This window comes from Panthera leo, chromosome A3, assembly GCF_018350215.1.
Source record: "Panthera leo isolate Ple1 chromosome A3, P.leo_Ple1_pat1.1, whole genome shotgun sequence".
NCBI lineage: Eukaryota > Metazoa > Chordata > Mammalia > Carnivora > Felidae > Panthera > Panthera leo.
Window position 1 is genome coordinate 101,234,587 of NC_056681.1, and position 121,896 is coordinate 101,356,482.

General features: G+C 44.5%; 2 protein-coding genes and 2 long non-coding RNA genes across 8 annotated transcripts; 2 read left to right on the forward strand and 2 right to left on the reverse strand.

Moving 5' to 3' along the window:
• Positions 1 to 46,860: 46,860 nt before the first annotated feature.
• FOXI3 (forkhead box I3) lies at positions 46,861 to 52,486 on the reverse strand. Its single transcript, XM_042932966.1, has 2 exons — positions 51,648 to 52,486; positions 46,861 to 49,023 (listed from the first exon to the last, which is right to left on the reverse strand). Exons 1-2 carry the CDS (start codon positions 52,366 to 52,368, stop codon positions 48,404 to 48,406), a joined length of 1,341 nt encoding a protein of 446 aa, XP_042788900.1. The 5' UTR covers positions 52,369 to 52,486; the 3' UTR covers positions 46,861 to 48,403.
• LOC122216305 lies at positions 52,051 to 108,658 on the forward strand. 2 transcript variants are annotated; one of them, XR_006200821.1, is made up of 5 exons: positions 52,051 to 52,131; positions 65,170 to 65,237; positions 70,988 to 71,128; positions 72,506 to 72,757; positions 77,230 to 78,166. It is a non-coding gene; the product is annotated as an uncharacterized LOC122216305 (long non-coding RNA). The 2 variants fall into 2 exon arrangements; XR_006200822.1 differs by lacking the exons at positions 72,506 to 72,757; positions 77,230 to 78,166 and adding an exon at positions 108,579 to 108,658.
• On the reverse strand, positions 106,603 to 111,248 carry LOC122216306. Its single transcript, XR_006200823.1, has 3 exons — positions 111,049 to 111,248; positions 108,634 to 109,346; positions 106,603 to 106,986 (listed from the first exon to the last, which is right to left on the reverse strand). It is a non-coding gene; the product is annotated as an uncharacterized LOC122216306 (long non-coding RNA).
• A 305-nt stretch (positions 111,249 to 111,553) lies between these two features.
• On the forward strand, positions 111,554 to 116,459 carry TEX37 (testis expressed 37). Of its 4 annotated transcripts, XM_042932969.1 has the most exons (5): positions 111,554 to 111,650; positions 112,174 to 112,246; positions 112,462 to 112,498; positions 113,233 to 113,325; positions 115,919 to 116,459. In XM_042932969.1, the coding sequence occupies exons 3-5, from the start codon at positions 112,472 to 112,474 to the stop codon at positions 116,345 to 116,347; spliced, it is 549 nt and encodes a 182-aa protein (XP_042788903.1). In that variant the 5' UTR covers positions 111,554 to 111,650; positions 112,174 to 112,246; positions 112,462 to 112,471; the 3' UTR covers positions 116,348 to 116,459. The 4 variants fall into 4 exon arrangements, with proteins under 4 accessions (XP_042788903.1, XP_042788902.1, XP_042788904.1 ...); XM_042932968.1 differs by lacking the exon at positions 112,174 to 112,246; XM_042932970.1 differs by lacking the exons at positions 111,554 to 111,650; positions 112,174 to 112,246 and adding an exon at positions 111,657 to 111,858.
• Positions 116,460 to 121,896: the final 5,437 nt, after the last annotated feature.

Consider the following 121,896-nt stretch of genomic DNA (forward strand, 5'->3'; position numbering starts at 1 on the left):
GATGTTTTGATCAATTAGGTTTTAATCATTGGAAATGACCACGTATCTTAAGGTAAAGCTTTATTGTTATAGAACATTAAAAAAAGTAACCTGTAAACATGTTTATTGAAGAGGTGTGTGAGAGTGAAGAGTCAGAAGAATTTCAAACAAAAATTACATGACGATAAGGTTGGAGGAAGAAAAGTGGGATGTAAAATTTCCAACTCTGCAAAAGTTGTTTATGCATCTTTTTAAACAGCTGATAAATATGAAAGGCACTGTGACATTGAGATTACATTTGATAGATTTAAAGATGGATGACATGATTATATTTTTAAATTACGTGTGTGTATACATCCAGAAATCCAGCTAAACAAATAAATGTTTAATGCCAACTTAAAAAGTATATTAAAGAGCACACAGTTTTTTTGAATTCTTTTATAGGGTACATGAGCAAAAACGTTTGAAAGCCACTCCCTCCAGATCCTCTGCTTCAGAACAGCGTAGAATCTTGGGAACTCCCTTCTCAAGCCATATGCCTTTGAAAGTTACTTATTTTTTGTAAGTTCTTTTTGCCAGGATTTCTTACCACAATTTCTTACCACAAGATCTACTCCATTGACTTTAGTTTCTCTTCCCTTTCTTGATTTGGTGGATTTTTTCTCCCCAGGCTCCCTTCAAACCATCGGAAAGCCTAAGGCCCTCTCAGCCTGGTTAGAGCATGAAACCTCAAAGGATTAGTGGCCCTGTGACTTTTTCAACTCAGAACAGAACTTTTACTGTCATCATCTGAGTCATTTAGTTTAAAAGCATTGGGACCCTGGATCAATCAGGTTATCTCCAGAACACTCCAGGTAGTCCCTTGTATCTTTTCAGTGTGTGTGTGTGTGTGTGTGTGTGTGTGTGTGTGTGTGTATCAATGGATGACCTAAACCTGAAGATTGGCTTTGACTTCAGGGTGAGTGCCTGAAGGCACTATGTAATCAGAAATCTCCATCAATAGAGCCTCTCTTGTTTAATACTCCTCAATGGCTCTAAATAGCAGTTACAATAAATGTAATCCTCCAATAACCCTTTTTAACTCCATCAAGTTTGTCTTGCTAACCTCAGCTGAGGCCACTCTCTTCTTCATTAAACCCAGTCACCCCATCTTCCTTCAGTTCCTGGAACAGGTCTATCTCTCTTCTGCCCCAGGGCCTTTGCCTTCAAGGTCTCTTAGCCAGGTTTGCTCTCCTACTCTTTCAAATGAGTGGGTGCCTCTTTCTTTTCAAACTTGTTACAATTTGACAATATCTCAAATGTAAGAGATCTGGTCACAGACCCATGAAAAGTAATTCTAAAAATCCATTTTGAAGGAATATTCCTATAGTATCCAACAACATATATAAAAGAGTGTTTATTGCAACACTGTTAGGAGTAAAAATTTGTTGAGAATTTAAATGTCCTTCTAGAGAAGAATGGAGAAATAGTGGTATATATGCCGCCATTGAAAAGAATGAGGTATGTAAGTAGGTCATGGTGTGGACAGAGGTCCATCGTATGTTGTATGTGAAAAAAGAAAGTCACAGCAACACTGTGGAACACGGAGGCCCATTTAAGTAAATAAAACAAAGCCACAACACCCACGTGAACATAGAAAAGAAGGCCTCACACCAGCCAGGATTGGGAGGTTAGCAGAAGGAGAAGACTAATCTCTTCTACTACTCATTCTTATTTTGTGTGGAAATTTTACAGCAACTGCTGCCTATGTAATAATTTAACAGTCTCTTGAATCTCTTAAATTGAAATAAATTTTGTTGAAATAAATTTGAGGAGGAACTATCTACAAATCAGTGTCATACGAGGGAAACAGTCGTTCAAGGAGATACCAAAAATTTGAGGCAACTTCCCGCACCTTCTTTGAGAGGAGCAGTGAAGAGTAGAGTTACCACCCTGGTGCTGGAACTGGCAGTCAGATGCTTATTGTCCAGGCTGAGGTCTCCTCTTCTGACAAGGAGCTGTTTAATGGTGCAGCTGGTTCACCACGTCCACGGATGCCATTATGGTCAGAGGAAGTGTGCTCTCCCAGAGCCTTGGCAGAAAGGCTGGAAAGGGAGAGGTGAGGAGCGAGAAAGCAGGAGAGATGAGAAAACCGAAATTGAAGAGTAAATGAATGAGAAGAGGGGAGAGTGGAGGAGGCAGATGGGAGAAGAAGTTTGGGGGATGGAAAGGGAAGGGAAGAGGAGGGGAAAGGTGGAGGGAGCAGAGCAGAGGGAAAGAGAGGAGAGAATGAGTGAGCACTTACTGGATGTTTAGTATGTGCCAGCCATTCTAAGTGCTGCCCGTGTTTTTATTTTGTCCTCTCCCGTGAGGATGGTTGTATTACTCCCTCTGTTTAACTGCTGAGGAAAATGGGGCCCAAGGCACAGAGGTTTTTGTTTTAATATTTTTTTTTGTAAAGGAAACATTTTAGTTTCTTTAATGTTTATTTATTTATTTTGAGAGAGGGAGCACAAGCAGGGGGTGAGTGGAGGAAGAATCCCAAGCAGGCTCCTGACACAGGGGCTTGAACTCACGAACTGTGAGATCACGACCTGAGCTGAGATCAAGAGTCAGATGCTTAGCCAACTGAGCCATCCAGGCGCCTCCCCAAGGCACAGAGATTTAAAGACACTTTCCCAGGGTCACTCGGCTTGTAAGTTCCGAAGCAGGAATTCAAACCCACGTTGCCTGATGCCACAGCACCTCCTCTTATCTCTGGAAACAGGAGTACTTGTGACAGAGGGAAGGAGGAAAGAAGGAAGGAAAAAGGAAGGAAGATGGAAGAATAAAAACTCAGTCTGAAGGTGACTGCTATTTTAATTTCTACACTATGTAGGAGGGGAGGATAAGTACACACAACAGGTAATTTCTGAACAGATGACAAATGGGGATGCTTTGCTTTCCTACCTCAGCCAGTCTAGATAAACCAAGACATCTATTACTGCCCAACAAATCACCCCAAAGCTTAGTAGCTTCAAATAACAAACGTTTGTTATCTCACACAGTTCCTGAGAGTTAGGAATCCAGGGGCAGTTAAGATGGGTGGTTGCAGCTCAGAGTCTTTCATGAGGTTACAGTCAAGATGACGGCCAGGGCTTCATCATCCGAAGGCTGGACTGGGGCTGGGGGATCTGTTTCTAAGATGGCTCATTCACACTGACTGGAGATCTCAGCTGCTTGCTACCTTGGTCTCCCCATAGGGCTGCTTGAGTATCCTTACAACATGGCAGCTGGCTTCCAAAAGAGGGAGTGACCCAAGAAAGCCAGGTAGAAATCACAATATCTTTTATGACCTAGCCTTGAAAATCACTAACCATCACTTCTGCCATATTCTACTGGCTACACAGACCATCCCTGAAACAATGTGAGAGGGGACTGCAGAAAAGCATGAATATCAGAAGATAGGGATCACTCAGGGCCGTCTTGGATGCTGGTTACCACATAAGGACACAGATGGGTTTCTGATAAGCAGTCTCTTCTCTGGCCATCTATAGTGACTTAACAACTAGTTTTGTCAAATCTCTCTGGGAAGCTTATCACCCAGCAGTTTCTCTCCTAGCTACATTATATGGAGATCTGTATATTTATGAGCAAGACTATCCTTACAAAGACTGTAATAGCCAAACACTGACCAATAGCCCAAGTGCAACTCAGCAACTGACTACACATATTGTGCTACACTTATATGACAGCATACTCCACAGCAACAATGGAGTCACACGCAAAAACATAGCTGAATCTTGGGGCACTCAGCTGGCTCAGTCGGTAGAGCATGCAATCCTTGATCTCAGCGTTGTGAGCTTGAGCCCTACATTGGGTGTAGCGATTGCTTAAAAAAATAAAATCTTAGGGCCCCTGGGTGGCTCAGTCGGTTAAGCATCCGACTTCAGCTCAGGTCATGATCTCGCAGTCCGTGAGTTCGAGCCCTGCGTCGGGCTCTGTGCTGACAGCTCAGAGCCTGGAGCCTGTTTCAGATTCTGTGTCTCCCTCTCTCTCTGACCCTTCCCTGTTCATACTCTGTCTCTCCCTGTCTCAAAAATAAATAAACGTTAAAAAAAAATTTTTTTTTAATAAAATAAAATAAAATAAATAAAATCTTAGGACAGGCAAACAGTGTAGATGAATCTTACAATGTGGAGCAAAAGAAGCCAGGCTAATATATACTATACGAATCCCCATTTACATACAGCTCAAAAACAGGGACAAGAAAACCAGTGTTTAGGAATGCCATTTAGGGGCACCTGGGTGGCTCAGTCATTAAGCATCTGACTTCAGCTCAGGTCATGATCTCATGGTTCATGAGTTCAAGTCCCATATCAGGTGAGCTCAAGCCCCGCTTTGGGTGAGCTCGAGCCCTGCTTCAGGTAAACCCTCTCTCTCTCTCTCTCTCTCTCTCTCTCTCTCTCTCTGTCCCTCACTCACTTGTACCCTCTCTCTCTCTGTCTAATAATAATAATAATAATAATAATAATAATAAAGTAATGCTTACTTATGTAGTGAAACTATAAAGAAAGCAAGGAAATTATTAGCATAAAAGTCAGGTTGTGATAACCTTTAGGGGTGAAGGAAGAGGTTGTGATCAGGACAGGGCAGAATGGGGCTTCTGGCAAAGTTCTGTTTCTTTACCTGAGTGCTGACTACGGGTGTTCTCTTTTTAATAACACCTTCAGCTGTACATTTATGTTTGATGCACTTTTCTGTACATTCGCCATATTTCACGACAAGAAAAAAAGCTTTAAAAATGTCTTTGGAATGGTTTTAGTGATAGATCCTGGGTTTCATGCTCTAAGATCTGGTCTCAGAAAATAATCAGCAATGATTAGAGTAATAATTAGTCTAATTATGCACAATAGGCCCTGATCTTGTATTAGTGTGGGTGATGGGGATTTACAGTAAGATCAAGAGGTATGGGGGAACTTGTTCCTTCAGATCAGTGGCACACAGTGCACCCTAACCTATGGCACCCACCATTACACAGTCTCCCATCTGGACACTGGGAACTCAACCCTTATTGTGGTGACCTCTGAACTTCTCCTTCTAGAAACCTTGGTCCTGGAGGAACTTCAGTCTGGTTCTACCATCATGGGTTCTCCCCACCCCCATCCGTCTTTGCCTGCTCCCTCCCACCCCTTTCTAGTCTAGCTCTTCTGAATTTCTTTTGTTAAGCTGACAGAAGCCATAAATGAACCCACCGACAAGAGCTGGACTGTGCTTTTCTCTCTCTCTCTCTCTCTTTTTTTTTTTTTTTTTGCAATCTACAATGAACCTTCCAAGTTCATTACCGCAAATGGTCTTGGTCAGGACCCAGGGGCTGGTGGCAGAAGCTTATTATCCAGCCTCGGGGACAGTGAGAGCTGGCTGGCAGCCGCAGTCATTCTGAAGCAGTCATGTCCAATTAGAAGGAACATTAGGCACTTTCCTTCTGGAGCCCCATTAACAAATTAGTCCTACCACAAACTGAGAGGGACTGGATGGGACCGAATACCTTTTGACCACGGGATAATTTGATAATTTGGAGAAGAAACAGTGCAGAACACTGCTGTGTGTGTGAGTGCGTGTTGGCAATAGAGTGTAGACGGGTGGCTAGGGAAGAGGAGTTGGTCCTGCATTCCTGTCCTACCCGGGAATGAAACCTTTCTAATACCTGTTCTTGGGTTACAATAGTCAGGGAACCGGGAAGAATGACCATCTTTTCTGAGGTTAATACTTCACCCCTGACTTGACGTGATGGGCTGGAGGAGTGGATGCACACGGCCTCAGCCTTGCTTCCTTATGCAGTTTTGCAAGCTTGAGTTCCAGGAAGTTCACGGAGAGAGGGCCAGGGAAACCTGTCTCATGTACTTGCTGTGCTAAAATATCCTTAACTCGGGGCGCCTGGGTGGCGCAGTCGGTTAAGCGTCCGACTTCAGCCAGGTCACGATCTCGCGGTCTGTGAGTTCGAGCCCCGCGTCAGGCTCTGGGCTGATGGCTCGGAGCCTGGAGCCTGTTTCCGATTCTGTGTCTCCCTCTCTCTCTGCCCCTCCCCCGTTCATGCTCTGTCTCTCTCTGTCCCAAAAATAAATAAAAAACGTTGAAAAAAAAAATTAAAAAAAAAATAAAATATCCTTAACTCAACTATTAAAGCTTATCTTAAGTTTTCAAAATATTGGTTATAAATGGCTTGCTCGGTGAAAAGTACTCATTAGACCTCTGAGACCTTTAAGAGTCTGAATCACAAATAAATTTTCATTGCTAAGGAAATAACTATGTGCAAATTACCATTGCAAATTCAAACTGCCATTTTAGGTTCACTTGCCATAGAGCAAAAGATTGGAGCAAGTCCTCTACAAAGGAGAGCGGGAAAGGAAATAAAGTAAAGAGGAATGAGAAAAGTATTCCTGTTTCTGATCAGAGGCTGAAGAACTAAGAATCTAGAAGCAGAGGGGGCTCCTGAGTGGCCCAGTCGGTCAAGCGTCTGACTTTGGCTCAGGTCACGATCTCAGGGTTCAGTTCATGAGTTCAGCTGTGTTGTCAGCACACAGCCCGCTTCGGATCCTCTCTCTCTCGGGGTGCCTGGGTGGCTCAGTCGTTTAAGTGGCCCACCTCAGATCATGATCTCGCGGTCCGTGAGTTCGAGCCCCGCGTCGGGCTCTGTGCTGACAGCTCAGAGCCTGGAGCCTGCTTCAGATTCTGTGTCTCCCTCTCTCTGACCCTCCCCTATTCATGCTCTGTCTCTCCCTGTCTCAAAAATAAATAAAACTTAAAAAAATTTTTTAAAGAAAAAGCGGATCCTCTCTCTCTCTCTCTCTGCCCCTCCCCCCAAGAATAAATAAATAAACTTAAAAAAAAAAAAAAAAAAGAATCTAGAAGCAGAGGACCACAGAGAAGACTCAGGCTATCTCTCTTCCCATGACAGTTTGTTAACCCTGGAATTTCCCACTAGAAAGATTATCTTAGAGATTTTCTGCCAACTCCCATGTAGGGCAGGAGGGCTCTTTCTTATGAATAACTTCATACAATGTAATAAAAATCCAGATAAAATGGATAAACTCTTTCAAAAACATAACTTACCAAAACAGACAAAGGAGAAAAAAAAAAAAAGCTCCATATCTATTAAATAAGCTGAACTTATAATTAAAACCCACAGAGAAATCTCCAGGCCCAGATGATTTCACTGATGAATTCCATCAAACATTAAAGACAGAAATAATACCATTGTACACAAACTCTTTCTGAAAAATAAAGAAGGAAGAAACACTTCTCAACTTGTTTTATGAGACCAGTGTAAGCCTGATACTAAAACCTCAGTAGGTTCAAAAAAAGAATTTGTCAAAATTCTTTCATAGTCAAAGCCCTCAGCCACCTAACAGAAGGGGGCTTCCTCAACTTGATTAAACGAACAATGGGGCGCCTGGGTGGCTCAATGGGTTAAGCATCCGACTCTTGATTTCGGCTCAGATCATGATCTCACAGTCATGGATTTGAGCTCTGCGTGGCGCTCCGTGCTGAGGGTGAAGCCTGCTTACGATTGTCTCTCTCTCTCTCTCTCTCTCTGCCCCTCCCTTGCACGCGTGCTCTCTCTCTCTCTAAAAATAAACAAACAAATAAATAAATAAAAATAAAGAGTTACAGTACTTACAGCTAATATCTTAGTTCGTAGAGACACATTAATCCATTTCTCACTAAGTTTGAGAACAAAGCAAATATGTCTGCTTTTACCAGTTTTATTCAAAATTGAGGCCCCCCCCCCAAAAGAAATAAAAAGCAGAGGGGCTGGAAAGAAAAAACTGAGGCAGTCAGTACAAACTTGACTGTGTATGTGGAAAACATGGGAACCTGAAGAACAACTACTGGCTCTTGAAAGAGAATTTAATGAGATTGCAAAATACAAAGTCCACCTGCAAAAACTGTGTTTCTAGATGTTAGCAACAAACAAGAAAAAACTAAAACTTTTCAATGCACCACTTACGGGGCGCCTGGGTGTCTCGGTCGGTTGAGCATCCGACTTCAGCTCAGGTCATGATCTCACAGCTTGTGAGTCCGAGCCCCCAGTTGGGCTCTGTGCTGACAGCTCAGAGCCTGAAGCCTGCTTCAGATTTTGTGTCTCATTCTGTCTGTCCCTCCCCCGCGTGCTCGCATTCTCTCTCTCTCCCAAAAATAAATAATAAAACATTAAAAAAATTTTTTTAAATGCACCATTTACAATAACATCAAAAAACATCAACTATCTGGGATGAAATTTAGCCAAAAATGTGTAAGACTTCTGCCCCCAAAACAACAAAACACTGCTCAAATTAAAGGCCTACAAAACAGAGACGTATGCTACGTTCATAGATTAGAAGCCTCTAATGTTGTTAATATTTCCATTCTCCCAGAAGAACTGAACAGAGTCCAGAGATGAACCTGCCTATATGTGATCAATACATTTTCAACCAAAATGTTGTCAATTCAATGGAGAAAGCAAAGTCTTTTTAAGGCTCACACAACTATGTAGTTTAGGGGGAATATATGAACCCCAACCCCAATCTTACTCCATACATAAAATTACTTGAAATAGATCAGAGAGCAACATAAAAGCCAAAACTGTAAGGCTTCCAGGGGAAAAAGAAAACAAAAGCAGTCTTGGGGTGAGCAAAGATTTCTTGGGCAGGACACAGAAAATATTAACCATGAAAGAAGAGAGAAGTCAATTGACTTCATCAATGCTTCTGTTATTCAAAGACCACGAAAAGGCAAGCCACAGACTGGGAGAAAATATTCTCAATGCATATATGTGACAAAGGTCTTCAATCCCTGTTGAAAAGAATCCATATGACTCAACAGTAAGAAAAACAACCCAATTGTTTTAAATGGTCCAACTCTTGGGGCACCTGGATGGCCCAGTCGGATAAGCATCCGACTCTTGATTTCGGCTCAGGTCTTGATCTCATGGTTCCTGAGATGGAATCCCACGTCAGGTTCTGTGCTGACAGGGCAAAGCCTGCTTGAGATTCCCTCTCTCTCTCTCTCTCTCTCTCTCTCTCCCTGTCTGCCCCTCCCCCTCTTGCACTCACATGCTGTCTCTCACTCTCTCAAAATAAATAATTAATAAACATTGAAAAAAATAATAAAATAGAATGGTCAAATTCTTGACCAGAAATTTCATCAAAGAAAATACACAAATGGCTAACATGCATCTGAAATTATACCCAACATAGTAAGTTATCAATGAAAATGATATGAAAAACGCATATGAAAAAATACAATCATAGCAAAATTTTATTTAATTTCTTTCTTTATTTTTAAGTAGGCTCCCTGCCCGGTGGGGAGCCCAACACAGGGCTTGAACTCACAACCCTGAGATCAAGACCTGAGCTGAGATCAAGAGTCAGATGCTTCACCGACTGAGCCACCCAGGTGCCCCTCATAGTGAAATTTTAAAAGGCTGATAATTACAACAGTTGGCAAGGATGTGAAACAAACAAAGGGTCATTCAAAGATGACAGGAGAGTAAAATGGAATAACCCCCTTTGAAAACCAGATTGTGACTTTCCTATAAAATTTATAATCGCATCTCTCCTAGGTCAGCCAATTCGATTTCTACGTGAAAGAAACATGTCCACAAAATGACTTTCGTATAAACGCCCATTGTAGCTTTATTCATATTAGGGCCGAACTGGAAGCGATCAGACGTCCATCACTGGGCGAACAGATAGATGAACACATTGAGGTGTACCTACACGAGGAGACACTGCTGCACAACAGAAAACAATGAACCGCGGATACAGTCACATGGATGAGCCTCACAAGTCCACGGGGTGAAAGAAGCCAGACAAGAGAACAAACATACTACGTATTCCTTTTGTACCAAGTTCTCAAGTAGGCCAAGCGGATAGTCGGTGACAGGAATCGGATTGTGGGTAGCTGGGGTGGGCAGTGACTGAAAAGGGGCTTGGGCTTCCACAGGGGATTCCCGACTCCAAATGGAAAGAGTCCTGAACAGAAGCCTTCAGGCCGAGTGACAGGCAAGCTATCTCCCCGAGAGGCAACGGGGAAAGCGAAATCTGGGTGGCACCCCCCCAGGGGGATTATTTCCATTTTTAAGAACGTTCCTTTCCTCTCCTCCCTCCCTCCCATCCTTTCTTCCTCCTCGATCTCTCCTTTTCCGTTCTTGTCCAATTGAAACCTGTGGGAAAGGCTGGTATCCTCCTGAGCCGAAACCTTTTAAAAATTTTTTTATCTGATTTCAGAGAGGCATCTGCTGATCCCTCCATTGTCTGTGATGGAGCAAAATCTCAGACCCGTAATTATCTCTTCTCCTGCCAGGCCTTAAGATGAAACAGACAGGAAGACCTGAACGGATTCTTCCCAGATGCCACCTCTTAGCACCGGGCTTTGTGAGCCTGTTATTTGGGGCACTGCAGAAGGCAAGGCCCGATCCCGCCAAGGATCAATGCGAAAATAAGCGGTTGCTCGTGCAGAGACTGCGGTCTCCTGCAGTTGTCAGGCCTCCTGGGTAATGGCTATTTATCCCCACTTAATTGCTACCTGGGCTCCCCGTCATTCTGTGCTGGCTGGCACTTCCCAACGCTGCCACCCCGGGCAAACTCGGGGCAGCCTGCAGAGGGGCGGCGTGCGAGCCGGGCACCCCCTTCGCGGAGGCCGGGCGCTGCCCACGGTGACCTTGGCTAAGGTGATGGCCGTACCACCTTCACGGACTCTCTCCCGGCGGGTGTCGCCTGATTTCCAGGGCCGGGAGACAGCTGCGCCAGCAGCACTGGCCATGCTAAGCGTCCAGGCGTTTCGTGGGGAGGCCAGACGAGTAGGGTGGGCCGTTCTCTTGGACGACGAACCAGCCGGAAAAGCAAGTCTGCATTCTCAGGGAGCGGAAGAGCCCGGAGGACCTCAGAGGCAGGGAACCCCAAGCCCTCCTGCATCTGGACTTCTTGCTGGGTGGGAGGAGAAACGGATGCCCTTCTCCCAAAAGGAGAAGAAACACGTTAGCACATACGCAAAAATCCCACCCCAAATATTATAATCCAAACCAGGTATTATATCATAAGCACATTATATCAGGAACAAATTTGCCCAACGTAAACCAGTGTGAACTTGGAAAATCAAGTACTGTGATTCACAATTTAACCCCATTAAAATAAAAAGCTTAAGATTTAAAAAAAAAAAAAAAAAAAAAAAAAGCCTTTGTTCTCTTGCTGGGCTCTCTCAGAGAGTTACATAGTCATTTAACTCACCTTACTACCTGTGGGATTCACTTGGCCTCCACGGGGTTGGGCAAACAAGTTTCGGTTTTGTTCCCATCCAGACTGAGTGCCTGGTGGGCCTGGAGACCAGTGTTGGGGACGATTGTAAGATCCTCTGCGGGCTTGGCAGGAAAGAGGGCCCGGTCCAAGCAGCGAGCTCTGCTGGGGCGCCAGGGTGGCAGGTAAAGGGCCCAGACCCAGTGTCATGCTGGTCAGATCGCCTGCGTTAGAAAGTATACAACACTTGCCCAAAGTCTGCTTGGGAAAGAATCACCTTGTTAGCCCAATTCTGCACACCAGAAAGCGGAGACCAAAACAACAAACTGTAAACGCTCACTGGTTAAGCTGTTTTCTGCTATTTCTGCATTAATTTAGTCTCCTCCGGGAGTAAATGGAGAACTCTATTGCACAGCCATATACTCAAGCTTCTGAAAAAAGTTTTACCTCTTTGGGCAAGTCATCTGTAAAAGCTTTACCTCTTAGGTAAAAAAGAAAAAAAAAAAGAGCTTCAATTACTCTGAATCCCACTTTTATAATTCAACAAACATTTTGCCTACTTACCAGGTAAAAGGAGAAACAATGCTAGGTACTATAAGGAATGAAAATTTTAAAGTCTAAGGCATTGTGCCAAGACATTTGATGGGAAAAGAATAGTTTTTTCGATTAATGATGCTGGAAAAACTGGTTATCCCCATGGAAATAAATGAATTTGGACCTCTGTCCACACCACATACAAAAATTTACTCGAAATAGATCAAAGACTGAAATTGAAGAGTTAATATCATAAAACTCTTAGGAGAAAGCACACCCATAAATGTTCCCGACCTGGAATTAGGCAAGGATTTCTTTGATATGACACCAAAAGCACAAGCCACAAAAGAAAAGAATAGATAAGTTGGACTTTATCAAATTAAAAATGTTTGTTCTTCAAAGGACACCGTTAAGACAACTCACAGAACAGGAGAAAATATTTGCACATTATATACTTGCTAATAGTCTAGTATCCAGAATATGTAAAGAGCAATTATAGCTCAACAATAAAAAGACAAATAATCTGATTTTTAAAAGTTTGAAGAAACATTTCTCCAAAGGAAATCTACAAATGGCCCATAAGCAGGTGATAGGGTGCTCAGTACTATTGGCCATTAGAGAAATGCAAGTGGAAAAGCCACGATGAGATACCACTGCACATCTACCAGAACGTCTGTAATCAAACAGATGGACAAAATTAACAAGTATGGACAGGATGTGGAACACCTGGAACCCTCATACATTGCTGCCGACAACGTAAAATAGTGCAGTCATTTTGAAACTGCCTGGCAGTGTCTCAAAGAGTTAAAGATAGAATTACTATGTAACTCAAGACTTGAACTCCTTGACACATATGGGAGAGAATTGAAAATGCATGTGCACACACACTTGGGCATGAATATCCACAGCTGCATTACTGACAATCACCAAAAAGCAGAACCAACCCAGATGTCCGTTAACCAATGAATGGATAAAGAAGTCATAGCCAGACAGTGGAATAGTATGCAGCCATCAAAAAGAACTTGGTGCTGATACATGCTACAGCATGGATGGACTTTAAAAACATGGTAAGTGAAAGAACCCGGACACAAAAGACCACATATCGTACGATGCCATTTACATGAAGTGCCCAGAAAAGGCAAATCCATACAAGCAGAAAGTAGGTCTGTGGGCTCTGGGACTGGAATGAGCAGACAATGGCGAGTGACTAACGATGGGCAAAGCCTTCTTTCTGGGGTGCTGAAGATGTTCTGGAACCAGAGAGTGGTGATAGTTGCACAACTTTGCGAATATACTAAAAGGCACTGAGTTGCACACCTTAAATTTTATCATCTGTGAATTATGTATCAATTTTCTCTATCACTCATTTTAAGTCTAAGGCCTAGTCCTCAGTCGCAGACAGCTGACAATCTCCAGTGCTCAAATATTCCTGTTCAACACTACCTAATTATCAACACCGTATTCTTTTATTTTCTGGGGTGGTCGCAAATCACATTGTTCTTGGTGCATTAATCAACTCGTGACCTAAAAATTAAAAATATAAGTCAGTCTACAAATACATTGCATCAGTTTTTCAAGTCTTAATTAGAAAGAATGGCGCATTTTACCATAAATGTTTTCCTAACCCACAAGGAAAATACTAGTCGTATCAGTGGACCTGAAGACATCTTCATTTGACAGTGTTGGAAGTGATTCCGACTCAAGTGTAGCAGAAAAGGCTCTCATGTTTTTATTTGTTCACTCATTCCTCAAAACCTTATTAGGTATTATTATCTCCTGGGCCTCGGGGAGAGCCTGTGAGTTCCTTCAAGGAGTTTCCCCAGGGAGCTCAGTGTCTAAGGTAAGAGGAAAGCTTGTGTACAAATCTCTGTAAGACTACACTAGGAGAGGGGCGCCTGGATGGCACAGTCAGGTGAGCTTCTGACTCTTGATCTTGGCTCGGGTCATGATCTCACGGTTCACAAGTTCGAACCCGTCATGGGACTCTGCACTGACTGTGCAGAGCCTGCTTGGGATTCTCTCTCTCTCCTTCTTGTTCTGCCCGAATCCTGCTCTCTCTCAAAATAAATAAACTTAAAAAAAAAAGTTAGGAAAAAAGGCAACTGAAGTCTGCCTCGTCTTCCTCATCTGTACAAGGCCCCTGCTGGCGTTTTACTGTCTCTAAAAGAAGCCTTAAGCAAAGGGCACAGCCTGGTGGCCAATGGCCAGACTTGGCCCACAAATGTGTTTTCGTTTGGCCCGAAGAATGTTCCCCAATAAGAGTTCAACGTCATAGTTGGGAATCACCTGCCAATTCTCCCCAGTCCTCACCTCCCACCACGTTGTTATTATTATCTGGCCCAGTAAGGGTTTATGTTCCTTACTTTGTCCCTCTAAGTATCTGAATTTTAAAATCTAAGACAAGAGGGATGGTGGTTTTACTCAGTATTTATGCTGGCAGGTAGACTGGCATCACTGATCTTCAAGAGTCTTGAAATCCTGTCTGTCCATCGAGCCTTCCTGTTGGGAAAGATAGTCACACTTTCCATTTAGTGGCTTTTGTGAGCGCCTTCCTAGTTGGGGAGTTGAAAACAGCTCTTTATCTTTCCTAAATTTTTTATCAAACGATTTATTCTGTGTGATGTCCAGCATCACACCATCGCCATCTCCGACGATGCCTGATTGTTATTAAATGTTCAATAGAAGCAGGTAACTCATGCTGCGACCAAATATAGTTGATACTCAAGGAAATGCAGGAAGTACAAGATTACTTTGAAAAATTCACAGCCTTTCTGGCAGAGGAAGAAATGCAACCCAAAATAGGTTTAAGACATTCTTATAGCTCTATTAAGTTGATTACAAAAATTTTTAAAGGTAACATTCTGTGATTACGGGGAGACAGATACACTTACGAATTGTTCAGTAGCCGCGAATTGGTTGGAAAAGTAACTTTCAAATGTTACAAGAGCTGCGGTCAGATCATTCCACTTGGAAAATAATCTCCCAAGGAAATAACCAAAAATGAAAGGCACAAAGATAGTCCCACTAGGTGCCATTTATAAGACAGAGGAAAAGGTGAGCAAACCCCATGACAAAAACAAATAATAAACTGCGAAGACTCTGGTTTATTAACAAGGTGGCAAACTATAAATTCTTCAAATGACGGTTATGTAGATTATGGGCAATATATAATGAGCCTGGGAGAGAGAAGGGTAAGCGGCTAAAATAAAATGAAACCGAGAATAAGTACACACTGATTTCATATGAATAAAAAAGTAAGTGTGATCGTTGACAAAGGTCAGGAGAGAGTATGCAGAGGCTCCAAGGGCTTTGCTTTGAAGTTCATATATGGCACAGACCACTATTTTATTTTATTTTATTTTTTTATTTTTTTAAATATGAAATTTATTGTCAAATTGGTTTCCATACAACACCCAGTGCTCATCCCAACAGGTGCCCTCCTCAATGCCCCTCACCCACCCTCCCCGCCCTCCCACCCCCCATCAACCCTCGGTTTGTTCTTGGTTTTCAAGAGGCTCTTAGTCTTTCACAGACCACTATTTTAAAGGGGAAGTTAGAATCAGGTTTGCTGGATGAAAAGGATGCAACGTGGTGACAGCATTTTCATCGTGTCGATGAGGGGACAGAAGCAGAATATGTGTGGGGAAAAGCAGCCCATGAACACAGAGGTGTGCGGAAGAATTTGCAGAAACACAGCTATTACCGAAACATCCAGAAGCTAACCGTCACTGTTATTTATACAAACTGGGCATGGGCTTCGCTTGTGGATTGAATTTCTTAAGGTGTGAGGTAGTGGTTAACCATTTCCCTCTCCTGTTTTTCATAAATGTGGTAGCAGGTCTCTATAACAGGTGCCGATGGTACAGGTGTGAGGCGACAGTGAATTCTGTCACCGGCAGGAGAATGCCAAAGAGGGGTCTCGGGGAAACCGCAGAGAAGAGGTGACATTTGAAGTGGGTCCGGAAGGAAAAGCTGCAATGTGTCAGAAAGACCAGAGGAAAGGGTGATTTAAGGAGAGGGAGGAGCCTGGGCAAAGGCATGGGAATCTAGCGTTTGGGAAGTGGTAACAGGCAGAAACTGAGCAGGTTGGGAACAACAAGGTTTTGTCACAGAAAAACTTGCTGCACACCCACAATCTCTCCCTGTAGTCCACGACTACTTGTACCCCATAAAGCCATCCAAGGATAAAAATAATGTAAATAAATACACCAAAGCTTGAACCATAGCACCCCCTGGCACGTAAAACAGCTACAAACTCTCTCTCGTTGTTCTTTCATTGTTTCTATGAATATGTCTTGTCAGCCCAACCCAATTGTAAACACATTTCTTGGAAAGAGTATATGGAGCCCAATAGTTTGTGCAGTCCGTAACCTATACAACTGTTCCTGCCCATCCTGATTATGGTTAGTATTAAATGTGGAGGTTAAAAAGTTCTCTGGCTCTGAGATGCTTTTGCTGGAGAGTCTGATTGACTTCTCTGATCCATCTGCTCCTAAGAGATACAAGGAAACATCTCACCTCTCAGAATTACCTAAAGCTATCCCACCACCTTTTAATTAGATTGCTCTTGATGATTTAATTTATTAAATAATTTATTTAATAAGCATTATCTGAGTAACAACTATGGGCCAGGCTCTGTGCCCAAGCAATGGAAAGAATCAAACTGATGACAATGAGAAAGTAAGACATGAACTTATCCTCATGGGACTTAGAAAATTAAAGTGAAAAGAGATCAAATATCTCTGTCCTTTATTTTCTGTTTGAAATAGTACACAAACTTCCCATAGCCTTTTTAGACTTCTCGCTTCGATCAGTACCTATTCACTCTTCTTTCTTTATCTGCAAGATGAAGGTAGAGATGTGAATAATCTCTATTTCATCAGCAACAAGCCATTTAACCAAAAAACAACAAAGCAGAGGATAGGGGCAGTTCATGATCCAATAAACTTGGAAAACGAATCAAGTCATACTCTATCTTAGAGATTTACCTTCATGTTCACTAATTAAAGAATCTGTAAAAGAACTTTTCACCTTTGGCTAATCCGGGATTTCCAAAACTTATCTGACCCTAGAACTATTTTTTTTTTTTTCATAGATTTTCTAACTCTAAACTTAGGGAATAGTTCTCAGAGTGTGAACAAGCCATAGACATTCTACATGGGAATCACCTGAGGGTGCATTATCAAAATCCTGCAGAGAGGCTTTCAAGGGTATAAGTTAACATTTTAAGATCATTACTGCTTTATAGGCAATAGTGAGTTCACGACTGGCAGGACTGATAACCAGTAACGGAAATGAGCAGGATTGAATGTGGGCAGTGTCCCTGGGAAACTCTGGGCTGGGAACAATAGGACAGAACTAGGAGTCAAACACCTAAGTTCTGATCCTGGTGTCCCTTTGAGTTGACTCAGTGTGATCTGGGGGAAAGTCACTTCCCTCCAACAACCATCTGTAAAGTTCCGGGTTCGAGATTACACTGGGTAGACTGCCCCATAGGGCATTGTGGAAATGTTTGACGACAGTATTTTTGTCACTGCCTGGGGCTCACCACTGACCCCTACACAGGGGCTATGAGTGCCAGAGGTCTGTGTGGTGCGGGATATTTCCTCACTTTGCATTACCTTGCCTGCTGCATGATTTTCTGATGTTCCTCTAGATAGTCACGTAAGAGATGAAAAACCTACTAGCAGTTATCTGAGCCCAGAAGTGCACATAAATGGTTTAACATGCACTGAAATTTCCAGAAATGCAACGACAATGTGAATGAAGAGAAGATTACACCTTATACAGTCAGAACTTTACCACAATTTTGGACCATCACAGTACCGATGGTAAAATCACAGGTTTTAATTAAATTGCTAATGTTACGTGCCTTGCAGCTCTCACGTTCGTGTTGATTCTATGGTGCAAGCATCTGATGAGTTCTCTATGTCATCTAGAGCAGTGCTCCTTGACATGCCAGTGCACTACTTGATAAGGAACTTGCACCAGAATGTACATCAATATCTCGCTTCCTTCATCAAGAAAGTCTTGCTATGAAAAAAAAAAAAAAAAAAAAAAGTCAAACTAAATAGTGTGCTTAGTCATGCAGTCAATTTTCATTTCTGGTATAAGCTCTTTATGTCATGGAAGGTCAGTAACAGTTTATTTCATGTTTGTGGCACACGGATGTTTTTATAGCCATATATATAAATGAACCTTATTATCGATGTATTTTATTTCGGGAAAGGAAAGGGGACATAACAAATATTGGTTCTTAAAAAAAGAAAAGTGGGTCCAACATATCTGATGATCGGTGGGTCAAATGATTGCCAAGGGCAGCGTTCGGGGATGGGCTTCATCAGCTGCCTCCCTCAGTCATCTGAGAAGACAATAGACGATTTCTCAATCTTGCATAAAGTGGGTGATGGCCAGCTGCCACTTTGGGATAGAACATAACCTTTCAACCAGAACATAAGTCCCACTTTCTGTAGAAAGCCTGGAGCACTTGCTAATGATGTCTGCGGTCTTTTTCACACTTAAAACAAACAAACAAACAACTTATTCTTGTATCTTTCAAATTTTGCAACTCTAACTTCACATCTGAACGGCTGCCCAAGTCACAGAAAGAACCCGTGCTACTGTATCCACAGAGCAATTCAATGCCTTCTCTTCTGCAGAACAAGGACAGTCACCTGCTCCGCGGCTCCATCCCCTAAACGTGTACTAGAGGGTTGATGAGAGTAAAATGTCTTTGCTCCACAGTCAACGCAGTTCAGCCCAGCAGGGGTTAAAGCTGGCTTCTGGTCTCTGCTGGGGAGCCAAGCGGGATGGGGCTCCTCCTGTAATGGGCGCAGATGCCGCCATGCTTTGTTGATTACAGTCTCCCACACCAAGGAAGCTTTGACTAGGTTTGACATAATCAGCTCACAGCCTCTGCCTGCACTCTTTCACAAACAGGCCATTTTCACATCTTTTTCATGGAATCCGACAAGCGGAAAAATAATTAATGTTACCTCAGCCCAACAATGACCCTGGCTCTGATTCAAAAAGAAGGCATGTTGCATAAACTGCCCTTTAATTGAGGGTTGGGGGCAGACCCCACATACTCCTGTATCGGTTCTGCCTCCCTGGCCAAGGCTGATTAAGGCTTTCCTAAGACTGAGGATCCATGGTCACTGAGTACTACTCAGTTTCAGGTTCAAAGAGTTTCTGTGAAAGAATTCTGTTCATGGTATTTAGCAAGCACAGACCTGTTGTGCCTGCCAGAGAATTCCAGATGGTACTGTGGGTTGTTCCCATTTTATTGATAAAGAGGAAGTGACTTGCTTTTTTGCAGAAGGTACGCAATTAGAACCCGCAACAATATTTCAATATGTTTCCTTTCCTTTCTTTTGGAAAAGAAAATACAAACTTATTTTATTATAGAAATCTACATGGTCAATTACACAGTTGTGAATGGTGTGGGTCCTTCAAACAGCAAAATGGTGCAGCCACTTTGGTAAATAATCCGGCAGGTCCTCTAAGGTTGAACACAGGGTTACCTTTTGACTCAGCAACTCCACTGCTAGAATTCTTCCAAGAGAATTGAAAACATGTCCACCGAAATTCTTGAACATGAACTTCCAAAGCGACAATGATTCTTAGTAGCCCCAAAGTGGAAACAACCCAAATGTCTCCCAACTGACGAAGGTGGTATATCCACACAATAGAATATTATTTGGTAATAAAAAGAAATGAAATATATGATATACTATGAACAGACCTTGAAAACATTATGCTAAGAAATCAGTCACGCACAAACACCACTTATTCCATGACTCTCCATTTATGTGAAATGTCCAGAATGGGCAAACAGAGAGAGAGAGAAAGTAAGTTAGTGATTGGTTAGGGCAGGGGAGAATGGGGGACTGGGGAGTTAGATAGCTAAGGGGTGCTGAGTTTCTTTCTGAGGTGACGAAAATACATCCTAAAATGGGTTGTGACGTCAGTTGCACAACTCATAAATATACTAAAAATCACTGAATCGTACACTTTTTTAAAAAGTGTGGAATGATTGTCAACCTGCTGATTCTCAAGATCTTTTGGGGATGTCTGTGAATCCTTACCTTTCTAACTATATACCCACATGAGGCTGGATTTTTCTTTCCTCCTCCTCCTCTTCCTCCTCCTCCTCCTCCTCCTCCTCCTCCTCCTCCTCCTCCTCCTCTGTGTCTTGCACAGTTTTTTAAAGTTTATTTATTTATTCTGAGAGAGCAAGAGAAAGTATGTGCCAGCAGGGGAGGGGCAGAGACAGAGGGAGAGAGAGAATCCCAAACAGGCACAGGGCCCAATGTGGGGCTTGATCCCACAACCCTGGGATCAAGACCTGAGCTGAAATCAAGAGTTGGACATTCAGTGTATCTGGGTGGCTCAGTCAGTTAAGTGGCCAACTCTTGATTTCTGCTCAGGTCATGATCTCACAGGTGGGTGAGTTCAAGCCCCACGTTGGGCTCTGTGCTGACCCTGCAGAGCCTGCCTGGGATAGGCTCGCTTGCTCTCTCCCTCTCTCTCTCTCTCTCTGCCCCTCCCTTGCTTGCACTCACTCTGTCTCTCTCAAAATAAATAAATAAACTTAAAAGAAGGATGGGGGTTGGCACTCAACTGACTGAGCCACCCAGGAACCCCTGGCTTGTATAATTTTAATAACATAAGGAAATGTCGTATAAATAGTAATGCACAATTGCACATTAGACATCAATGAAGTGTAGCAATCTTCAATTATGTGTAAATTATAAACAAACAAAAAAGCATATGAGCCAAAAGAAATATTTGTGGCCATTATTCGCAAACATTACATTTTAACATCTTAAGTAAGCTGAGTGTTTACAGAATGTTGTTTGCTTTTAGACCCCTTCTCAACTGTTGTACACAGATTTTCTTCCTGGCAATGTTAAACAGTCATCAAGTCCTAAAACAACCAATAATAATTTTTTTTTAATTTTAATGTTTATTTGTTTTTGAGAGGGAGAGAGAGACAGAGAGACAGAGAGTGAGCGGGGGAGGGGCAGAGAGCAAGGGAGACACAGAATCCCAAGCAGGCTCCAGGCTCTGAGCTGTCAGCACAGAGCCTAATGTGGGGCTCGAACTCATGAACCACAAGATCATGACCTGAGGCGAACTCTGACACTTAACTGACTGAGCCACCCAGGTGCCCCAACCAACAATAATTTTTCAGACAGTCTTATTTTCTCTCATATTCAAATGGCCAGTTTGTGAAAGAGGTTTTTTGGATGGATCTTGCATATAAATACCATATAGTTTCTCCCACTTTTATGAACATAGTTTCTTTTTCTATTGACATTGAAGTTATTCACTGTTTTTTTTTTTTCCTTCCATCTTTTTCAGTCATATTCTTACTCCTTTTATTAAAGAACTTGAATCATATTCTCCTAGGACAGAGTCAAAGGCTATTTGAGGTATATCATATAGTGTTATTCTCTAAAGATCCTCCCTGCCAGCAATGAACATTTCCTCCAGGAAAATGCCCAGGGTGGATATTTCTTTATATATTCAGCAACACAATATATATAGTGCAACAAATTGAATGCAGAGACAGATGTGAGAATGTAGCTTTTTTTGATCAAACCATACAAAAGACTTTCAAATATGTGGGAAGAAAGAAAAACCTCTACACAGTCACTGTGGAAAATCTGGGAAAATCTGGAAAAGAAAAGTAAAAGACAGTAAGTATCTTTCGTGATCTGACCAACCGCAGATGACCACTGCCAGCATTTTGACACATTTCCATTTGGTCTTTTTTTCTGACTCCTTGAGTTCTGAGTCTCGTAAAGTAGTGAAGCTCTGGAAAGAGACTCCCTCTGTTGAGCAAGCCCCTTCCCTCTGTTTGTTCTTGGTTCTCCTCAAAGTGAAGTATCTAATAACCTCCTTGCTGAGGGTTGGTTGGGGGTAGAGGAAATCCTGATTATACTACCTCAAGGCCATGTTTACTTCCTGATTACAAAAGTAACAGGTCGTGGGGCGCCTGGGTGGCTCAGTCAGTTGAGCATCTGACTTCAGCTCAGGTCATGATCTTGCAATCCGTGAGTTGGAGCCCCACATCGGGGTCTGTGCTGACAGCTCAGAACCTGGAGCCTGCTTGGGACTCTGTGTCTCCCTCTGTCTCTGCCCCTCCCCCGCTTACACTCTATTTCTCTCTCTCTCACACTCTCAACAATAAAATAAACATTAAAAAAAATTTTTTTAAGTAGCAGGTGGTTATTGTAAAAAAATATTGTGCGCATGTGCACATATCTGTGTATCGTGAATATATAAAGCAGAAAACAGAACACACATCTTAAACTCTCCAACCCCAAATCCCTTAAAATGACAGAAAAGTGACTTAGAGAATAAGCTTATTGTAGCAAATGAGAACAGATGTCATGAGCAGACCAGAAATCCTGAAGAATTCCCAGGAGACGGAATGAAGAAAGGGAACAGATGAATAAGAACAAATAAACGACAGGAGAAATTCCAAACACACTCAAACAAAGCTGCAAGTGAGGAAAAACAAATTCACAGACACACCAAGCTCCAAGTCAGATAATGAAGATTCATAATCCCATTTCTGCAATTCCTAAATCCAAAATCTCTCAAAACAAAGTGAGTTTTTTTTCTTCCTAAGTTTGGCACAAACTCATTTGCAGCAAAACCTGACTAGAAATGATATGAAGCTATTTCTAGACTTTATCTATCTCACTTCATGTGAATATTCATTTATTTCTTTGCAAGAAAAATTGTTGTATCCGATTTCAGGGTACTGCACCACATCCTGCTAGCAATGTTATGAAATATTCAGTAGGTACAATGAACTACCTTTTTAAAATCCAAACAATTCAGAGTTCGAAAACAGGACTGGCCCCAGGGATCTGGATAAAGAGTGTGAATTTGTCCCTGTATCAGGAGAGGTCCTTGGGAGAAAGTAAGAATTGCTTTCCTATCAACAAGAGAATAAATAAGTTGGAGTATAGTCTAGTGAAAGTAAAGACATACTGATTGGAAAGGAAGAAATAAACTGTTCCTATTTGCAGAGAACATGATTGTCTAGAAAACTCCAAGGACTCTACCAAAAAACAAAACAAAACAAAACAAAACAAAACAAAACAAAACACCACCACCAAAATTGCCTAGAACTAGTGAGTTTAGGGGCGCCTGGGTGACTTAGTTGGTTAGTATCCAACTCTTGATTTTGACTCATGTCACGATACCAAGGTTCGTGAGTTCGAGCCCCATATAAGGCTCTGCACTGACAGTGTGGAACCAGCTTGGGATATTCTCTCTGCCCCACCCCTGCTCATGCTCACTCTCACTCTCTCAAAATAAATAAATAAAAACTTAAAAAAAAAAAAAAAAAAAGAACTAGTGAGCTTAGCAGATTTTCAGGATTCAAAGTCAACACACAAAAGCAATCGTACTAACAATCAATGCTATCAATGAGCAATCGGAAACAGAAATTAAAGCACAATAATATACCTGATCTATATACTAAAAACTACAAAATGCTGATGGAAAAACTGAAAAAAAACAACACCCCCTCAAAACAAACAAACAAACAAACAAAACCCCTTGAATAAATGGAGAGACATACTACGTTCACTAGTTGAAAGACCCAACATAGTAAAAATGGCAGTTATCCCTAAATTAATCTATCAAAATCCCAGCAGGAGTCTTTGTAGATATAGACAAACTGATCCTGAAATTTGTATGGAAAGACAAAGAAACTAGAATAGCCAAAACAATTTTGAAAAAGAATAAAGTAGGGGCGCCTGGGTGGCTCAGTCGATTGAGCGCCGACTTCGGCTCAGGTCCCGATATCGCGGTCCGTGAGTTCGAGCCCCGCATCCGGCCCCTGTGCTGACAGCTCAGAGCCCGGAGCCTGTTTCAGATTCTGTGTCTCCCTCTCTCTGACCCTCCCCCATTCATGCTCTGTCTCTCTCTGTCTCAAAAATAAAATAAACGTTAAAAAAAATTTTTTTTAAATAAATAAATTAAAAAAAAAAAAGAAAAAGAATAAAGTAGGTGAATCACACTACCTGCTTTTTGAGACTTCTTTCTACAGCGAGGATGATTAAGACAGTGCAGTGTTAACAGAGGAATAGACACTCAAGTCATAGAACAGAAGGAAGTCCAGAAATAGATACGCACAAAGTTTTGCCAGCTGATTTTTGACCAAGGTGCAAAAGCAATTCAATGAAGCAAATATAATCTTTACAACAAATGGTGTTGAAAATATTGGAAATTCGTAGAACCTTGGCCTGAATCTCATAACTTCTACAAAAATTAGTTCCAAATAGATCATAGATCTAAATGCCAAACTTAAAACTTGACAACTTTTAGAAGGAAACAGGAGAACATCTTCCTTCCCTGGGGTCAGGGGAAGAGTTTTTAGACATGACAATACATGATATTCTTCAAGTGACAGAACGGCAGTGAAGGAAATCAGATCAAGAGTTGTAGTAATATCCTGGCTGTGTTGATGGTTACTGTAATCTACACAGAATAGAATTTCATATAACTGTTTACACACATACAGAAGAGTGCATGTAAAACTGGTGAGGTCCAAAAAAGGTCTGTACCTGAGTTTATTTGATTACACTAACCTTGACTCTCTGGCTTTGATGATGTATACTGCTTATGTAAAATATTATCATTGGGGGAAGCCCAGTAAATAGTACACTGGGGCTCTCTCTATTTTTTTCACCCCTTCTTCAGAGGCTGAAGCTATTTTAAAATTTAATATAATGTTATTAAAAGAAAAACAATGGAGAGGCGCCTGAGCGGCTCAGCCGGTTAAGTGTCTGACTTCAGCTCAGGTCATGATCTCACGGTTCGTGGGTTCCAGCCCCACGTCAGACTCTGTGCTGACAGCTCAGATCCTGGGACCTGCTTCGGATTCTGTGTCTCCCTTTCTCTCTGCCCCTTTCTTACTTGCACTCTGTCTCTCTCTCTCAGAAATAAACATTAAAAAAAAAAAAGAAAAACAATGGAATGATCATTGCAAAACTTCAGAAAGTGATTACCCAAGGAGAGATGCAAGAGGAGAGAATAAATAAAAATCTAAAATTAGATGGGTGGCGGGGGGGGTGGTGGGGGTGGGTGCCTGGATGGTTCAGTCAGTTAGGCAACTGGCTCTTGGTTTCAGCTCAGGTCATGACCTCACGGTTCTGTGGGATAGAGCCCCATGCCCAGCCCTGTGTCGACAGTGTGGAACCTGCCTGGGATTCTCTCTCCCTCTCATATGCACTCTCTCTCTCTCTCAAAATAAATAAATAAACCTTAAAAAAAAATCGATGCAAGTTACTAGTTATGCTGTGGTTCTGGGTTCACTGGTGTATTTGTGGCAATTCATTGTCTTGCAATACTTTCTATAGATATAGAGGTGGGTACAGATGTTGATAGAGATATAGATGGAGATGTGGAAATAGGGAGAGACAGAGATCTCATACCTAAACTTCCCTGCCCATCAAGACGATATTCTAAGAGTTAATGAAGAAAAAGAATGTAAATAGAGAGTTCTAAAAGTTTATGTAATAAACTTTTCATTCAGATTTAAAGAAGAAAAACCTCTGTTTCTATATTCACATATACGTGTTTAAATGAGCAGGAAAAAGCAGAGAATATAGATCCAAAGACTAACAGTCAAAGACTCTGGTGACAGAAATGGAGTGGTGCATAAACAGGGTAAGGGAAAAATAAGGAAGGAGAGTAAATTGAGATTTTTTCCCCCTTTTATTCTCTATATTTTGTGTTTATAATTAAAAAAAAATTTTTTTTTAATTTATTTACTTTGAGAGAGAGAGAGAGCATAAGTGGGGGAGGAACAGAGAGAGAGGCAGAAAATCCCAAGCAGGCTCTGCACTGTCAGCACAGAGCCCAGTTTGGGGCTTGAACCCTTGAGCCGTGAGATCGTGACCTGAGCTGAAATCAAGAGTTGGATGCTTAAGCACCCAGGCGCCCCTACAATGTTTTTTCCCAAGAGAATTAGGTTTCACGGCACCACTGCCGTCATGTTTTTTTCTGGAATAGACCCTTATTCTTCACGTGGATGTGCCGTCCTGTCCACGTGCTTCTGCTAACACCCTCGCCTGTTGGGGCGCCTGGGTGGCTCAGGTCATGATCTTGCAGTCTGTGGGTTCGAGCCCTGCATCAGCCTCTGTGCTGACAGCTCGGAGCCTGGAGCCTGCTTCGGATTCTGCGTCTCCCTCTCTCTCTCTGCCCCTCCCCCATTTGTGCTGTCTGTCTCTGTCTCTCTTTCTCTCTCAAAGATAAACATTAAAAAAAAAAAAATTAAAAAGAACAAAAGAAAACCATTGCCCGTGGAGTTCCAGAGTGCTTGGTTCACCTGTATTCACACAGCACTGCTTCTGACCGAGGGATTCTTCGTCTTCTAGCAAATGAGGATAGCGATGGGCTTGTGAACACAGAATTCACTTGCCTTATCATGCTCCCTGTCATTCAAAAGCAGAGGCTTCACAGAACAATTGATGGCCTTTGAAGACTCAGTTGTGTCATCGACTGGGTGACATTCCTGGCGGAGTGAGGGCAATGTGTGATCCAAGTCAGTGACCCCTGTGCTGCTGTTGCTCCCACGGTCAGGATCCACAAGCCCCGGGATCAAGGAGTGGAAATGGCAGTGGCTCCTCTCACTGTCATCCTTTGTGACCCACAGACAGCGTGCTGCTGCCCACTTTCACGACTCTGGGCCCTGCTGGTGGAGAGCGCTTAGTCCCCAAACAGGAGTTCCACAGGGGACACAGGAGGGGGTCCACAAAAGTGGAAGTTGGGACTGCCAGCTGGCCATGATGGCTCCTCACTCCAGCGATCAACAAGCAAAGGGGTCGCTGTACTGTTTGGGGTGATTGATCCTGACTCTCAAGAGAAAATCGGGCTGCTTCGACACAATGGAGGTCAGGAGGAATATGTCTGGAATGCGGGGGCTTCCTTGGGGCTGTGATTCAATTCAATGGAAAACTTCAGCAGCCCGATTCAGACAGGACTGCTATTGGCCCAGACCCTTCAGGAAGAAAGGATTGGGTCACCCAGCCAGGCAAGGAAGCTGGGCCAGCCATGGACAGGCCAAGATGTTCTTCGAGGGCAGAAGGAATATGGAATGAGCGGTGGATAAACTGGCAAAGCATTAAGAAAAGCTGAACTAGCTGCTGGCTCCCATGTCGCCAAGTTTTTCTGCACAAACAAAACAATAAAATCCACTAGGATGGTGGTTCTCAAATTCTGGTGTGCGTCTGAATCACCGGGGGAAGCTTTTTAAAAATGTTGGGTCTAGGGGAACCTGGGTGGCTCAGTTGGTTAAGCGTCCGACTCGGTTTTGGCTCAGGTCATGCATGATCTCACAGTTCGTGAGTTCAAGCCCTGCATCAGGCTCTGTGCTGATATGCAGACCCTGCTTGGGATTCTCTCTCTCTCTCCCTCTCTCTCTCTCTCTCTCTCTCTGCCCCTCCCCTGCTTGTGCTCTTTCTTTCTTTCTCTCAAAATAAATAAACTTAAAAAAAATTTTTTTTTAAATGTTGAGTCTAGAAGCCTCTGCTAGGCTTCCTGCTCCGAACTTTCCAGGTGCGGTCAGGACAGCTCGTATTTAGTTTTCAAGATGATTCTAACATACAACTGTAGCCAAGACCATTGTACTGGGAGGTGGGTACTTGGGGAACATTCATGCCTGGCCGCTTTGTTCCCTGGCTGCCCAATATAATTGTTCATTTGATATTCCAAATGAGTGATGCCCCCTAGAGCATAGCTCCATAACATGAGAAGATGTACAATGCTCCAAATTTTTGGAACTCAAAATCTCCCCAAGTCAGTCCTCATGTATATTGCTTCAATGAGTAAAATAAAAAATTAAAGAAAAGAAAAGAAAAGAAAAGAAAAGAAAAGAAAAGAAAACAGTATACACTAGTAAAGGTATTCTTTTATCTTGCTTATGATATTCAAACTAAAGCACCCATAGGATTGAAATTCCCTGGGGCCTGACTTCACCATCCAAGGTGACTGCTTGGCTGATAATTCAACCCCATGTATGTGGTTGTAGGTGGTAAATCAATAGCAACAATAATAATGTACAAAGCACAATGCTTCCTACGACGTTAGCACTAATCCTCACGGCACCCCCATGACATGGGTTGAATTGTCTCAGTTTCATTTTATTTTTATTTTTTTATGTTTATTTTTTTGAGAGGGGGAGGGGCAAGAGAGAGAAAGAGAGAGAGAATCTCAAGTAGGCTCCACACTGTCAGCACAGAGCCCAATTCCGGGCTTGAACTCACAAACCGTGAGATCCAGACCTGGGCTGAAATCAAGAGTCAGCCGCTTAACCGACTGAACTACCCAGGCGCCCCCAAACTGTCTCCATTTTAAAGATGCGAAAAGTGAAACTGAGAGCCCACAACATTCAAAAGCCAAAAAGAGACAGTTAAAATCAAGGACTGCCTTCTCCCTAGTCTGAGTGTCCCTGGTAAGATGCTTATCTCTTGCTGCAAATTCCCCCCATCACCACCACCGCCATATGCTTTATATTAGGTATCTCTAGGAAATGCAATCTTTTCTGTTTTGTTTTGTTCACTAAAGTCCCTACTTCATTCAGATTTTTGTTTTAGTTTTTACCTAATGTCGTTTTAAGGAAAATACAATCTTAAGTCGTTGTTTCCCAAATTCAGCTAATGATAAGAATTTATCTGTAGACCCTACTAAAAATATGGCCTCTGAAATCTAGCCCAGACCACTAAATTTGAATCTTTAGCACAGAGGCCAGGGAAGCTGCATTTTTAATGGGGCATCCCCATTTGTGAACGATCGTCATGATCAGAGGGATTTTTACAGCCTGAGAGCCGGATGAAGTAAATCACTGGTGGGGAGAAGGGTGCTTAAGGAGCTCGAAAACCCCACCAGATACAATCCTCCAGGGAACACTCTGGAAGTAAAGGTGGGGGAGGGGGAAACGAGAGCAAAGGTGCAGGTTCCCCACCCTGAAGCTTGATCTTGGCTAACGTCCCACAGATGACCAAATAATGATCTTTTTTTTTGACTAAGAATTGTAGGGTCATGCTCCTGGAGTTTACATCCTGGCTCCTCAACTTCTAAACTTTGTGACCTTGGATGGGTTACCTGACATCTCTGTGTCCCAGCTTTCTCATCTATAAAATGGCGGTAATATTCAGAACCAGCACCTAAAGATGTCAGAATGAAATAACACGATACTTAAAATAGTGTTCAGTACGTAGTAAGTATTCAACAAATATTGTTTGTTACTGCGGTGTTAGATAATAATATCAAATGGTAAAAAATAATACTACTAAAGCTCAGGTTCATATAATGCTCATAGCACAAAAGAACTTTCACCTCTTCATTGTTTTTTTTAACCTCCCACATATAAACTTCTAAAGTATGTCTGGCATTGTGTCAAGTGCTTTACACATAATTTAAATTTTTTTTATTTTGAAGTAATTTAGATTCACAAAAAGTTGCAAAAATAGTACAGACTGGCCTGCGTATGCTCTCTGCAGCTTCCCCCAGTAACATCTTATATATACAGACATAAATTTTTTAAAATGTCTATTTATATTTATTTTAAGAGACAGAGAGAGAGAGTGTATGGGCGAATGGGGGAGGGGAGGAGAGAGAGAGAGAGAGAGAGAGAGAGAGCATCCCAAGTAGGCTCTGCAGTGTCAGCAGAGATCATGACCTGAGCAGAAATCAGATGTCAGACGCTTAATCAACTGAGCCACCCAGGGGCCCACATACAATTTTTTTTTTTTTAAGATGAAAGTTTCCAGATGAAGAAACTGAAGTGAGGTGAAGCAACTTGCCTAAGACCAGACAAATTCAAGGTCTCCAACTAAAGAAAAATACTGCCCTTAATTTGGGGGTGGGCGTGAGGGGAGTAGGCAACAGAGAACAGATGATCAGAAAATAGGGAATTCTCCTTTGGAAGAGGCCTGAGCACTCTCACTGACAAAAGCTTTCACCTTTTTGTACATGGCCACATATTTTATCTCATTTAATTCCTGAAAACAGCCCTATGAGGTGGCAGGGCAGATAATGTACTATTCTAGCTTCACATATGAGGAAAGTGATGTTTCAGCAGTTTGTCCCGGGGCGCCTGGGTGGCTCAGTCGGTTGAGCATCCGACTTCAGCTCAGATCATGATCTCGAGGTTCGTGAGTTCGAGCAGTTGCCTTAAAAAACGTGCAGAAAAATAGTTACCTAAACAGGTACTGGGTCTGTGGTTTCATTCTTGTCGTCTATAAATGCTTGTGAGAAGAGCAGAAGCATCAGTGTGCTGAGTAAGTGGAGACCCTTCCCCATTTCCTCCTAAACTCCTCTCAAATGATGGCAAGCACACTTGTAATGAGACACAGACACGTGAGCTCATGCTTTCAGCCTGGAAGGCACAGCACAGGGACCACAGGAAAGAGAAACCACGCCGGCCTTTTAGCTGCCCAAAACACCTCCGAAGAAGCCTTTATGCTGGAAAGCATAAAAGTGAATTTGGCTCCCTCTTAAAAACCCGCGGACCAAATTGGATTTACTCTTTGAGTGCAGGAAACTTTACCAAGATTATGGAAACAGAAAAGAATTCGAGATTAACACATACTGTACATTTCAGTACAGGTGGCAGGACAATTAGAAATCGAGTTAAGCTACGGAAAATCTCCATAAATCTGGGAAGGATTTAGGTCTGGGTGTGCCCTGGTGTAACCCATCATCAGATGCATGTTGTACTCGGTCTCCGTGCATCCAGACTCCCCAGGTGCGGGGAAGATGATGTAAAGGGGAAGAATAAAGAAGCGATTTTTCTCTGATCCACCTTTTGTGTGGGGCAAGCAATTAGGTGGCACTGGTGCCTACGAGGGGACCTGAGGGAGTCCCTGAACGCTGCCTTGTGTCTCTGTTTTACAAGTTTCACATTTTCCTTGTAGAAATAACTAAGAGGAGGGGCGCCTGAGTGGCTCAGTCGTCTGAGCGCCCGGTTTCAGCTCAGGTCGTGATCTTGCAGTTCGTGGGTTTGAGCCCTGTGTCAAGGCTCTGCACTGACAGTTCGGAGCCTGGAGCCTGCTCTGTGTCTTCCCTCTCTCTCTGCCCCTCCTCCGCACTCTCTCTCTCTCTTTCTCAAAAATAAATAAATGTTAAAAAATTAAAAAAAAAAAAAAAGAACTAAGAGTAGTCCCACAGAATTAAAAAACAGCTAAGAGGAAAGAAAAATGTTCAAAAGCAAGGACTACCCTGGATATAACTCCTCTGGCCACCTTATTGGCATATTCACCAAAATAAAATAATAATAATAACAACACATAATTTTAATTGACCAGGAATTGAGCGAAGGTCTACTTACGTGTGAAAGCTATTTTGCTTCAACAATGCCAAATCAAGGGCTCTATTTTATCTATGATCTCAACCAATAGTCAGCACGCTTTTCCTGTAAAGTGCCAGAGAGTAAATATTTCAAGTTTGAAGGATCACATGGGCCACATGGTCTGTGTCCACTGCTCAGCCTTGCAGCGGGAGCCCCTCAGGGGTTTGGGATAATATGTGAATGCATGGGAGAAGCAGCATTCCAATAAAACTTTACTTATGCTGACATTTAGATTTCATGTAATTTTCATGTGTCACGAAAGCGTATTCTGATTTTTCCCCACATTTAAAAGTGTAAACCCGTTCTTAGTTCTCAGGCCGTACAAAAACAGGCCTCATGGGGAATTTGGTCGAAGGGCCATCGTTTGCTAACACTTTGTCTAGACCTGATCCACCTCTTAAATCTCTAATGAAGCGATCCATGTAGGGTTGAGGTAGATAGAGGCGACTCAGGTCTGTGTATGGGTCTGTTTCCCAGTTTGCTGGGGTCCAAATCGTTTCTTCCATATATTCTGACCTCCTGTGACGCCCATCAGACTTGACCTCTCTTGATAGGATTCCCCTTCCACTCAATAATTACTGTTCCCAAGCATGGGTAAAACATAACCATCGCACATTGATGGGTATCTTAGAAAGCAGCTTTAACCTCTGGATATTGAAATGTCTTCCCAACATTCTGGAGTCTCTCAAGAAGTTATAGTCACTCCACACTGGGCACGTCCAACGGCGTTTCACACAGGGTGAGGATGTTTGTCCAGAAAGCAGGCTCAGAGAGGCTAGGTCAGGCTGAGAGAGGTGCTTTCTCTGACCAAGAGAACTGAGGACAGAAAGCCCCCCGCCCTTTTATCAAGGATTTCTGTTGGGTGGGATGAAAGACTGCCTTAGGGTACTTTGGGAATTAGATTTTTATCTGCTTCAGTCAGTTCCCAAATGAGAAGCCAGAAAACATACCTTGAATGTCAGAGAATGGAGTTTCCTGCAGGGAGAGTTTTGCAAGTCTTTCAAAATTCCAACCAAGCCCTGGAGGTTCAGCCCTGTGCCTTAGACGAGAAATAGTCCCAAACTTGGGGAGTCTGGGCTAGCAGCAGCCTTCCCTGTACCCCCAAGTTCAAACCTAGGAAAGGAAGAGAGAGTTTTGCCTTGTCTGGGAATGGGACCACCATTGAGAGGGAGACCCTGGATAAGAAGCCAAATGAAAAACAATAAAAAACTTCCAAGAGACTGCCAGTCCAGAGAAGGGCAAATAACAAAGGCAGGACCCAGAAAGCACTGATGATAGGGCCTCCTGTGACCAGTGAAGCCACAAATGTACCAGGAGTTGCTTCCAGAGTAACAAGTCCAAATTCCTGTGTGTTAGGGTGGAGCTCAGGGCCACATTCCCTCTCCATCTGCTGGCTAGGACACTTGTGCCTCTGGTCTAGACAGAAAGAGGGTGGAGCAGGGAAAAAGGAAGGTCAAGGTAGGGTGAACAGAAGATAGGGGTTGGTGGGGGGGGGGGGGGGGGGAGGGTGCGGGAGTAGAGGAGACTTCTAACAAAGCAGTTCTATCCAGGCTCTGGTATTGGCCTGACCAGCCCTGAGCCTTTCTCTGTAGGATTTTGCCAGAAGTTAGAGGATTTTATTTAGTTGGTTGACTGGGCGCTGTCTAGTTTTCCCACTAGTAGAAAACATTTAAAGCCTCAAAAGCAAGCCAAACTGCACAGCCCTCTTTCCATGCAAAGCTCTGGCATGCAATCAGCAGTAGGAGTTCATTGTTCTGACAGGAACCAATTACCAACGGTTAGCAGAGGGCAGACAGAAGCCCAGAGGGAAAAGGGTCCCCTGTCCCTTGAAGACTGAAGAAATTGAACTCAGAAACTGAATTCGAGGAAGATTGTAGCCCAGTAAGGGTTTCTAAAGAATTGTCAGCAAAGATGAGGCCCCGGGAGACAGTAAGTAAATATTATGATTTTTGTTCTGTGGAAGATGAACCGGGGGACCCCGAATTGCAGCAGCAGGCTTGACGTCGGATCAATAAACAGAGGAAGAGAAAGAAAAGAAGACATTACGGTCCTTGCGGTGCGATGTACAAATGAGACAGAACAAAACAGCAGAGCAGAAAAATAATGAAATAAGATGACAGAAGTTAGATCGAACCCTTGTGAAAACAAATGTGGGTGTGAAAAGCTCACCCATGAGAGAGCAAGGTTTTCAGAAGGCCCCGGATACGAAATTCCACAATATGCTGTGTGAAAGAATCATCACTTCAATAAAAACGGATGTCCAAAGGTTGTACTATGGAAGGCAGGTGAACTGACGCCAAGAAATGCTGAGACAAGAGCAAGGTTATACATGGATAACAGATGATATTTGTGCATATCTTTTTTTTTTTTTTTTTAATATTTATTTCTGAGAGACAGAGCAGGGCAGGGGCAGAGAGAGAGGGAGACACAGAATCTGAAGCAGGGTCCAGGCTCTGAGCTGTCAGCACCGAGCCCGACGCGAGGCTCAAACTCACAAACTGCGAGATCATGACCTGAGCCGAAGTCAGGTGCTTAACTGACTAAGCCACCCAGGCACCCCAAATAAGTGTGCTTTAAATTTTGATATGGATACTGCCCTCGGAATTGCTAAGCAGTAGGACCAATTTATGTTGGCACCAATAAGATATCAGAATACACATCACCCATGTTGAAAATTATCCATCTTTTTCGATTTGTTCAGATGAGTAAAAAAACCCACCGTTATTTGTTTTCATTTGCATGAACCTGACTGCTAATGAGTCTGAGTATCTTTATGTATATAGTGGCATCTTGTATTTCTTCTGTGAATTGCCTGCTCTATATTTGTTGTTTACGGGTCTGTTGCTGAAATATATGGAAAGTATTTCCCTTTCATATGCAGATATTTCCAAGGTTATAAAAATATCCCCTTATATCTTCTTGTGATAATTGTATACTTTTGTATTTGTTTTTATGATATTTCTCTTTAATTCATCTGGATGTTATTTTTGTGTATGGTACAAATTTATGTTTTCTTTATGGAATCCAATTGCTCTAACTCTGAGTGTTTTTCCTTTTCTCACTGGTTTGAAATGGCCCTCTGATAATATTTTAAATTCCAATGTGTAAATGTGTCCCTTTGTGGAATCTCCAAACTGTTTCCTTGATCCATTTTTATTTTCCTACACCCATACATGCTATTTTGGAGTTTGTAAGTGTTATGTCTTAATAGCTGGTGAGGGGTCGAGGAAAATACATGTATCTTCTTTTTCCAAAATTGTCTCACATATTTCCTAGTCCAGATAAGCATTGGAATTCATTGCTTCCATTAAAAAATTCTTTTGGTACTTCCATTGCCATTACATTAAATCTATTAATTGTTTGGGGTGGGGGGGACAGTGACATCTTTACATAGTGAGTTTTCCTATTCAGGAATGTGGCATTTTTTTAAATGGCATTCAGTAATATTTTGTGGGTTTTACTAAAACTATTTACCTATACTGTGGAGCCTGCCTTTTCCTTGTCAGATTATTCCCAGGAATTTTATAGATTTTATTGGTATTGAGAATGGGACTCTTCATATCCATTTTCTAATTGATTATTGACTCTATTTAAAAGCCATGACTTTGTCATATATAAACTTTGTATCTGATCATGATCATATTACTTAACTATCCCATTAGTTTTAATAGTTTTTTAGGTGACTCTCTTGAATTGTTTACAGAGTAGTGTTGCCCGCCCACTAGTAAAATGGCAAATCTTTTTCTCCTTTTTCAACATTTATTCCTCTTGTTTATTATTCTTATTGGCTAGTTAACTCCAGTTCAATGTTGAATAGTATAGGTAACAGTGTAAAAATTTTCCCGTCTTTAACAGGAATGCTTAACAGTACTGTTGTTAGTTCCTGGTAAAAACATTTTCTTAAACTAAGGAATGTTTCTTTTATTCTTAGCTCAGTAACAAATAGTTTATTGGGGCACCTGGGTGGCTCAGTTGGTTAAGCATCCAACTATGGCTCAGGTCGTGATCTCACAATTCGTGAGTTCAAGCCCCACATCAGGCTCTTTGCTAGCAACACAGCCTGCTTCACATCCTCTCTCTCTCTCTCTCTCTCTCTCTCTCTCTGCCCCTCCCGTACTCATGCTCTCTCTTTCTCTCTCAAAACTAAAAATTTTAAAAATACTTTTGTTGATGTTCACTGTTTTATTTAGCTTTAATAAGAGATAAGTGATAAACGTTAACACATGATTTTTTAGCACATGCTTTATTTTATTGCTCTTTTTTAAAGATATTTTTTAATGTTCATTTTTGAAAGAGAGAGACAGAGTGCAAGTGGGGGAGGGGCAGAGAAAGAGCGAGACACAGAATCTGAAGCAGGCTCCAGGCTCTGAGTTGTTAGCACAGAGCTGGACACAGGGCTCGAACTCGTGAACTACAAGATCATGACCTGGGCCGATGTTGGATGCTTAACTGGCTGAGCCACCTAGGTGCCCCTGTTGTTCTTTTAATAGTCACCTATGTTAATAGATATTTCGGCGATGATTAGCTTGATTAACTAGAATAAATCCTATTGTGCCACGATACTTGATCTTTTAACACATTGCTTGAATTCAGACTGCTGATAGCTTACTTAAGACCTTATTGAGAATTGTAAAAGGTCTGAGATTTTTTTCCTTGCTTGCAAGCTAACAAGATAGCTTGCCATAGCATCATACAAGTTGACAGAATACTCGAGACTCCGGGACACAGACTGATGCCATACACACAGCCAGCCTGCTTCACAGTCAAGAAACTCTGGGCTTCAGGAACTGGAATCTTTTATAAAGGGAAGTAAGCAAAATTACTGGAGGGCGACATTGTTTTCATCGTACTTACCAGTAAGCAAAACTGCTTTCTCTTCCAGATGGAGTTTCTATCACTATTTTCCAAGGCTGTTCACCATACAAACATCTTTGAAAATATAGTTTGGAACAAAGCGTAGTTAGTACCTCTGTTTGCAAGCAATGTAGAAACACAACAGTCCCACAGAGTCTGTCTCTCAGCAGGCTTTTGTATTGGCATAGATTTGGAAGTGAAATTGGGCACAGTTTTCTTTTGGAGCTATCCAGTTTAGTAGGTATCAGGATTTTGCTGGCTTCCTAGAACAAATGAGGAAGTTTTTGCATTTGTACATGTTTAAAAGTGACATGGGGATAATACGGTCTTTGAAACATTGGTAGAGCTTACTCATAAATCTGTCTTGGCCTAGTGCCTTTTATAGGTGCAGATTTTTGACTACTATTCACATTTCTCTAGATCTGGTTATTGATCTATTCAGGGCTTCTACCCCTTTTGTGTCAATTTTATTAATTGATCTATTCCTAGAAATTTTTCCATTTCGTCTAGATTTAAGTATTCACTCTAATACAGCATTCTATATGCAGGAACTTACTTTTTTATGTTATTTTTTTAATGGAGAACATTGTAGAACTTTATTTTCTGGGCAGAACACAACTTTAAATCTGGCTTAATTTACTGATAGGGATATAGTTATCAGAGAATTTTCATTCAGCGTGTTAGCTTGGGTAGCTGATGGAGGCTATAATAGTTTACTCGATACACTCACGTAAACCTGGATCAATTCTACCCCACACTAAATAATATTGAAATATCAGAAAACTTTGGCACAAGAAAGATGCAAGATTGATTATACTTTTCACACTCACGTTTAGTTTTCCAGTTAGGCAAGTATAAAAAGTAAAGGGCTTAGCTTATAGCAATATATTATTATGCACTTAATGTGATAATAACTCTAATAACAGTTACCATTCAAGATATCTCTCTACTAGAGAAAATCAATATAGCTTCGTTATCTGATATGGAAGTCTTTAGTGGACAATACTTTATTTTTCTTCATTCAATAAACAGAAAATGACAGGTGGTTTACTTTTAGCTGGCAGGAGTAACTCCAGACCTCAACAATTCTGCCTAGGGTATATGCTAATTCTCTAAGCGCACACTGCAGGTTTTATGGGCTGGTAATTTACCATTTTATCGTCTCCCAGGACATCGTGCTAGTACTCCCATTAGTGACATAACAATAATGAACAGCAAGAAGTGACTAATCATACCTGCTTTTACAAGATATATATTTGGGAGGAAACAAAAAAAAAAATAAATCTTTAAAAACATATAGGGCCACGACTAATGAAGTTTCTGTAGGACATAATCTGCAGCATGACAAATATCCACCCAAAGTGAAAAACAAATTTGAGCAATCTGTACCCTCTATAACAAAAAAAAAGAAGCCCTTACTTGATGGGTCAACATACCTGCTCCGAGGGTGAACCTACAATCTGACATCTTTGAGTGGAGCCCAGAGAAAGAGAAAGCTCTCTAGTTCCCTCCCAAGTGGAGTAGCTCCTTCCCTGTCTCGATATATACATGTTGCTTGATGTGTCCAACGCAGATTGGAACAGAGAATGGAGCCTATGGCAAGTTGTTACTGGAGGATGATTGAAGCTATTAAAAATTGTTTAAAGTTTCTTGATTTATTATGAGAGAGACAGAGGCAGTGTGAGTAGAGGAGCGGCAGAGAGAGAGAGGGAGACAGAAAATTCCAGGCAAGCTCTGTGCCACCAGCGCAGAGCCCAAAGCGGGGCTTGAACTCACAAAGCTACGAGATCATGACCTGAGCCGAAACTGAGTCTGACCCTTAACCCACTGAGTCACCCAGGTGCCCTGAATCCTTGTCCTTAAATAGCACTTTTATTATTTTATAAGGACCGCATTTGTTTAGATTTTACCCAAATGTTCATCACTTTCTTTGCTCACCATCTTTTCTTACATTTCTTCACAGATGTTTTCTTTTATTTTTTTTTAATGTTTATTTATTTATTTTGAGAGAGAGAGAGAGAAAGAGAGCGAGCACACGTGCACACAAGCGGGGAAGGGGCACACAGAGAGGGAGGGAGAGAATCCCGAGCAGGCTCTAGGCTATCAGCAGAAAGCCCCACTCGGGGCCAGACGTCATGAACCGTGAGATCATGACCTGAGCTGAAATCAAGAATTGGATGCCACCCAGGTGTCCCAGGTGTTTTCTTTTTTGCTGAAGTAAATCATAGGGATGTTCTCTCAGTGAAGTTCTGGTCATACGCTTCCTCAGTCTTTATTTATACAGAAATGCTTCATTTTGCCCTTGTACTTGAAAGATAGTATGTTTTCAGGACACAGATATCGAGGTTGACATTTGTGTCTCTCAACTCTTTAAGGATGTTATTCCATATCATTTGGCCTGGGGAGGATCTCTGTTTAAATCATCTTCCCAGGGAGGCCTTCCCTGACCATCCTATACGAAGTGGAAATTTCTCCACACGCACTAGCCCCTTCTTCGGCTTTTCTTGTCTCCACAGCCGGCACCAAGAGTGCAGACAGGTCCAGGGCCCCTATTCGCACAGAAACCAACCACTGCTCCTCCCGGAGCACAACTACAGGGCTCTAGGCTGTGCCCTATGGAGACCTATCCATGGTACCTACCATTCTCTATACCTACAGGGCACACTTACCCACAGATCTGCAACCCTTCTCAAAATTTTGGAGGCCAATTGTGTTTTGTAATACTGAATTTTTCAAATTTTGGAAAGGAACAGGATACCTGTACCAGATTTTATAGACCACCGTGGTTCCAGGGACAGCATCTCCAATCACATCCGTTAACATTTGCACTCTCAGATAGGAGACTATTCTCGCCATTGTGTGTCCAGCCCAGGGCACGGGGCCTAACAAAAAGTAGCTGCTAAGAAATATTTACTAAGTGGCTAAATTAAATCTTTCACCCACATTCTGGCACCTCCCAGATTTATGTGGCCAGCCTGGCCCCACCTCCTGATCTCAGCCTAAGGGCTTCAGCTCCTGCTGGAAAGGTCCTCCCGGGTGACCCACAGACAGTCGCTCCTCTTCTGAAATGTCCTGATCTGGTAAACACCTCACCCTATTGCTTCAGGCAGAACCCCAACAGTCATCTTGGAGTCTTCCTTCTCCCTCAACCACCACTCTCAGGAAATCACAAAGCCTCCCCTTCCTACTTTCTAAATGTGTCTGAGACCTCCCACTGTGTTCCTTCCCTGTAGTCCCTACCTTACTGCACACTCCCATCACCTCTTGCTTGTTTTTCTACAGTAGCATCCAGAGGGGTCTGTCTTAGGAGATCTTGCCCTTCCAGAGGATTCTCCACAAAGAACTCTATTTGAAGTACAAATTTCATTTTTTTTTAAGTTTATATATTTTAGAGAGAGAGAGAGAGAGCACAAGCAGGGGAAGGACAGAGAGAGAGGGAGAGAAAGAATCTCAAGCAGGCTCCACACTGTCAGCGCAGAGCCCGACTTGGGCCTCGAACTCACGAACGGTGAGATCACCACCTGAGCTGAAACCAAGAGTTGGATGCCTGACTGACTGAGCCACCCAGATGCCCCCAAATTTCGTACTTAAAGTGAAATTTGATCCATGCCTATCTGTTCTGTTCTGCTCAGTTCTATTCTCTGGACGGCTTATTAGACTAATAGATTCACCTCGCGTGTCCCCCACTGCCCTTCCTCACCTGAAACTGCAGAGTGCCACCTGCCTCCAAATACAGCTTCTCTCAGTTCCCCATGGGAACCGTGGCCTCTCATTTCCAGCCCCCGACTCTGCTTCTGCCCCCACCCAACACCTGCTGCCTCCCTCTCTTCCCTGTTCACCTCAGCAACTCCTACTCCGGTCAGGGTTTTGACGTCTCCCATGAGATTCCCATGGCACCCCACACTTCTCTGATCAAGGCACTCGTCGCCCTGCTGTTCTCCCCTCTTTGCTTCTCCTCCGCTAGAATGTAAGCGCCATGCTTACAGGGACCTTGATTTTAGCCGTGCCTCCTAGGAGGTATAGGAAGTGGTCAGTAAAAATCGCTGAACAGAGGAAGGGACGCTAAATTTGGAAGCATCAGAATGAGCCGTGATGCTGCCCTTTCGAGGAACTGAGCACATAAGATGCTGGAAAGGAGGATTATTTACCACACGAGTGCCAGCAGCGCTATGACTTCGTCAATGCTAATAATCCTGTAAAGGTAGGACGTGTATGTTCTCAGTAGTTCCTGAGCTAGGAAACATAGATGTAACAGGACGTTGGAACACATCCCGAGCAGGCGGTGGACGTTGCTAGGGTTCCGTGGCCGACATTGCTTTTGTAAGTGGCAGTCATTGTTGTTAATCCCATGGAAGGAAGGTTTTCTAAAGCCTTTGCTGAAGTAGCAATTCTTTGGCTTTTACCACCAGTAGGCAAGGAGGTGTGCAGGGTAACAGCGGCTATGGGTGTTTTTCCCTTCCCCGAACCTGCTGAAGGGGAGAACTTGAAAGTCTTCTGGATGAAATGAGAGCAGGGGGCAGCTGTTGCCTACTGATCAAAGACTGCAGGTGTTTGGCTGAGACTCGTTGCCAGGAGAATGCAGGGGAGGTAGGAACGCGGAAAGGGGGGAAGTGATGTGTGGGGGGACGGTTGGGCTCTAAATCCAGGCTGAACATAGCAAAAATTCTTGGGGTTTTGCCCATCTAAAACCAAAGGACAAAGACAACTTTTTCCATTTTATGTACTGAGGGATGCCACAGTCAGCAAGTGAGGTACATCATAAATGAGTATTGGGAAAATGGATGCCCCATGCCTTGGTTTCCCCAAACAGGAAGGAGGAACAATGTGCTTTTTTTATAAGATCAATTAGACAATAATTTCTCTAGGACATAGGCTTTCTTCGTATTATTTATTTTTAGGGGCGGCTGGGTGGCTCGGTCGGTTAAGGAGCTGACTTCGGTTCAGGTCATGATCTTCCGGTTCACAAACTCGAGCCCCGTGTTGGGCTCCGTGCTGACAGTTCAGAGCCTGGAGCCTGCTTCAGATTCTGTCTCCCTCTCACTGCCCCTCACCTGCTCGCACTCTGTCTCTCTCTCCCCCAAAAAATAAACATTAAAAAAAATTAAAATTTATTTATTTTAAAAGATTTTTTAAATGTTTTTTTATTTATTTTGAGGGGGGCAGTGCAGAGAGAGGGAGAGAGAGAGAATCCCAAGCAGTTTCTGCACTGTCAGTGCAGAGCCTGATGCGGGGCTCAAACTCACAAACCATGAGATCGTGACCTGGGCCGAAATCAACAGCTGGACACTCGATCGACTGAGCCACCCAGGTGCCCTTAGGCTTTCTTTTTAAATATGGAGGAGACAGACCTGAGGGTGCCCATGCTGGCTCCTGTTCCTCTGCTCACCTCTCATCCCCCAGAAATGATCTCATTGAAATAATGCTTTTGTTTTATTTTTAAGGCACAGATTTAGTTACAATGGGAAGAAAACTGTACAAAAGGCAGCTTGAAGGGAGTTGGTGGAAGAGGGGAGGGTTAGAAGCTCAGGGACAACTGCTCCAAAGGCCCGCCTTTGAGCAGAAGCTTGACAAGATCCGGGGCATTAAGCTTGTGCAGCAGAAGGCATAACTGCGAAGACCCTAAAACAGAAGAGTCTGGAATGTTTGAGGGGCTCCAAGCAGTGAATGGCTGGAGCCCAGTAGAAGGGGGATGTGGGAGAGGGGCAGGACCTAGTTCATGCAGGGCCACAGATGAGCTTTGGAGTTTGCTAGTAATAGATGTTACAGAAAGGTTCTAGGCGGGAAAGCAATATAATCGTTATCTGTTGTTTGAAAGATTACTCTGGCTTCTGAGTAAAGGATGAGCTCAGAACAGCAGGGGTGAGGGCAACGTGAATAGCAGGGAACTAGGGGTTGAGGCCGGGAGCCAGGTAGGAGGCTGCTGCGACCTCTGGGCACAGACCTGGTGACACAGGTGAACAGGGCTGAAGTCATGGGCTGGAGACCAATTTTGAACATGAGAGCCAACAGTTCTTTTCCCGGGCTTGGATGTGGGGTTCGAGGCAAACAGAGGAAGCAACATAAGAGCTGGTCAGTGTTCGATACACTTAGGGACAGACCGGTGAGTGAGCTGGAGTCCACGAATATGTGACTGTCCCTTTCCTGTGAGATTTCCTCAGCTTCCGGCAGCCGGCTGTTTGCCAACCTTAGTCTGTTTTTGCCTTTCTGTAATATGAGGCTAATAATACTCACCCTTCAAGGCTACCGGGCAAAGGCTCCTCCTTTCTGAGGAGAGACAGGAGGAAGCTCTGGGAGTGGATGCTAAGGCCCTTCTCAAGGGTACTGTGGGGCAAGCACACAGATTCAATACAAAATAGATATGTTAACCCTCTCGACAGCGCTGTGAGGCGGAGATTGATTGCTTTTGTCCATTTTGCTGAGGGGAAGACTGAGGCCCTGAGAGTTTGCATGTCTGGCCTCAGTCGCGGTGCCTGTGGGCCGGCCCAGACATGGAGTTGGAAGTGGGCAGCTAAGGAACAGGGTCAGTTGGCATCGTCCTTGGAGAAGAGGAGGGAAAGAGATCCTCTTGCTTGTGAATGCCCCAACCCCCACCCCGTTCCGATCCCAGATCCCAGCGAGGAGCAGGAAGATCCTGGGGCTGTGCTTTGCTTAATGCACATCAGGAAGGTAAACTGGGAAGGAGAAAACCCCAACACGGCAGGTAACCTTCTGTGAAGTGCGGAGCAAAGAAGCCAGGCTCCGCTCCCACCTCAGGTTGGGGCTGAAAGCTGGCGACCAGGAGAGCTGATGCACAGGCACCAGGACGGAGCTCACACAGGCCTGGCCCCAGGGCCTTGAAGACAGTCCACCTGACTACGGTTGCTTCTGTCTCTTCTGTCAGCCCACAAGCATCCCTGTTTTGGGTAACCCCTGGTCCTGGTCTCCCGGCACAGGCTGCAGGTCGGGGAAGGAGTGTAGGCAGGACTCTGGGGAACCTCCTGCCGCTCTTCCAGAAGGTGAAACCGCTCATCTCCCTCACTGGACGCTGGCAGCCAGTCGGGAGAGCACAGGCCGACCCTGTGGATCCTCTGTACCCTGCACACATCTGCTCTGGCCCTCAGACGTGCTCGCTGAGTGTCCAGGTGGGTCTCAGTCATCTTACTGTCCCCAATGCCCAGCACCGGGACTCTTGCCCAAAGGGATTTGCTGAGTCAGTGCGTACATTTCCTGAGTCCAAGGTTCCAAACCAGCGTCTCCAATGTCTGGCTTCCCTTGGCAACTTCAGAGCCCAAGATGTGGGCCATTGACTTAGCTGCTGGCTGATCCTGCAAGGGAGGACATGTCAAGGAAAAACAACTTCCCTTCCCACTGCTTACCTTCCTGTAGCCATGAAAAGGGAGCCCCAGATACAAAAACCAACCTCAAGGAAATGCCTGCAGGGAATGTCACTGAGTGGGTGGGGGTGGGTGGCAGGGCAGGAGCCTGGGTTCTGAGCCCCCAAACCTGCAACCAATAAGCTGTGTGGCCTTGGGCAAGTCATTTAACCTCCCTGTGCCTCTCCTTTCTCGTCTTCAAAAAGGAGAGACAGGGGCACCTGGGTGGTTCAGTCGGTTAAGCATCCGACTTCGGCTCAGGTCAGGATCTCGCACTCTGTGAGTTTGAGCCCCGCGTCGGGCTCTGTACTGACGGCTCAGAGCCTGGAGCCTGTTTCGGATTCTGTGTCTCCCTCTCTCTGACCCTCCCCCGTTCATGCTCTGTCTCTCTGTCTCAAAAATAAATAAACGTTAAAAAATAAAAATAAAAAGAGAGAGACAGAATAGTTTAAGGGCAGGTAAGTCCTGACATCACATAACCTGACTTTGAATCTCTGGCTTCACCACTTACCTGCAGCAGCTACTTAAAGAGTTTTGACCATGGCCCTGTTATTAAACAAACTCTGTGGTCCTCAGCATTCTCATTGGTCAAATGAATATTAACAGTGTTTCCTCGGGGTGCCTGGCTGGCTCAGTCGGTAGAGCATGCGACTTTTGATCTCAGGGTTGTGAATTCAAGCTCCGTGTTGGGGGTAGCGTTTATTTAAAAATAAAACAAAACCCTATGTCTACTTGATAGAGTTGTTGCGAGTTTAAGATAGCTGTTGATTACATTCAATATTATTTATCTTTCTATATTTTAGGACAATGCCCAGCACCTAGTAAGTGAGTTATTATTATTGTAATTTTTGCCTTTTTTAAAATAATAAAGGACTGCTCTCCAGGCCTCCTGGGTTTCTGGTGAGGATCCCCAGACATCATGAATAAAAAAGCAGAGAGGAATTCAGTAGGTAGCTGGTCTTTTTGACCTTTTTTTTGTTTTCAAATCTTGACAGGAAATTCCTTCCTTCTCCAGCCCTGCCCGCCACCCAGCCACGCACCCCAGCTGACCACTTTCCATGACAAAAGGCCAGGTCACGTGGGCAGCCGGTTCTCGGCCCCAGAACCCGCAAATCCCTGCCTCAGGTAAACCACTGGGAGTTTCTTCTTTAAAAGCCTCTAGGTTTTTAGCTACTAGAGCAGCTAAAGAAAACCAGTTAGACCCTGTGGACTTAGCCTCTTTCCAAATTCTGGGCAGTCGCAGGGAGGAAGAGAACAGCTTTAGTGATGTTCCTCATGGCCAGAGCTTGGCCCACTTTGCTCTGGGAGGGGCTTGTCAGGGCCCTGGGAGCTGGAGAAGTTGGGGTGCAGTTCCTGAAGCCTCTTGGCCCCCCTTTCCTAATAAGTTTGAGAACAAGATTAAGGTTCTCAAAGTGTCCAGAAGGAAATGTGAATCCGGTGTAGTAGTTTTTAAAATTCTCCTTTGGCCCTGTCTTATTCTGGAAGGTACACTACATCCCAAAAGGCTGGAAGGCGCTGCCTTCACTTACTTATACATGTGCCCAAATGGCCTCAACCTGGGCTGCAACTCGACGTCAGTCCCCTGGTCCCTGGCCACCCCCAGAGAACGAAGGTCACTCATCTATAGGCCAAGGGAGCACATCTTTCCCTCTGCACTGTCCCAAACAACAGAACGTGAAATCTAGCTCAGATCCAGAATGTCTGACCTGGTTCTCAGGCAGACAACGTCACAGATGCAGGAAACTGGTGCCAGCTGTAGGGCTGGTACAGACTTTGACCTGGAAATCTCACAGGCACGGGCAGCTTCGTCGGGTAGCCTTGGGTCCCATGCCCAGCAGGAGGCAGTTCCCTGATAGAGACTTGCCCACCTTACAGCTTCTTCAGTCCCGGGAGTGGAGACTGAGCGGCCCTGCCACCCTCCGCGGCCGTTCAGCAGGAGAATGACGCGGATTCTGCTCTTTGCCTTTGTCCTCATAAATGCCATCATCCTGGCATTTCATGCCAACCACTCAGATCTAGATACTTCCAAATACGGGTTACTCATGTGCTTTTTGCATGCCTTTCTTTCCAAGAAATCCTTATGTCTGTCTCCATTACCGCACCCCCCCCCCAACCTCCGACCATGCCAAAAAACAAACAAAAACAAAAACCAAAACCCAAAACTCGGGTAGCTTATTGTTGGTCGAAATTATTCCGGCCTAGGTCTCTATTAATAGAAATAATTAGATGTCAAGAAGGAAGCTGCCATAAACAATCTATAGTCAGCAACTAAAATATTGAAGGAATCTACCTTCAGTGTGACAGGGCAAACCAGTGGATCTCAGTTCTGAGAGCAGCTGATTTTCTTTAGAAGAAAAGGCATCTCACAGGACAGAAACTGTCCTACACCAAAAACCCAGAGGCCTCCTTCATCCAGGGCTCAACAACTAGCCCACAATTTTCCAATTCTGGGTGTTAGTCTAGATCAGTGGTTCTCAAGCAGGGTTAATTTTGTCTCCCCCCAACTGGCCAGGAACATTTGGCAATGTCTGGAGACAGGTCGTCACCATGTGGCCAGGGCCAAGTGGAAAGGAGGCACTTCTAGAGTCTAACGGGTAGAGACCAGGGAGGCTGCTAAATACCCTGTGATGCACAAGGCAACCTCTACAATGAATTACCCAACCCTAAATAGCGGTAGTGCTGAGGCTGAGAAACCCTAGTCTAGAAACCTCGTTTTCCTGGTTTCTTCTAGATGGGGGCCCAGTCTCAATAGTTTCCTATTTCCTTGGCAGTGTGCAGTGATGGGCTGCCTGTGGTCCCATTGAGGGCCACCACACCCAGGGCTGCGGAGGCCACCTGAGGACTACTGCCAGCTGGTGAGACCTCACAGCACCATTTCATTCTGGAACAGAAGTTGTCTGGTACACTTAGGTTGGTTGATCTAAGACAGAACTGTTACTCTGTTAAAATCAATAAAATGCTCACATGCCTATAGACCATCCCCAAGAGTAACTGTTTTGTTCCAGCCTTTCAGACGTGGGCAGGTGGGACCAATCCAACGGGAACATCATTTGCTTTTGCTCTCAACAAAGTCCCTGTAGTGGCTTCAGTGTCATGCCCCTTACATCTCTATTCCTTTAGGACAAAGACGCTGAAGACAGAAAAACAGGAACGCGTAAAGGTGGCCAGAAATCATCCCACTTAAGAGTTTATTTCATGTGATTCTCAGCATGCAGTGTACTTTCTTGGGAAAAAAAAAAGTTTTTTTGTCCCAGTTCACATTATAAATTAATTTACAAATATAGAACTGTGTTAGAAATAATATTTATAAAAGTCCCTACGATTTTTCACATAGAAAAATATCCACAGAAACGGTTTTTTTGTACACACAATCTGGGGGATAGGTAGTCTCTTTGGTTGTCTTCGTCCATAATATTTAAAAAGTAACGGTGATGTTATTTATACCTCGATAAAACTTTAAAAAATAGTTTTCTGTATTGTGTATTTCAAAATAAAAATTTAAAAGCAATGCTGTGAGTCTTAAAAAAGAATACACAGGGAAAAGTTAAAAATTTTTTTTTACAATGTACTTACTTGCGTCCCGTTTTCTAAAAAAAAGTAAATCCCCAAACCAGCAACTCTCCTATCAAAGATCCAACAACAGGGAACAAAGGCAACTCAGGACATTATCAGCTGTTCCAATGAAATCAACAATTATCTACATTTTAATTAGCACTTTTTGGGTGAGTTCAAAAGGTGGCTAAGGATCTGCCAAGGACCAGACACTCAGCTGGGCACTGGGAGGGTGACCATAAAAACTATTCAAATGCAGGTACCTCTTGAGAAGTAAAAGGGAGTGCTAAAAAATAAATTATATTAAAAAATTTTAACAGACGGTTTATTAAGAAACTATAAAAAAATTCCATTTCAAAACTATTTTTTAATAACATTCTAATATTGTCTTAAAAAAATGAAAGATCTAGGACACACGCTAAAAGGGACAGGACACCAAGTTAACTAGGACAATGGTCACCCTGGGCATATGGCAGCAGAAGGCAGAGGGAGGTGTCTGTCCTTGATTGCTCAGGAGAACATCTGAAATGGTCACTTATTTCAATCTTTGGTCAAATGAGATGTAGCTCATTCCCACCCCCTGCACACTGTGTCTGCCTACGGATAACGGCACCTTTTGTTTCTCAGGACCAGAACAAATCTACCAGCACCAGCTCTGGAGCCAGACTGCCCGGACCTGATCCTGGCTCCTCGACTTCTGTGTGACCTCTTGGGAGATGCACCGGCCTCGTATAGAGAGCACAGGGACAGTAATAATACTGATCTCCCAAGGCTGCTGTGGGATCACACGTCGAGTGTGTCTGAAACGGCACTCCGCACAGAGCTTGCCTGGGCAGTTCTACTGCTGTTAGTATCCACCGGGTCCCAGAAGCGGAGCCTCAGCAGAGGTGATTTGTGAGCTGGATGTAGCTCGGAGGATTTGTGGTGTTTCCTGGTACAGTATTTTAAGAACTTTAACTGGTGGCAAAGAAGGCAAATGGAGGTTTTCTAAAAAAAAAAAAAAAATCCAGACACCTGACTTTTCCAAAATCAAGATGCTGCCAGGCAGGAAAGAACTAGCTGCCCACAGCGGCCTTCAGCTGGTCAGTCGCGACCGCTCCCCACTGCTGCAGTTACCAACTGCGACCTTTTTTCCTACCCAAGACACTTCATTCTTTTGTTTCTTAGCTGCCCCGTGGGCACATCTGAGCTTGTAACCCTGATATACAGCGATGAGCAAAACAGACGCAGTCCAGGCCCTCACAGGGCTCGCAGGTACTGGCCCAGAACAGAGGTGGCTTTCTCTCCAGGGAGGCCCTTCTCCAGAAGAAACCTGTGAAAGCTTGCTGGGCTGTAGAAAGAGTCATCTTCGACTCCCGTGCGCCTCCAGATGTGGCCAGTGGGCCCACGGGATCACCGGGGCTCCAGGGAGATGCAGAGCCTCCCTTCCTGCCCCAAGACCTACTGCCTGGGAAATCTGCATTTCACAAGATCTCAGGTGCGCATATGCAAGTCTGAGAAGCTGAGGCTGGCGAGTCCTATACCTCGGAGCCCTCGCGGGGGTAGATGAGGCTGTTGACCATGCTGAAGTTGTAGAAAGGGCTGCTGAAGGGGCTGCTTTGCCCCCCGCTGGAGCCGGCAGGGAAAGGGCTGCAGTAGGAAGGCCTCTGGCCGCCGCTGCTGGCGCCGGAGCTCAGCGGCAAGGTGTCCGGCGCGGCTTCCGAGACCGAGCTGGGGGGGAAGGCGCTGCTGGAGGGCAGCTGGGCCCCCTGGATCCCCAGGTGGCGGCCGCCAGGGAGCGCCCGCTGGGTGCCCCCACCGCCGCTGACACTCAAGGTGCTGAGGCTGCTGAAGAAGGTGTTGAGGCAGGGGGTGGAGGTGAGCAGGGAGCCTCCCGGGGACGAGGCGGTACTCTTGGTGCCCTCGGGAGGCTCTGGGGACTGGGACGGCCTTAGCAAAGCCGTCGGGCTGTCTCCTTCCGGCTTCGCGGCCACTCCCGACCCCAATCCTGAGGAGAGCCCGTCTTCCGACTTTGTGGTCCCTGGGGCCGCCGCGGAGGAGCTGCTGGCTTCGGAGCGGCGCTTCCGCTTCCGACGGAAGTTCCCGTTGTCAAACATTTTCTCACAGTTTGGATCGAGGGTCCAGTAGTTCCCCTTCCCTACGGGGTGGAGAAAGAAACCCAGGTCAGAGAAGGACCCAGTCCGTGCCCTCGAATTATTCAGCCCCAGTCCCGGAGGGAGGACGGGCTCTCATGAAACCCTGACAAACATGCTCAGTCCCCTCTACTGGTTACATTTATCCTTCCGGGGAGGTTTTATTCTTCACCTCCAAGGAGAAATCTTGAACCCAGATGTTCTGGCCACTTCCACTCTCTCCTGGCAGTACCTGCTACTTAAAATCGCGAGACCTAATTCTAGGCCCAAGACATTTTTAATGCCCCAACACCTCCCCCTCCAGACTCATGGGTGCGCCCTTGCAAAATCCTGGTGCTACTTAAACGTGAGCCTACATTTCTAGATTTATAAAAGCAGGCATGAGATTAATACCCATTTTACAGATTGGCCGTGAGGGTTCTGGTACCTGTTATTATTATTTGCTCAAAGGGTACAATATTTGTCCCTTAAAACAAAATCACTCCACCGGAAAAAGGCAACCTCAAATACCACAGTCATTTGTCTTGCCAAACAAAAATCACAAAAGTTATTACTGGGTAGTCAGTTGTTTTCACACCACCTTGGACAACGTGTGTTCAGGGGACAAGGGAGCTCCTGGAATCTACATCCCTCCCTCCCTCCCCTTCAACAGGAGGTGCCCCAGGTCTCTTCCCAGCTTTTCCTCCACCAGCAAATCTCAGACCAGAGCCCCATTTAGTGCATGTGGTGCTAGCCTTCTGCTTAGAAAATCCCCCTCACTATCTAGCATAATTGAGGGAAAAAAGATCCACCCTCTTGGAGGATTTTCTCTCTCAACAGCTTTTATCACTTCTGGTAAACAGAATCTTTGGCATTTGAAAAGTACTGGTAAGCACTTGTTTTGTAGAGTGCTTTACACGGGCAACTTCAGTTGCTCCTCTCAGCTCTGTGGAAACAGGCCACGTTGGTTAGTAACCTGCTGTGTTCCCAGTTAGCAATGGTAGAGCTGGGCTTTAAGCAGGCTGCTTCTAGACTCCACATTCTTACCTAAACACTGTGTTAGGTTGCCTGCGTGAACTAGCACTTATTCCTCCAAACCCAGGATCTTCAGTAACACATTTTTTGCAAATAGGTGCAAAAAAATTTTTCTTTATTCATACAACTGCCATCTGAATACCAGCACCTGTACCTATCAGGATATTTATATTGTGTCCCTTAGTACCAAGGGCTTTGACAAGATACTAGCTAAAGACGCTAACTTTTTAGACAGTCCAGAAGAATATACATGACCATTAACATGATAATCTCAGGTGCTTTAGGGGCCAAATGGGGAAGGTATCTAGAAGATACCTTCTAGAACTGTATGCCCTGTCCAATACAGTAACCACTTGCCACACATGGCTGTCGGGCACCTGAAAAGTGGCTCGCTAGGCCAAAGTGCCCTGCAGAATCAAGCACACACAGGATTCTGAAGACTTAATATCAAACAAAAAGCATAAAGTATCTCACTAATAGCTTTTATATTCGCTGTTGAAACAATATTTTGGGTTACTTAAAAATAATTCCACCGGCTTCTTTTTACCTTTTTAACGTGGCTGCTAGAAAATTTGCATTCACACATGGTTTGTACCGTATTTCTCTTGGAAAGCACCGCTCTCGAGTGCTTTCAAGGTGCGAACGCTCCAGAGCATTTACACAAAATCCTGCATCTCTTTTTCCTATCACGCCTCTGTCCCCACCTCCTCTGTCCCCAGCTCCTTCTGAAAACCTCAAGTAGAATCCTGTTTTCTCGTTTTTTTTGAGCTTTTCTTCGGCCTCCACTGCTCCTGTAGAGGAAAACCACTCACAGCGCTCCACTGTAACCCAGCCCTCCTCACCCGGGGGGCGGGGGGCTCGGATCAGAAATGCAGCACGCTTGGGGTTTTCATTTTTACATTTCTAAATAGTGAAGGCACCAAACCACACTCTGTAGGACCCAGCTTTAGTTCTCGGATTCCTCTATTCCCTGTCCCCTGATGCCTGTGCCACGACTTCAGTCGTCTCTCTCAAGGCGGGCGCCTACTTCACGAAGGACACAGAGAGGACCCTGGTGCAGGAAGAGGGTCTGTTAGGACCCCGGTGCAGAAGGACGTGTCTCCAGGGGCAGCTGGGACGGCCGGCTGTTGGTCGGTCTCTCACTACCTATTCCGTGAAATGTGCCGGGCTCTCAGCTCTCCTGAATCCCTTTATAGTCGTCCTTTATCCGAGAGCCCACGCGTGTTCCTATTCCTAATCTACCTGTACCTCGGTCCCTCCCTTCCACTGGCACCCAGGGGTGGCTTCCCGTTTGAGGATACTGGCTTTTTTTCGTTTTTCTCTAACCGGCCAGCCTCTGCGCGTGTGTGTGGTGGGTGTGAGTGGGTGCAAGGGGCGAGCCCCCCACCACCGGGCCCCCGCGCTCGTGGGTCCTCTGATAGTTCTCTTTGTCCTCCGGTTTACCCCCACCCCAGCCAGACGAGGTTCGGGGTTCGGGCGGTTGTTCCGTCCGCTCTGGCTCCCAGTCCCAGTTAGGAAGAGAAGACTCCGCATGGAGCTCCATCCAAGTCGGCCCCTGCCCGGGCGCCGCCTCCCCGCCCTCCCGGCCGGGGAAGCACCTGTCCGGCGCCCTCACCTGGGTCGTCCTCGTCGCGGGGCACCTTCTTGAAGCAGTCGTTGAGCGACAGGTTGTGGCGGATGGAGTTCTGCCAGCCGGCCTTGCTGCGCTGGTAGAAGGGGAAGCTGTCGGCCACGAACTGGTAGATGTGGCTGAGCGTGAGCTTGCGCTCGGGCGCGCTCTGGATGGCCATGGCGATGAGCGCCGAGTACGAGTAGGGCGGCCGCACCATCTTCATCAGGTCCTCGCGGCTGGCCATGGACAGCCAGCCCAGCTCGCCGGGCGCGGCGGGCCCCGCGGGCGAGGCGGGCGCGGCGGGCGCGGGCTGCGCGAAGGCCCGCTGCGCGCAGCCGAAGGTGCCGGCGGCGGGGGGCGGCTGCAGGAAGGGCCCGGCCGCGCCCCCGGGGGGCGGCGGCGGCGGCGGCGGGGCGCCCAGGTACGCGGCGGCGGCGGCGGCGGCGGCTGCGGGCGGGCCGCCCACGCCCGGCCCGTTGAGCCACAGGTAGGGGTTGGCGGCGGCGGCGGGCGGCGCGGCGTAGTCGGCCAGCCCGTAGGGCGCCCTGGAGGCCGGCGGGGCGCCCGGGGCGGCGGCGGCGGCGGGCGGGGGCAGGCCGGGCTGCGAGTACACGCCGAAGTTGTCGCCGCAGTAGAGGGCCATGTCGGCGGCCGTCGGCGGGTGCGGCGCGGCGGCGGCGGCGAGGGGCGAGCGGGGCTGGTGTCGCCGCTCGGGCGAGAGCATCCCTTTGCGGGAACCTCCCTGCGGCCCCGCCTCGGCCCTCGCTGGGCGACCGGTGCCGGGGCGGGGGTCGGCGGAGGCGCGCGGAGCGCCCGCGAGCCGGCTTCTTATAACCGTCTGCGGCGCGGCTCCTCCCGGGCCGGCCCGGGGCTGGGCGGCGGCCCGCGGGCCCGGACTCTCCACGCCCCCGCCACGCCCCACCTGCCCGCGCATCCCGGCGGAGCGCGCCCGAGCCCTCGCGCCGCGCGCCCCGCCCACCCCGCCCCTGGAGCCCCTCCTCGGCGGGCCCGGGAGCCCGGGAGCCCGGGGGAGGCTGGCGCAGGCCCGCGCCTCCAGGTTGAGGGCGAAAAGCACCCCACTGCCAGCCGACGTGTTCTGAGCACAGGGGTGGAATAAAAGGACGAATGTGGAAACCAGGAGAAGGTAACCCAAACAGTACAACAGTTTTCTAAAAAGTGCCCAAGATGAGTTTGGGTGGCCACGCAGACCACCTGCTTAGCCCCCTTTGGTTTTCTACCTCGAGCTTCTGCACCCTTTGTGATTGAGTTACAGGATTCACGGCCGGTCTCAACCGATCGGCTTCCAGTCGAAAAGAATAGACGCGATTTACAACTCTTTGGGGGCTTACGGTAGATTTTAGTAACGGGCATCCTTGGAGTGTCCCCATCTCCTAGGGGATTCTGTGATGGGAGGGACTGAAATTGGTTTTTAATTCTTCTAACCATGTCTCTAAACACATAACTATATGTCGTTCACATTCGGGAAGTATTTGTTCATTTTAAGTCCGGTTTGTGCAGTCCTTTGGTGCGATTTGTTTTCTTCAAAAACAGAAGGGTGTATGTTTTCAGAGACATTTAAATAAGTGGGTTCGGAATTAGCATTTTAAAGCCAACTGTAATTTAAACTGTGCAAGAAGCGCTCATTTACAAAAACGGTCTTAACGAATTATGGTATAGGACTTGCTTTCTACTTCTGTAAGTTTTGAAATGTGGTTCCTGCCCGGGAAAAAAAAAACAAAAACAAAAAACAAACAAACAAGCAAAACAAGTAAGATACTGTGGCAACCCCACATGTCACACAATCATTAGTTATTGGCTCCGAACAACAATAAGAAAACTGTTTCTTTTACAATTAAAATCATTCCTAAATATGTTCTTACTAGGCAGTGACAAGTCTGAGATACGCATTTAAGGGAGAGGGGTGGGGGGAAGTTTTTTGTTTGCCAATTGCAGACTGACAGTTCAGAATATTTAATAGTTTGGAAATCCACCCCCCTCTACTCCACTCTTATTTTCATGATATAAAGTTGGTTATGTACTTTACAGAACGTTATCATCATCTGTTATCTCATTTCTTAAAAACTGATATCCAGAGATACTTAACTAGTAAATTTAATACCTAAAATGCAAACCACAGTTCCAAGTAACTATTTTCTTCATCTTTTCTGGACTCAGAAAAGAATTATTCTGACCTCTAAATTCAGCACACTGTTTCTTTTACTCTCTTGACAAATGCTATAGAATGGAATAGTGTTTGTTTAATTGTATTTTGATTTAAGGATCTAAATTTGATCTAAATTTTTCTTAGAGAAGAACAACGTGTGTGTGTTTTCTCCTTTCCCAATAGTACAAAACAAAGTTGTTTTATTTCTTTTGGGATGTTAATAAAGATGACAACTATAACCCAGGAAATTTTAAGGCAATTTTTAATAAGTTATAATGCCCCAATTTAATATTTGTTCTTAAGTTTAAAGATCTAAAAAAAGGGAGAGAGAGAGAGAGAGAGAGAGACAGAGACAGGAAGTCCAAAAGAAAATCTAGAAACTGAGATGACAGTAAATTAGAAAACATTTGTAACCATCTCCCCTTTAGTAATTGATGTCCTTAAGGCTATCATACCCTCCCTTATTTTTTAACAAATTGCTTATGTGTACAGACTTTGCAGTTTTGCAGAGCTGTTGTTGTTGTTGTTCTTGTTGTTGTTTTAGTCTAATTCTTAACCCAATAGCTCCAAATTATTTCTGAGTAAGAGGCCATGATTGCAAATTATCATCTCTTGCTTTGATGAAAGGTTCTGCCTACCAGAGATTTTGTTCCTTAATTATGCATTATCTTTTGCGGACTTTAGTTTTACCTAAAAATGACAGAGCCACCTAGTGGTTCTTTGCCTGTGTTACAGCGTACATCTAGGCAGGGATCTGTAAGGTGTATACCCCCTCTAGGGATTTGGAAGTTTTACTTTTCTATCCGTTTTCAATCACATCTTAGTTAGATAAGGTTAAAACTATTATTGGTCATGGCCTGGGGTTTTTTAATGTCAAAGTTAAAATAATTTTTAATTCCTATTTTTTAAAATTAAAATGTAAAAGCATGTGGGTGCACTCAAAAACAGGATAAAAAAATGTACTTAAAATGCAAGCACCCAATAATAACATTTTGTCAGATCGCTTTTTCACAAAAAAAGATGTCATCAAGGCAATTGATTAATGCTTCCATGCCAATGTAAAACGGTGAGGCTGTTACATGTTTTCATCACTGGAAAATAAAACATTTGGGGAAAATACGATAAAAAGTAAATAAACTCTGGTGCCAGTGGAGATGAAAAATGAACCAGAGGAGGTGAGAAAAGAACTCCAGAAAACTTAGATTGTAATTGGAGAGTACAGTTTGGGGAATCATGGAGGGAAGATAACCACCAAAATATAGAAGGCTAATTAGTGCATTTGTTGTTTCCATGAGGAGAGGATAGATTAAGATGTTGCACCAACTAGAGCTGGACCCGCCGCCTCATTTTTTATTTACTGTCATGTTTTTCCAACTTTGACCCCTTAATCGGTTCCAGTTTTAGAGCTGGTAGTATCGGGGGCACACCAAGGAGCCTGTCCTGTCCTCTCCAGTCCATACCTCAAAGGCTGGGACCTACAGATGGAAACAGAACTCAGAGGGACCACGCATTTGCTCCTTTAGCGAATATTTAGGGCTCTACTTACTGACTGTAAGCATTAGTGGAAAACTGAGGCAGCTCTTTCCCCTCCAGGAGGACAAGCCTTCCACCAACTTGAGGTATGTCTTCTGTTCCAAGAATATTTTTCTCTTATAAGCCCTTTAAGTTGACCTTGGCCAGATTGCCCCTGCCAGTCACCCCGCTCAGCCACCTGGGAGTCACGGAAGACTGGAGTGAGCTGCAAATATGGAGTGGGGCAAAAATCCAACCCGGGGAGGTTCAGAAGCAAGGGCGTGACCCAGGGACCACCCAGCCACCTGCCGGCTGACCCCCAAAGTTCGAGCCCCTCTTCCTCAAACATTAGGCATGACGAGTGTAACAAAAAGGATGAATCCTAAGGACTCTAGAAACCTGAAACATCTGAAGATACCACAGAAGTTCCGTGTACTTAATGCAGAAAAAGAAGAGAAAAAGTACGGGCCGAAACAGTGGTGCTCCCACAATTCCTTTGAACAAAGTTGTTCATAATTGGCTCCTCTGCTTGAGCCCTACACCTCTTCCCCACCGCCTCACTCTCCCCTCCGCAGTTCTCTGGAATGCTTCCTGGCCTCTGGCTCTCCCTGATTAGCCCCGTTCTTGGGCTTCCTCGGCTCACTTCTCAGACTCCTGCTTCTGCTCCAGACCAGGCGCCCAGGGTGCCTCCAGCGGTCCTAGGACAGCTTGCCTGGCAGAGCCTGCCTGCACTGAATGCATCTCCCAGGATCCTCCCAAAGTGTCCTGAGGCCATCTCAGCTGAAGGCTGCACTTCCCTCCACTCTTCCGTCCTCGTCCTCGGGGCAAGAAGACCTTCAAGCCCTGCCCTCCCACTGGGTGGTGCCAGCATCTGCCTGGGTGGCTCATCCAGCCCCCTGGCCCCTCATTCCCAGTAACCAACTCCTCCTCTCCATTTCAGTCACCCACTATACTGGGTGTTCTGGATGGAGGATGGGGACTGGGTCTCTTCTTGCTCCCTTTTTTTTTAGCACTAACAATTAAGGAATGTGTGCCAAATACCTAACGCATTTAATTCTTCCAGCAGTCCTGTGAGATAAGAACTGTTAGTCCATACTTCACGAATGAAGCAACGGAGAGAAAGGTTAAGTGATTTAACTGTGGTGTCCCAACTTCTAAGCGGGGAGCCAGGATTCAAACAGTGCGGCTGAGGAGCCCGTGCTAATAGCACTCAGCTTTAAATGCCTCCTGCATTATTTCCTTAGCCCCTAGGCCAGTGCCTGACATTAGTAGGTGCTCAATTATTGTTTGTCGCTTGAATAAATTAAAAAGTTAAAAAGAGGGGAGCCCCGGTGGCTCAGTCAGTTAAGCATCCGGCTCTTGATTTCGGCTCAGGTCATGATCTCACAGTTCTTCAGATGGGGCCCTGAGTCGGGCTTTGTGCCGACAACGCTGAGCCTGCTTGGGATCCTCTCTCTCCACCCCTTCCCTGGGTGCTCTCTCTCTCTCTCTCTCAAAGTAAATAAATAAACTTAAAAAAAAAGTTAAGAAGCATTAAATGGTATAGCCTCCATGCCATTAAACGGTGCGACCTCTTTCCCTCTCTTTACGTAGTCTCTCTCACCAAAGGCAACCACTTGCCCTCAGTTTCTTATGCTCTCCTCCAGAAAATGTTTTGAAATACTTACCAGCACAGCTCTATATGTATTTAAGTATGTACAAAAATGGAATCCGTGTTGTTCACATGGCTGTGCACCTTATACTTGCATTAACACGTTCTGGAGAACTTTCGAAAACAGCCCGTATGTCCAAAAATCTACCTCATTTTGTTCACCTGGTGTTCCCTTTTTCATAGGATATTCAGTGGGGACCCACCAGTATGGCTGTATGGGTGGTTTCTAGCCAGTGTCTGTTCTGATTCGTTGGTGCCCCTCCATACCTGGTGGGCAATATTTTGAGTTTAACTTTTTTTTTTTTTTTTTTGATGAATCTCTGGATTATTTCCTTTTTAATTTTTTTTTTTTTTTTTTACGATTTTCATTTTATTTTTTTTAAGGAAGCTCTACACCAATGTGGGGCTTGAACTCAACCCCGAGAGCAAGAGTTATATGCTGTACTGACTGAGCCAGCCAGGCACCCCAGAATTATTTCCTTTTTATTTATTTTTACTTTTTTTAAATGTTTATTTATCTTGAGAGAGAGAAAGCTTGAGTGGGGGAGGGGCAGAGAGAGGGAAAGAGAAAGAATCCCAAGCAGGTTCCATGCCCAGCGTGGAGCCCAACTCGGGGCTTGATCCCGTGAACTTTGAAATCATGACCTGAGCCAAGATTAAGAGTCAGACACTTAATGACTGAGCCACCCAGGCGCCCCAGGATTATTTCCTTTTTTAAAAAAAATATGGCTGAATTTATTTGTGATAGTAAATTCCTAGCTGGGATTCGTTGGGTCAAAGAACCTGTACCTTTATAATTTTTTATTTTTTTATTTTTTTTTTAGAACACGTACCTTTAAATGTTTGATTCCAACAGATTGCTCTGCCAGAAGGTCCTGCAGTTCATATCACCGGCAGGTTCCCCATGGATGCCTATTTCCTTTCACCTTTACTGACCCTGGATTTGTTCAGGTCTTTTTATTTTTGCCGATCTTAAAAGCACAGAGAGGCATATCTTGAAAATGTTTTGGTCTGTTTTTCCTTAGGAACGAATTTACCTGGTCATAGGTCATTTTAATTTCTTTTTTTATGAACTGCCTGTTCTGATTTTTTGCCCATGTTTCTATTTGTGTGTCTCTAACAACAACAACAACAACAACAACAAAAGGTGTGTCTGAGCTTCTTGCAATTAAAAAACATTAACTTTTTTACTCCTGGGTGTTGCAAATCTTGGTTTCTCTGTTAAAACTGTCTCTTCTCTTGGAATCTGTGATAACACACTGTCCTGGGTTTCTTTCTTTCCTACATCTACCGAAAGGATGTCTGTTTCTCATCTTTCATTCTTTGCATATTGTTTTTTGTTCCCTCAGGTTCCTAACCTTGGTCTTCTTCTTTTCCTCTACATATTCTTCATGGGTTGCCATATCTACTCCCGTGGCTTTAATCATTGGAGTGGGCCTGGTTTGTTGTAGTTATTATTGCCTGTTTAGCAACGCTATAAAGAAACACTCTCTCATTACTCCCAGTTTTTGAGGTTTGCATGGGATGGGCTGGGGACTCAAACTTGGTCCTTGCCCATGTTACTTGTCCCTACACAAGTGATTTGTTTGAGGTGAGTGAGTGATTTGAGGTAGGTCATTTAAGATCTTTCTCAGGACTGGGGCGCCTGGGTGGCTCAGTCAGTTAGGCATCCGACTTCAGCTTGGGTCATGATCTCGCGGTCTGAGTTCGAGCCCCGCATCGGGCTCTGTGCTGACAACTCAGAGCCTGGAGCCTGTTTCAGATTCTGTGTCTCCCTCTCTCTCTGACCCTCCCCCGTTCATGCCCTGTCTCTCTCTGTCTCAAAAATAAATAAACGTTAAAAAAAAAAAAAAAAAAGATCTTTCTCAGGACTTCTGCTGGGATTGTCAGGAAGAAGTTCCTTTCTTCACACGGATTGGTTCCTGTACAGAGGTTGTAATGCTAAAATGGCCATCTTTGGTACCATAAGGGAGAGAGCCTGCCTGAGAATGCAGGTGACACCAAGTAAAACTGAGTGACAGAAATGAAGACACATTCCGGATGCAAGATTTGAATCCCTTGATACAACATCCTTCTTCATCCCCTTGGTTTCATTAGCCAACAAATTTCCTTTTTGATTCAATAAGTTAGGATGCTGTTATAGGCTGAATTGTGTTCCCCCAACATTAACATGTCAATGTTCTAACCCCTGGTACCTCAAAATGTGACTATTTTTTAATGTTGATTTATTTGTTAAGTTTACTTATTTATTTTGAGGGAGAGGGGTGGGGAGGAGAAGCAGAGATAGAGAGAAAGAGAGAGAATCCCAAGCAGGCTCTGCATTGTCAGTGTGGAGCCTGACATGGTGCCTGAACTCACAAACAGTGAGATGATGACTTGGGCTGAAATCAAGAGTCGGATGCTTAATTGCCTGAGTCACCCAGGCACTCCATATTTACTTATTTTTGAGAGAGAGAGAGACAGAGAATCCCAAGGAGACTCAGCACTGTCAGCGTGGAGTCTGACATGGGGCTGAAACTCATGAACCGTGTGAGACCATGACCTGAACTGAAATCAAGAGTTGGACATTTAACCGACTAAGTTACCCAGGTGCCCCAGAATGTGACTGTTCGGAGACAGGGTCTTTAAAGAGGTAATTAAGGTAAAAAAAGGTAATTAAGGCAGGCCTTAATTTAATATGATTGGTGTCTGTATAGAAGAGGGGAATTTAGGGCACAGACATGTACACATAGAGGGAAGACCATGTGAAGACACCAGAAGAAAATGGCCATCTGCAAGCCATGAGGAGGGGCCCTCAGAGGAAACCAACCCTGCCAATACCTTCATTTTAGACTTCTAACCTCCAAAACTATGAGGAAATAAGTTTCTGGAATTTAAGCCGCTCCGTCTGTAATACTTTGTTTTGGCAGCCCTAGCAAACTAATACAGGTGAGTGTTTATCCCTTTGAAATGTAAGTGCTGGGGCGCCTGGGTGGTTCAGTCAGTCGAGCATCTGATTCTTGATTTCAGCTCAGGTCATGAGCTCACAGTTCGTGAGTTCGAGCCCCGCATCGGGCTCCACACTGGCAGTGCAGAACCTGCTTGGGATTCTCTCTCTCCCTCTCTCTCTGCCCCTCCCACATGTGCTCTCTCTCTCAAAATAAGAAAGAAAGAAAGAAAGAAAGAAAGAAAGAAAGAAAGAAAGAAAGAAGAAAGAAAGAAAAAGAAAGAAAGAGAAAAAGGAAGGAAGGAAGGAAGGGCGAGCGAAGGAGAGAAGGAAAGAAAGGAAGAAAAGTGCTGGTGACTTCCAGTCCTAATTTCTCACGCAAGCTCCTGGCCCAGTGATCAACTCCTACTGGACCTTCCTCTTCATTGTTTTGTAAGTTGCCTCAAATCCAGCGAGTCTAAGCAAGTAATCTTGACCCTCGTAAAACCTACATCTCCTTCTGTATTCCACACCCCTGTGAAACCCTCTCCCCAACTGAGCCAGTTATCTAAGCCAGAAACCAGAAGCTCTTCTATTTCATTGACCAAGTCATGCCATGGTCACTCTTCACTCTCTCTGTCCTACTGGCAACACCGAGCATTAAACCACCATTACCCCCTCCCCTGGATTATTGCCATCGGCCCCTCTTGTCACCTCCCAATCCTCCCTCCACACCACCTTCTTAATGATTTTTTTTAAATGGCAAATCCGATCACGACACTCCCCTGCTCTCAAGTCTTTAGTGGCTCCTGCTGCTCTTAGGATAAAGTCCAAACTCCATAGCGTGGCATACGTGATCCCAGGAGAAGGAGCTCATGTCGTTAGCCAGTCTGTCTCCCTTGTCTCCCCTCCATGCTCGCTCTGATCTCTCTTCTAAAGCTCAGTGTTTCCCCAAATCCAGTCATTCTGGTATCCTCTTCGTGATTCTCTGTATCATATATGCTTTCTTCCTTAACATTTTTCTCTTAAATTGATGCAGTTTTTAAAATTAAATTCCATCAGGGGAGGTAGGTGGGGAGATGGGTAAAATAGGCAATGGGGACTAAGGAGCGCACTTGTCGTGAAGAGCACTGGGTCATGTATGGAAGTGTGGAATCACTATATTGCCCACCTGAAACTAACAACACTGGATGTTAACTGTGCTGGAGTTAAAATAAAAATAAGTAAATAAATAAAGTAATTAAATTCCATTATTTGGAAAGGCAACCATATGGCACTACTGTAAATATTATACTGTAAATTTAATATTATACACACACGGATAGAATCTCTGCCATATGTAGAAGGTAAATGGTTTAAATGGATCATTGATATTGCTGATAAAACTGGTTCCTTAAAAAATGTTGATAAATTTCAAGAAAGTTTTAAAATAAAAACGTAAATAATGTAGGGGCACCTGGCTGCCTCAGTAGGAAGAATACGCAACTCGATCTTGAGGTTGTGAGTTTGAGTCTCATGTTTGGTGTAAAGATTACTAAAAAGCAAATTAAAAAATATATATATATATACATATATATATATATATACACACATACATATATATATATATATATATATAAAATATATATACATATATATACATAATATATACACATGCATATATATATATACATATATATGTATGTGTGTATATATATATATATATATATATATATATATATATATATAATGTAATACAAGTAAGGGTAAACTTAATTTTATTAACAAAGACCCAAATCTGAAAATAAATTCCTCAATAAGAACAGCACTGCTTATAATGTTTAGTAACAAAGGGATGTTCAGTTTAATAATGCTTATTTTATTTTTAAATGTTTATTTAATTTAGAGAGAGAGAACATGTAAGTGGGTGAGGGGCAGAGAGAGAGAGGGAGGCAGAGAATCCCAAGCAGGCTCCAGCCTCTGAGTTGTCAGTGCAGAACATGATGTGGGGCTCAGACCAACGATCCGTGAGATCATGACCTGAGCTAAAGTCAGAATCTTAACCTATTAAGCCACCAGGTGCCCCAATGGTACTTATTTTAAAATTAAGGTTAAGACAAACTTCCACATTAGTAGTAAAAAAAAATTTTTGTTTTTTGAACCTTTTTTAACCAACATAAAGACTTGCAGTTTACAGGGGCACCTGGGTGGCTCAGTCGGTTAAGTGTCCAACTTCAGCTCAGGTCATGATCTCGTGGTTTGTGATTCGAGCCCCACATCGGGCTCCATACTGACAGCTTGGAGCCTGGAGCCTGCTTTGGATTCTGTGTCTCCTTCTCTCTGCCCCTCCCCTGCTTGCACTCTGTCTCTCAAAAATAAATAAACATTTTTTAAAAATTAAAAAAAAAAAATTAAAGAATTGCAGCTTACATGTGTTTACATGGGAATGGAAAAGGATATTAATTTGCCCCATTTGATAGGTTTGGCTAACTTTTATTTTAAAATGTTGGATTCATGGGGCGCCTGGGTGGCTTGGTCGGTTAAGCGTCCGACGTCGGCTCAGGTCATGATCTCATGGTCCGTGAGTTTGAGCCCCGCATCAGGCTCTGTGCTGACAGCTCAGAGCCTGGAGCCTGTTTCAGATTCTGTGTCTCCCTCTCTCTCTGCCCCTCCCCTGTTCATGCTCTGTCTCTCTCTGTCTCAAAAATAAATAAACGTTAAAAAAAATTTTTTTTTTTAAATGTTTGATTCAGGAAACCATCTGAGGTACTCCTTGGGATCTATTGTAAATTTGTGAAGACATAATCCATGATGATATCCAAAAAGGAACAGAGAGAGGATTTCTTGTGCCCTGACAGCTGCCACTGGACAATGTTTATGAAATATTTTTATCAGCCTTGTCCAAGTGTTTTCCATCCCCTGCAGAACATTTTCAGCAAGTATTTCAGGTTGAGTTTAAAATTAGGTTCATTTATAAATTCAAGAAGGATCATTTATGAACTCCAGAAATATATATTGAGCATGACAGATCCTGGCCCTGGCTCCAGGCAGACATGATAAGCCATGAATCTCTGCATTCACATAGCTTTCAGACAGGAGAAAGTTCTGACTCTCTATGACCCAGAGGACCAAGGGACCCAGGAGACTCAGGCTACAGGTTTACAATCCCCAAGGTCACTTTATCTTGCCTGGGAATACTGAAATAAGCATGTCTTTTAAGGATAAATTAGGCTTTCAGATGAGCAAAACTTATCTATAAGATATGCTAATTTATAAACCCTCACCCAACCGTGCATATGATGTCTATGAAGATAGAAGTTTCCTCCTAGGAGAACTCAATTCTTCTGCTATCTTGAAAAGACAGGTGTGGAGCTTCAGTATGAAGCAGTGGTCATTACCCAACACTTTCCAAAGTTAAAATGGTTAAGAATTCTGTGACCTATGTTTAATGTAATTAATAAATTTAACTGCTATCTTCTTATCTTCTGTCTATATTCCTGTCTTCCTGTCTATCTTCTGTGACCTAGACTTCTCCACTGACAGAACAATGGATAGTCTTGGCCATCCAGCCTGAATGAAAGGAGTCCATTCTCCTACTGAAACAGCATGGCCCTAGCACCCTCCATGGTTTGCCCAATGCATTGGTCCTAAACCTGTCATGGTTTGCCATGAATGAATCAAGAAGTTTAAAAACCAGTTCTCTTCTTTAGTTGTATGAATTGACAGGTCAAGATGTAACCAGGATCTTAAGTCAACCTGTGTCTGGTAAACAGAGAAAGATTAGTGGATTTTATAGTATTAGTGGCTTTATCATTTTGCTAGACTCCATTTTACATAAAATTTTTGTATAAGCATCATATATTTTACTACCTCACTGTACCTCTTCTTACCAACCTCCAATTGAACTAAGATTCATTCCTCTAAAATCCCAGTTCCCAGGGGCACCTGGGTGACTCAGTCAGTTAAGAATCCGAATTTTGATTTTGGCTCAGGTCATGACCTCATGGTTTGTGAGTTCAAGCCCCACATCGGGCTCTGTGCTTACAGTGCAGAATCTGCTTGGGATTCTGCATCTCCCTCTCTCTCTGCCCCTGCCCTGCTTGTGCTCTCTCTCTCAAAAACAAATAAACAGTTCCCAGATTTTCTATCCTAGGACCTTTGCTTTGTCTCTACCTTTTGAGAATAGCAGTTACTTTCAAATAATAGGCTCTCTATAGATGGTTTTTTGATGGCGATGATGATGAAGAAGGAGAAGGAGAAGAACCACCTATGGCTTGAACCTTGAACCTATGGCTGCTCCCTTAGTCTAGATCTTCTTGAGTTGACCCCACCCAGTCAAGGCTGAGATTGGAGAAGCTGGACTGACCTAATTTTCCAACCAGTGCTTCTGAGTCCTGTGTCAGAGTCACCCAGAGAGCTTGTTAAAATGCACATGCCTTGACTCTGCCCACATGGAGTCTGAACCCTTAGAGTGGGATGCCTGCAGGCTGTATACTTTTTAATCTCCCCCTCACCCCCACAATGATCCTGACATTTGAGTTTGGGAGCATAATTACCTATTCAAAACTTTAAAAATGAGGAAAAGTGCTGCTTTGTAGATACACATAAGTGATAAAGAAGTGATTCCCAAGTTGGAGAGATCAGTGAGCGGTATCCGAATCAACCAAAGTCTTCCTCAAATAGTAGGACTCCTGCTCTTGTCTCATTTGGAGGTGACATGGAGAAGCCATGGCTACCATGGATGTGCCTGTAGCGTCCGTCAGAAGCAGAGAGGCAGTGGGAGACGGTTGAGAGCCATGCTAAGGAGCAAAGAGTATACAAGTGGTGGGAAAGTCAAGGAGCACTTCATATGAATGTATTAATATGTATTTGGGGGGGGGGAAGATGGTTTGGGGGGAAAGGAAATCTTAGATGGAGATTTGGGAGGTGAAAATGGAGTGAACTTGAATTGAGGGAGCGCATGTCATTGTGGGGCACTAGTTAGATTGGTCCTTTAGAAGCAGAGCCTCCTAGGAACCTGTGATGGAAGGTCTCAGAAGTATTTCTGGCAATCAAGCAGAATGTTCCAGTTCTCTGGTTTCTGAAGACAGAGAGACCTGGGCTCCGGACTCAGCTTTGGTGCATATTTAACTCAGGGAATAGTACCACCAGCTAAAAGCCACTTGAATCTACTTGATTTTCTCATGTGTGAGGTCTAGATGGCTATAACCTAAATTGTTTGAAGGGTTACATGTGATAACGTGTGTAAAACACTAAGCATTCAGTAAATAATAGTGTTTATTTTCTGAATGCCTATTTTTTATTTTCTGAACAGATAAACCTGGGAATGGAGTAGACTGCCTTTGATCATGGATGAGTCAAGTGTCAAGATGAGAACACAAGGTAAAGATTAATGGACACTTTCCTGCTTAGAAAAAATAAAATAAAATACATGATTTGCCTGAGAGCATTGTTTGGACCGATCTTCTTAGGTGAGAAAGCATTTGGCAAATGAAACACTAGACATTTCAATATATAACATATGAAGCTTCTTAATTTGGTGAAAAATTCATGAAATGCCAATGACATGCCAGGCGCTGGACCAGGCACAAGAGAAAAGGAGAAAAGAGAGAGTTTCTGCCCTCAAGATACCCCAGCTAAGGAAAAACCAAAAAGGGAAGTAACTAGGCTTCAAGTAGCTTCTGTGGGATTTGTGATAATAGTGTCCTTTAAGATATTAGTAATTTTCTTATCCATTGCTAAGAGCTGCATCTATTTTGGGGAGATTGAGCCCTTTGTCTCTAATAGGAGTTACAGTATTTTATCCTGATATGCCCTTTTGTCTTTGTTTCAGTGTTTTGTTTTTTATCTCATGGGTATCGTTTTTATATCATCAAATGTTAGTATCTTCCTTAAGAGCTTCTAGATTTTTGTGTCAAAGCTGCCAGGCCTTCCTCATTCTGAGGTTATAAAATAATTCTCGCATGTTTTCTTCATTTACAATTCTGTTTTTTTATATTCAAAACTTTTAACTTTTTAAAAAATGTTATTTATTTTTGAGGGAGAGAGAGAGAGTGGGAGAGGCAGAGAGAAAGGGAGGCAGAGGATCTGAAGCAGGCTGCCAGCGCAGAGCCCAAAGCGGGTCTCGAACTCATGAACGGTTAGATCATGACCTGAGCCAAAGTCAGGCTCTTAACCAACTGAGCCACCCAGGCACCCCACTCAAAGCTTTTTATATTCAAAAATCCGCTGTAATTTATTTGGATGAGAGATGAGGATTCAACTTTCTTTTTTCTAGAAGGCCACCTGGGGTCCCAACATCATTTATTGAATAGTCCCCTTAATGTATTGGTTTTGTAGATAATATAAACCAATTTGATGTTGAGTTCTGAGATGAAAGGGTCCTTGGTATTCATTAATATTGACCCTGAGTCATCAACAAAAGATTAAATCATGTTGTATAGTGTCTAAGAGGCAAGGGGAGTGAATGATTCATATGGAATAATTTTAAGCACTCGTGTTAACACTTTTTGTTTTGTTGCTTAAAGGCCATAATTTCAAAAGTTTGCATCTTATCTCCCCCTAGCCAAGATAGATTTCTTGGTAACTAAAACTAAAATAAATATTAAAATGTCAGAGAAAGCCTGTTTGTAGTGACAGGTCAGTGGCTGGTCAAATCTTGAGCACGTCCAGGATCAGCTGGCTAGTTATTCGCACCCCTGCATTTATCCTAGATCAGAAACCCTGAGAATGTAAAGCATTGTTTTATTTGGAATTCAATGATTAGGTCTGAAACTCGGTCAGAAGAAGCCTCATGCTAATTAACAAGCCCATCAGCAGCATGAGAGACTATTTCCTCACATCCTTATTCAAGATTCAGTATAACCAAAGTTTACTAATCTCATAGACAAAAAGTATCTCCTTTCTCGTTTCCACATTCACTTCTTTAATTATGAGTGATTTTGGCCATCTTTTCGTATGTGCATTCTTCTTCTGTGAACAATGTTCTTGGCAAATTTTGTTGGATTGTTTGACTTTTTGTTATCCATCTAATAGAATCTTTGCATTAACCCTGTCAGGGAGAAATCACAGCCTCTCCAAGCCTGTTTTCTGGCCAGGAGATTGAAAGCAGTAATGTTAATGTTAAGGATAACCGTCGGGACGCCTGAGTGGCCCAGTCGGTTGAGTGTCCAACTTTGGCTCAGGTCATGATATCGCGGTCTGTGAGTTCAAGCCCATGTCGGGCTCTGTGCTGACAGCTCAGAGCCCGGAGCCTGCTTTGGATTCTGTGTCTCCCTCTCTCTCTGCCCCTACCCCGTTCGTGCTCTGTCTCTCTCTGTCAAAAATAAATAAACATTAAAAAAAATAATAAAAAAAATTTTAAAAAAGGATAACTGTCAACTTCTACTGAGGACCTGCTTCGGGTACTTCGCTCAGCATTAACTCATTTGAGAGCCCCTCGTCCATAAGTCACCTTTGCACCAATTAGACAAAGGCATCCCTACCTTTGTGCGGGCATAGCCTGCCCGACTGTTCAGAGCAATGCTGTCTCATCTAATTTTCATAAATAATCCTACGAAGAAGGTATTATTATCCTTATTTTAGGTCATTTCCCCCAAGCCGCTCGGCGAATCAGCGGTGAATTTGGAGCGCATGATTGGTCATTGTGCTGTATAGTGCCTGCTTCACATGGTTACAGTCAGTATTACTCAAGACAGTCTCATAAAGTACTCAACACAAGTGGTAAATAGTTACTAAAATATATGTAGTATTAGCCTCTGGTCTGTCATGTGTTGCAAATATTGCTTTCCAATTTTGTCATTTGGCGTTTAGTTTGGCTTGTGTTTGCTACCCAACAAAATTTTTCTATAATCAGATTTATCTTTTCGATTGTGACTGTGGTCATGACTTCTGTTTTGGTTGGCATTATAAAGACAAAATAATTGCGTAAGATAACCACTCCCATGTTCATGAGGGGACGGGCTAACTTAAAGAGAGCCCTAAATTGAAGACCACATTTGCCTGCTCGGCCACGGAACAGCCTTGATGTGGGATGTGCCCTTTGCAGCACAGGCCTCCCGGGGACCCGGCTGCTTTTTCTCTGTTGGAACAGAACATGGGAAGAGAGGGGGAGAGGAACTGGAAAACAAGCAATTTCCCTTAAAGGAAGGGACATTCATTTCCATGTGAATCCCATTGGAACTTAATCAGGTGGACGCACTTGACTTCGAAAAAAGCTGGAAAATGTAGTCTCGAGCTGGGGGGGCTGTGCCCTGCGGAAACAAGGGGTATGGTGGGCAGGGGCAGAGCTTGTGTACTAAAAGAGAGGAGAGCGTACCAGGGTATGAGGAGCACCCCTCCCCAAACCCTGTGGCCTCATATGTGAAAGTCCTCCCTTCCTGAACTGACTTCTGTGTAACTTTTGCTCAGCAAAGAACTTCAGGTCTTGTAGATGCAGTTCTTTTCTTTTCTCCCCTCCCCCCCCCCCCACCTCCAAGCTCTTTTTGTTGGGGATAATTACAAGAAGTAACTCAGAGTTAAGAGAAGAAATAATACTCCTTGCCTCCTGAGGGTCTTGGCAGATTCTCCTTCCTGGGTCTGGACCACTTTCCAGTCTTTCAGCCAGTTAATTGCTACCTGTTCTTCAGATGCCAGCTTCATCCTCAGAGAAAGGGCCCTAGCTCCTTCCCTCACCAAACAGACAAGGGCTTCTTCATAATCATCTCCTAGTATTTTTCGTTCATAGCGCTTTTGCAGCTGGTAACTGGGGTGTGTTAGCGTGACTGTTTGCCTGACATCACGCTGGTGGCACTGGACTGTGGATTTCCAGGGGGCGGGGGCTCACCTCCAGGGACAGAGCCTAGCACTGGGCACAGAGTAGGTGTTCAATAAATGTTTGCCGGACGAATGAATGGGTGTTGAGAGTCAGGCAGCTGAGCTCTGAAAGAAAGGAAGGAGGCTGAGACAATAGCAGCTGATACCTTAGCACCTCCTGGGTGGCCGGTCAGAGGGGAGGGGCTGAACCCGGGGAAGGGGCGGGCAGCACCTGACAGGCCTGATGGACCCAGGTCCAGAAGCTGTCTATCGGCAGGGCTGACAAGGGGAAAGCCCTTGCAGGGCAGAGGGGTACGGGTGGGAAATGCCTGCTCAACTCTGGTGCCACCATTGAGGCCTCTGATCCTTTATTTAGAAGAGGCACCCACACCTACTAACTGGTGAATTGATGAAATGTTATGTGTTGGGATTTTCCTGCCTCTTCTGAGAAATAAAATTACTTGCTCCAGAACTTCATTCATTTTTCTGGAACGAAGCTAAATCCTCTGCCAGACACTTATTTGGACAACTTGCGTTTCAGTCTACAAGTGACATTGACATTTAAGGCAAATCTGTGTCAGGAGTGGTGGTGAAACCAAAGTAGTTAGGATTTCATCCTCTCCTATCGTTGGTGCACTTTTGGACATTACTATTGACGTTTGACCGTGTCCTAATCAATCAGGTAGATAGCGTATTGACCATCAAATTAAACCGCAGAGATACTGTTTCCTTTTGGGCAGGCATGGGCTACATCATCTATATTGCATTCATCTACCTATCTCTCTTTTTTTGTAACCTCGGTTCCTCAAAGTTTCTGCCTCTTTTGTGGGAATGGTAAGTCCACTAGAAGCAAAGATAAGAGAAACAAAACACTTTGGAAAGCATACAGAAAAGGCAGTTGACATGAAGTCACTTATAGGATGGAACCTCAGGGCGGTTGCAGAAATGTACCTTGGGTCAACTTTTCTTTCTTTTCTTTAAATTTTTAATGTTTATTTTTGAGAGAGAGAGAGCATGCGAGTAGAGGAAGGGAGGAGAGAGAGGGAGACACAGAATCCAAAGCAGGCTCCAGGCTCTGAGTTGTCAGCCCAGAGCCGGATGCGGGGCTTGAACTCATGAACTGTGAGTTCATGACCTGAGCTGAAGTCAGACGCTTAGCTGACTGAGCCACCCAGCTGCCCCATCAACTTTTCGTTTTTAAATTCCTCATTTGATTTCATGTCCCAGTGCACATGGAAATGACAGCTGCCAAGAAAGATACAATGTTGGAAAAGATTCAGGGAGAATCAAAGGGCCTGGGGTTGTACTCTGGGAGTCTCTTGGGCTTCTCTTTCGTGGTCTTACTGTCATCTGTCATTATCACCCAGGAGGGTGAGTAGCCATAGTAACTGCTGGTGAAAATGCCACCCAGCGTCTTCACCTCTGGGACTGTATGTACCTATTGTTTTTTTTTTTTCTTTTTTAATTTTTTTTAATGTTTATTTATTTTTGAGAGAGACAGAGACAGAATGCGAGTGGGTTAGGTGCAGAGAGAGAGGGAGACACAGAATCTGAAGCAGGCTCCAGGCTCCGAGCTGTCAGCACAGAGCCCGACGCGGGGCTCGAACTCACGAGCTGTGAGATCATGACCTGAGCCGAAGTCGGTCGCTCAACCGACTGAGCCACCCAGGCTCCCCTGTATCTACCTATTCTTGACCAGTGAAGAATCTTTGCATTTGTTCCATTCGGAATAGGAAAGCACTCCACAATAGACCATTTTCCTTCTTGCTGCTTAGGTTTTCTCCCGTCCGATGATTTCAGCTTCAGGGAGGTGAAAGAACAGAAGAGCCAGAGCGGGTGGGTCAGGAGCTCCTCCAACCCTCAGTCCGTTCCATCGCGTAATCCAGGCACCGTTGGCTCTTGCAAAAATTATTACAAGAGTAAAATGTGATTCTAACTTTCCCTCATGAACACCTGTGCTAGATTTTACTGCCTGGATAATCAGTCCATTTTTACTGTTGACATTATTTCCGGAGAGTCCTTGGAGGAACACCATTTGAAAATAAGGCTGGTAACCTCAGCCTGATGCATCTGATGACGCTTTTGTTCTCTCCGTTGAGTCGCGTCTGACAGAGCATTCGAATTGCAGCTGCTTGAAAATAGGCAGTGTGCCCGCTTCCGAGCCTGTGAAAACGCGTCTTGGTGTCACTGTGTTTTCTAGTCTTGTGTGGCAAGAGAGGTAGATCTGAAAAAGAGAAGTAATTCCAAGTTTAGAGAAAGTGGTGGGGCAAAGCAGAAGGACGACGGCTAGAAGCACCGGCCTCAGATGGTTTATTTACACACCAAAGCCGTCTTTCCAGTGGCAGCGTTCCGCATTTCCAGAAGAAACTCAGATCAGAGGCTTGGCTGGATCGCGCCTCCAGACTTGAAGGAACAGGAGCTGACGCTATGCTCTTCACACTGCGCAGAGGAACCTGGCCTGAGCCCAAGGCCTTTGTCAGGTGCGCTTTCTCTATTGTTCCTCAAATGGCGAGGGATTAAGATGAGGGGGTTGGAGTGGCAATTTTTTTCTGACTCTTCCTAAGCCAGAAGAGACACTTTTCTTAGAGAGCTGTGGGAAGGAATGCAGACTGCTGAGTGCTTTGGGGAGCTTGTTTCCAAACACCTGGGGTGTGTGTGTAATCCGCACTTGAAAACAGCTGACTTCTGCTTTCTCCAAGCCACCTCCCGCCCCTCCCTTCCCTTCACCACTGCTCTTCCTCCAGCCTCCAAAGCCCCGCTTCTTGAATCTTAGGACTAGAAGGAGCCCCACCGCTCACAGCTTCAAGTGGGGTGCGACCTCCTTTATTTAGGCGAACCGGCTAGCTTTGCCGCCCTCCATCCCAACCACTGAGGTTGCAAGTAAGGGAGAGAGTTGGATTTTCAAAATGATCTGTGCCTGGCTCTTAGCCTCTCATGCAAATGTGCGCCGCCGCAGGCTTTTGGGAGGTTAGGACACCTCTGGTGTTGGTATGGTTGATTATTCATCAGCACCTTTGAGCCCTCAGAGAAAGGCCCGATAGAAATACAGAGAACAGAAGGTGGCTTCTCGAACTGCACCTGGCCCCACTTTATTGGTCAACTTACTCCCTCAGAAGTCCTGAGAGCCAGAATAGAAATTACCATATTGCACAAGATTCTTTTTTTTTTTTAAAGATTTTAATTTTAAGTAATCTCTACACCCACTGTGGGGCTCGAACCCACGACCCCCAGACCAAGAGTTGCATGTTCCACTGACTGAGCCAGCTGGGTGCTCCTACACAAGCATCATTTTAAATGTATTATTTTCTTTTATTTTTAATATATACTTTTAAAGTTTATATGTTTATCCTGAGAGAGAGAGGGAGAGGGAGAACAAGTGGGGGAGGGGCAGAGAGTGGGGGACAGAGAATCCAAAGTGGGCTCTGTGCTGACAGCAGACAGCCTGATGCAGGGCTTGAACTCACGAACCATGCATGAGATCGTGACCTGAGCCGAAGTCGGATGCTTAACCGACTGAGCCACCCAGGCGCCCCTAAATTTTTAAATTTAGGGAATTTTCCCCTCTCAATTTGGGTTTGGTGGGCTAGGTACTCAAATAAATCTCCTGTACAGCTGACTTGTCTGTAAGCCCTAAGAAATAATAGCTGCCAACATCGCTGCTCAGAGATTTAAAGCTGCCCGAAAAGGTTTTTTTAAACTTCTCAGAAACAAAACTGGTTCTGTGAGTAGCATGTAAAGGATTAGAATCAGTCCGCTTCCGAGAGAAGTAAATCAAGCAGGACACCAGACTGGTCAGCTGCACTCTGTCCACAGTGTGCAAAAAAACAATTAAAAATTGTTTAATGCTCCTCGTCCAGCTCTGGAGTCCCAGCCCGTGTGGCACCGGTGATCACCTGCGGGGACCCCTTCTCTCCGTGATCAGCATGTTCACGGAGGGCAAGGGCTGTGGCTGCTGTGTCCCCTGCTCCAACGTGGAGTCTAACACACTGACCGCTTGCTGACTAAATGCTTGCTGGTGCGTCTTGTTATTAATCGGTGAGAGGGTCTGACGACGCCGTACCTCCGCAAGTGTGTTCATTTAGCTTCTTAAAAATCTGCTGCTGTGAAAGGTAAGCTGTGTTTATTTCGAATCTCAAGCTTACCCCTGAAGGAGTCTGTAACTGATGATGGCACTGAAGGCTGTAACTTGCTTTTGTTCTGCTGTTTCCACCTACGAAATACGCAGGATGGCTGATCTGATGATGGCCTCTTCTGTGGCGGGTTGTGGGCTTTCTGTAGGAAATGGGCGTGTTCAGATGGTGCGGGAAAATTGCATATTCTCGACCATTCCTACACTCTTGCATCTATAAATCCAGCGTCTCTTTGCCATAAAGATTTTATATAAAATGGGGAGTATCGAAACTATTTTTCTGTTCATATCAGTCCAGGTTTGCATTTTATTTATCTGTTTATTTTTTTATTATTATCTTTTAGTAATCTTTACTCCCAACGTGGGGCTTGAACTTATGACACCAAAATCAAGAGTCACATGCTCTTCTGACTGAGCCAGCCAGACGCCCCTCTCGGTTGGCATTTTAAAACAGATTTCTAAATACATACTTTCAATAAATATAAAAGCTCTACTCAGTTAAGTCACTCCTTGTATTATATTCCAGTGCATAAATAAGATTAATCCTAGACAGTAAGTCCTAAAATGCTTAGGAAGAAACAACTGAAGTGTTAATAATGCAGGACTTTGCCACGGTTTGTGTTTCGAGCCCCAAGATTCTAGCAACGGGTTGCAGTAGGGTTACAGGATTCAAATCTAATTATTAATTGAGTTGGAAAAATAACTACTTGGAAAGAGAAAATGTCATTGCTGGAAAAATAAATAACATTCTATCCAGCCGTTCTCTCTTACCAAGCAGATATATTAAGAGTACAGCTGCCCCTTGAACCACATGGGTTTGAACTACACACATCCACTTATATGCGGATTTTTCCCAGTAAATACAGTACAGTGCTGTAAAATGTATTTTCTCTTTCTTATGATTTCCTTAATAACATTTTCTTCTCTGTAGCTTACTTTATTATAAGAATAGAGCATATAATACAGATAGCATACAAAATATGTGTTAATTGACTGTTCGTGTTATTGGTAATGGTTAACAGTAGGCTATTAGTACTTCACAATAGGCTATTAGTTATTAAGCTTTGGGGGAGTCCAAAGTTACTCATGGATGGGAATGCAAACTGGTACAGCCACTCTGGAGAACAGTATGGAGGTTCCTCAAAAAGTTAAAAATAGAACTACCCTATGACCCAGCAATTGCACTACTAGGTATTTATCCAAGGGATACAGGAGTGCTGATTCGAAGGGGCACATGCACCCTGATGTTCATAGCAGCACTATCGACAATAGCTGAAGTATGGAAAGAGCCCAAATGTCCATCAACAGATGAATGACTAAAGAAGATGTGCCATATATATATATATATATATATATATATATATATATAACATATAATAATATATGTTATATATATATATATATATATATATATATATATATATATATATATAAAATAATAAAAAATATATATATAACAATAAATGACCCGCCAGGGCACACTATCACAGAATTTTAGCGTTAGGAATGGAGAGAATATTCTGAAAGATGATAGAGTAAAAGTTAGAAGTCACACACACAGGATTCCATAAGACTGCAGTAATAACTGGTCAATAGGGGAAGATACACGGAAGTGTCTTCAAAATTCAGAGGGATATGATGTGGATGGAGCGAGAATGTATTATGCTGAGAGAAATAAGTCAATTAGAGAGAGACAAATACCATATGATTTCACTCATATGCAGAATTGAAGAAACAAAACAGATGAACATATGGGCAGTTGGGGGGACAGGGGAGAGAAGAGAGGGAAGCAAGCCACAAGAGACTCTTAACCATAGAGAACAAACTGAGGGTTGACGGAGGGAGGTGGGTGGGAGATGGGCTAGATGGGTGATGGATACTGAGGAGGGCACTTGTGATGAGCACTGGGGGTTGTATGTAAGTGATGAATCACTGAATCCTGCTCCTGAAACCAATATTGCACTGTGTGTGAACCAAAATTTAAACTAAAAAAGGAAAAAAATAAATTGGCACATTTCTACTGGAAAATGTTATGACTATACCTAGCAATATCTTCATAGCTCTCGTCCTGGAATCCCACTTATGTTCCTAGAGAATAATTTAGCAGAAGCAAAAATAAATGAGTAAGTAAACACATAAAAGAGCCATGTTTTTGAAAAAAAAAATTCAAAGGGGTAACAAAAAAAGGAGAAACAACACAAGAACCCATTAGCTGATGAATGGATAAATAGAAGTGGTATAGCAATGCAAGGGACCTTGTCTGCCAGTAAAAAGGAATGAAATACTGTTACTTGCTACAACATGGATGACGTTGCAGGCATGATGCTCAGAGACTACATGTTGTAGGACTCCATTTATACGGGGGGACTGGGGAGTGACTGCTAATGGATATAGAATTTCTTTGGGGGCAACGAAAATGCTTTCCACTGGATTCTCAGGGCTAATCACTGTTCCAATTTGATGGTTTTATCATCATACTCATTTGATATACTCATTTGACCATTATAACTTGGTGGCTTTGCATGCTAACGTCTCTTCAAGAACCATCAGACTAAAAGGAAATGTCCTTTAGAATGGGTACGCTTTATTATTAACTAACACATCGGTTAGTTAATCCTTTGCTAGAGTTTAGCCGCCTGGGGGCATGTGAGACTCTCTCAGACCCAAGCTTGCCAGTCAGGGATGCTTGTACCTACCCACCTGTCCTTCAAAGACCAATGATGAGTGGTGGGAACGAGTCTTCTCAGGTGGCTGAGACATGAGGTGATGGGGAAAGCACTCAGCTCTTCCTGCAGTGGAGACAACAAAGAGGAGAATATTTCTTTTATTTATCTGCACCTGCAAAGACATTTAAAGAATCATTTGATTCATATATCTACCCATCATTCTGCTTGCCACCTCCTGGATGCAGGTACTGTGCCAGATGCAGGAATAGAGAGACTAGAATAAGCTATCGCCTGCTCCCGGGAGCTCTTGATCTCTTGAGCAAAGTATGGGGATGCTTGAGACATAGTTCCTGGTATTTTTGTTCCTCATATTTTTGCCAAACTTGGCCTATTCCTGTAAGAATAGATCGCCCTTCCTCACCTCTACCCCTTTGGTGTCATTATTTGAAAATTAAGTCAGCTTCTTGTTTCATAGTAAAATATGTGGCATGGAAGGATTACCTGGCTGTGACGCTGTGCCCCTCCGACTGTCTGGGGTGACCCATCCCTGTAGGCTGGCTAAGTCTGCATCAGTCAAAAAATATCCATCAAGCTGCTTCTATGGAATAAGACTGACAAGGTCCCTTCACTCCGGCTGGGGGAGGAGGGAGGTGAAGTGAGGGCTACTTTGGATAGAACGAGCAAGGGCAGACCTCTCTCAAGGATGAGCACGAGACAGCCAGGCTATGAGCTGGAGAACAAGTATTTTCCACCACGCCGCACTGGAGGCAGGCATTATCAGTCCAGCCTCACAAGGGAGGAGTCCCGCCCCCAGAAGATGAGGAGCTCATCTCGGGTCCTGCAGCCTTCAGCTGGCAAAATAGACATTCACCTTCTCTTTCTCCCCTTCCACGCTAGCCATTCTCTCTCCACCACCCCCGTGTCAGCTGGAAGTGAAACAGCAGAGGACCATGAAGTCAGATTGGGGAGGGAGAGAGAGCCAAGTTGAATGTTAAAAAACAAGAGGGAAGTAGGCGTGGCCCAGTGGAACAGGATGGGGTCATAAGCAGGGTTCCTCTTGCTTCTCTGCTGTTCTCTGGTCATTTTCCTTAAACACTGCACGTCTCCAAAGAATGGAGTCTTATTCTTGCCCCAAGAGAAAGCTTGAGCAAAACACTGGACTGAGTTTTGAACATCAGAGAAGTGTGTGGGAATCTCCCCTGCCCAAGCTTGCCGGCCAAGAATGCTTGTATCTCCTTACCCGTCCTTCAAAGGCCAACGACAGGTGGTGGAAACTGGTCTGTTCAGGTGGCCGAGGAGAGGGCAGGGGGGCGGGGGGACACCCACCTCTCTCTGCACAGGAGGTAACAGATAGGATGGGTTCCCATGTCGTGCCTGCAAACATTAACGCACATTCATAAAAAACTGGGCTTTCACAAAGCATGAGGCCCTCAGTCTGTCATCAGCCAGGCTGGGAAACTGGGGTCCCACCTGAGCCATCCTTCTTCTTCAGGACACTTCACCAACCAGGCCTCTGAGAACCATAAATAAAGATCACTGCGAATGGCTTTTCTGTCTGACCCTTTAACCTGAAATAAAAATAAAGCTTGGAGAATGTAATCCTGACTCAAGTCTCCTTCGTGGGCTCCTCCTTCCCTTACCTGTTGACAGGTGCCTGCCAGACCTCACAGTTACCTTTGATTTAGCCGTAATGGCATCTCCACACTTAGCTGAGGTCTGCCCTGTAATCCTTCCCAAAGCTTAAGTCAATTTATATGGTAACCTGAGAGCCATTTCTTGCTTCCAGATGATGTCACCGTCTGTTAACACCTACTGGAATGATCACCATACTCATGCTCAGGGCAACGGGACAGATTACTCTCGAAGCCAGAGCTGGGCTAAAACAAATGTTCAACAAGTTTTCAAAATAGAAAAAGAAGCTTTATTCCCATAGGCCTTTTTGTAAACTCCTCTGATACCACAGTCCTTATTTGCAGAGAGCCAAGAATGGTTTTTCTGAATCAAAAATCTGCACCTGAGAAGTTGACGTGTGTTTACGGGGAAAAAGGTGGCAAATCTGAGACTGGAGCAGAAGAGCATAGACGTAAGGATCAAAACCTCCAGATGAATTTTAAACCATGGATTTTGCTCCGTTTGAACCCTGAAATGAGTTTGCATCAATAAAAGTTAGCCCCAGCATTTGTTTGCTTGAGCACAGTTCTGGGTACAAAGGGGTCTTAAGTTTCTTTGTTCCCGACTCCCTTGGGGTCACGGAGTGAACAAGGTAACAGTGTCTTTGCGTTAACCAGCATCTGCGAACCACAGCAAAATTAGGACCGTTTTGTTACGGGACAGATGGACTCTGTGGATTAAGCGGTGGACAGAGAGCTGTGTTTGTGTGTCTTCACATTGTGCTTTGTTTTAAATGTATGCAAATGATTAAAATAAAGCGTCTTTGGCTTTAAATTTTATGAATAGGGGTGTCTGGGTGACTCAGTTGGTTAAGTATCCAACTCCCTTGGCTCAGGCGATGACCTCCTCGTTTGTGAGTTCAAGCCCTGAGTTGGGCTCCACGTGACGGTTTACTAGACTCCATTTTACACAAAATTTTTGTATAAGCATCAGCTATATTTTACTGACTTACTGTACCTCTTCTTACCAACCTCCAATTGAACTCAGATCCATTCTTCTAAAATCCCAGTTCCCAGGGGTGCTCGGGTGGCTCAATCGGCTAAGCATCTGACTCGATTTTGGCTCCGGTCATGATCTCATGGTTTGTGAGTTCGAACACCACATCGGGCTCTGTGCTGACAGTGCAGAGTCTGCTTGGGATCCTCTCTCTCTCTTCCTCCCTCTCTGCCCCTTCCCCGCTTGTTCCGCCTCAAATAAATAAACTTAAAAAAAAAAAAAGTAAATTTTATGAATATGTCGGATGCCTGGGTGGCTCACTGGTTCAGCGTCTCACTCAATTTTGGCTCAGGTCATGATCCCAGGGATGTAGGATCAAGCCCTGCATTGGGTTCCACACCGAGGTTGGAGACTGCTGGAGATTCTCTCTCCCCCTCCCCTTCTGCCCCTCTCCCGTGCTTGCATGCTCTCTCTCTAAAACAAATAAAAGTTAAAAACCTTAAATGTTGTGAATATATCAATGTTCTCTTTCCCTACTGTATGATTTTCCTATTGCTGCTGTAGTAAGTTACTACAAACCTAGTGACTTAAAGTAATATAAATGTATAGTGGCAGGGATCAGAAATCTGAAGTTTTCAGAGGAGGATCTGTTTCCTTGCCTTCCCCAGCTTCTAGCGGTCACCTGCTTTCCTAGGCTCGTAGTCCCTTCCCTCTGTGTTCAAACCACGTCACTCCGACCTCTGCTTCTGTCCTCGCTGCTTTTTCTGACTGTGACACTCCAGCCTCCCTCTTAAAAGCACCTTTGTGATTCCATTGCACCCGCCCCGATAATCCAGGATAATCTCCCATCACGAGATCCTTAATTTAATCACACTCGCAAAGCCCCTTTTGCCATATAAAGTAGCATAGTCCCAAATCCCAGGGATTAGAACACCAGGCATCTTGAAAAGGCATTCTCCAGCCTACCATACCCACTTTCACAAGTGTTTCCAAACGTGGGAGCTGGAAGTCCTTGCTGAGATGCAGATGAAGAGCCATTCGCACACCCAGAGTGTGCCCCTCACCGCAGCTCACTCCTCGAGAGAGCTTTTGTGTCTATCCCTGGGCCCAAAGCCTTCTCCGCAAGGGGTCATGGCTTCTCTGCCTCTTGCTGCGAGGTGGCTGAAATGGCATTGAACTTGGTGTGACTTTAAACAAGAACAAGACTGTTTAACATCTCTGAGGGCAGTTTCATTGGGTGTAAAAGGGAAAAGGGAAATAACACACACTTCTCATGGCCCTCGAGGGGTGAATGAGGTCAGTGCTGGAAGCACTTCATAAACTGTAAAGACTTTGTAGGCATATCCTCCAGTAGGACTCATTTTAAGGTATAAATTATGTAGCCAACAGATCGTTAGAGGAAGAAGAGACTTGAGATCCAGTGTCCCAAACCCTTGTGACAGATGTGACATCTGGGGCTCGTATGGCTTCACATGCCTGTCACGAAGCTCGTTACTGGGTAGGCCACGATTGGTTCCATGTTCTTTCCATTGTCAGCCCAATGGAACGGCAACGTGTTCCACTCAGTACACGGTGGGCCATTCACTGGGCTTTTCTACTCAGGTTTGTCCAGAGTCTCCCATCCACTGTCACCACAAATTCTCGAGTCTATACCTCTCTTCTCTATGTCTCACACCTGATGTTTGTTCAGTCCTCTCTTTTCCAGCATCTACTTCGACTGTTGCTGTTTTTTTTTGTTTGTGTGTTTATTTACTTACAGTTGAAAGAGGCAGAGAGACCAGGAGCAGGGGAGGGAGGGAGGGAGACAGAAAGAGAGAGAGTCCCAAACAGGCTCTGTACTCAACACAGAGCCCAATGTGGGGCTCCATCCCATGAACCGTGGGATCATGACCTGAACAGAAATCAAGAGTCAAATCCTCAACTGACTGAGCCACCCGGGTGCCCTTTACTGTTTTAAACACTTACTGATTTCTTGTTTTTCACCATCTTCTAGTTTCTTCAATATAAGCTGAGATAATTGACTCAGACAGGTTATTTGATGGAATACGGGATGCTCAATTAAATTTTAATGTCAAATAAATTTTTAGTGTAAGCATATCTCAAATATTTTGTGGGACATGTCTATAGTAAATAACATTTCATTCTTTATCTGAAATTCAAATTCAGCTGGGTATCCTCTTTTTTAGTAACAAACTATAGACATGATCCCTGAAAGTATAGTCTTTATTCTGTTATTTTTTTTGAGACCTGCCTCCATTTCTAATAGAATTATTTTTAAAAAATTTTTAAATGTTTATTTTTGAGAGAGAGACAGAGCTTGAGCAGGGGAGGGGCAGAGAGAGAGAGGGAGACACGGAATCTGAAGACACAGAATCTCCCAAGCTCTGAGCTTAGGGTACAGAGCCTGATGCAGGACTCGAACCCACAAACCATGATATTATAGCCTGAGCTGACGTCAGATCCTTAACCAACTGAGCCACCCATGCGCCCCTCTACTAGAATTATTTAATGTTACAAATTTCTCTCTAAACTTTATCTGCATTACACACATTTTGATGTTACCTTTCCATTTTCATTCAGTTATAAGATCCTTTTTAATTTCCCTTTTTATTTCTTTTTGGGTTATTTAAAAGTATGTTACTTAGTTTTCAAATACTTGGAGACTTTCCAGAGATACTTGATTTTATTTCTAATTTAATTCTATTGTGGTCAGAGAACATGCTTTTTATGATTTTAATCCTTTTAAATTTACTGAAACTTGTTTATGGCCCAGAACGTAGTCCACCATGGTAAATGTTCCACGAACACTTGAATTTGAAAAGAATGTATATTTTGCCATTGATGGATAGAGAGTTCTAAAATGCCAATTCAGTCAAGCGATGGATCATTGACCAAGTCTTCTTACTGATTTTTCACTCTACTTGTTCTAAAATATTGATAGAGGCACATTGAAATCTCCAACTTCAGCTGTAGATTCATCTATTTCTCCTTATAGTTCTCTTGGTTTTTGTTTTTGTTTTGAATATCCTCTGATATTCGATGCGTAAACATTTAGGATTGTCCTGCCTTCTTGATGAATTGACCATTTCATCATTATAAAATGAGTCTCTTCCCTGGATTCTGAAATCTTCATTGTCTGATGCTAATACAACCATACCAACTTTTTCTTTTTTAGTGTTAGCATGGTATATGTTTTTCCATACTTTTATTTTATTGTATATTTATATTTAAAATGTGTTTCTTGGGCGCCTGGGTGGCGCAGTCGGTTAAGCGTCCGACTTCAGCCAGGTCACGATCTCACGGTCTGTGAGTTCGAGCCCGCGTCAGGCTCCGGGCTGATGGCTCGGAGCCTGGAGCCTGCTTCCGATTCTGTGTCTCCCTCTCTCTCTGCCCCTCCCCCGTTCATGCTCTGTCTCTCTCTGTCCCAAAAATAAATAAAAAACGTTGAAAAAAATTAAAAAAATAAAAAAAAATAAAAAAAATAAAATGTGTTTCTTATAGGCAACATCTAGTTGCTTTTTATTCAATCTGATAGTTTCTGGCTTTTAATTGTGATGTTTAGGGGGTTTTCTTGTATTTACATGTCAGACATTTAAAGTAGCTCTTTTGCAGGGCGCCTGGGTGGCTCAGTCACCTAAGCATCGGACTTCAGCTCAGGTCGTGATCTCATGGTTCTTGAGTCCGAGCCTCGCATCGGGCTCTGTGCTGACAGCTTAGAGCCTGGAGCCTGCTTACGATTCTGTGTCTCCCTCTCACTCTGCTCCTCCCCCACTTGCACTCTGTCTGTCTCTGTCTCTCTCAAAAATAAATAAACATTAATAAATAAATAAATAAAGTAGCTCTTTTGCTTGAAAGAAGGAATACCAGTATACACAGATTGAGCAGAAGCACTGACCTTATGTGCTATAAAAAAAATAAAATGTTTTCAAGAGCTACATTTAATTCTTGATGGATTTATTCACTTGCATTTGTGCTTAAATGTAAACCAATACAAAAATCATCAGGTTTTTAAATTTAGGTTCCTGGGTCCCACTCCCAAAGAGTGTGATCTGGGTCTGGGTCTGGTCCTGGAGCTTGTACCGTAGGACACAAACCGCCCCGCTCTGCCATCACCATGGTAACACCGCCAGCGCAGGAAGTTCTCAGATCACAGCTGGAGGAATACTGTGTGCAAAGCAGCCAGGTCCACTGGATGTACCATCATCTGTTTTTCTTTTTCTTTTCTTTTCTTTTTTTTTTTTTTTTTAGGTTATCAAAAGTAGTAAACAAATATTTTGGGGTTTGCCTTCCCATTCCCAGCTGAGAGACAGCATGAGCCGATTACCATTTAAGTCAAGCCAATTTCCAGTGACATAAGTTGAGTCCTTTAGGGAGGGAAATTTCTTCTTCAGGGCTAGATCTCCATCCTTTAGTAGAACCTGTGTTACCAAGAAATGAAAGAGAAGAAAGCAGCTACTCAAATGAAATCTGAGTTTAATGAAGACGAAAGGTTTTGGTGACTTATTTAATTGCAACAATAAGAGCATATATATCGTGGAAAAGTGTCCTGCATTTGCCAGTCATCTATTTTGAAACTTTCTGTTGTTGTTGTCGTCATGATTGTTGTTGTTGGTGGTGGTGGTGGTGGTGTTAGAGAAAAACCACACTCTGGAGTGTTCCTTCTCACCTCTCCCCTATCATGGCTCTTGCCCATTTTTCGGGACCAGCCCAAGCAAGTCCTTTTCTACAATTCTGCCTCTCAGACTCACTATAAAGCTAGAGTTGATTATGCAGATTTGTCACTTGGTCAATTGATTTTCAGCCGCCTTCTGGGCCCATGACATCACAACAAACCAACTTTGGAAGCCAGATGTCAAATGAGGAGAAGAAATTATAACCTGGGCCCATAAAGGAAAAAAAAGTATTGGTTCCCTGGGTGCTGGGATGGGTGAGAAATCCCACCTGCCAGATCCGGTGCTGAGAAGGAGTAACAGGTATGAGGAGAGAGTACCACCGAATGCAGAGCACTAAAGATTAAAAGAAATGTTTTTCCTTGTGCTAATACACATGTATGTAAATAAATTCAGTAAGTGTTTATTTAATATTCTAGCAGCAAAAAAAAAAAAAAAAAATCATTTGGCATCTCCCATACCAGGAAATCTCTACTATAGTCTCAGACTCTTCAGCACAGGAGTCAGGCACATGAGCAGACCATGCAGCAAAAATCTGGGGAAACCAGAAGAGGCTTCTGAGGAAGGTGGCATAGGAGCTGGGCGGCCACCAAAGGAAGAATGGGCATTTCTGACGGGGATTTTTGTGGGGGCGGATGGAAGTGGCAGATGAGGTTGCAAAGGTTGGATTGGGGCTCAACCAAGAAGGGCCTTAGATGTCAGAAGTTTAAAATTCATAAGAAGCCAGGATCTTTCAGGTTGACCTCAGCTCATGCAGGGCCCACAGGGAACCATGCAGAGACACAGACACAATATCTTGCATCGTGTAGCAATTAGATTTGCATTTGATTTTTGTTGTCATTGTTTTAATACGTGTTGAGGTTTCTAGACCGTTTGACCAACGATGGGCAGTGATCCGTGCACAAACTGAGTGGTGCAAGAAGACAGATCACTGAGAGAGGGGCTCTGTTTATCCACAAATACCTTGACAACTTGCAGTGATGGAAAAGGAGACACAGACAAAATGTCATGTGGAATAGGGCAACAGTCAGATTGGCAATGCTTCCCTTACCTGTCTCAACTTTGTTCTTTCCCTGGCGTTATTTCTGCAGCCTGGGATCGCTCGTATTTCATGCGAATGACACCAATGCAGAGATCTTCTCAAAGTACTACTTTCAGCACGTGTTTATGTGCCATCAAATATAATCTAGGCAGTTTCAACTCTATGCAGGAACGAACACAGGAAGAGAAGTAGGGATATTGGAATTTCCAAACTGGATCCCTAAAATATGTGCCTCTCTGTGGCATCTCCCCAGCTGCCATCTAAAACCATGCCCGGCCCCTTTTTCATCCTCCTCTAACTTCTTATGTCTCACAAATAATACAGCTGCTCAATAATCAATAGTAAAGGACTTCTTGTGGTGGTTTGGATGTATACCTGATATTAAGATACTTCTCATAAAAATATAAAATAACAAAGACTATGGAAGAGAATATAGGCAGAATGGAGGCTTGCCTGTTTTAAATATTGGTTCAGATGATCAGTGAATTGTTTCTTCCATTATTATTGTTTTCTTTTTTCTTAAGTAAGCTCTACACCCAATGTGAGGTTTGAATTCACGACCCCAAGATCAAGAGTCATGCATTCTACTAACTCAGTCAGCCGGGTGCCCCTGAACTGTTTCTTTTAAGATAAAGTTTATAGGGGTGCCTGGGTGACTCAGTCGGTTGAGCGTCCAACTCTTGATTTCAGCTCAGGTCATGATCATGGTGTTGTGGGAGCAAGCCCTGCGTTGGACTCCATGCTGAGTGTGGAGCCTGCTTGAGATTCTCCCTCCCCCTCTCCCCCTCTCCCCCTCTTGTGCTCTCTCGCGCGCTCTAAAATATAAATAAATAAATAAATAAATAAAGTTTATAAAATGAAATATTACAGGGGCACCTGGGTGGTTCAGTTGGTTAAGTGTCCAACTTCAGCTCAGGTCATGATCTTGCGGTTCGTGACTTCCAGCCCTTTGTCAGGCTCTGTGCTGACAGCTCGGAGCCTGGAGCCTGCTTCGGATTCTATGTCTCCCTCCCTCTCTGTCCCTCCCCCGATCTTGCTCTGTCTCTTTCTCTCAAAAATAAGTAAACATTAAAAACAGAAAATTTTAAATGAAATGTTATAAACTAACACATACACAGTATAGAAAACTTAGGAAATACTCAAATGTTGAAAGAAAAGAAATAATACATAGTTCCACCAATCTAATACATCTGTCGTTCACATTTTGCTGATTTCCTTTCGGGCTTTTTCTTTACGCACAGTTCTGATCTATTTCTTAAATAAGATAATAAGCTTCTGTCAAAGTGTCAGGGGAGCACATGGAATCTCTGAGAATTACTTTTTAAGTGGGAGAAAGTTTGAAACACTCTTAAGCCTGATGTCCCCCAACTTCTGGATCTGTCAGTAGAAACCCTTTGCTATCCGGAAGCTTTAAGGTGAAAATGAATTTGGTCCTGCATTTCCTTAGCCAGCACTGAGCCCCTCTTCTGTGGTCTGCACGGTGCTAGGCACAAGGTCACTTAAAAACCACCGAGTCCTCCAGGTGGCTGGGTGAGCAAAACAGGACGATGCGCTGAGTCAGAACTTGTAAAAGCCCTGAAATTCCGAAGTGTCCATTAGTGACAGACGCTAGCTGACAGAGGATTTGCGTGAGGACAAGGACAGTGACCAAGTCTGGAAGATAAATGGAAGCCATGGGAGAAAATGACTTTTTTTTTAATGTTTATTTTTTTTTTTTTAATTTTTTTTTTTAACGTTTATTTATTTTTGAGACAGAAGGAGACAGAGCATGAACGGGGGAGGGTCAGAGAGAGGGAGACACAGAATCTGAAACAGGCTCCAGGGGCGCCTGGGTGGCTCAGTCGGTTAAGCGTCCGACTTCGGCTCAGGTCATGATCTCGCGGTCCGTGAGTTCGAGCCCCGCGTTGGGCTCTGTGCTGACAGCTCAGAGCCTGGAGCCTGTTTCAGATTCTGTGTCACCCTCTCTCTCGGACCCTCCCCCGTTCATGCTCTGTCTCTCTCTGTCTCAAAAATAAATAAACGTTAAAAAAATAATAATAAAAAAAAAAAAAAATGAAACAGGCTCCAGGCTCTGAGCTGTCAGCACAGAGCCCGACGCGGGGCTCGAACTCACGGACCGTGAGATCATGACCCGAGCCGAAGTCGGCCGCTTAACCGACTGAGCCACCCAGGCACCCCAATGTTTATTTTTGAGAGAGCATGAGCGAGGGAGGGGCAGAGAGAGGGAGACACAAGAGCCAAAGTGGGCTCTGTGCTGACACCACAGAGCCTGATGTGGGGCTGGAACTCACAAACTGCAAGATCACAATCTGAGCCGAAGTCAGATGCTCGACTGACTGAGCCACCCAGGTGCCCCGAATTTCTTTCTAATTAAAAAACAAAAAAACAAAAAACCAGTATGTGGTTAATGTGCAAAGACGTAACAGGATTACATGCTGTAAGGACATGATCAAATTGCCCCTTCAGGTAAGCTTCCTTTAGCTTCTGGATAAAGTAAGTGGCAGAAGGATGCCTTGGGAGAGCAAATTGCCTTCAGAGAGGAACCCTGCTGTTCTCCTGAAGAGGGAACAGTGTGGAGACAGCCCTATGATAAGTCATCAACTGTACTTCTCCCTACAGCCAACCTGGACACGAGTAGTACCTCTGGCATCTAGTAATAGCCGCTGAATTTCCAGAGAAGTCTGGGAACCCTTGCGAGCCCACAGCCCAGAAAAGGTTGAAACCAGGATTCAAGCAGTCCTTTCTATTCTTGGAGAAAAAAAAAAGAAGAAGAAAGAAATGCCTCCCCTCTTTGAGCAGCGGACTTGCACTGTTGGCAGGGCAGGAGAACGTATCAATCACACTATCAGGTTCCCAAAAAACTCACATCTACAAATCAAAGAGCAATATCTCCATGTCTTAGCTTCATCTACAGTGAGTAGCTAATCAGTGTCACCTTCAAATCACAATGGCAAATATTCGAGTTCTAGAAAGCCCGTGACTCTGAAGGATACTGGCGATACCTCTGCTCATTTCCAGGATGTCTGATTTATAAAAACCTTGGGTTTAGCCAAATTAAGAAAGGTAGGGAAAAGATTCCTGGAATAGTGGCTCTGGTTTCACAGTGGCTTATCTCTGCTCTGGCTAATCACTTTGAAATTAACGGGCCTCAGGGCCTTGCATTTAGGGGCTAGCACAAAGATGCACGAAGAGAATTCCAAATTTTACTGCATTGCTAATGAATGGTATGAAGCCATAAGAGGGAAACAAAAGAAAAGATAAGAAGAGAGATTTAAGAGGAGAAAAATCACTGGAGATCTTCGTCATTACCCTTTCCACTCAGCCTCCCAAATCAGATAAAAGCCCTCTTTTGCATAACTGTTCTTATCTGTAGGATCTTCAATTTGTGATAATATTCAAGGAGTAAGGGACAAAGGAGTGGGCTGTAATTGAAGGGTTAAGATGCCATGACTTTCAATTAAAATTATTATGATGATTCTTTTCAATAGTACAGAGACCTAGCATTTAGTTTCTGGTGACAAAACTGAAACTCACATTTCAAAAAAATCAGAGAAGCCTCCCAAAAAAACCCAGAGCATGCCCCAGAGCACACAGATTTCACATTTCAGAAAGCATGGACTTCATTTTGAGCTTCTAAAAGTTTTTGGGGAAGAGCAGCTGACAATTCCGGGGCAGGTTCATTCAGGAACACAGAGGGTAGATTTTCAGGAGAGAGGAAGTGAGACGGGATGTCTGGGGAAAAGCAAACACTTCACACTTCAAGGTGGACTGAAATTTCTCCCTTGCCCTGCCCCTCTTCTCCCATGACCCTTAAGATCCTTGATGCACCTTAGCTGAAGTACAGATCAAAGGGAGAGGGGTGACTCTTGACACAAACTGAAACCACCCAGTTGTTTAATTATCTCTTGATGCAAAACGCCAGGCCTTGCTTTGCTTCTCCATCAGTGGAGGCAGGTGGTTTAGTACCGCGGCATTTCTTTTCCGGGAGAGGTTTATATTACCTAACAGAGCAAGAGTGGGCCGATAATAGAAAATCTTGGACTCAGTTATACGTTTTGGAATGATTGAATTCATGACTCATTTTGGAGCCCACAAAATACTTCTTAAGCATATGAAATGTAGGCATTACATTTTCAATTTAGAATCTGATGCTGGAGGACGTGGTCGACATTTTTCCAAAGAAGACATGTAGATGGCCAACAGACACATGAAAAAAATGCTCAACGCCACTCATCGTCAGGGAAACGCAGATTAAAACCACACTGAGATACCACCTCACACCTGTTAAAGTGGCTAAAATCAAAAACACGATAAGATAAGTAACAAGTGTTGGCGAGGATGTGGAGAAAAAGGAACCCTTGTGCACTGTTGGTGGAAATGCGAACGGGTGCAGCCAGTGTGGAAAACGGTATGGAGGTCCCTCCAAAAATTAAAAAGAGAACTGCCATGTGACCCAGTCGTTCCACTACTGAGTATTTACCCAAAGAAAATGAGAACACTACTTCTGAAAGCTGTACGCACCCCTATGTTTATTGGAGCGTTATTTAGATAGCCAAGTAAGACCAAGTGTCCATCCACAGGTGAATGGATAAAAAAGACGTGGTACATATGTACGATGGAATAGTATGCGGTCATAAAAAGAATGACCTGTTGCCATTTGCCACAACATGGATGAATCTAAAGGGTATAATGCTAAGTGAAATACATCGGGCAGAGAAAGACAAGTACCATGATTTCACTCATATGTCGAATTTAAGAAACAAAACAAATGAACAAGCAAAGAAAAAAGAGAAGCAAAAAACCCGACTCTTAAATACAGAGAACAAACTAAGGGTTTCCAGAGGGGAGGTGGGTGGGGAATGGGTGAAATAAAGTGTTTGGAGAATACACTTAACCTTGGTGAGCACTGAGAAATGCATAGAATTGTTGAATCGTATTGTACATCTGAAACTAACATAATACTGTATGTTAATGATACTGGAATAAAAAATATTTACTGAGGCAAAAAAAAAAAAAAAAGTAGAATCTGATGCTAACTGCATGTTTAGGCTTAAAAAAAAAAAAGGCCTACAATTAAATTGTCAAATTCCTGGGGCATCTGAGTGGCTCAGTTGGCTAAGCATCTGACACTTGGTTTCAGCTCAGGTCATGGTCTTGCTGTTTCATGAGTTTGAGCCTCGAGTTGGGTGCAAAGCCTCCCTGGGATTCTCCCTCCCTCTCTTGCTGCCTCTCCCCTACTCGCTCTCTTTCTTTCTCTCTCTCTCTAAATAAATAAATAAACTTAAAAATTTTTCTTTAAATAGTCAAATTCCTTACTTACTCTAACATCAAACTAAAATATTCTCTGCTAAGTTCTGCTTGAGTATCCCCTTCCCTTTGTCAGCTTCAAGTTTTAGGAGCATGAAGAGTTTCAGTGAAGGCATTTCTGCTCAAGGATACAGTGAACATTTCTTATTGCAAGAGGGGGGGATACTTTATAAGCATGAGTCCAAGTCCAAATGGAGGCCATAGCCAGGGAGGCAAAGAAAGAGCAGACTTTTAAGCCAAACCATCATGGACTACTTTCTGGCTCTGTGATGTTGGGCTTCAGTGTCCTCCTCTGTAAAATTGACGTTCTGATATATTACGGGATCGTTGTGAGGATTAGTGATGATGTACATGGAGGAGGAAGCACACGGTCACTCTCTAAGTGATCCTGGGTAAAGATTATAATAACATCCTATTCTTAGAGCTATATCATATCATACCGTATTATGGCTCACCAATTAGCTCATTGTACTTTTTCAAAAAATTTTTTAAGTTTATTTATTTATTTTGAAAGAGTGAGCAGGGGAGAGGCAGAGAGAGGGAGAGAGAGAATCCTAAGCAGGCTCTGTGCTATCAGCACAGAGCCTGATGTGGGGCTGGAACTCATGAACCGTGAGATCATGACCTGAGCTGAAGTTGGAGACTTAATAGACTGAGCCACCCAGGTGCCCCATTACTTTTTTTTTTTTAATGTGTTTATGTTTTTGAGAGAGAGAGAGGGAGGGAAGGGCAGGGGATCCAAAGTGGGGCTCAAACTCACGAGCCATGAGATCATGGCCTGAGCTGAAGTTGGACCCTTAATCTACTGAGCCACTCAGGTGCCTCTATGGCTCCCCAGTTAGTACCCTAATTTTAAAATGCAGTCCGGTAAATTTGTGGATCATAAGAGTTGTGCTTTCACAACGCAGAGTACTAACCACTACACGATCACGGCTAGAGTTGTGCTTTCACATCCAATGTTGACCCATCAATTAGATATTATGCTGGAAGTGAAGTATGCATGAAGTACTTTTAAATCCAGAGTCCCCTGCAAATAGTAACCAGAAGAAATGACTGTGTTGTCAACTATTTGTATTTCTCTTAGAAGAACAAGTGAACTACTTTTGTAGCAAGGGTGTAACCTATCCCAACAGCCCCCTCCAATGGATCTGGTTTTTACGGGGAAACCATAGCAATATTGAACATATACTTCAGGAAATCTACAAATCAGTTCAAAGGCAAGTCCAGATTGAAAATTAAAGGCCCACACACTAGCCGCAGCATCATTTTAGCCAAATGAGATAGCTACAACTTAGTTTAGTTTATGTTTTGTGAGATTGAAGGGTTTGTTACAGTAACTTTTGTTTGAAATGTAGAATATTAGAAAGGGAAAACTACTCTGATGGTAAAAAATGGTGATGGTAAAAAAAAAAAAAAATGGCGATGGTGCCAGTTCATGAAATAATATACTACGTTATGTGTGTGTATAGAGGGGGGAACGGAGAGAGTTATAAAATGCAAATCGGAGGAAAAACATTTGCTTCACAAAGGATTCTCCATTTGTAAATTCAAAAAACAACAACTTCTCACTAGAGCCAATGGATGGGCCTCTGGGCTCTGGGAATTCCTTACAGGTGAATGTATGATTTTTTTACATGTAAATATCCATGTTTCTGGAGAAAGTGTCCACAGCTTTCATCTGATTTAAAATAATAATAATAATAATAATAATAATAATAATAATAAAGAAATGTGGAGGGTAGGCAGTAACAGTTGCTTTAAATATTGAAAATTTTATTTATTTTAAAAATTTTTTAAGTAATCTCTATACCCAACACGGGGCTCAAACTCACAACCCCGAGCTGGCTTTGGTGGCATAGCCGTGAGCATAGCTGCCTTCCAAACTCACAACCCCGAGGTCAAGGGTCACACGCTCCACCAACTGAAGCAGTCAGGTGCCTCTAAATATTAAAATTTTAAAAACATTTCAAGTGAGTTTTGTTACCTATTTATGGGAAGTGTTAAAACTGACTATAAACAGCCCTTGTATTGTGGTTCATCAATGAACACCTTAATTTTAAATGCAAGTCAAGGGAATTTGGGGACCATAAGAGTTGTGATTTCATATCAAATCTGACTCACCCATTGGACATAATGCTGTCAGTAAAAATGAGAAAAATAAGAAAAATAAGGTAATAATGGTTTCTATTGCAGCTGATGATCTGTAAGATGGCACATGTAGAACAAAGACACTTTTCTTGTGGGGCGCTCGGGTGGCTCAGTCAGTTGGGCGTCCAACTTCGGCTCAGGTCATGATCTCGCGGTTTGTGAGTTCGAGCCCCGCATCAGGGCCCCGTGCAGACAGCTCAGAACGTGGAGTCTGCTTCGGATTCTGTGTCTCCCTCTCTCTCTGCCCCTTCCCCGCGTGTGCTCTGTCTCTCTGTCTCTCAAAAATGAATAAATGTAAAAAAATTAAAAAAAAAGACACTTTTCTCAGGCAGTAAGTAGTACAGCACAGTGGTCGAGACCTAACCGGCTGAGGTTACATCCTGCCTCTGTTACCGTTGTGTGATCTTGGACAGTGACTTGACCTTGCGAGGATAATGGTTGCTGGTTGTCCTGTGAGAGTACCGTGAGGATTAAATGGACGAGCAGGCGGATTCTTAGAACAGTTTCTGGCTCGGAATAAATGCTCACAGGTGTCTGCTGTGATCCTGTAAAGCATCAGACAGGAAAAATGTCGCGCAGGCTATTTCCCAGAGAAGGAACAGGGCATTTTCCTATTGATATCTCCTGTGAGGATCAGCGTCCACTGGGCATTACCCATTGTTTTCGACTGGACACATAAAATTCACTAAGTGGTATGTCCCTACTGGAATGGGTACCACCATCGGCGGTGTTGCTGATGTGCCTCACCGCTGGGCTACGCTGGCTTCTGACCAACCAGCGGGGAGCGTTGCCCTGAACCAGCACAGAGCTGGTCATTGACACGGGCTAGCAGAACCCCCGTAACTGCATTCAATTCAATAGTGGTGTTGGAGGACGCAAAACGGAGTGAGGTCAACTGCGTTTGACACTGAGTGTGGCACTTCATTACCTTTGTGATTTAGGGCAAGTTCCTTAACTCTCTGAGCCTCAGTGTCTTCATCTGTAGGATGGGTTTGCTAACGGGAGCTCCCCCTTTAGTACTGTCATCAGTACCCACTGCACTCTCAGCCAGTTCTTTGAACATCGTTTTAAAAATGTTTATTTATTTTTTAGAGAGAGATCGAGCACAAGCGGAGGAAGGGCAGAGAGACAGGGAGACAGAGGATCTGAAGCCCAGAGCCCAATGTGGGGCTTGATGAACCGGAGATCACGAGCCCTGAGATCAACCCTGAGCCAAAGTCAGAGGCTAAACTAACTGAGCCACCCAGGCGCCCCTTATCCACGTCTTTGTTAGATCAAGAGGCCTATGTGCCTGCCACTGGCCATGAGCCTCCAAGTTCCTGCACACTCAAGGTGACAGGAAAGGAGGATGAGGAGCAAATCCCTTGGTCCAGAAAACTGTCCCTAAATCGCTCAGATCCCACAAAATGTACCAAACGGACATCAAACAGTGATGTCTTAGGTCCGCCTGGCATATTCGATACGCGGGCACGTAGAAATCTGTGCATGAGGTCTTTGTGTGTTAGAGGAACCTGCAGGAAAGTAAACAGCAGTGGTGGTGAGTGGGTCAGAGCACTGTGAGAAAAAGGATCACCAGCAGCATTTAGGGGAGGGCCTCACTTCGAGGTCGGGTTTGCCTAAGGCAGGGTTTGAAGGAAGTTTTAAAGGAGTTGCCTCCTAATTGCAATGCAAGATGACTCCCCACCCTGTTCTGCAGCCAGACAGGCTCTGCTCTGCCTTTTTGGCCAATCAGTGTCCTCTGAGTTAACAGTAGGGGGCCTGGCCTTTGTGACTCTTCCCAGCCCAACAATCCTATCTCTAAGGCTGTTAGTGGCAGTATCTGTGTAAATGCCCTCCCTAGATGGAGCCCTTCATTTGGCCACAGGGGTGGGCCTTGTCATTTTAATAAGATCATGGCCCTCCGAACTGGAGGTGGCTGTCCCAGGGCAGTCAGCGTAGAAACAGCATTCCATTTTAGCTGTTCACATCTCCTGGTCCTAAGAACTAGAAGGACATACACTTCTGCAGAAATAGATGTTCTGGGCACCCGCTGATGGATTGACTTATGTTCAAGTTACTTTTCCAGAAATAGGTAGGGAAATAAACTTGATATTTCAGACTTCACAAGTGGTCAGATGAAGCCAAGGACATCTTTGCAACAAGAAGACGGCTAAAATATTTTTCAAATATTTATAATATTTGCACATAAGTGTACATAATGGTGTTACAGCTGTCTCTCCTTCCGGCCTCAAGGAGGGATTGGCTTTAAAGAATGTGAAGAACTGACTATATTCAAAAGCTGTGGAAGGTGTCAGAGGGAACTTAAGAAGTCTGAATTCGGACGTTCACTTGGATGTCTCACGCCATGTCAAACTGACCATGGCCGATGCGTACTTGGGGGATAAACTAGAAAAAGTCAGGGAGGCAGTATGCTAAATCAGGTTATCAGTTACCTCTGTGGGGAAGGATATTTGTGATCAGGAAGAGCCTTGGAGGACTGGCTGATTCACCCGGTTCTGTTTCTTGATCTGAGTAGATGTTCACATGCATCCAATATGTTGGAATAATTCATTAAACTGTGTATGTATATCTTAAGCATTTTTCTTTAAATGACCTTTTATAATGGCCAAAAAAGAAAGATTTCACCCACACAAACTTTGGCCTCCTCCATTCTCTACCATTTTAGTAATTGGTCACGCCACCATTGAGGTTCCAAGACCTGAGCATCATTCTTGACTCTCTTTGCTTGCTTTTGCCTCTGTCCATCCCATTAGCAGCCCAGAAAGTTCTCTCCTCGCTCCAGGCCTCAGCATCTCCACTGCTCCCACACTGTCCAACCTCCGCCATATGGGTGGCGGATGTCTCCGCCATGGATAGCTGGGATCTTCTCGTCCACACGTCCTCCCCATACAAAGACAGTGAACCTATAAAAGAACCTTCCATTTGAAGTGATTATAGATTCATAGAAAGTTGTAAAAATAGTAGAGAGAGGTCTCATGTGCCTCTGTTTGTCCCCAGTGTTAACATCTTCTGTGACTCCATTGTATAATCAGTACCAGGAAGTTGATATGGATATAATCCACAGTGCTTATTTGGATTTCACTGGTTTTATTTGCACTTATCTGTGTGTGGAGTATGCACGTGTGGGTGGGTAGGTGTCAGTCTATGTAACTTTCTCACGAGTTTAGACTCATGTAACCACACCACAATCAAGATACAGAACTGACCCGTCACCAAGGACATCTTCCCCATGATACCCCCTTCAGTCCTGCCCAGGCTTCTCCCCTTCACCTTGTCCCTAAGCCGTGGCAACCACTAATCTCTTCTTCATCTCTAGAATTTTGTCATTTTGAGAATGTCATATAAATAGAACCATGCGGTATGTCACCTTTGAGATTGGCTTTTGTCACTCGGCATAATGCCCTTAAGATGCATTCATGTTGCTCTGTGTATCAGTAGTTTGTTCCTTTTCACTGCTGAGTAGTATTCTATGGCACAGGTGTAGAGTGTTTTTGTTTTGAGAGAGTGAGAGCGAGAGAGAGAATCCCAAGCAGGCTTCATGCTCAGGGCAGAGCCCAACACGGGCCTTGACGCCACTACCCTGGGAGCACGACCTGAGCCAAAATCAGGAGTCAGAGGCTCAACCGACTGAGCCACCCAGGAGCCCCTAAGGTAGAGTAATTTTCAAAAACAAAGCCTTCACTTCCTTGTTCATATGGGGCTTTCCCATTGCACTGAGGCCCAGCTATGCTCCCTGCCTGGCCTGCCTGCTGCCTTGTCTCTTGCTACCCTGCCCCTCCCCCTCACACATGCTGGCCTTCTGTCCCTCCTAAAACCCATCCAGCCTGTTTCTTTGTGCTCTTTCCCCGGGGTGACCTCCCCAACCTCCCTTGTCCTCCTGGTCCCTGCTAAGTGTCATCTTCTCACAGAGGCCATCCTGGCACTTATCCTATGTAAATGCTGCCACCCACCCATTTTCTTGCTTATTTCTCTTCCTCGGCACTAATTACAGCTGGTGACATTTTGTTTGTTTGTTTACTTGTTTAATATTTGTCACCCTCCCCCTACCAGAATGGCCAGCGTGTAATAAATACCAGGGAATGGATTGAATAAAGGAGGTAATTGGTCTCTGAAAAAGAACGCTGATGATTAGTAATACACTTGGCCTGAATCCAATGAGAGTCCTCACAGAAGATACAACAAGGCACGCAGAGAAGACGGCCACGTGGACACTAGGTAGGCAGAGATGACAGTTATGCTCCCACCGGACGAGGAACACCAGGGAACACGAGAAGGTGGAGAGGAAAGGAAGGATTCTCCCCCAGCGCCCTCCAGACCACACTCCCTTTGGACTTCTGGCCTCTAGAACTGTGAGTGGACATGTTGGTTGTTTTAAGCCAACAAGTTCATGGCATTTGTTCTGACGGCCTTAGGAAACTAATACAAGGGACCCACTGAAGGGAGTTTTAACCGCTCAGGCAACCACCACTATACACAGAAAGCCAGTTATGGCTGAAGAAATATACATTTGACAGAGAGCTCTGAGAGTGTGAGTGCCCAGCTTAGGGGAGGGACAGAGTGTGACAGTACACGTCATGCATTCACCCCGTTAACCAGCGAAGCAGGCAGCCTCATTCTACAAAGCTCATTGGAGGAAAGTAAAATTTGCTATGGAAATCAGGTGACTCATTACTGATAATGGACTCTGTGTTTGCAAGGCAGTAGCCTAAGGTGGTGGTGATCAGGGCTTGAAAGAAGCCAGGCACGGCTCAGCCCAAGGGAGGTGGAATGGGACACTCAGAAGAGGTCTAGCAGGACAGAGACCAGGCAGAGGCGGACCCAGACCAGCTCCCGGACTGCTCCCTGGCTGCCTGGTTAAGGTTATCGCTGGGTCTGTTGTGAGAAGAGAATGGATGTCTTTGCGTGGATCAACACATTATTTACTGAGCACCTACTTAGTGCCAGGCTCAGGCCCAGCATGGAATACTGGGGAGACCAATGCAGTTCTCACCAGCACAGGGCTGAAGGTTTCGGCTGCAAATAACAGAAAACTCAACATACGTTGACTTGAGCAACGAAAGAAACTTACGCATTCCAGGAACTAAAAAGTCCAGAGATCTGAGGCGTCCAGCCACCCCTCAGCCAGGACTCTATTTCTCCATGATTCTCCTGGGTCTTCTCTCTTCTGTGTATCACTTCCAGCCTCAGGTTGATTTCTCTTTCGTTCAGAAGAGCACAGTCTTGCACGATTGCAAGATGGCTACCAGCACTATTCTGCAGCCACCTGCTTTACATTCCGGGAGGGAGAGTGCGGCTGTCCTGTGGACACTGGACCATCTTAAACCCGAGTGCCCATCCCTGACTCAGTTGTAAGGCAAAGGAAATAAGATACCCTAATTGGCTTAGACCAGTGCTTCTCAAAGTGTGGTCTGTGGGCCAACAGCATGAGAATCTGCCAAAAATGCAAATTCTTGGGATCAGAACCTGAATTAAGAATGGTGGGGGTGTGGTCCGGCAGTGTGCACTCAACAAGCCCTCTAAGTTTTCCTGATGCGTGCTGAAGTTCAAGAACTATGCTTGGGAGTATCAGATCCCACCTGTGGAGCTGGTGCGGGTTGGGGGGGTTATTCTACCCAAAGTGCATAACTGTTATGCAATGCCAGAAGGATGGGATGGGTACTGGGGAGGCAACCATCGTGGCCACTACCTTTAGTGGTTATGACGACTGTCATGGTAGCCAGCTTTTACTGAATTTTTATTATACACCAGGCCACTGTGCTGAACACGTGTGCACAATCTCATCGAACCTTCACCACACCCTGTGAGGTAGGTACAGTTATTACCCGTGACAGTTGAGGAAACTGAGACCCAGTGTAGTTGACTAAAGTTATTTAGAGCTTCATAGCTAAGTATCAGGCTGGAGTTCGAAGCTCTGTGCTAATAAATAGCCAGCTGCCACGATGTGTGATAAACATCATGACAGAGGAAGTTCAGGTGTGTTAGGAGCACTGTGGAGGCACCTAACGTGCTCTAGTGGGAATCATGGAGGGCTTCCTGAAGGAAGTGATAAGCTGGGGAGGAGTTTGCTAGCTGGGTAAAGAGGAGGAGGAAGAGTGTGCGAAGCCTGGAACCCAGAGATGGCTTGTCCTGCCTGAGGGACTGGCTTCACAGTATGATGTTGGAGGTAGGAGGCAGGGAGGGGTGACAGAAAGTAGGGAAGAGGCTATACCCAGAAGGGCCTTGTGGACCAAGTTGAAGAGGTTCGGCCTTATCCTACAGGCAGTCCGGAACACAGGGAGTTCTAACCCTAGGGGATGAATGCTTCGGACTTGGCCTTTATAAAGATGCTCCTGTTTGCAGGGTAGAGAATTGAGTGAAGGCAGAAAAGCTCATTAGAAACCCGTTGCAGGCAGGGGTCCATCTCAATAAAAATGATGGTGGCTGGAAGAAGGGTACGGAGAAAAAACAGATACGTTTGAGGACTTGTGGCTGTTGATTTTCTGGCTTGGGCTGATGTGTGTCCTTCTTCACAAAGATGAGAGAGAAAGTTTTGGGGGAGTGAAGCTCAGTTTTTGATCTGATAGATTTAACAAGAATTGCAATGAATTGTATATGTAGTTTTACCATTATTATTATTATTATTATTATTATTATTATTACTATTCAGTATAATTAACATGCTTTGCTATATTAGTTTCAGGTGCACAATAATAATAATTCAACAATTTTATACATTTCTCAGTGCTCATCAAAGTAGGTATACACTTCATCCCCTTTATCTATTTCACCCATCTCCCCACCCACCTCCCCTCTGTTCTCTGTATTTAAGAGTCTGATTTTTTGTGTGTCTTTTTCCTTTCTTCATCTGTTTTGTTTCTTAAATTCCACATATGAGTGAAATCATGTGGTATTTGTCTTTCTCTGACTGACTTACTTCCCTTCGCGTTATACCCTCTAGATGCATCCATGATGGCAAGATTTCCTTCTTTTTATGACTGCATACTATTCCATTGTACATATGTACCACGTCTTCTTTATCCATTCATCAATGGAAGCACACTTGGTCTTACCCTGGCTGTCCCTGCTATCGTACATCATGCTGCAGTAAACATAGGGGTGCATATAGCTTTTAGAATTAGTGTTTTCATTTCCTTTGGGTTAATACCCGGTAGTGGAATTACATGGCAGTTCTCTTTTGGATTTTTGGAGGGACCTCCACACTCTTTTCCACACTGGCTGCACCAGTTTGCATTAGTGTTTTCATTTCCTTTGGGTTAATACCCGGTAGTGGAATTACATGGCAGTTCTCTTTTGGATTTTTGGAGGGACCTCCACACTCTTTTCCACACTGGCTGCACCAGTTTGCATTTCCACCAACAGAGCACGAGGGTTCCTTTTTCTCCACATCCTTGCCAGCATTTGTTTTTCACTGTGTTTTTGATTTTAGCCATTCTGACAGGTGCAAAGTAGTATCTCATTGTGGTTTTAATCTGCAGTCCCCTGATGGTTAGTGATGGGGAGCCTTTTTTCATGTGTCTGTTGGCCATCTGCACGTCTCCTTTGGAAAAATGTCTCTTCAGGTCCTTGCCCATTTTTAATCAGATTATGTATCTTTATACATTTGGATATTCATCCTTTATCGTATATATCATATCATCCTTGTTGAAAGAAATTGGAAATGACACAAATGGAAACACGTTCTATGCTATGGAGTGGAAAAACCAATATTGTTAAAATGTAACAAAGTAAGCTACAGGTTTACTGAAATCTCTACCAAAATATCAAGGGCATTTTTCACAGAACTAGAGGAAATAATCTTAACATTTGTATGGAACCATGGAAGGCCCTGAATAGCCAAAGCAATCTGGAAAAAGAACAAAGCTGGAAGTATCACAATCCCAGATTTCAAGATAAACTGCAAAGCTGTAGGGATCAAAACGGAATGGTACAGGCACAAAAATAAACACATAGATCGATGGAATAGAATGAATAACCCGGAAATAAACACAGCTCCTATGGTCCATTAATCCATGACAAAGGAGGCAAGAATATACAGTGGGGAAAAAGCCTCTTCAACAAATGATGTTGGGAAAAGTGGGCAGCTACATGCAAAAGAATGAAAACGGGCCACTTTCTTACACCACACACGAAAATAAACTCAAAATGGATTAAAGACCTAGATGTGAGGCATGAAAGTGTAAAATTCCTAGAAGAAAACAGGCAGGAATTTCTTTGACACCGGCCATAGAAACATTTTTCTAAATATGTCTCCTCTGGTAAGGGAAATGAGAGCAAAATATATAGTTCTTTAAAAAATGTAGAGCTGGGAGTTTTGGGGTCGGGGAGGGTGGCTATCGTTTGTTGAGCTTTTACTGGGCGCCAGGTACTTTATATACTTATTATTTCTAACCCAGTCAACTAATCCACTAGACAGGCATTCTTCTCTGCATTTTCTGTAAGAGGATGCAGAACTAAATAGCCTTCCCCAGGAATCACACTCACAAATAGTAGGGCAGCTGGGTTGAACCTAAATGTGTGTTCCCTGTAGGGAGTCCTGCTGCTTCCCCAACCGCAACCATCACGAGGGCCTGCTATGGATCAAGTGTGTCCGTGAATTACTTCTAATCATTTCTATGGTTATGCTTCTGTGATTAGTTATGACTACAAAACCCATCCCAGCAAGTGGAAAAGGTAGGGCGTGCCATTCCCAAATGCCAGGCATATATCAGGTGCCCAACAAATATTTGTAGAAAGGAAAGAATGAAGGCAGGGAGGGAGAGAGGAAGGGAGGCCATGGGGGAGGCTCCGGGCATTGTTACACTTAGGTGGTTAATTGCTTTTGACCAATGAAACAGTTACGTTCAAGGTTTTGGTAGAAAGAGCAGGGAAAAACAAAATTCTGTGTATACCACATGTTACAAATGAATACGAATAGAACATCTCTGAGAATTGAAGACAGGTTCTTTTTTTTCACCAAATTTTAACACTTTTTTTTTTTTTTTGACAAATTCTCGTATATGGCTGTGAGCTGTTTAATGTTTGCTGATTAAGTGAATCAGTAAATGGCATGTGTCTACACGATCTTCCTTGAAGTCTTATTTCATGTCCTAATGTTGTTATTCTTGGTGTTATGTCCGGGATTGCTGGAATATAACAGAGGAGCCACTTAAATCAGGTTTCATTTATTTGTCATTATTTGCTACACCAGGTAATGGGGTCGTGGTCGCTTGATTGCTTGCAAAAATTCTTCACGTAAAGATATAATCAGTCATAATGGGATTCCCAAAATATTGCCAAGGGGTCCCTAAACTTCAGGGCACAAAAGAATTCCCTGACAACAAGTTTACCAGGCTGATCCCCCGGCCTGACCCCAGGCCCCCATCAAATTCTGATCTGGGAGGGATGTAGTGAGGTCTTAAGACCGTGTTCTCAGCAATCACTTCGGGAGGTCCAAGGACCACACTTTAAGATCCACCAACTTATCTAGAAAGTGTTTGTGACCAAAAAAGTCTTTCCCAACCTCCCACTGCCAGATTGCGTTATATGAGGTGTGAAGGGGCTGACCTCAAACTGACTGACCAATCTGTCAGCGCGACTCCTAGGAGAGATGCTCCTCTCCGCACTTCATTCCAATGTGATGGCATGAAGGGAGATCCCCTCACAGATTACGCTGCCAGTGCCAGGTCAGGCCGGGAGGGACAGGGGTGTGACTTACTGGTCACCTTGCCCTTTCAACATCTAAATGGCCCGACCCACCACTGACCCCAGACTCGAGGCCCAAAAGGCATGTGAAAGAACTTAGCAAAGTTGACAAAGGTCCATGGAGAAAAAATAAGCACTTCTAATATGTTGCTGTCACTTCTAGGCAGAGCAAGATCTATAAAGGACAGTATTCTTCTTCTAACTCTTTTGGGTGTAGAATCTTCACCATTACCATCTTCATTTTCATGATCATCGTCATCGACAATCACAATAGTCAATAGTTACTGAGCCCCCATAGAACGCGTCTTAGATTTATTATGGGCCAGAGACCCTGGAGGTTATAAATGTCCATTCCATTCCCAGGCCCCTGGGCAAAAGAATTTTATTCAGCCATCTCTGAGGGTCACAAATCATTCTTCACGGAAATGGTTTCTCCTTCTCATGAACATGGACATCTTTCCATATCAGTTCATCTGAAGATCTATCTTATTTTCTTTAAAGGCATACTAGCATCTCATAGTGCGGATGGACCCATGTTTCTTTAATCACCTCCTGCTGATACAGATTTAGCTTGTTACAGGTATTTGTTATTTCAGGCAATGCCATAATGAACGTGTCCTGCCTATCTCTGCACACGTGAGTGATCACTGATGTAAGAGGCAACATCTAGAAGTGTAGTTGCCAAAGGTCAGAAGGTACAGCCATTTACATTTTTGGTAGGCACCTCCGATTGCCTTCAAAAAAATTATGGCAGCTTATACTCCTAACAATAGTGTATGAGGAAATACCTGTTTTCCTCACACCAGGACTGGGAATTATATTTAAGACTTTTTTTGATGTTCTGATAAACAGAAAATTGCATATGTTTGTTTGCATTCCTTTTAATTTGTAATGATGTGTTTATTGGTCATTTGTGGGTTTTTAAAATGTCTATTTTGAGAGAGAGAGAGAGAGAGAGAGAGCGCAAGCAGAGGAGAGGCAGAGAGAGAGGGAGAGAGACAATTCCAAGTAGGCTCAGAGCCCGACATGGGGTTTGATCCCATAAACCGTGAGATCATGACCTGAGTCAAAATCAAGAGTCAAATGCTCAACTGACTGAACACCCAGATGCCCCAGTCATTTGTGTATTTTAATTCGGAGACATGCCTAATCTTTTACTAAACATGTGAAAATTTTAAAAATTATTAAACAGGTTACTTTTTTGATATGTCATTTTAAAAATAGTAAGCTTCATTTATTGAGAAAATTTATGCTATGAGGACACTGAGCATCTCATTCCTCACCTATATCACATATTTTGAGATTTATTGTAATAGAATAGAGAGAGAAGCTAATAATATGAATTTCTTAAAAATGTTTTTAAGCATTACTAAAATAACAATAAAATAAAACAAATTAAGAATTGTAGTTTGAGATCTCTCTGCCAGTCACCATACTAGAAGTGGCCTCACGTTCAATCTTCTTAGCAGTTCTTTGGCATCGATAAGATCCTCCTCCTCACTTCAATAGAGAACTCTTCCCCTTTCTATGGGAGAGATGAGAGAAACACAAAAATAGCCAAAGCATAACACAAAATAACACAAAAGCAGCCAAAGATAAGGGCAGTGGCCCTTTCCAAGGCCCTAGCCATGGCGTGGCCTGACAAAGATTCGGCTTCTGATTGGAAGAGGCAGTCTGGGAAACAGCTTTGATGCCGAAACGTTGGGATTTCCAGAGAGATGTCAATGACTTCCATCCAAAGACCATCAGGAATCTGCCCGGACTTGAACAAGTTGGGTTTATGTCCGGTTGGAAGAGGGAGAAGACATGTGATGAGAAGCGTTTAGAAGAATGGGGAATCAAAAAGTATTTATTTCTGAAGTATTTAGAATGATTTGATCGTTATATAGTTGTGTCTGAGGGATGGGACGAGCCTAGGGTCCTCCTATAGTGCCATCTTTCCCATATGCTTTCAAAAATTATTTATTATAGGTTTTGGGTTTGTATTAGGTGATTTGAGGGTGGGTTCAAGGAAGCGAGGCTTTGCTCTGGATTGGACACTTTCAGGAAACAGAGGACTCGATAAAGGGGCTCGAGAATTCTTGTCAATCAGGCAGGAGGAATAATACGTTTAGGGCCGTGTTTGGTCATTCCTGTGTTTTGGACGATGTTCGTGGTTTGTGTGTCTTCAAACATAAATAGCTGCTTGCCTTACTTTTGTCGCGATCCATCGTGATCACAGCAGTCTTGTCCGACGTGAGTATTCTCTGAACTCGTTGATGTTCAACTGGAGAACGCCACGTCCTCAGGGCGGGTACCAGCCTCCAGATCAGGGGCCCCGTTTCACGTTCTTCAAGGAATTCAAGACATTGGTTGAAATAGAGACTACCCCCCAAATTCCGGTATATAACTTGCCTCTTTAGAACCCCATCCCATTTCTCTCCAGCTGTGCAGAAGCCATAGGGCTCAGGGATTGAAAACATGAGCTCTGGCCACAGGAAGCTGGGGCCGCAATCCTGTCTCTGTCACTTAATAGCTGTGTGAGACCCTAAGCAAGTCACTTATCCCTTCTGTGCCTCATTTTCCTCATTTACAAAATGGGGAGAGTAAGGGTTCGTACTGAAGGATTGGGGTGAAGCAGTCGGGACATAACCCAGCAGTTGTGCTCTGTTGTTACAATTGTCACCAAATGTCCAGTCAATTCTCAAGTGCCTGGCTGCTTGTAGGTGCCTCCAGCTGCTGTCATTTCTCTTGTGCCCTCCTCTTCCCTGTCTGTGCTGCACACTTCTCCCACACTGGTCTTCTTTAAAAAAAAAAAAAAAAAAAAAAAAAATTTTTAATATTTATTTATTTTTGAGAGAGAGAGAGAGAGAGAGAGACAGAGCATGAGTGGGGGAGGGGCAGAGGGCGAGGGAGACACAGAATCGGAAGCAGGCTCCAGGCTCTGAGCTGTCAGCACAGAGCCCAGCGTGGGGCTTGAACTCGCTAACTGTGAGATCGTGACCTGAGCCAAAGCTGGACACTTAACTGACGGAGCCACCCAGACGCCCCACACGATGGTCTTCTTTAAGAAGTCCCTTTCATCATGTTCTGTTGAGGGACATGCTCCGCACTCATTCTTGTTTAGTGAGCACATGCGACGGGCCAGGCATTGGGCTGAGCTGGGAATTTACAGCATTTTAGTCCATTCTCCTGCAGGGTAGGTATTTTGAATCCCCATTTTACCACTTGAGAAGGATACCGAGAAGATAGTATAAGGAACTTCTCCGAGGGCACGTGGTTTTTAAGTGGCAGAGCTGGGTTCAAATGCAAAATCTTGTGACTCTCAAAAAGAACACTATTGCAGGGTCTAGCACTTGTAAGTCTAGTCCGGCAGGCTCGGGAGTGGCAAAGGGCGGTTCAGATCTTTTGGGGAAGCAAAAAGAAGGGCGCGCCTAAATAAAGGCATGGAAATAGCATCAGTTATGTGACAAATACCTGCTGGAGTGTTATAAATGCTCAGAGAGAGGGGTGTGGGTGAGCGTGAGCGGGCAGGAAGTGGTTGCCACCAGAGGTCAAAGGTTACCTGAACCTTCAGAGATGGGCCAGATTTGGACAAAACGAGGCTCTTCATTTAAGACTTGATTTTACCACATCTCTTCTGCCATTTGTGTAGTCCCCTGTCAATACCAGATGGCCCTCCCTTCTGCACCCCTTACCTGTGCTTGCTCACCCTCCCTTTGGGCCCTTCCCCCTCCTCCCTCTCACCAGTTTGTAAAATTCAGATGGCAGAAACCTTGTGCTTTCTATCTCCTATTATCACCAATGACAATGCCCCTTCTTCCTTCTCCCCGCCCCCGGGGACTGGACACGTACAGCATCTGACCCGGTGTCTTGCTCAACCAAGGCAGCTGGCAGTTGCTGTTGAACAAATGAAGCAGCAGACTCCAAGTTCTTATACCAGTTTAACAATTTCACCGGCATTTTTGGTATCGATTCACATGAACTGTGAATCACATCTGCACCCCAGGCTGGGCCCTGACTGGCTCTCTGCACTTGTACAAGTCTCTGAAAGACCCTGGTCCTGGCCTCCCACCTCTAGAAAAAGCTAAGGGTGGGGCGCCTGGCTGACTCAATCAGTTAATCTCACAGTTCATGGGTTCGAGCCCCGCCTCGGGCTCTGTGCTGATAGCCCAGAGCCTGGAGCCTGCTTCAGATTCTGTGTCACCCTCTCTCTCTGCCCCTCCCTGACTTGTTCTCTCTCTCTCTCTCTCTCTCTCTCTCTCTCTCTCTCAAAAATAAATAAAACATCAAAAAAAAAAAAATATAAAGGCATAAAGCTAGGAGTGGCCTGGCCATAGTCTCCTTGTAGTTGAGTATAAGAACCATAAGAATCTCTGGGGCGCCTGAGTGGCTCAGTCAGCTGGGCGTCCTACTCTTGGTTTTGGCTCAGGTCATGATCTCACGTTTTGTGAGCTCAGACCCCACATCGTGCAGTGTGGAAACTGCCCGGGATTCTCTCTCTCTTCCTCTCTCTGTCTCTCTGTCCTTCCCATGCATGCTATCTCTCTCTCAAAATGAATAAATAAACTTAGAAAATATTAAAAAGAATCATAAGACTCTCGTGAGGCTTGTTAAAAGGTAGATTCTGGGCTTGGCTCCTACTCCCAAAGATTCCGACACGGAAGGTGGCAGCAAAAATCTAGGTGTTAACATATATCCAGGGGACTGAAGCAGCCGGTCACTGGGCTGCCCTTGGAGAAAGCCTGCTCTAGGTGACCCGGCTAGTTGCTATGAATCTAGAATGGAAAAGGTTGACAAACCCTGTGTTGGGGGCCGGTGAAGGCATCTGTGCGGGGACAGACCTCTCTGAAGCACTAACCCGTCTTAATTTTCAGAGTTGTCCACTTGAAAGCTAATGACCCAGTTGTGTGCGTCCCCAGGGGAAATCTAGAAGAGCGAAACTGACGCGCTCTAGTGTCCGGCCCCCTCCGGTCCCCTCCCGAAGATGTGGGGCCTCTTGCCCCCTGAGCTGTGCGGCAGGGGCTGATTCTGATTAACTCCACAGGATCTGTTTTTGTTTGTTTGTTTGTTCTTCACCTGAAGGGGTGTCCGTTTCTGCTGAGGGCCCTCCCAGCTGAGGCACCCTGTTTGGGAAAGGCGGGAGTTTGCTAAGCCCTTTGGAGGCTCCTGGCTCCTGGAGAGGGATCGGTATCCCCATTGCTCTGGGAGGAGGCCTTTGTAGTGTCGACTTGCTGTTTGTGTTTCAGGCTCTAAGGGAAGGTTTGCTCCTAATTAAAGGCATAAATGCTTTAATCCCTGGCCTGAGGGCTTCCCATAGCGCATTAGCCGTATTAGGAAGGAAATGGATTGTAATCCCTTTAATATAAGCCTGGAGGAACTCGAAGGCTTCTGGTTTGGGAAAAGAATTTCCTCCTGTGATTTAACAATATTAACATGCTGAATTTGCATAGACAGAAACTTGGGGCCCAGCTTTCCCTCCAGAAGGAGCCAAACTGATTCTCTCTCAAATGAATGACTGCTACGATAATTAGGCTCCTACAGCATACCAGCTCAGATGCCAAGGCATTGTACCGATTTTTCTCCTTTAGTTTTGTCATCCAACCGTGTCCATATGTATTTTCTCAAAAAGGAAATGAAGATAGAGAGGTGAATGTTCTCACCGAAGGAAGGAGGGGAGGATCTTGTTGAGAGCCGTCCGTGTGCCCTGTGCTTTGTGGATTCTGCTTATTGATTGCTGTCCACACAATATATTTGTGTGTGCTTTTAAACGTTTACTTCACCCTAACCATGTTTTTGGAAACACACTCATGTTGGTTTCTAGCGTGCCGCGTAGTTTGTCTTACTCTATACAATTTGAACCCAACGCCCGTATGTAGGCTTTAAAAAAACAAACAGGATTTGTTTTCTGGTTTATTTTTCATCCCTTACCAATGTTGAAAAGATCGCCCTTCATGCTGCTGGAGGAGACAGCAAGAACCATGAGAAACTTACCTGTGCTGCTTCAGAAAAACAACAGGGATTGCGCCGTGGGAACTTGAACATCGGTACATGGCGATCCAGCAGTGCGTCTGTGTGAGCTTACGACACGTCGTAGCTATGTTGTAGCCTAGATGGAGGAAGAAATGGGGGCACTGAGGCTCTCGGCGTGAACCTGCCCACGGTGGCTAGCCATGGGGTGGCCCATCTGAGGCCTCGGCCCTGCTCCTGTAGGTTAATGCATTGACGTTGCTGCATGAACTCTGAAGCCCAGAGATTCTGCAGAAACCTGACCGCAGTGGAAGTGGCAAATGCCAGAAACTAAAAAAAAAAAAAAAAAAAAAAGAGTACATGGACCCCTTCACCTTTTCACTCCCGTGGCCTTATTTCCCTTCCTGCTGCCCTTTTAGAGAGGCAGAAGAAAGCTCTTTAGGGCAGGCTCGCACAGCAGGGCTGTGTGGGAGAGAGCTCTGCTCCCCAAACGTGGCAAATCCTCTCTGTTAGCTTCAAATACCGCCTGTGTCACCAGCAGTTCCAGAGTGTGTATCACAGGTCCAGAGCTTTCTTCTGGGGGCTGTAGATTCTCTTACCCACTTGGAAGCCACACAGGCCGCACCAATGCAATATTTGTCTTACTCCCCAAGCTGGCTCCTCTGCTGGAATTTCCTACCTTACCAAAGGGGGACCAACCCCCAGCGGCTCATCCCCAAACTCTGGGAACCATCTTTGATACTTCTGTCTTGCTCCTGCTGATTCCGGATAATGAATTCTATAGAGTGTGGGGTGACTGGGCGATTCAGTTGGTTACGTGTCCAACTCTTAAAATCAGATCGTGATCTCAAGGTTATGAGATCGAGCCCCACACTGGGCTCTGCACTGAGTTTGAAGCCTGCTTAGGATTCTCCCTCTCCCTCTCTCCCTGCCCCTTCCCCGCTTGCGTTCTCTCTCTCAAAGTAAATAAATAAACATTGAAAAAATTCTATAGAGTTTACTTCTAAAATGCCTCTTGAATCTGCCCATTCTTCTCCCTATCACTGTCATCTCCTCTGACCTGTCCCAGCCGCCACCATCAGCTAGTGGCCTGCAAACTCCTTGCCTGGATCCTATCTCACCCTCCCCCCACCTCCCCCACCCCAGGCCATTGTCCATCAGTGATCTTTTTGATATGTTGTTTCATCCTTCTGCTTTAATTCCCCGGTACTTCCCATTATTTTCAGGATAAAACCCACCAATCCCCGTGTACCCCACTGGACAAACCACCCCCACCCCAGCCTCATCTGGAGTCAGTCGCCCCTGTCTCTCCTCACTCTGCCCTAGTAGAGCAGCCTCTGTCTTCCACACAAGACAGGGCTCCCTCGAGTCCTACAGCAGTCACACAGGCCAGAGCATTCGCCTTCCTCCCTAGGACTGAGTTATAATGTCACTACTTGGCACAGGTCTCCCCTCTAAGACTGGATCAGGTCCCCGCACCCAACTTGTCTTCGATGGCATCATCACCGTTGTATTTAAAGACTCACTTATATAATACATTTCTCTATCGCTAAGCTGTAACTTCACGAAGGCAGAGACCACTTCTGGTTTACGTCACCACTCTGATCACAGGCCCTGTACAACGTCTGGTACAGAGCAGAGACTCAGAAAACATGGGTAAACACTGGCATGAAGAGCCACCAAGTACCGTCACAGACTCACTATCCATTTGGCTTTCTACATTCATTTCAGGTGGAAATCACATACCTGTCTTACAGATGAGCAAACTGGTTTCTGCTGAACTTACCTGGTTTACCCAAAGGCGTGAAGATACCAAGTATCAGGATTTGAAGTCAGGACTCCACTTGGTTTTATTTTCCTGGAAATATATCCTTGCGGCACAAAAGCCTCTTGTGGTGGCCCGGCTGTCCCTTCCGCTTGTATCTCTGCCGCGATTGCATTCTTTACCGAGTTCTTTACCATTTCCTTCAGTGTTATTACATTCACAAGCACTTCTTAAATTCTTACATCTAAGTGAAAGTGCACTGAGGGATAAGAAGGTGACTAACACCAAGTTCTTTACCTGAAGGACACCACAGTTTGCTAGGAGAAATAACTACTTTCTCTCTCCAACCTTGGATTTGTTGGAACTGTTTTAGCTGTAAGTTGTGCAAACTCCACTAAAACTGGCTTCAGCAGGAAAAGGAATATATCGGCTCATACAAACCGCAAAGTCTGAATGTAGTTTAAGCTTCAGGCATGGTTGTATCCAGGGGCTTGGTGTCCTCATGATACAGTCACTTTCTGTCTCCATCTCTTGGGTCTTCTTTTCCCTGCTCATTTTATTCTTTGGCCAGGCTCCCTTCGACTGGTGGCAAAGATGCCCTCAGACAGCTCCAGGCTCCAACAGTCCTTAGTGCCTGCTATCCCGGAAAGAGAGAGATGCTTTGCCAGGAGCTGGCATGATGCTCATCAGCCCACCTTGGGTCACGAGCCTCTCCTTGAATCAATCATGGTGGCCTAAGGGACGGAATATTGCTTACTGTTGAATCTGCACAGTTCAGAACAGTGCCCAACACAAAATAGTGCTCAATACATATTGGTTGGATAAATGAAAAGCGTCTAGTAAAGAGAACAAGGAGAGCTTCATGGGAGAGGTGGCCCTTAAAAAGAGTGACTAATTTTTATTGTGGTAAATATATATAACCTAAAATTTACCATTTTCAATGTACAATTTGGTGGTTTAAGTATGTTTGCAATACTATGCCATCATTGCCACTAGCCATTTCCAGAAAGTTTTTATCTTAAAACTCTGTACTCGTTCCTCTCAACCCCTGACAACCACCACTCTACTGCCTGTCTCTCTGATTTTTAAAAATCTTTTTTTAACGTTCACTTATTTTCGAGACAGAGAGAGACAGAGCACGAGTGGGGGAGGAACAGAGAGAGAGGAAGACACAGAATCGGAAGCAGGCTCCAGGCTCTGAGCCATCCGCACAGAGCCTGACTTGGGGCTCAGATTCATAGACTGCGAGATAATGACCTGAGCTGAAGTCGGACGCTCAACTGACTGAGCCACCCAGGTGCCTCCTCTGTCTGATTTTGACATCTCTAGGCACCTCTTGTAAGTGGAATCCTATGATATTTGTCCTTTGTGGTCTCGCTTATTTCACTTAGCGTAATGTTCTCAAGGTTCATCCATGTTGCAGCACGTGCCCCGATCTTCTTTTTAAAACTGAATAATAGGGGCACCTGGGTGGCTCAGTCGGTTAAGTGTCTGACTTGGGCTCAGGTCATGATCTCGTGGTTCACGAGTTCGAGCCCCGTGTCGGGTTCTGTGCTGACAGCTCGGAGCCTGGAGCCTGCTTCCGATTCTGTGTCTCCCTCTCTCTCCGACCCTCCCCCATTCATGCTCTGTCTCTCTCTGTCTCAAAAATAAATAAAGGTTAAAAAAAAAAAAAAAAAACCCTGAATAATATTTGAACAAAGGGAAAAAGAGACAAACCAAAAAAACCAGACTCCTAACTATAGAGAACAAACTGGTGGTTACCAGAGGGGAGGTGGACAGGAGATGTGTGAAACAGCTGATGGGGTTTAAGGAGGGCACTTGTGAGGAGCACTGAGTGATGTATACAACTGTTGACTCACAGTGTTGTACATCTGCAACAAGTATAACACTGCATGTTAACTACACTGGAATTAGCAATTTTTAACTTTTTACAAAACAGAATAGTATTCCATTGTGTGTATGTATCACGTTTCGTTTATTTATTCACCTGTTGTTGGATATTGGGGTTGTTTGCATCTTTTGGCTATTGTGAATACTGCTGCCATGAACATGGTCGGGCAAGTATGTGTTCGAGCTCCTGCTTTCAATTCTTTGGGGCACACACTCAAAGGAAGAATTGCAGGATCATATGGTAATTGTTTAGGTGTGATTTTTGGAGGAACCGCCATCTTGTCTTCCACAGTGGCTGTGCCACCTTCCGATTCCCACCAGGGGCACACAAGGGCTCCAGTTTCTCCGTATCTTTGTCGACATTTATTACGTTTCGTTTTTGGATTATAGCCATCCTAAAGGGCGTGAAAGAGGGTGAAATTTTGACAGAGAATGGACAAGCCAGCCTTTCAGCCAACAGAGGCCTGCCTGGAGGGGCTATGGTATGCAGTGGATTGAGTCACGCAATGTCTGATGTCAAAATCCATGTGGGGTTCTGTTTACCTTCCTTTCCTGGAAACGACCGACTGTAGAGTACCGTAAAGGCCCTGCCTCCCATGTACCTTCCAATGCGGCTGCTAGAGCTCATGCTGGCTCAGGTGTGCTGGAACATCAGTGACTTGCTCTGAGAGGCTGAGTCAGGGGCAGACACCCGGGAGGTTAGCTGGTCACCCATCACAATGACCAGGGGCTGTGATCAAAGCAGCCTGCATCACACAGGTCAGGGTTCATCTCAAAGACAGGTGTGGTTGGGGCGCCTGGGTGGCGCAGTCGGTTAAGCGTCCGACTTCAGCCAGGTCACGATCTCGCGGTCCGTGAGTTCGAGCCCCGTGTCGGGTTCTGTGCTGACAGCTCGGAGCCTGGAGCCTGTTTCCGAGTCTGTGTCTCCCTCTCTCTCTGCCCCTCCCCCGTTCATGCTCTGTCTCTCTCTGTCCCAAAAATAAATAAAAAATGTTGAAAAAAAAAAAAATTAAAAAAAAAAAAAAAAAAAAAAAAAAAAAAAAGACAGGTGTGGTGGTGGGGCACAGAGACAGGACTCTTCACGAGGCAGGGGCACCTGGAGTTGGAAGGGCAGGAACATCGTCATCTGCTTGGTAGAAGGAGGGGTAGGTGCTGTTTGCACTGACGCTGGCCCCCAGCCCCAGGAGGGGAGCTCTTTATGCACAAAAAGGAGGGGGCGTATGGACTTTTTGAGGTCTGGCAACCACCCCACTGGGTCACAGCCCACTGAATGGAATAGGCTCGGGGCAGTGTTCCATGGGAATGAAATGGAGTACCAGTCAAGAGCCTAAGGGTCCATGCACACAATACAGGGTGAGCTCAGATTGCTCCCAGCTGTGAGGCTCCCTGCTAAAACTTCAGGGCTGGGGGGGCGAGGGGCAGGATTGGACCTTCCTGCGGCTATCATTGAACTGGGTATGCAGAACCTTGCTTCTTCACCCTGGATGCTCCCGATCCCTGCTGGAAAACATGATTTGTGCTTCTGAATCAGGGCACCTGTAAGTCCTAGGCCCGTGGCTTGCTTCCTCAGTGCAGCGTTATGTGGGTAGCTTGAAATGGGCCATGGTGGGAGCATTTGCACGACAGAAATGCAGAAATCGGTAAACGCTTATTTATTTGCCTCCAAAGGTGGTTGTTAAATATTTACCAGCACACGACTTGCCCTGCTTGAGAGGTGAATCTGATGTTCTCATCGACTCAGGTTCGGTCTGGGGCCTGCTCATGCCCCTTTGTCCCAGGACCCCTGTCCACCTGCCCATCGATCCCTGCTGCCATCAACCCCTGGGTGACTGAGTCATATGCAGGGTGGGGCTGAGAGGATTGGGGCAGTTGTGCTCGGTTGGCACAGCTTTGGGGACAATGGCTGTTTCCCCGGCATGTGACAGAAGCAGGGCTAACCAACTTGTCTGTGTCTAGGTCATCTGCCATGGCAGGTGTGGTGTACTCCAGACAGGTGAGTGTTGTGGCTTTCTGTCTGTCCCTCGTGGCCACTTCGAGGTTGGGCAGCTTTAACAAACAGGCCCAGACGCTTTGGGGATCCCTATGATGATCATTCTGAAATGGTGGGTTTTTTTTTTTCTTGTTTTTTAACCAGTAGGGGAAAGCTAAGGATTTGCAATGTTCTGAGGGTTCATTTACGTATTCAGCATGCATGTATTAGGTATCGTGGGTGTGTCGGTCCCTGTGCTGGGTTTTGAGGCTGCAGAGATGTCCAAGATTAGGTCCTAACCTTGTGTGCTTCATTAAATCCATTACAATTCGCCACGATAAGTGCTGCAACGAGGGACGTAAAATGTTGTATGAAAGCGGAGGAGAAAAAGTTTAATTTGGGGGAGGTGAGGAATGAAGGGGTGGGATAGATGTTTTGGGGCGAAATTTAATCTGGGTTTTGGAGAATGTGTAGGAGTTTGCCAGTCCGTGAGGAGTACCACTGGTGTTTCCGGCGGGAGATAAGAGCATGTGCACCCGTGAAGAGTAGACTGTAGCGAGGCTGGTGTACAGAGGGCATGGGGGGGAGCCAAGTGGGATGAGGTGGTAGAGGTCAGTGGAAGCCAGATCGTGAGGGGCTCTGAATGCCAAGCCCAAAAGTTGGTCTTGGTCCTGTAGACCATGAGAAGCCACGGCTGCCTTTAGGTGGAAGAATGGCAAGACGGGATCTCTTGTTTTGTAATCTCCCTTGCCCTGTAGGCCCCTGCGGACTTAGATATATACCAGAGCTCTTACATGATTGACTATCAACCCTACGGGAAGCACAAATACTCCAGGGTCACACTACAAGAGGTAAGAAGTTGCTCGGTCTTGTCTTTTCTTCAACGGCCGACTGAAATCATCTTTCCTGCATTTGTATTATGAGCGCGGATATTGGGGGCACTTACTTCGAACAATAGCTGATGCCAGGAGATCTAAAGAAGTCTTTTATGTGTATGTTTTGTGAGTATGTATGCTTTAAAATGTACATCAACTCTAGGGGCGCCTGGGTGGCTCAGTTGGTTGAGCGTCTGACTTCAGTTCAGGTCACAATCTCGCGGTCCGTGAGTTCGAGCCCCGAGTCGGGCTCTGTGCTGACAGCTCAGAGCCTGGAGCCTGTTTCAGATTCTGTGTCTCCCTCTCTCTGACCCTCCCCCGTTCATGCTCTGTCTCTCTCTGTCTCAAAAATAAATAAACAAAAAAAAATTTAAAAAAATAAAATGTACATCAACTCTAAGTCATGCATACAAAAGAGTGTAAATAATATACATTTACAGTTTAAATAACATTGACAAAACAAACACCAATGTACCCATTATCAGCCAGGTTAAAACATAGCACGTTAGAAGTACCAGAGAGCCCTGGTGGGCCCCTCCCTGCTCCCACCTCCTCCCACCTCCAGACGTAGCCACTATTCTGAATTTTGGGTTAATCATTCCCGTGTGTGTGTGTGTGTGTGTGTGTGTGTTTATTTTAAGTTTATTTATTTCTGAAAGAGAGGCAGAGGCAGAAAGGGAATCCCAAGCAGGCTCCTCACTGTCAGTGCAGAACCTGACGTGGGGCTCGAACTCACGAACCGTGAGATCATGACCTGAGCCAAATCAAGAGTCGGATGCTCCACCACCTGAGCCACCCAGGCTCCCCTCCCTTGTGTCTTTCTTTAAAAAATAGCTTTACTCTATATGTATGTGTCCCTTCAAACAAATTGTTTAGGTTTGCCTTTTGAGCTTTATTATATATTGGATCATACTATTCATCCTCTTCTGTGACTTTTATTTTTTGCTGAACATTGTATTTTATATAATATATTATTCATTTCTGCTGTGTGGTACTACACTGCTTGAATGTGCCACCATGCCTGTCCCGTTGACCATCTGGGTTTTTACTTTTTTGTTACCCCTCCCCACTGCCCAGTGCTGCAATGAGGATTGCACAGCCTAATGTATCCACCGCCCCGGGAGTGGAATTGCTGGTCGCAGGTAACATCGCTATTTGCCAAAGTTGTTACATCGATGCAGCAGAGACAGTCAGTTCTGTAACTCTCCAACCTTGCCATAAACTTGGTATTGATAGACTTTCAGATTTTTGCTGATTTGGTTGGTTTGAAATAATATTTTCTTGTGATCCCATGTTTCCGGATATTTATTATTCTGTGAGATGTCTGTCCTGCCTTTTGCCCATTTTGTTTTTTTGAGTGGGATGTTTGTCTTTTTCTTATTAATTTGTAGGAGTTCTTTACATATTGTAGACATGTTTCATTTGTTAGTTATATAAAATGGCAAAAGTTCACAGGCTGTGGTTCATCTTTTCACTTCCTCTCAGTGAATCGCAATTCTTACCCAATTCTTACTGGCAAAATATAGCCAGGTGTAGGCATCTTTCCCTGTATCATCTGCTCTTTTGAAGTCTTAAGAAATCCTTTCCTATTTAGAGGTTTCGCCCCTAAAAATAAGAAGATCTAGACAAACAAAATGGGACAATTTCTGGGATATAGTATTTGGTGGAAGCAAAGTGCAGAGTGGGATTATAATGTGCATTTGTGTACAAACCAAGGGTGTGTGGAACTTCATTATATGTTTATATGTATCATTGTATGTACATAAACTATATCTAAAAAGATACATGGGGCACCTGAGTGGCTCAGTCGGTTAGGCGTCTGACTCTTGATTTCGGCTCAAGTCATGATCTCTCAGTTTGTGAGTTCAAGCCCTGAGTTAGTCTCTGTGCTGACAGAGGGGAGCCTGCCTGGGATTCTGTCTCCCTCTCTCTCTGCTCCTCCCCTGTTCACTCTCTCTCTCAAAAATAAATAAAATAAACATTAAAAAAAAAAAGAAGAAGAAGAAGAAGAAGGGCACCTGAGTGACTCAGTCGGTTGAGCATCTACTTCTGCTCAGGTTCTGATCTGGAGGTTCATGAGTTCAAGCCCCACATCGGGCTTGCCGTTGTCAGCACAGAGCCTGCTTTGGATCTTCTGTCCCCTTCTCTCTCCCTCTGCCCCTCCCCTGCTTGCACTCTCTCTCAAAAATAAATAAAACATTACAAAAAAATTTTAATAAAAAAATTTTAAAAACCCTTTGTATTATTTCAGTATTGCCCTCAGTCATATACATTACCATTCAAAAACTAATTTTTTTTTAAGAGAGAGAGAGCATGAGTGGGGGAGAGGGGCAGAGGGAAAGAGAGAGAATCCTAAGCGGGCGTCACACTGAGCATGGGGCTGGATCCCACCACCCTGGGATCACAACCCAAGCTCAAATCAAGAGTAGGACACTCAAAGGACTGAACCGCCCAGGTGCCCCCAATGTTTTTTAAATAAAGAGAAGTGTGCTCCCTGGAGGATGAGGCCAAGGAAGCTTCGCCTCTCACCGAGCTCAGCTCTTGGTTCATGTGTGATTTATTTCCACAGCAAATGAAGCTGGATGCCCAGCTCCGGGACAAAGAGTTGTACAGGCCGATCCCCAGCTCCAGGCCCAAGCTAGAGGATGGGTACCCCGCCTTCAAAACTCCTCCCATGACCGCCAGAGACCTGGGGCTCCCAGGCTTCTTCCCACCACAAGACCAAGACCGGGCGACCACGGCAGAGGGCGAAGGCAGGTTCACCGGTCTCTGCCATTCCGTGTACCCGGTTTCCCACGCTCTGTACCTGGCCCAGGGCGATCCCAACCGCGTCCACCAGAGCGCCCACTTTCCGTGCCTCCTGGAGCCCGAGCGCCAGCCTGCCGCCAAGGAGGGCAAAGGCTACTTCCTGCTGCCTGGCTGCCTCTGTCCTCATCACCACAAAGTCAAGTTCCCCGTCTTGAACCGATGGGGGCCCTTGATGCCATTTTACCAGTAGGAAGTGTGGGGCGCCCGCAGGGGCACTGTGGAAACCCTCCCTCTCACCAGGCAATCCCCCACTGCCCTTGGAGAATGGACAGGAGAAGTGAAAATAAAGCCGTGGAAGATGATCCAGGAGCCCCGCCTGTTCTGCTTTGCGCCCTGCCTGCCCTGGCACCACATCTCTGCCCACCTGTAGGAGGAGGAGGGGATGAGGGAAGGAGGGCAGGACGGAGGGAGAGAAGGAAAACTGGCGTCTTTGGAGGCTGGAATCCGTGTCAGTTGAGCGTCCCGCTGTAAAGATTCTTGCTGCTGCAGGCATTTACTTACGAAATGGGAAAAATCACGTTCCCCAGAGTTGTCTGGATGTTGAGTGCGATTGCAGACTGGTCCCACGCTGGAGCCACCCACAGTGACCACTTCAAGGGCGTCATTTTACACGTTCCTTCTTGCTCAGTGGTGCTTTTGTAAACATACATATGCCCTCTTAGGGGCACAGTGCAGAAATGACATTCTTCCCTTCCAGTTCTGTCCTCTTGGCCACAGCCTAGCCACATGGTCCCACCAAACTGCAAGGAAGGCTGGGAAATACACCTTCATCCTGGGTGGCCATGTGCCGGTGAAAAACAGGAAGCCAGCAGAATAGAAGGAGAGGGTGTATTGGGGTGGACGACTGTCCATTTTTGCCACAAAACCTGAGGAGGCTTTCCCATTGGAATCACACCAGACACCTAGTGCTTCCCCAGGGAATCTCGTTAAAATGCAGATTCTGAGCCAGTCAGTCTAGGACAGGGGCAAGATTCTGCATTTCCAGCAAGTTCCCAGGTGAGGCCAGCACTTCCGGACAGGGGACCATGCTTGAGTAATGAGGTCATACACAATACTCTGCACCTTCCGTTTCTCTTCACAAGCCATCACTTACAGATCTATTTTTTCTTTCTTTGTTTTTGTTTGTTTGATTTTAATAGCCTCCATGCCCAGTGTAGGGCTTGAACTCACGACCCTGAGACCAAGAGTTGCATGCTCTACCTAGTGAGCCCGTCAGCCACCCCAGATGCAATTATTGTTATTATTTTAAAGTTTATTTATTTATTTTGAGAGAGAGAGGGGGAGTAGGAATGAGGGAAGGACAGAGAGGAAGAAAGAGAGAATCCCAAGTAGGAGCCGAGCTGTCAGCACAGAGCCTGATGTGGGGCTCGATCTCACAAACCATGACAGATCTAATTATATATTTTTTTAACAGCTGCCTGATATTCCATTGAATTGATGGATTGTGACGTATTGAAGGATTCTCTTATTTGTGGGCAGTGAGGCTTTTCCAGTTTCCTTCCTACAAATAATACAGCAGTAACAATTCGTGAACATATACCCTTGCTGCTTTTATTTCTGTAAGAGTCTTACAAGGGCTGGGTTTGTGCTGGGTCTGATGGGGCGGGTGTTTGCTGTTAATAGATACCATTAGAAGTGCCCCCATCCTCCCAGCAGTGGCTACTAGTGCCTCTTATCCCCATCTCCTTATGATGGACATTATCAATCCTTCTGATTTTTGCTAATTTGATAAATAGAAAATGGTATTTCATTGTGGTTTTAATTTGTCATTACTTGGGTACTGGTGAGATACAGTATCTCTTCTTTTTTTAAGCTTATTTATTTTGAGAGAGAGAGAGAGGAAGAAAGAGAGAGAGAGGGAGACAGAACACAAGTTGGGGAGGGGCAGAGAGAGTGTGAGAGAGAGAATCCCAAGCAGGCTGCACTGTGTCAGCAAGGAGCCTGACTTGGGGCTTGATCCCCAGAACCATGAGATGATGACCTAAGCTGGAAACAAATTGGTTACACTGCCAACTGAGCCTCCCAGGCACTCCCATGGTCTTTATTATATCATTTGCCATTGGGTTTCTGAGTCACATCTTTTACCCTGAATTATCTTTTTTTTTTTTTTTTAACGTTCATTTATTTTTGAGACAGAGAGAGACAGAGCATGAACGGGGGAGGGTCAGAGAGAGGGAGACACAGAATCCGAAACAGGCTCCAGGCTCTCAGCTGTCAGCACAGAGCCCGACGCGGGGCTCGAACTCACGGACCGCGAGATCATGACCTGAGCCGAAGTCGGCCACTCAACCGACTGAGCCACCCAGGCGCCCCGAATTATGTTTTTTCTTATCAGTTTATAGGATTTTTTTTTTTTTTTTTTTTGCACATTGGCCATGTTAGTTCTTTGTATAGCACATGTTCCTAATATGTTCTCCCTGAACTTTTAAATACACAATTTAAAATATGTAATCAGAACATATTTTTTTCTAACATAAAATTAATACCTTCAGTGGAAAATCCTGCAAAGTGAAGAAAAGCATGAAGAAGAAAAAGAAATCACCTCTAATCCCACTGCTCAGCCAGTAACAACTGGTAACATTTTGATTCCCAGCGTAGCAGATGCTCAGTCAGATCCTTGGGCTGTAGAGCCAGACAAATCTAGGGCTCCACCCATGCCTGAGTTTACTACCTAGCACCTGAGGGGTATTCTAGAAAGTTATTTCATGTCTCTGAACAGCAGTTTCCTCATCTGTAAGAGGCATTAATAATGCTCCCACCTTTTGAGGAAACACTGTTTGCACAGCATCTGAGATATAGTCAGTGCCCGGGGAGACCTTTTATAGGTATTTTTACAAATCTCATACTGGATATACATTTTATTTTATTTTATTTTATTTTATTTTATTTTATTTTATTTTATTTATTTATTTTATTTTTTTAAGTTTATTGTTGAGAGAGAGAAGAGAGAGGGAGAGACTATGCAACAGGTGGAGGGGGGCAGGCAGAGAGAGAGGGAGAGAGAGAGAATCCCAAGCAGGCTCTGTGCTGTCAGCAGGGAGCCCTAACTCGGGGCTCAATTTCATGACTATGAGATCATGACCTGAGTCCAGATCAAGAGTCGGATGCTTAACCAACGGAGCCATCCGGGTGCCCCTGAATATGTAATTTTAAACGCTGCTTGGTCTTCGTTGCATTAGCAATAAGCATCGCCATTCAGCCTTAAAACTTTATAAATATCCTTCATGAGTTCAAGCCCCATGTTGGATGTAGAGATTACGTAAAAATACAATCTTAAAAAAAAAAAACTTTACAAACACGCTTGCATGTTCATACCGTAATTACCAGTTAGAGGTTCAAGTTGTTTCCAGTTATGTCTTTTTCTCTTGCAAATTAGGCTACAGAATAAACTTTTTTCCGTAATTAGATAAAGAAGCAAAGTTACTGTGTCAAAGTGTATGTAGGTATTCTCAATGAGTAATACCAAACCACGTTCTAAACAGGCGTATCTTTAATATCAAGGAATCTTTTTTAGGTGTGATGATTGCCTTTTGGTTATGTTAGACTTCTTTTTTTTTTTTTTTTACATTTATTTATTTTTGAGAGACAGAGTGAGAACAGAGTGCAAGCAGGGGAGGGGCAGAGAGAGAGGGAGACACAGAATCCGAAGCACGCTCCAGGCTCCGAGCTGTCAGCGCAGAGCCTGACGCGGGGCTCAAACCCACGAACCATGAGATCATGACCTGAGCCGAAGTCGGTCACTTAACCGACTGAGCCACCCAGGTGCCCCAGTGAGATTTAATTTTGAAATACAGGAGAGATGATGTCTGAAATTTACTTTATTGATTTTTTTTTTCGATGCTTATTTATTTTTGAGAGACAGACAGAGGCAGAGACACAGAGCTTGAGTGGGGAAGGGGCAGAAAAAGAGGAAGTCACAAAATGCAAAGCAGGCTCTAGGCTCTAAGCTGTCAGCACAGAGCCTGATGTGGGGCTCGAACTCACAGATGTGGGGCTCAAACTCATGAACCAGGGGGATCATGACCTGAGCTGAAGTCGGATACTTAACTGACTGAGCCACCCAGGTGCCTCTGAAATTTACTTTAAAATGCTGTAGCAAAGCAGTGTTACTGGAACAAGGGAATAAATAAAACAAGATCAGTGACAAAATAACTGTAGCTGGCGATGGGGGCATGGAAGTCCATCATCCTGCCTTCTTTTCCACTTTAGTGCATGTTTAAATTTTCCGTCATAAACAGTAAAACAGGATGAGGCACCTTGATGGCTCAGTTGGTTGAGCACCCCGCTTCAGCTCAGGTCATGAGCTCACGTTGTGGGTTTTAGCCCCATGTGAGGTTTTACATTGACAGCATGGAGCCTGCTTCTGATTCTCTCCTTCTGTCCCTCCCCACACTCTCTCCCTTTCTCTCTCTCAAAAATAAATAACAAAATTAAACAGGAAGGAAATGAGGAAGGGAGGGAGGAAAAGGAAGAAAGGAAAGGAGGAAAAAAGGAAGACAGACGTACCTTTAGGCTATGGCTAGCCATCTTTAAGTGTATTAGTTCATAATATCCTTGTCATCCTTGCTATTCTGAGTAAAAAAAAAAGAGAGGAAGGAAGGCTGGAAGGAAAGGGGGATGGAAGGGGGAAGGGAGGGAGGGAAAGGAGGGGGAGGGAGGAAGGAAGAAAGGAAGGGAGGGAAGGAGGAGAGCGTGAAAGAGAAAGTCTGTTAGTTGGATAGTATAATCTGATCCCCGGTGAGGTTGAATAATTTCACAAATGACCCTTATCTCTTCATGGGTTGCAAAATGCTTTCTTGCTAACGTGTCCCTTCTCCTTGACCTATTACACTGTTTGGTGAATCTGTTTTATCCAAAATGGCTTCTAGGATGTCTGTAAAAGAAGGTTTATGAGTGCAATCTCACCACTTTTCAATGCTTGTGAACGTTTTTTCCAGTGTTGGGCCATAGGGATCCACTGACAGTTTTAACACATAGTTACTTCCACAAAGTGATTTGGTTGTAAAAATGTAACAATAGCCACCCTTTACCCATCACCTGTTGTAAGCCAGGCTCTGTGCATACATCACCAACGTTCTTCTGTCCTCACATACGGATGAAGAGACAGAGGTTCAGGGAAGTTAAGTATCGGCCCAAAGCCACTCATGGCAAAGCTAGAATCTGAATCCCAGAAGCATCTGATTCTAACCCCAGTGGTTCAGTCAGTTTTAGAATGTTGCATGCCATTTTGTTCTAAATAAATGATAGAAAGCCCTTTAATATGATAGCTGTCTTGCTCCCTAATGTCCAAGTTTCCAAACCTGCCATTTGGTGTGAACAATTGCCCCACCAAGAAGATGGGCAGATGCAGGGCTCCCTCTGGATTCTGAATCCGAGGTGTTCAGGAGGTCACAGCCCTCGTCATGGACTTCCAAGGGCTGGGACTGGCCATGCTGAAGATTTGAAATGGATCACAGAGTCATGCCCGGACAGGTCCACGGGAGCCAGAGCAGGAAGGCTGGCTGGGACCTGGGCCCCTCGGAGCAGGACAGCACAGGGAGTCGCTGGCTCCAGCGACGATGATGAATAGAGACCCCAACACACGGCGCGTGAGGCACTGGCCACACAGTCCCACACGCAGGCCCCAAGGTGACCTTGAGCTGTGTCTGGGCAAGAGCCACTGCAGGCACGACAGCCCCACCCTGGAAATCTCTCTGACTTGGTCTTGCCTCAGACCCCACCGCAGCCGGAGCGCCCCCT

Excerpts from the sequence above, each read along its gene's own strand:
- TEX37 (XM_042932967.1), top strand. The coding sequence starts at position 112,015 with ATGATTTGTGCTTCTGAATCAGGGCACCT. Across the intron at positions 112,044-112,461 it reads GCTTCTGAATCAGGGCACCT|GTCATCTGCCATGGCAGGTG; the intron begins GTAAGTCCTAGG and ends GTCTGTGTCTAG. Across the intron at positions 112,499-113,232 it reads GTGTGGTGTACTCCAGACAG|GCCCCTGCGGACTTAGATAT; the intron begins GTGAGTGTTGTG and ends CTTGCCCTGTAG.
- FOXI3 (XM_042932966.1), bottom strand. The coding sequence starts at position 52,368 with ATGCTCTCGCCCGAGCGGCGACACCAGCCCCGCTCGCCCCTCGCCGCC. Across the intron at positions 49,024-51,647 it reads CCGCGACGAGGACGACCCAG|GGAAGGGGAACTACTGGACC; the intron begins GTGAGGGCGCCG and ends TCCACCCCGTAG.